The sequence below is a fragment of the Miniopterus schreibersii genome (assembly GCF_964146895.1).
Source record: "Miniopterus schreibersii genome assembly, chromosome: 9".
In the NCBI taxonomy this organism is placed as follows: Eukaryota; Metazoa; Chordata; class Mammalia; order Chiroptera; family Miniopteridae; genus Miniopterus; species Miniopterus schreibersii.
In genome coordinates this window covers 42,670,063-42,814,241 of record NC_138118.1, presented here as the reverse complement: position 1 = coordinate 42,814,241, position 144,179 = coordinate 42,670,063, and the positions used below count along the sequence as shown (strand labels likewise).

The window sequence follows — 144,179 nt, the reverse complement described above, 5'->3', positions numbered from 1 at the left end:
GTAGGTCACATCAGGACTCTTGGCTCAGAGGCAATGAGAGGCATGGGAACATACTGTAACTGAAAGCGATCATGATGATACCTTCAGTAGAGACTTTTAAAAGTAGAAAGACCAACAAGAAGATTATAGTTATAATAATTATTTTTATCTTTAACCCATTCTCCTTTTCCTTTGTTATACAGCCTATACTCTAGTAAAATACACAGATGCAACACCTTTCTATAATCTTGCCATAAAGTATTGTAAGAAATAATTTCTTACACTGTATAGGACATTTTCATTTACAAAATTCTTCCACATATATGAACTTTTTTGATCCTCAAAACAAACTCCATAGAAGTGAGTATTATTGACCCAATTTACATGGCTTCATTTCAAGTTCAGGCCCCATTTCACTCCACCACTAGAGATGAGTAAGCAGTTATTTTATTCACCCTCACAGGCAGGCGCTCCCTTCCTTTCGGAGCAGCCAAGCCTGGTTTCAAATGCTACCATATTTCTTTCTCTAAACCCTACCTCTCCTGTCCACCAACTCTCTCTATACAATTCAATAGACAATTACTGAAGACCAACCATAAGCCAAAAACATCATGCTAGAAACTGAGATGACTAAATTGACACCCTCAAAGAGTGGCTAACCTAACTGTGGAAACAGAGAAGCAAATGATTATAATATGACAACTATTACAATGGCAAGATGCACGTGGTATTATGATCATTTTAAGAAGGGAGTAATTAACTCTGCCTGGTAGGCTTAATTAAGTAATTGTCAGTTAGTCCAAAAGTTAAAAAGATGAGTAAACAGGGTAGAGAGGGCACTCCATATGGAGCAGCCTGTGCAAAGGTAAAGGAATGGAGAACTGCAAGAAGGTCAATTTAATTCACCTCTCAGCCATATCAACATCCAATTTGATTGGAGAAAAACACACAACAGTTTCTTCAGAGCCACTGCCCTTAAGTGAGGTCAAAGTCTACTCACAGGCACAGCTAGATTAGTAATTCACAACTTCTTTCTCTGAAAACTTCCAAATGTTCCCAACCCCTTCTTATCTCTTATCTTACAACTTTGCTTTATTATTACACTGAGCAAATTTAATCAGTGAAAAGAGAACTTGCAAAACCACCTGCCACCATATCTACCATCACACATACATTTATTCCCATGTACTCTACTCTCACCAATGTTAGTGTAGATGATCTGTTCACCCCTTTCTGAGCCAACTCTTCATTGGACACTAGACTTGAGGCACTCTTGCCTTCATAGGGACATTTCTGCAAACAATTATCCCCTGCTCTCCCATAGCATCATTTCTATCTGCAAAATGGAAAATAAAAAAATATTATTTCTCAAATCTTATAAAAGTCCTTTTTGACCCCACTTCCTTTCCTTCCCCACCGCTGCCTCATTTTTTTCCTTAATTTTGTAACAAAACTCCTTGAAAAAATTACCTTACCCACTGTCTACAGTTCTTCTCCTCCAATTCTCTGTTGAACCCACTCCAATTATGCTTTCCACCAATGCTACTGAAACTGCTTTCATCATGTGTCAGTGACCTACACATTTCAAAATCCAATGATCATTTCATTGATCCCAGTCTACTCAACCTGACATCAGCACTTGACCCTTTTGATATCTCCCTTTGAGAAACATGTTTTCCACTAGGCTTTCAGTACTTGATGCCCTCCTAATATCTCTCCTCCTCCTTTAGCAGCCAGTCCCTCCAGTTTTCTTTGCTGCTTCCTCTATATCTGCCAGAGCTTTAAGATCTGGAGTTGCTAGGGCTCAGTCCTTGCACTTCTTCTCCTCCTCAATTATTCTCACTCCCTAGGTAATCTCATCCAATCTTATAGCTTTAAATATCAAGTAAATCACACATGAGTCCCACTGAACCACTCCTTTAACTCCAGATGTCTATATCTATCTGTGTACTCAAAATGCAGCTTAAATGTCTGATAGGCATCTCAAAATCATGGTGTAAAAAAAAGGTGAACTCCTGATATTTCCCCTAAAACCCACTCTTCCCATGATCTCTAACACACAAATTGAAACTGCTTCCATCCTGTGGCTCAGGTAAAAAACCGTGGTGTTATTATTGATTCTTTTTTTTTCCCTCATACACCACATTCAATCTACCAGCAAATCCTATTATCTCTACCTTTAAAATATATACATGATCATAATCCTTACCATCTCCACCACTTCCATCCTGGTCCAACCCACAGTCACTTCTGTATTATTAAAACAACTTCATTATTTGTCTCTTTGCTTATACTCTTTTTTCCTATCCTATTCTTCCCTTCAGACAGTAGCTGGGATAGTCCTTTTAAAATGTAATTTATATCATGCCACTCAACTAACTTTTTACCTCAACAAAATAAAAGCCAAAGTTATGCTACATAATACATGATACACCCCTTCACACCTCTATGACTCAATAAATTAATAAGAAAATGAGGGAATGGATTGAAGGGGAGAGGAAACTGGGATGTATGACACTGAAGAGTTAGGTGATGAACAACCTTTTAAACCGAGCTAAGGAGTCCAGACTTTATTTTAATATGATGGGTAGTCATTAAAGGTTAAGAACTTTAATAAGATAGCCATTTCCAATAACTCCTTTATATTTCTAGGATCCGACCATATGTGATCTTCTATACAAATCCTGACTTGATTTCTCTACCAATTCCCCATCTTCATCCAGAAATCCAGCCACAGCAAACTCCTTGCTATTCCTTTAATATTTCACATTTGTAAATTTCCATGAGTTTGCCCTCTCTGTTCCTTCTGCCTGGAATGCCCATCCCTACTTTGTCTGTCTGAAAGGTGTATACTCATACTTCTTGACTCTCCTCAAGTGCCATCATCTTTGTGAAGCACTCCCTGACTGCCTCAGAAAGTTATGTGTTTTCTTCTTTGGTCTCCCAGAGTAAATTTTACCCACCTCTATTATAGATACTATCACCTCACTGTAGATATTTATTTACATATTGGCAAGTCCTAGGAGGACAGGATCCATAATCAGTTCTTGGTGAGGCTCCTGTACTTTGCACACACAGTGTCTTCAACACAGATACTCAACACATGTTTGTTGACTGAAAAAGAATCAGCAAAATGGAATTAAAATTAATAGAGGAAATGTATAAGAGAAACCAGGCAAGTGAGATGTCATCAAAACCAAAAGAAGAGGAATTTTCAAAGAGTAAAAGTGGTCAGTACTTCAGAGATTCGAATAAGTTGATAGATGTCATTATATTTAATAAGTAGAAGAGATTTGGAGATACAATGGTTAAGTTTTAGTAGCATAAATAGAAATTATCTTATATTTAAGCAGTGATCTAATATGAGAAACTAGTGCTCAAAACATCATTAGAATGTCTGGAGAAATGGGGTCTAGGTTGCACTCTTGGAATCCTAAGAAATTACTGCAGAATTGTCCTGCAGAGTAACCCCAGTCTTTACCACAGTGGGAAAGCTGGAAACAAGAAGGCCACCACTGGAACTGTTGGCTCCACAGCCACTATACCTGCTAGGTTTGCACCAACCAAAACACATTTCTTATACCTTGCCTCTTGATACCAATTACTGGTCCCTAAATCTCTGCTAATGCTGCCACAGGAAAACACATCTCCATGATTATGTGCATGAGTTTTCTTTGCTGGGTAACAAATTACCACAAACTCTTAAAACAATACCCACTTATTATCTCAATTCTGTAGGTCCAAAATCCGGGTTTTATGGGGTTCTCTGCTTAGGGCCTCACCAGGTGGAAGTCAAGATGTCAGCAGGCTGGGTTCTTATCTGGAGGTTAGGGAAGAAATTACTTCCAAGTTTATTTGGGTTTGGCAGAATTCAATTCCTTGCAGTTGTAGGACAGAACACTTTATATGACTATTCACTAGGAGTCACTCTCAATTTTTAGAGGACATTTACAGTTCTTTTCACTGGCCTTCTTAAAAGTCCTCTCACAGAATCATAGCTAGCACAAGACCCCTCATGTGGAACCCTCTTGACACGACTTCCTTTGACCCCCATTACTGCCTCCAGCCAGAGAAAACTCTCTGCTTTTAGATGGGCTTATGTGATTAGATTAGGCCCACCCAGACATCTATTTTAAAATCAACTGAGCAATGTAACATTACATAATCAGGGGAGTGCTACCTCATCATATTCACAGGTTCCTAGGATTAGAATATGGAACCTTGTGGGGCTATTTTTAGAATTCTATCAAATTGTGTTTGCCAGAAAAAGCAGTATAACCAATAGGTACACCTTTTACCTTCTGAATTAGTTAAGATTCTTCAGAGAAACAGGACCAATAAGATGTATATCCATATAGAAAGAGACTTATTATAAGGAACTGGCTCACATGATTGGAGAGGCTGACTGACAAGCTCTAAGATCTGCAGTGTGAGCTGACAAGCTGCAGATCCAGAAGAGCTAATGGTGAAGTTCTAGTCCAAAGGCCTGCAGACTTGAATTCCAGATAGAGCCACTATTTCAATCTGAGTCTGAAGGCAGGAAGAAACCAATGTCCCAGCTTGAAGACAGTCAGGTAGCAAAAATTCTCTCGGGAGAGTCAACCTTATTGGATGAGGTCCACCTACATCAGGGAAAGTAATTTGCTTTACTCAGTCTACTGATTCAAATATTAATATCATCCAAAACACCTTCACAGAACATCCAACATAATATTTAACAAATACCTGGGCACCCTATAGCCCAGTCAAGGTGGCACACGAAATTAACCATCACACATTCTGAATCTCATGCAAGCACATTTGATTGGCTGAACCTAAGTTCTATCTAGAACCCCAGCTACAGAGGAGTCAGGGAGTTCAGGAAGGTGCATTAGAACATGTCTTTTAAACATTTTCACCCCAATATACTACAAGAAACAAATACTACATCACAATCCAGTGTAAGCATACACACATAAATAGAACAAAATTTCATTAAACATCACTTATCCTTACTAAATATAATGTACTCTGATATTTTCTTTATGGTTCTATTTGATTTTAAACCATGCTGATCTTGAACTACTAAATCACCTGCAAAAAAAGCAAGGCATCTTTAGGAAGTTCAACTGATTTTGAGGGTCAATCTATTGTACTCATCACAAGTTATCTTTGGGAAGCAATTTTTCTTCAGTTATATGTCTCACAATGTCTGATATGTAATACCATGTTTGTTAAGTTGAATTGAATACAGACATAGGCTTTCAATTAAATTTGAAGAAAGCCTGAAAAAATCTGAATCCTTTACAGGGTTAGCTCCATAACTATCCAATAAAATCAAACTGGATATTACTGAATGTTCTTTTACTGTCCCCACCCCATTCAGAAAGGCTAAATTTGAAGATCCACTGGAATATATGAGACCCATTTTTCAGGTAAAGAAATTACTACCAAGGGGATATTCATGTAGAAATTGTCAACTTCTGTGCCAGTAAGCTTCTGTGCCATAAGTGTCAACTTCTGTGCCTTAAGCACTTAATGACTCTCTTGGATTATTATGCCAATGTATAAGACACAATTTAGAGAATGTTATTACTCAGACAACCATGCCCTTTCAATAGCTATTCGAGTTTCACATTTTTGTTGCACACACCCCAGATGGTGAACTGTGCCTCTGCACTAGGAAAAGCCTTAAGGAAGAATTCATTTTGAACTGCTCAAACTCTCTTGAAAAACTGTTCTCCAGTGAAATGACTCCCTTGATCTTTGTTACTTGGATAACGAGTAGACATACTTCTGAGTGCAGCATTTCCATTGAACTGTATTCATTTCCCTGGGAGCTTATAAGGATCAGTCCAGAGAGTTCAACTTGAATTGATCCTTTTTCTCTGTTGCCACATTAATGGCAGAGTTTCACACAGTCAGATTTAGTTGTCTGACTGAGAAAAAATTAGGAATTTGGACTCCTTAAACAAGGATCATATTATAGAGTCTTCCTTATTCAGTTGCTCAAGAGTGTTAATGAAAATAAGGGCATTGTATGATCCAGAAGTAGAGCTTTAAGGCCAGCTTGAGATGGTTGAAAAACTCCAAACATTGCTTAAAGACTAAGAAACCTTGGAACCAGTGAAACTGCAATAGTTTTAGGCTTTTACCATCAAGATTGTCAAATATCTGGATATATGTTCTATACAGAAACAATAAAACTCAATTATTCATTTAATAAAGATTTAATGAGCACCTACTATGTGATATTTATAACTCTACTATAAACACAAAAGTGATTAAAACAACTCACTCCCTGCTTATTATATAGTAGGAGGAGGCAGAGGAAAACTAACTGGTAAACAAGTAATGAAAGAATGGGCAAAGAAAATGATATACTGGGACTCAGCATCTGGGATATACCACCAGCTCCAAGTAGCCTAAAGCAAACACACTCTACATTATCCATCCCATCTATGAACCATAGTTCCAAGAGCTGTGACACATCTCTAATTGTTACACATTATAACTACCAGGGTGTTTCCCCTTTTTCCCAATTACATTTATTTTAAAGAAATGGTGTGATTTACTGAATGAGGATTCGAAGAATCAGTAGGTGCTAAAAGACCAAGTTTGAAATAGCAGCCCTGGAGGTTGAGAAGCAGGATATCTAATCGTGTTTTCCTTATAAAGAGTTTTATTGAGGTATAACTGATATACAATAAAATATATATTTATAGTACATAATTTGATAAGTTTTGATGCATGTATATAACCATCACTATATCAACACAAAGAACATACCTATCACCTCTAAAAATTTCTTTTTGTCCATTAGTTATCCCTCCATCCTACACCTCCTCAACTTCTATTGCTAGGCAATCACTGGTCTGTTTTCTGCCACTATAGATAATCTTGCATTTTCTAAAATATTATACAAATTAAATCATACAGCTAATATTCTCTTTTGGTAGGTTGAAGGAGGTCTGGCTTCTTTCACTCAGCAAAATTATTTTGAATTTTATCCATATTGTTGTGTGTATCAGTAGTTCATTACTCTTTTGTTTATCCATTAATATGTCAGTGGATATCTGGGTCGTTCCATTTAACCTATTGTAAACAAAGTTTCTATGAATATTCAAGTAAAATTCTTTCTATGGACTTATACTTTGATCTCTTTGGGGAAAATAACTGAGAGTAGATTAACTGAATCATATGCTTGGTAAATGTTTAACTTTTTAAGACATCATCAAATTTTTTTCCAAAGTGGTTGCACCATTTTTTTCACTTCCACCAGCAATGTGTGAGAGTTCCAGTTGTTTCATATCCTAGCTAACACTTAGTAGGCCAGTCTTTTAATTTCAGACATTTTAGTAGGTGTGTAATGTTTTCTCATTGTTGTTTTTATTTGCATTTCCCCTTATGATGTTGAACAGCTTCTTATATACCTATTTGCCATTCATATATCTTCCTTGGTAACATGTCTTTTCTAATCTTTTGCCTATGTTTTACTGGATTGTTTATATTTATAATACTGAGCCTTGAGAGTTCTTTATATGGTCTAGATACAAGTCCAATGTCACATATATAATTTGCAAATATTTTCTTCCAGTGTCTGTCTTGACATCTTATATTCTTAACAGTTTTAAGCAAAACAGTCATTTTTAAAGCAAAACATTCTTAGTTTGATGAGGTCCAATTTTTTTTTCTTTTAATAAACCATGCTTCTGGTGTTGCAGCTAAGAAATCTTTTCCTAATCCAAGATCATAACAACTTTTTCTTTAGGTACTTTAAAAATCCTGTTCTAGAGATTCCAAGACAGTGGCAGATTAAGTAGAAGCTACATTGACACTCTCCCAGGAACAAACTGGAATTAAAGCTAACAAATAGAAAAACCATCCTGAATAATCAACTAAAGACTAGCTGGAGAGAACCCTTTAATCAAGGACCTAAAGTGGAGACCACATAGAGACTGGTAGAAAGTGTGGAGTCATGAGAGGGCTATCTGGGCTTCCACAGACAGAAGCTGAAGTTCCAGAGGGATATATGAGCTGTGGGGGGACCCACTGAGACCTAAAGGTCAAGCTGGGCTCTCCAGCCCAGAGCACCAGAACTGCAAAAGGTAACCATATAACAACTGGCTATGAAAAGCAGCAGAGTTTCTACCTGCCAGGGAGAAATGGCCTTTTAAAGGGCCAATGAACAAAATTTAATGCGTAGCCACCCACCTTGGGCTCCAGCAGAGGAAGTGGACTAGAACTATGTGAGGAAAACCTAAGGGAGCTGGCTCTGGGGACAGAGCTCGGACAGCAGCCATCTGGATTTCTGTGCTGAGTCATTCCCCCATACTGCAGAAGACATATTTCTCAGGCAGACCTTCACCATCCAGGCAGCTTTGCTTGGGAGGAGGGGGAAGCAATTGCCCTACCCATTGGTAAACCTCTCACCCCACTCTGTGGAGTATACACTTTGCTTGGTCTACAGCAGGAAGCTCATTAAGAGATTCAGAATAACAGTCAGCCTGCAGGCAGAGATGGCCCTCTGGGTGCTTTGAGTCTTTTCCTAATCTGCTTCTTGACCCAGGGCTTGGAAAAGCTGACCTTAGTGCACATCTTGGTCTTTTCCAAATGCACTCAGCCCCAGACAAGGGAGCCAAAAGCTCCCTTGATAGCTCCAAATAGGATACCCAAGGCCAGTCACAAACAACATCTGATATTGACCATCTCAAAATATTGGGAGTCCTAGCAGATCTACCAAATACATAGAAATGAACCCAAACAGGTAACCAAAATGGGGAGACAAAAAAACAATAAAACAAAATAAAACAAAACAAAAAAGTCTCACATGAAAGAACAAGAGAATTCTCCAAAAGAAGATCTAAATAAAATGGGGATAAGCAATCTACCAGATACAGAGTTCAGAATGATTCTAAGGATGCTCAACAGCATGAGAAAAGATATGGAAACTATGAGGGAAATTAAGAATGACATAGTAGAATAAAGAATACATTGGAAAGAATAAACAGCATATTAGTGGAAGCTGAAGATCAGGTCAGCGAATTAGAAGACAGGGTAGAAAAAAATCACTCAGTCAGAGAACCAAAAAGAAAAAACAATTAAAAAACAAGAGGACAGTTTAAGGGAGCTGTGGGACAACATGAAATGTAACAATATTCACATCATAGGAGTGCCAGAAGAGGTTGAAAGTAAGCAAGGGTTAGAGAACCTGTTTGAAGAAATAATGGCAGAAAACATCCCAAACCTAGTGAAGAAAAAATGTCACACAAGTTCAGGAGGCACATAGAGTCCCAAGCAAGAAGAATCAAAAGAGGCCCACACAAAGACATATCATAATTAAAATGCCAAATATTCAAAAGAGAGGATCTTAAGGGCAGCAGAGAAAAGTAATTTGTTACCTACAAAAGAGCTCCCATAAAACTGTCAGCTAATTTCGCATCAGAAACTCTACAGGCCAGAAGGGGATGGCATGAAGTATTCAAGGTAATGAAAAGCAAGGATCTGAAACCAAGACTACTCTATCCAGCAAGGCTATCATTCAAAATAGATGGTGAAATAAAGAGCTTCCCAGACAAAGAAAGGCTAAAGGAGTTTATTACCACCAAACCAGCATTGCAAGAAATGTTAAAGAGACTGCTGTAGAATGCTTGGTAATGCTCCCCTGTGAAACTGTCAGGACCAGGGCTTTTGTTTGCTGGGAGGTTTTTGATTACTGCTTTGATTTCATCAGTTGCTGTTGGCTTATTCAGCTTTTCTGATTCTTTCTGATTCAGTTTTACATGATCTCACTCATTGTGGAATCTAATGAATAAAATAGACTGATGAACAAAATAGACCCAGAGACATAGAAACATGGAACAGACTGATGAATCTCAGAGGGAAGGCAGGCATTGGGGAGTGGGTAGGGATTAATCAAAGAACTTATATGCATATGTGCATAACCCATGGATGCAAACAATAGTGTGGTGAAGGCCTGGGGAAAGTGGATGAGGGATGGAGGCGATCAATGGGAGGAAAAAAGGAGACATCTGTAATACTTTCAACAATAAAGATAATTTAAAAAAAAAAATCCTTTTCTACTTTATTATAGATTAAATTGGTACTGATAATAAATATTTCTTGGTTGTTGTAGTCCTCACCTGAGAATATTTTTTTCATTGATTTTTTTAGAGAATTGAAGGGAGGGGGAGAGACAGAGAGAGAGAAACATCAATGTGAGAGAGACACATCAATTGGTTGCCTCCTACATGCACCTTTACCAGGGTCAGGGATCAAGCCTGCAACTGTGGTACATGCCCTTGACCGGAATCAAATTCAAGACCCTTCAGTCCACAGGCTGATGCTTTAATCACTGAGCCAAACTGGCCAGCACAGTTTTCATTTTTTATCTCTTTCCTCTGGGTCCTCAAGATTTTCTCTTTATCTCTGGATTGAAGCAATTTCATTATGGTGTGTGTTGTGCAGTTTTCCTCATATGTCCTACACTTGGGGTTCAATGAGCTTCTTACATCTATGCATTTGTAGTTTTCATCAACTTTGAAAAAATTTTTGTCCTTTATTTATTTAATTAGTTTTCCTTCCTATCCTTCCCATTAAGAAGCAAATTGCATTAATATTAGGCTATTTGAAGTCTTCTTTCCTCTGTGTTTCCTTTTAGATGGTTCCCATTGCTATGTCTTCAAGTTCACTAATCTTTTCTTTTGCAATGTCTATATGATATTAATCTTACTCAGTAATCATAGGCTATATTTTTCATTTTAGTCATTATAGTTTTAATTTCTAGGTGTTTGATTTGCGTCTTATTTATTACTTGCAAGACTCTATTGAACATAATCTGTCCTCTAATTTTTTGGAGATAATAGTTATAACTTTTTTAATGTCCTTATCTACTAATTATGTCATCTGTATAATTTCCGGGTCAGTTTCAATTGATTGATTTTCCTTCTCATTATGGATTTTATTTTCCTTCTTTTTTGCCTGTCCAGTAATTTTTTTTTTTTTTTTTAAATGTCTTTACTGATTTCAGGGAGAGGAATGGAGAGGGAGACAGAGAGAGAGATAGAAACATCAGTGATGAAAGAGTCATTGATTGGCTGCCTCTTGCATGCCCCATACTGGGAATCTAGCCTGCAAACCGGGCATGTGCCCTGACCTAGAATCAACCTGTGATCTCCTGGGTCATAGGTTGATGCTCAACCACTGAGTTATGCCAGCTGGGCTGCCTGTCCAGTAATTTTTGATTGGATGCCAAACATTGTGAATTTTACCTTGTTGTTGAATATTTTTATATTTCTATAAATATGCTCTGTCTTGATTGTCAAAACAAGTTTCTTGGAAATAGTTTGATCTTTTCAGGTCTGTCTTTAATTTTTTTTTTTTTTTTAGGCAGGACAACAGCAGCACTTATTTGTGAGATAATTTTTCCCCAGTACTGACCCAAGACTCTCTAAGTATTCTTCCAAATGATATGTAAATTATGAGGTCTTCCACACTGGCTATTAGGAACAGGAATTATTCTTGGCTCTGTGTGAACCTGGATATTGTTCCCACTATTCCTTTTGAGTGTTTCTTCCCCTGGCCTCAGATAGTTTCTTTATACACATGAGCTGATCAATACTCAATTGAATACTAAAGGCAGATAATGTTAATCTCTGTAGTTCTCTGTGCAACTTTCTCTTTTCTGAAATTCTGCCCTGTGAAGTCTAGAAACCTCCCTGAATTAGTAACTCCATCTCCACAATTCAGGGGAACTGCTGGGCTCTGCCTGGCTTTCTTCTCTCTATGCCAGAGCCTTGAAACTCTGTCTAATCAGTAAGCTAGAACACTGTAGGGATCACTTCACTTATTTCTCATTCTCAGGTGTCATTGCCCTTCACTGACTGATATCTGATGCTTTGAGAACAGTTGTTTCATATATTTTGTCCATGTTTTTAGTTGTTTCCAGAAGGAGTATAAATTCAATCCCTGTTATTATATTTTGGCTGGAAGTGAAAGTGTTAACTCCAAATTACATTTTAATGTTGAGTTTTACTTCTCAGGTTTTGTTTTCTGATTTTTTCTTCTTATATGGTAGATTTAATGTGACATGTGAGAAATGACAATTGCTAGACATGTGGAGAAATTAGAGGGAATGAGCTGACAGATGGGAAGCATAGTTTAAAAGAAAAAATTAGGAATGGAATGAGAACAAGCAGTCAAATCCTGGAGAGAGAAACTAATGGAGATTATTAAAGCAATTTGAAATCCCAAATCTCACTTTTAACGGACCTACTATGTGGCTGAAGAAGGATTCAGGTATTCTTTTCAACTTGGAAACTTTAATTTGTCAATGATCTTTACTAATTTTTACTGGTTCACATAGCAGACCAACAAAGGCCAAGCTTAGGAATTTGTAATCTCTGTTTCCCAAAGAGGAAAACACCAAAACTATTGAGTAAATGACAAACTCAGAGTCACCCAGAGAATAGTGCTTGGGTGAGATCTAAAAGCCTCAGATATATCTTTGAACTACTTTCTTAAAATGATTATCTAGCATCATCCACTTTCATGAAGAACTAGTTGTGGCCCAGAGGAAAACACACTAGACTTGGAGTAGGAGTCTAAGATTAGAATCCAACACTATCACGAACAACCTGGGTGAACATGAGGAAGACACTTCACTTCTCTAGGCTTCAGTTGTTTCAACTGGAAACTGGAATAAGAACTTCCCTGTGAGGGGTCTTTGTGAGGGTTAAATGAAATGATGCATGTCAAGTTTTACAGTGCCTGACAGTATTACCAGTAGTACATGTAAGATTCTGTATATTATCTCTTTTAGAGGAATCTCCTTTTTTTTTTTTTTTTTTTTTTTACTGAAAGGATATCTTAAATACAAAGAGATAAAACTGCAACTATGAACTATCAAATAGAGCTGGATAGAGGACTGACTTACTAGCCCACTTCTACTCATCAGGCCGTCCTGGCCTTGACTGGGCTTCCTCCAAATCAGAGTCAAAGTGAGAAGACCTGAGATTTACCCACTAGGTATCTGACATCAGAGAGATTATTTAGCCTCTTTTAGCTATTAAATGAACATAATAGCTATCATTTACTGAGCGCTTGTCCTGTGTTGTTAGGTAATTCACACATATTGTCATTTAATTCTCACAACCCTTTGTTATTATCTTCATTTTAGAGATGAGGCAAGTGAGACTCAGAGATGTTAAGTAACTTGTCCAAAATTACACACAACACAAGTGGCGTGGCTGTGATGGGCAACAGCTCTGCTTCTATGCCAACGTCCATGCTCTCTTCCATAGTGTTATACTGCCTTCTCACCTGCATGTGAAGGATTCAGTGAACTAAGAGCTGTAAGTGTTAGTGTGTAACATATTGATGCTCTTGCTAAGTTCTTCTTCCCTTCCCTTACCCAGAAAGTTCTCACATTAACTTAAACCTTATGCCCTATACCACACAGCTTCCCTCAAATTGCTCTCAAAGCAAAGGCTTTCTCACATAACCTACCTATGTTGCATTCCTTAGGTGAGGTGGGCCTTCACATAAGATTCTGCTGTCACATGTAGATGATAGCACTACCACTTTGAATCACTTTGAACAACTCCCCCTATGAGCATCATACATACACCAGCTGACAGTCTTCATGCCTCCTCTGCCCATCCTCATCCTTGTCACCTTCTTCTACTCAAGCCGCTCACCTTTCCTCATTAAAACTTTGGCACCTGACTCCCAGGCATTCTTTATCCAGATTCCTATCTTTGTCTAGATAATTTCAACATTTTCACTGATGCTCCATCTAACACTCAAGCCTCATGGTTCCTAGACTTCCTTTCACTTCAGTCCACTTCAGAAACCTATCTCAGGCTTCTGGTAGGCCAAAATGTAGTAAGTCCACTGCATCTTATTTCTCCCACTGATTACAACCATGCCTGTCAAAATATAAAGAACAACTACTGGAGAAACTGAAAAATTAACAATATCAGGCAAATGGGGGAAGAGAACCAAAACTTGAAGAATAATCATGTGATGGTTATTATGTGTCAAATTGAGTGAGCCATGGGGTGCTCAGATTATACATTGTTTTGAGTGTATCTATGAGAGTATTTCTGGATGAGATTAGCATGCAATTCAGTGGACTCAGTAAAGCAGGCCCTCCCCAACATAGGTGGGCATCATCCAATCCACTGAGGGCTTGAACAGAACAAAAAGCAGAGGAAGAAGGAATTTGGCCCCTTTCTTCTTCCTCCTGCTTGCATTGGAACATGTTTTCTCTGCCTCTTGGATTTACACCATCAGCTCTCCTGGTTCTCAGGCCTTCTAACTCACACTGAACTAGACCACTGGCTTTCCTGGGTACCTAGCTTGCAGACCCTGAGGCTTCTCAGTCTCCGTAATTATGTATATATGTATTGTTTCTCTGTAGAACTCTGACTAATGCAAACCCTTATATGAAAAGCTTGTCTTTTCCCTCTTTTGTCTCCTGTGGTTGACCTAAGGGTGGCACTAGTGTGAAACTCTGAAGTGGGATGGGCTACAAAATGCAGAGCCCTGTCTTCCTGGCCAGAGGACTGGAGAGAGAATGTGGAGGAAATCTCCGGGGGGTTTTTTCCTCTTTTTTTTTTTTCTTCTTCTCCTTTTTCCTTTCTTTGCCCTGCCCCCAAAATAGTCTCAGTTGTAGAGCTGAGTAGAAGGGGCACCTCTAACCCCATGGAAAAACACATCTTTCAAGAGAACTAAGAAAAGCAGTCCTGCAGCTCAGAGTATGAGGGGAATGAATCCCCAATCTTTCTTCACAATTTTCTTGCCACCTTGCCCAAGGGTGGCTGAATCTAGGGAAAAAGTGCAACAACAAGCCAGCTAAAACTCCAAAAGAAATCCTAGCTTTCTAGACAAAAGACTGAGAATAGAGGCCTTTTGAATGTGGAGAGTGTGAGAGAAATGAAGCAAATATCCCAATTCTGCGTATGAAGTAACAAAAATCTGAGTACCTCCCCTGAGTGTGTGCACTGTGTGAACACAGAAAAGGCTTACAGACTGGAAAAAAAAAGTAAAGATATCTCAACTCCCAAATGAAATGATTATCTACAGGAAAAATGAATATACATTAAAAGTTTCTATAACTAATAAATAGTTATAAAGGGCCCCAGAATCCAAGGTCAATATGCAAAAATCAGTTTTATTTTTATATACTAACAGTAAACAATTACAATATAAAATTTTTTTAAAATACCATTTAAAATCACACCAAACAATGAAAAACTTAGATTTAAATATAACAAAATATATACAGGATATGTATGCTGAAATTTACAGGAAACTAATGACAAAAGAAATTATGAAAGACCTAAATAAATGGAGAATATGTCATGTTTATAGATGGAAGCCTCATTAACATATCAATCCTCCTCATATTCATCTGTAGATTCAACATAATCACAATCAGAATTCCAGAATTTTTATAAACATCAACAAGCTTCTTCTAAAGTATGTGTGGGAAGACAAAGGAGATAAAATAACTAAAAACATTTTTTAAAAAGAACAAAGTTGGACAACTCACAACTACCCAAATTTAGGATTTACTATAAAGCTACAGTAATCAAGGCAGTGTGGTACTGAGGAAAAGATAAACACATAGATCAAAAAGACATAATTGAGAGTCCAGAAATTGACCCTCTACACAAGTGTAGCCACTTGACTTTCTACAAAGGTGCAGAGCAAATTTAAGGGAAAAGGATAGTCTCTCAACAAATGTTACTGGAACAACTGAGTAGTTGTAGGCAAAAAAGTAAATGACCTAAATTCACATCTTATACAAGAATTAACTCAAATGGATTATAGATGTAAATGTAAAGTACAGAACTGTAAAGCTTTTTAACATAGGAGGAAATATTCAGAAATTAGACTTAGACAAATAATTTAGACATGCTACAAAAATGCATGGTCCAAAAGTTTTTAGAAATGATCCAAAAATGCATGTTTTTAAAATAATAAATTGGACTTCAACAAAATTAAAAGCTTCTGCAAAAGACACTGCAAACAAAAAGACAAGCCACAAACTGGGAGAAAAAACTGCAAATCACATATCTAACAAAAGTTTTAATCCAGGATATATTAAGAACATTCTAAACTCAACAGTAAAAAAACAAACAATCCAAATAGAAAACGGGCAAGAGTTGTAAGAGATACTTAACTAAAGAAAATATACAGATGGTAAATAAGCACATGAAAAGTTGCTTAACAGCATTTAATCATCAGGGAAATACAAATCAAAACCACAAATTCACACCCACAAGGATAAATGTAATTTTTTTAAGTTATACACACACACACACACACACACACACATATATATATATTTTTTATTGTTCAAAATATTACAGGTGTCCCTTTTTTTCCTCATGTTCCCTTCCACCCCACACCCACTCCCTTCCCCAGGCCTTCACCACACTACTATCTGTGTTCATGTGTTATGCATATAAGTTATTTGGTTAATCTTTCCCCATCCGCCCACCCACACACCCCCACCTTCCTGCTGAGATTCTTCAGTCTGATCCATGCTTCCACATCACTGAATCTATTTTGTTCATCAGTTTATTAAGTTCTTTAGATTCCACATATAAGTAAGATCATGTGATGTTTGTCTTTCTCTGTCTGGCTTATTTTGCTAAGCATAATATTCTCCAGGTCCATCCATACTGTTCCAAAGGGTAAGAGATCCTTCTTTACAGCTGCATAGTATTCCATGGCATAAATGTCCCACAGCTTTTTTATCTACTCATCTACTTATGGACACTTGGGCTGTTTCCAGATCTTAGCTATTGCAAATTGTGCTGCGATGCACCCTTATGTTCATAAATATAATTTTTAAAGACAAATAATAAGTGTTAGCAAAGATGTGCTGAGTTTAGAACCCTCATGCACCACCAGTGGAAATGTAAAATGGTGCAGTCACTTTAAAAAATAGTCTGGAAGTTCCTCAAAATATTAAACATAGACTTACCATATTACCCAGCAATTCCACTCCTAAATATATACCCCAGAGAAATGACAATATATGTGAACACAGAAACATGTACACAGATATTCATAGCAGCATTATTCATAATAGTCAAAATGTAAAAACGATCCAAATATCCATCACTGGTGAATGCATAAACAAAATGTAACATATCATAAAATAAAATATTATTTGACTGCAAAAAGAAATAAAGTACTGATACATGCTATAACAGGGAAGAACTTTGAAATAATTATGCTAAAGTAAGGAAAGTCAAATGGGAATGACTGCTTAATGGGTACAGGATTTCCTTTTAGGTGGTGAAATATCTTGGCACTAGACAGAAGTGATGGTTGCACAACACTGTGAATGTTCTAAATGCCACTGATTCAGATACTTTAAAAAGTTAATGATTAATATTATGTCATATGAATTTTACTTGAATAAATTTTTTAAAGCCTTGAATCCTGGACCAGTCATTTCAACCAGGTTCTCATGAACATCCCATAGTTCACTTACCCTTTTGGTCTTCTGCTCCACTGTTCCTGACAATGCCCAACCACAAATTATCCAGCCACTGGCTAACCCCAGGTAGTACCATGACAGTCAATCTTTGTGAGGCCCTCAACAATTCCTAGTTCCAGAAGTTGTTCCAAACCTTTACTGCTCATCTAAGCTACAACCACATCCCTCTTCCTTTCATGCTTAACAAACGACATTCATTTTATAACACAAAGTAGAAGTTATCAATTATCTGGTACTTAGTGGGAGCTCAATAAATATCTATTGAATAATGAATGAGCACTTTCCACCATCCTGCACATCACTACTACCAGTATCAGTATCTGTATCCCTTGCTCCCTTTCCTCTTTTCCTAATGAAGTGTTGCTCAATCTTCCTCTTTCCCAAACTAGCCTCCCTGTCACCTTCCATGATTTCTTAATGCCCCAGGAAGAGTACAAGCTCCTTATAGGACATTTCCAGCTTGACTTCCCTTCACCTCTGTTACAAGGACTGTTTGCCCTGCAATCTCACCTGTCTCTGCCCTTCCTTTTACCTGAATTTGACACATCAGTGAGCCTTCAATAGCTACCTCAATGCCCATGAAGCTTTCCCCAATTCCTCCAACCAATGAAACTTATCATTGGATTTGTCAATAATTAGGAGATTATTGGTAACATAAACAAAAACCTTCAGGGACCTTTGGGAGGACAGATTCTGTGCACATGACAAATTGAAGCAGAGTGAAGGGTAAATTACTACTAATAATATGTTATTTACTGTTTCACTCGGTCTCTCATGAATGGACAGTAGAGTTTTCCAGAGGCTACATGGAATGCTGTATCTCAGCAAACTGAATACAGAAACAGATATGAAAATCCACCTGTCTTTTATTAAACCAGTCCTTAAAAAGACTGACAAAAATGTTCCCTGGCTGGGTGGCTCAGTTGACTGAAGCATCGTCCCATACACCAAAATGTTGTGGGTTCAATCCCTAGTCAGGGCACAGAAGGGAGGCAACTGATTGATGTTTCTCACATCCATGTTTCTCTCTATCTTTCTCAACTCAATGAAAACACATCCTCAGGTGAGGATTAAAAAAAAATTAGCAAAAATATAAAACAATGTTCCTCTTCTCACTGAATTTTTTAGGGAGGATATTGTATTTATATGTTATTTGTGTTAATGTGTGGTTTTATTAGTGCTATTTTTAAATGATTTAAATATTTTAAATATTTTTTATATGTCCTGGTTTTAATTTCTAAGACAATAAAAACCAAAGTATGATGTACATGAACAAAAGCTCTTTGGGGTCCTCAGTAATTTAGTACAAAGGGGTGCTGGGACCAAAAATATTGAGAACCACTCCATTCCAGTATTGCTAAGCAGAGATGTGGGCCTGCCTGGGGTTGGGTATTACATATTTGCAATGGAGCTGGTTACTAGGTTTTCTTTAACAGTGACTATTGGTCTTGGAGCAAGAGGAGAAACAGAGAAAATGTATTGTTGAGTTGATCCACTACTGGGGTTTGGCAGAATTACTGTAGTGGAATAGGTCAGGCTGTCTGGTTCTTCTAGATAAGGAGAATAAGCCCATCATTTTAGTAAATTCCTCATTATATTTTGCAAGAATTGGGAAGATTAGGAGGTTTCTTAATCCTGAACTTCCTTTACTATCACAAATCTTTGGATCATTTTAATCTGGTAAATTATGTACTTAGAGTAGTTTTTCCAGCTTCTTGTCTAGCTGTTATGTTCAGTGACATAAACAAAGACCATCTATTCAACTTCATTGTTTGATCTTTCTCTGATGATGTACCCACTCCTGAGTCACTTCAGATGATGGAATCTGTTTAAATTATGTATGCAGTCACTCTGACTAGATTATAAATTACCATACAGTTTGAACATTCAATAAGGAATTCCTTATGGAGATGGGCTGTTGATGATAATGATGATGACAGTGAAACTGATTCAATCCAACAAGTATTTTTTGAGCATTTAGAGTGAGTGATAGGCACAGTGCAGACATTGAGGATTCAGCAGTGAACAAAAGAAACAGTGGTGCTTACAGTCCAATGAGGGAGACCAACAGGACAAAGAACTGAAATAAAAACTATGGTAGATAATAAATGCTAGAAGACAAAAGTAAATAAATCATGAGAGATGATAGAAATGGAGTTATACCTGTGAAATGCTAGGTAGGGTGTCCAGAGGAGGTCTCACTGAAAAAGCAATATTTGAGTAAAGATTTCGAGGAAGTAAAGACTTCAAGAGAAACTTGTGGTGACCGAAGAGAAAAGTGATCCAGGCAGAAGAAGCCACAAATTCCTGAAGGCAAGAGACTAACTGGTACATTGATGGATAGCAATGAGGCTAATGTGGGTTGCTAGAGAAAAGGGGAGCAGTGGGAGTGCAGGATTGGGGAGGGGAGAAAGAAGAAGAGGAAGAGGAGGGAGAGAATGGTGCAAACACTGTCAGCAATAGATAAGACATAATAAAATTTGATGGTGTCAGCCCCTCCCCCTCACATTACCTGCTGTAATTCTTTTCCTTTTTTTCAATTGAGATGTAATTGATATACTTTAACCTGTTTTCTCCACCATACAGGTTAATTCCATTTTTAGCATTTAATGGAAGCAAGAAAATGGAAAAATCTAAATGCTCAACAACAGAGTTTAAATAAATTATGGCATGCTATGCAATCTTTAAAATTCAGAGCTCTGCAGAACATTTATGACTTGTGAAAATGCTTGTATCACTAGACAAAAAACATGGGACTCGAAGCTTACATAGCTAGTTTTGTTTAAATGGCTGCATATATATACATCCTTCATCCTTCCTCCTTCCCAGATAATTATACCACAATGTTAAAAGTGCTTACCCCCAGGTAGTTGAATTATGAGTGTTTTTATTTATTATTCTCAAACTTTTATACAATAAAGTTATATTACTGTCATAAATATAAAACATCTACATGCTATTTTATATTTCAGTCCAATATCATTTGAATCAATATAATATTTCAATTCATAAATTTATTAGTCACTCTCAAAATAGTAAGCATGATTTAAAATTGTCTAGTGTTAACACTGATAAGATTTGTAATAGAATGTGAGTCTATTAGATATTACATTTATTTGAAAATCATATAATTGGCTTTATACCATTAGCTATTAACTTTAGAACAGAATTAAATGAACAGATTCATTTGGACCCCTCTTTATCGCGATTAATATATTAACTTCCAAAACATTGTCTTAAGTAGGCCTGTCACAAAGATTATGTTGGATATAAAAGACCAAGACTTAGTAGAAAATCAAGATCCAGAGTGATGTCACTGTAAAATCTCTTTTTTTTTTTTTTTTTTTTTGACCGATACCTTCTTCCAAAGATTATATTGTTTGATATTAGAGGGGAAACTCTTTGATTATTTCAGGGTATAGATTTTAGAACATCCTGAAATGATAAAGCAAAAACATATTTTACGTTGTATAACCATAGGCCTCTAACTTCCTCAAAACTCAAAAAATAGGACATTACCAGCACCATGGATCCTCTCCCTGTAATCACTCCCAATCACTGCCCCAACCTCATACCCAAACTTAACCAATATCCTGATTTCTAATATCATAGATTAGATTTGTTTGAAGTTTATAAAAATAAAATGAAACTATATACATTTTTTTATGTCTGGCTTGTTTCATTCAATATTATGGTGTTTTGTGTAGCTGTAACTCAGTTATTTCTGATGCTGTATTGTAATCTGTTGTATGAGTATTCCACAATTTAGTTATCCATTCAACTTTAAAAAAAAAATTTTTTTTAATTTTTAAATTTTATTTTTGTTTAAAATATTACAGATGTCACTTTTTCTCCCCAATGACCTGTTCCACCCTGTCCCATTCCCCTCCCCTCTCCCCACCATTGTCCATGTCCTTGGGTTGTGCATATATGCATATAAATTCTTTGGTTACTGTCTCCCTCTCCACCCACCCACCCTCCTCTATCCCTCTGACATTCATAAGTCTCATCTATCCTTCCATGTCATTGAATCTATTCTGTTCATCAGTTTATTAAGTTCTTTAGATTCCATGTATAAGTGAGATCATGGGATGTTTGTCTTTCTCTGCCTGGCTTATTTCACTTAGCATAATTTTCTCCAGGTCCATCCATACTGTCCCAAAGGGTATGAGATTCATCTTCTTTATAGCTGCGTAGTATTCCATAGTGTATATGTCCCACAGCTTTTTTATCCACCATCTACTGATGGGCACTTGGGCAGTTTCCAGGTTTTAGCTATTGTAAACTGTGCTGCCATGAACACAGGGGTACATATATTCTTTCTGATTAGTGTTTCAGGATTCTTAGGATATATTCCTAGAAGTAGTATCACTGGGTCAAAAGGCAGCTCCATTTTTAATTTTTGGAGAAAACTCCATACTCTTTTCCATAGTGGTTCCACCAGTCTGCATTCCCACCAGCAGTGTACTAGGGTTCCCCTTTCTCCACATCCTCACCAGCACAAGTTGTTTGTTGATTTGTTGATGGTAGCCATTCTTACAGGTGTGAAGTGATACCTCATTGTGGTTTTAATTTGCATCTCTCTGATGATTAGTGACATTGAGCATTTTCTCATGTGTCTCTTGGCCATCTGTATGTCCTCTTTGGAGAAGTGTCTATTCAAGTCCTTTACCCATTTCTTAATTGGGTTGTTTGTCTTCCTCTTGCAGGGTAGTATGAGTTTTTTGTACACTTTGGAAATTAGCCCCTTATCAGATATATCCTTGGCAAATATGTTTTCCCAGACCTTGGGGTTCCTTTATATTTTGAGGCTGTTTTCTTTTGCTATGCAGAAGCTTTTTAGTTTGATGTAGTCCCATATGTTTATTTTTTCTTTTGTTTCTCTTGCCCTAGGAGATGTATCTGTGAAAATTCCACCACGTGGTATGTCTGTAACTTTACTTCCTATGTTTTCTTCCAGGATTTTTAGTGTTTCGTGACTTACATTTAAGTCTTTTATCCATTTTGAGTTTATTTTTGGGTATGGTGAAAGTTGATGGTCTAGTTTCATTTTTTTGCATGTATCTGTCCAATTTTCCCCACACCACTTATTGAAGACACTGTCTTTACTCCATTGGATATTCTTGCCTCCTTTGTCAAATATTAACCTACCATAATGGCATGGGTCTATTTCTGGGGTCTCTGTTCTGGTCCATTGATCTATATGCTTGTTGTTGTACCAATACCAGGCCATTTTCATTACAGTGGCTTTGTAATACAGTTTGAAATCCAGTAATGTGATCCCTCCCACTCTATTCTTTTTTCTCAAGATGGCTGCAGCTATTTGGGGTGATTTTTGGTTCCATATAAATTTTCAAAATGTTTATTCAAGGTCTGTGAAATATGCTGTTGGTATTTTAATAGGAATTGCATTGAATCTATAAATTGTTTTGGGTAGTATGGATATTTTAATGACATTAATTCTTCCAATTCATGAGCATGGTATATTCTCCCACTTGTATAAATTGTCCTCTATTTCTTTTTTCAGTGTCACCTAGTTTTCCGAGTACAGGTCTTTTACATCCTTGGTTTAGTTAATTCCTAGGTATCTTATTTTTTTAGTTGCAATGGTAAATGGTATTATTTGTTTTTTGTTTGTCTCTCTGAAAGTTCATTATTGGTGTATAAGAATGCCATTGATTTCCGGATGTTGATTTTGTATCCAGCTACCTTGCCAAATTCATTTATCAAATCTAGTAGTACTTTGATGGAGTCTTTAGGGTTTTCTATGTACAATATCATGTCATCGGCAAATAATAACAGTTTTACTTCCTCTTTTACAATTTGGATACCTTTTATGTTTTCTTCCTGTCTGATGGCTGTGGCTAGGACTTCCAGTACTATGTTGAATAAGAGTGGTGAAAGTGGACATCTCTGTCTTGTTCTTGTTTTTAATAGAAATTGTTTTAGTTTTTGCCCATTGAGTATGATGTTGGCTGTAGGTTTGTTGTATATGGCCTTTATTATGTTGAGGTATGATCCTTCTATTCCCACTTTGCTGAAAGTTTTTATCAGAAATGGGTGCTGGATTCTGTCAAATGCTTTTTCTGCATCTATTGATATGATCATATGATTTTTGTTCTTCATTTTGTTTATGTGATGTATCACATTTAATGATTTGCAGATGTTGTACCAGCCTAGCATCCACGGAATAAATCCCACTTGGTCATGATGTATGATCTTTTTAATGTATTGCTGGATCCGATTTGCTAGTATTTTAGTGAGGATTTTAGCATCTATGTTCATCAGGGATATTGGACTTTAATTTTCTTTCTTTGTAGTGTCTTTATCTGGTTTTGGGATTAGGATGATGCTGGCCTCATAAAGAGAGTTTGGGAGTTTTCCTTCTTGAATTTTCTGGAATAGTTTGAGCAGTATAGGTCTTAATTCTTCTTTGAATGTTTGGTAAAACTTGCCTGTAAATCCATCTGTTTCAGAAGCTTTTTGATTACTGCTTCAATTTCATTAGTTATTATTGGCCTCTTCAAGTTTTCTCCCTGTTCTTGATTAAGCTTTGGAAGGTTGTATGCTTCTAGGAATTTGTCCATTTCCTGCGATTGTCCAATTTGTTGGCATATAGTTGCTCATAATATTTTCTTACAATCCTTTTTATTTCTGGTGGATCAGTTGTTACATCGCCTCTTTCATTTCTGATTTTATTTATTTGGGTCCTCTTTCTTTGTTTCTTAGTGAATCTGGCTAAAGGTGCATCAATCTTATTTATCTTCTTAAAGAACCAGTTCTTGGTTTCATTGATTTTTTGTATTGTTTTTTAGTCTCTGTGTCAATTAATTTCTGCTCTAATTTTTATTATTTCCTTCCTTCTACTTCCTCGAGGATTTCCTGCTGTTCTCATTCTAGTTGTTTTAATTGTTGTGTTAGATGGTTCATTAGATCTTTTTCTTGTTTCTTGAGATAGGCCTGTAATGCTATGAATTTTCCTCTCAGGATTGCTTTCACCGTGTCCCATAGGTTTTGAGTTGTTGTCTGTTCATTTTTGTTACTTTCCATGAAGTGTTTGATTTCTTCCTTGATCTCCTTGGTAACCCATTCATTGTTTAATAACATGTAATTTAGCCTCCATGTGTTTGAATATTTTTGAGTTTTTTATAGTGGTTGATTTCTAGTTTCATGGCATTGTGACCCGAGAAGATGCTTGATATGATTTCAATCTTCTTATATTTGTAGAGACTTGCCTTGTGCCCTAACATGTGGTCTATTTTTGAGAATGTTCCATGTGCACTTGAGAAGAATGTGTATTCTGCTGCTTTGGGGTGAAATGTTCTGTAAATTTCAATTAAATCCATTAGGTCTAGTGATTCATTTAAGGTCTGTGTTTCCCTGTTGATTTTTTGCCTTGATTATCTGTCCAATGCTGACAGTGGGGTGTTAAAGTCCTCCACTATGATTGTTTTGCTGTCAATATCCCCCTTAAAGTCCCCCAAGAAATTTTTTATGTATTTAGGTGCTCCTATATTGGGTGCATAAATGTTTATAAGGGTTATTTCCTCCTGTTGGATTGATCCCTTTAGTATTATGTAGTGACCATCGTTGTCTCTTTTTATGGTCTTTATTTTGAGGTGTGTTTTGTCAGAAATAAGAATTGCTACTCCAGCTTTCTTTTCCTTTCCTTTTGCATGGAATATTTTACTCCATCCCTTCACTTTTAGCCTGTGTGAGTCCTTTGCTCTCAGGTGGGCCTCTTGTAGACAGCATATATTTGGGTTCTGTTTTCTTATCCATTCAGCTACCCTATGTCTTTTGATTGGACCACTGATTCCACTTACATTTAAGGTTACTATTGATATATACTTATTTAATGCCACTTTTCCCCTTTATGCTTATGTACCTTTCTCTCACTATTCCTCCTTTTTCTTAAAGCAGTCCTTTTAGCATTTCTTGCAATGCTGGTTTGGTGGTACTGAACTCCTTTAGCCTTTTTTTGTCTGGGAAGCTCTTTATTTCACCCCCAATTTTAAATGATAGCCCTGCTGGATAAAGCAATCTTGGTTGATGTTCTTGCTTTTTCATTTCTTTGAGAACTTCATGCCACTCCCTTCTGGCCTGAAGAGTTTCTGTTGAGAAATCAGCTGTCAGCCTCCTGGGGACTCCCTTGTAGGTCACTGCTTTTCTCTCTCTTGCAGCCCTTTATATTTTCTCTTTGTCGTTGACATTTGCCATATTAATTATGATGTGTCTTGGAGTGGGCCTTTGGGTCCCTCTTGTTTGGAACCCTCTGTGCTTCCTGAACTTGTGTGGCTTTCTCCCTCACCAGCCAGGGAAGTTTTCTATCATTATTTCCTCCACCAACTTCTCTATCCCTTGCTCTCTTTCCTCCCCCTCTGGCACTCCTATAATGTGAATGTTGTTGTGCTTTATGTTGACCCAAAGCTCCCTTAGACTGTCCTCATGCTTTTTAAGTATTTTTTCTTTTTGCTGCTCTGATTGAGTGATTTTTTCTACCTTTTCTTCTAAGTCACTTATTCTATCCTCTGCTTTATTAAGCCTGCTTTTAATTCCTTCCAGTGTATTATTGATATCAGATACAGCATTCTTTACTTCTCTCTGATTTTTGTTTATGTTAGGTATCCATTTTTTCATGTTTTCCCTAAAGTCCTCGATCTGATCCTCTATTGCATTGTTTTTCTCTTTAAGTTCCTTAAACATCTTCATCATCAATACCCTGAACTCAGTTTCTGACAACTTGCTTAACTCCGTCTCATCAAAGACTTCATCTGGCGATGTTTCCTTTTGTTTAATTTGGGGGTTGTTTCTTTGTCTCCCCATTTTGTTAGGTCTTACTGTTTATAGCTATATATTAGAAATATTTGCTGTCTCCCAGTCTTGTGGGATGGGATTTTGTCCTGTGGATCCAATGAAACTCATAGGTGTGTTTTCCTTATACTTCTGAGCTCTTTGCTCTAGGCATTCCCTCTTGTGGGTATCTCTTTTGTGTTTCTTTATATTCTCCTGTTGTGGTTGGGTCTAGATTGTCTTTGACCGGTACTTGGGAGGACTCTTCTCTCAGGTTGGCTAGCTATGTCTCAGCCCCAACCTTGTCATATAAGCTGTTGTACGGGTGCTGGCAAGGCAGGACAACACAAAACTAAACTTCCAGGAAACAAGAGGTATCTTACAAAATATCTTGACAGTCAATGAAAACAACCCACGTGAAAATAGAACTGGGAGAGTGAAGGGAGAACACACACCAAAGAAAAAGTTTAAAAAAGAGAGAGAAAGAAAAGTAACTCTTAGAGAAAGAGATGTATATTGTTGTTAATGGTGAAAATTTAGAAAATAATAATAAACTAAAATGTAAAAAATATAGAAGCTACTGGGAGATAACAAAAGCAGAGAAAAGAATCTGAAAGAAGGGCCAGCAAAAAAATTAAGGGAGCGAATGGGAATAGGATAATAGTTGAAAATGAGAAAATAAAAATACAATAAAGAGAATAAGAGAAACTAGCAATTGAACAAAAAGATAGGAAGACAGAAGGGAGGAAAACAAAAGAATGAAAGAAAAGAAAAAAAAAGAAAAAGTTATGCCAATGGATCAAGAAGAGAGAGAGATATATAGCCCAGGCAGGGAGGGAGACTGATAAGAGATTTGGGGAAACTATAGAGGGAAGCAGTAAACTTGGTTATAATGATAAAGTCCCAGTCATTAAGCAGGAATATCAAGAAAGTCTTGATAGTAGAAGCAAGGATGAAACAAAACAAAGTAAATAACTAAAACAAAACTAAAAAGCTAAGCAAGACAAAATTCTTTTATAAAAAAGAGGAAAAAAATTAGTTAAAAATGTTTTTTAAAAAAATTATTATAAAATTTAAAAAAGAAGAAAAAACAAATAAATTTTCTCCCCTTTCTCTTCTTCCTAAGGAAAGAAGAGAAAAAATAAACAAACAAACAAGCAAACAAAAAACCAAAACCAAACCAAATCAAAACAAAACAAAAAAATAGAAGAAAAAAAGACAATCAGGTGAGCTTCTTTTGACCAGCTTGTGTTGTCTGTGGGTCACTCTTTTGTGTACTGATTTCAGTTCTCCTGGGAAGTACTTGTGTATCACCCAATCTGAGGAGCCATCTAGGTTTAGCTCTGATGTCCTTAAGTAGATGGTTGATCTGAGGCTCTCTGTGGACCACCTCCTCTTTACAGCTATTTTGCAACCTTGTAGTTGTCTGGTCTTACTCCAGAGTCTTCTGTAGAGTCTTTAGGGTGCAGGGTGGCTAGTGTAGCTCAGGGTGTCACCCGCCTTACTTAGAGGTTTTGCTGTCAGGCACTCACTGTGCAGGAGTTAGTCTCTGCTCCACAGCCAGTTCCTCAGTCCCTACCCTGTTCTCTGATTCTATTCCCCATGCACTGGCTTGCTGCAGCTTCAGACTGATTTCAGCCTGTTTCCTTTTCTTATGGGCTGTTTCAGCAGCCTGGGCTCAGTGGGTTCGATTAAAAAAACATTCTGGTGAGCCCTTTGCCTGCTCAGCTTCCAGCAGGGGTTTTCAGCTTTTCCTCCAGTTCCCAAACAACAGTCTCTGAGAGTTTTATTCTTATACAGTTATCCCATGAGCTGCTCTCCCTTCCCCCTCAGGACTGTGCCTAGCGGGTGTGTCTGGGGCCTCAGTGAGATGGACCCGGCCCTTTCCTGTTGGGGGCAGTGCTCCTGGCTGCAGGAGAGGCAGGCGGGCCCTGCCCCTCCCTGCTCAGCTCTGATTAGCTGGTTGCGCCAGGCCCGCCCCTCAGATAGTCTACTGTGCAGACCCCAATCCCAGCCTCCGCTGATCTGTCCTCACAGTGCATGCTGGGAAGGTGGGAGCCAGTTCCCTGATCAGACTCAAAAATGCGCAAAGAAACACACAGGCAGAAAGTCCACTCTGCAAGGTCCCGCCGCCCACTCACCAAAGCACCCAGCGGGAGGGGACCCAAAGTCAGCTCCACGCAACTTCCTGCACTGCTGGTCTCAGCAAAGCTGGGGCAGCTTCATGCACCACCACAACGCCCCTGGTCACAGATCCCAGCCTTTCCATACCAAGAGCTCAGGGCAGGAGGGCTCCTCCCCTCCCCCATGCCATGCAGATTCAGTGCTTTCTGGGGCTCAACACAGTGCCCCACAGGGAAGCAGAGGGTCCCTGTGTGCAGTCTCTCTGCGCAGTCCTCTTGTCCCTTACCACTCAGGTGCCACACACTTTGAGACAGCCCTTCCTATGGTCGGCACCCTGAGCATTAGACACCAGTCGCAGCCGCCACTAGAAGCTTTGTTTCGCTAAGGAAGGTGCCATCCACCATTAGAGGCTTTGTTTCCTAGGAAGGGGCAGACCCCTCCTCGCAGACTCACCGCTCCCCTGGGTCCCTTTACTCTGTGCGCGGGGCGCTTCTTCCCCTCTCATCTGACCCGGCTATGAGATCCCCACTTTTGGAGGCCGGTACACATTCCCGAGGGGAGGGAGCTTTGCAGCCTCCAAGCTGGGAGCAGAGGCATTATGCTGCTTCTCACATTGCCATCATCTTCCCTTCCCCTTTAAAAAAAATTTTATTGATTTTTAGAGAGAAGAAGGGAGAGGGAGATAAAGAAAGAAACATTGACGTGAGAGTAAAACATCCCTGGGCTGTCTCCCATAAGCCCCCCACCAGAGATCGAGCCTGCAACCCAGGCATGTGCCCTGACTAGGAATCGAAGTGGAACCTTTCAGTGCACAGGACAATGCCCAACCAACTGAGCCACATCAGCTAGGGCTCCATTCTACTTTTGATAGACATTTGGGTTGTTTCCAGACTGAAGCTGTTGTAGTGAAGGCTGCTATGAACATTCCAGTTCTGTTGTGTTTAGATAGAAGCATAGCTATTACATTGTGTTAATGTTTAGTTAGTCACCTTGGACTTAAATACTGGTTGTACATTTGAATCACCCCAGTACCTGGGTGCCAGTTCCACAAGTAATTCTAATCTGAGCTGGGGTTAAGAACCACTGAGCTAGATGTTGAAACCCCCAGAGAAAAGGAAGACAGGAATCTACAAGTTCGGAGAATTTTGAATGAATTTTTTCCAGAAAGAGGACAATAAAATGCAATGTAAAAATTAGGCTGTGTCCTTATTGACTTTGACTTTCTTTTTTTTACTTCAAAGTCCTAAACCAAAAGTCTACATATCTAGCTTTATAACACTGTAAGTGGCCTTCATATTATTTTGAAAATTCTCCAAATTCTCAAAGCAAAGTTACATTAGATATGTTTTAAAGATACATGTGTCATCTGGCTGGGTGGCTCAGTTGGTTGGAGCATTGCTCCATACGTCAAACAGGTCACAGTTTTGATACCCAGTCAGGGCACATACCTAGGCTACAGGTTCAATCCCTGGTTGAGATGCATATAGGAGGCAACCAATCAACGTTTCTTCTCACATCAATCTCTCTCTACCTCCCTCTCTCTCTAAAATCAATAAACATATCCTCTGGTGAAGATTTTTAAAAATCTAAGAAAGAAAATATATATATATGTGTGTCATGATTTGGCACACTTTGGGTGGGGGATTGGGCTATCAAAAATTTAGACACTAGCCTGGTGTCCCAGCTCCATAAATATGCAAAAAAGCAAGAGTTAATTTTCAGTGGTCCAGATCACAGCCTGGAATTAAGTGAGATCTGCTTAATAATCATTGTTGCAATTGAAAATTTGGTTGGTGATTTTAATTCCCTGGTTTTTTTAAACTGTTTTTGGACCCATGCCTGGGAGCTGTCTTGATGAATGTATTTCAGAGAATGAAAAAAATAAAATAAACACGTGGCTCTAGAAAACACAGCAACAGATAGCATGAAAAATCACAAGACTCAATCTCTAATATGCTTTGGCAGATGGGAAAGAACAGAGGCCATACATACAATTATTTTTTAATATGCATGGAATGTTAAAACTTAATATTGCTTATGTTTAGTCAGGTAGTTGAATGCCTTCACTTTGTAGTGTGAGTTGTTTCAAGGTCCCACCCCACCCTGAATAACTCCTTCACCAGCCTGACTTTATATGAACTCATCCACTTAACCAAAAATCATTATTTGAATTTGACCATGTGTCAAGGTTCATGAAAGCTTCTGTAGGCATATAAAGACCCCATTCTTGCCTTTAAGAAACTTACATCCTGGGGTGAGGCAATACGCATGAACTGAATCTTAAAGGATGATCAGACTGCTCACTGGGGGGCAGGAAGTAGGAGGCATTTCAGACAAGAGCAAAGTTGCAGGGAAAGAAAGAGGCAGATATTTGGAGAACAGTGAGAACAATCCTGTTGGAGTTTGAGATCTTCTAAAGCAGTGGTTATTAAAAGTTTGTGTTTGTGACTAAGGCAGAGCAGAAGATAATGTACATATATAACCCACCAGTTCCATATTGCTGTGTATCATTTTGCTGAAAGCAAAAAATTGGGAACAATCAACTAGACAATCAAGATGGTAATATGGTAGGCAGTTAGACAGACATGAGCAGAACAAGGACTATGAGCCAGGTATAGATGGTCACCAGGGCAGAAAGCCCTGGGTACCTAGCAATGGGAAAAACTGGGAAAACAAGGACCTCACCCCCAGGGTAACCTTTCCTCCCCTAGCGTATCACCGGTCATGAAGTTTGCCCTCCCCCTCCACCTTTCCTCTCCTGGCATGTTGCTAGCCAAGCAGATTAGACCTCCTTAGAAGGGAAATGAACAAGGGGACCAGAGAATAGCCCTGAAGCATTAAGACCCCAGGACAATGAGGTTCTGACCCACATCAAATACATCTAGGCTTCAGTTTTGTTTCAGCTCCAGGCCTAGGAAATCAGCAAAACCAAACAAATGACACCATGGCAGACATGGATTAATGACCCCCTGCCTGGCAACAACCAATCAGTAGAGACCACAACCCTGAAAGGACACACCTGGAAAACTGATGAATATTCTATTGGGATCCTCCCCTAAGACCTCAATATGCTCAAGACCAAGGACCCAGTGTGGCTCCCTCTATGGAGCACACCTGCTCCTTTCCCCACCCCCTTCCCCCAGGTGCATTTTCCTTGCCTCTCTTTCTCCTAAGCTCCAAGGGCCCTTCTTCTGCTTCTGTGACTTGTTTCCTGATTCCATTTCTTCTATGGCTCACTCCTACCTCTGTGACTTTCTAAATAAACTTTCTCTTGTAGTTTGATTCTTGGCTCTGAATTCTTTCTTAGCCAGAACTCAAGTACCAAGGTTGCTGAACCAAGGTCTCTGGTCTGGCTCCACCTGGTTTAACACTTGGTGCAGTTTTCACCACCAACAGTAACAGCTGAGCAACTTGATAGAAGCAACACAATCCTAAGCAAAATATACAAAATGTATGCTTTAACACAGAAAATAGCAGCAATTGAAATCTATGACCAACTTAAGACCACAATTATGATGCTTTGTTAATATTCTTCCCAGCTGCTCAGGAAGAAAACCTAGATGGAATTCATCTTCCATCCTTCCCTCATCAACATTCCTGTGGCCCATCAAGCATCAGGTGCTCTCAGCTCTGTCTCCACCCTACACCAAGCCAGCTGGTTTCTCACCACCTTCCAACTGATCCCCCTCCTTAACCTCTGTGCCCCCTTCATTCTTCCCACCCTGATCTCAATTCATTCTTTTTTTTTTTTTTTAAATATAGCTTTATTTGATTTCAGAGAGAGGAAAGGAGAGGGAGAGAGAGAGATAGAAACATCAATGATGAGAGTCATTAATCGAGCCCACATCCTGGGCATGTGCCCTGACCGGGAATCGAACCCCGATCGCCTGGATCCTAGGTCGACACTCAACAGCTGAGCCACGCCCAGCCGGGCTCAATTCATTCTTTACACAGCAGCTAGAATGTCATCTAAAAATCTTGAATCTCATCAAGTCATTCCCCTGCTTAAAACACTTCTATGGTCCCCATTGTACCCAGGATCACATGGCCACAAGACCCTGAAGGGTCCCACCCTGTGCCTTCGCCAATGCCATCTTTCCTCATGCTCCCTTTTGTTAGCTGATTGGGACCCATTTTCTTCTCCTGGTTCCTCAAACTAGATCTGCTTTTTCCAGCCTCCACTTAGAATGTACTTTGCATTTCTTCTTTTCCTGACTAACTTCTATCATGGGTCAAAGCTTAAAGGTCATTTCCCCACAGAGGCCTGCTTTGACCAATCCCCCAATCTAAATTGTGTCTCTTGTGTCATTCTCTTTCATAGCCTTTAGTCTTTTATTTCATGGCACTTATTACAATTTTGTAATTATACTATGGTAGGCAAAAGTAGGTTTACATTTGTTAGTATGAGAAACAGTTTATTTTTGTATTATTATTTATTAATTATTGTATTATTTATTATTATTAACCTACAGTTGCCCACCCCATACATGTAAATTTGTATTTGTTTAAAGCTTGAAGCATCATGAAAATATGGACCATATGTGTTTGATTTATCACTGTGTACCTGAGCCTTGCACCCTGACACATAAGGTTTATAATAAATATATCTATAAAGCATAAAATGAAGGGAATTTCAACTACTTCTCTGTGTGCCACACTATAATATTGATTCAAATCCTTGATATTTTCTACCACCACATTTTGTAACTCATTTGGTTGATTACTGTAAGTAGCCCTTATTCATATAGAAACAAGGGAAGAGTTATGTCCCTGAAGCATAGAAGAAAAATTTTGTATTTTAGATACCCTTATATGGATGCCATTTGACCTAAAAAAGCCCCACCCTTGAGATACAATGTATATGGAAGTGGTGAGAAATATGAGGAAATCATAATAACAACACAGTGTTTATTGAGTTTATGTGCCAGGCTTCGTGCCACACCTATTACAGGAATTATCTGTAATCTTACAACTATCCTAAGCATGGGTATTATAGCCCCATTTACAAATGAGAGATGCTGTGCTCACAATCACAGAGCTAGTTGGCAGGAGGCATTGATGGAATAAATTCTTTTAAAATAAATTCTTTTAAAAATCCTGGCCCAGTGGTTCAGTTGGTTGAAGTGTCCTCCTGTACACCAATAGGTTGCGGTTTTGATTCCCAGTCAAGGTGCGTACAGGAGGCAACCTATTGATGTTTCTCTCTCACATTGATGTTTTTCTTTCTCTCTCTCCCTTTCTTTCTCTCTAAAATCAATAAACATATCCTTGGATGAGGATTTTTTTAAAAAATCCACAATTGCACGATGTAATCTTGGTTAATTTAGCAAACAGCTCTGGAATTTTCACCCCTTTTATTATTTCCCATATTGGTTGAAATGATATTTACCAATGCTTATTTTATTTTTCTTAAGAGTCATAAGTCATTAAGAACTTTTTCTTTATTTTTAATAATAATGTCATTCAGAAATAAATGTTTTCTGATCCCAAAGTTTGGTTGAAGAGACCTTTAGAATTAAAAAGAAAACTAAAATCAAATTAAGATGTTTATAAATACTATGTGTCTGAGCCAAATGACAAAAAATAGCCTTTGACCCACATACTTGAGAAATGTATGTGACTCTCTGGTATGTGTCAGGGAGTCTGTAGGCTGGTGAGCAAATATTTTAGCATGCACAAGGGCAACAATGGCTCCTTTGGAAGTCATCAGTGTACTAGCACACACTGAAACGATAACTATTCAAGGAGATGCAACACTGTTAGGGAAAGCAATCCAAGTTTCCTTGGCATGAAGCAGGAGGCTGCTTGAAAGCTTTAAAACGTCTTCAAACTTGGACATTGTAAGAATCCTGGAAGGGAGATGTTGTGAAAAAAGCTAGGAGACCTGCCAGGTAATCCTAACTTGGGGTATACAGTTAAATTCCTTTCTTTATGGACCTTAAAGCAAAGTTTCAAGCAATACAGACTATTTTAGAGAGAAATGCCACATTTCTGTTCAAGGAAAATATCCTCCTGTAAGAATTAAGAAAAACAGAACTATTATATGAAGGGGTTTTATACACAGGGTGGGGCAAAAGTAGGTTTACAGCTGTACATATGGACGATAACACATAATAAATAAATAATACAAGAATGAACTTTGTGTTTCACATACTCACAACTGAGGCCAAGGGACCTTCAATGATATTCAATCGCTATTTTTTTCTTAATCTTAGTCTTTGGCATTGTCTAACACAGAATGGGTACAAGTGATGGGTAAGAGGTACAGAAACTAAGGCAATCATTAGAAAAGTTTCATCTCTGTATTAGCCTCAACTCTCTTATGGTAAGCAGGGCAGGTGTTACTAGGAACAGGCTGGTATCACTCCTCCCTCTCTCTCTTTCTCTCTCTCTCTCATCTTCCACATCTCCGTGTCATCCTTTCAGCAAGGAAACTTTGTTACCTTGCTGGGTATTGTGTCTGGTCTCTGTAGACTTTAGATTATTCTCTCGTGGCCAGGACACCCATACCTCAGTATTTCCCAGGAGTAAGTATTTGATTCTGCTCAGGATGAGCTTGAGCATGGCAATAAATCTCATCTCTGAGTCCTTTTTTGTTAAAAGGTTCCAAATCATCAATCTGGGATGGTGTGTGTGTAAGTAATAATTCTTCTTAGTTATTAAGTGGAAATTGATATTTGCAACCAATGTTATAAGTTTATCAAATTGCAAAGCCTGTAGGGCAAGCAACATGAAAAGAAACCACGCCACTCTAATTAGTTCCAGCCTGCTAGCTGCTGTTTCCTGATGGCTCTGGGCAGAAGGGGCAGTGGCTATAGCTGGACTCAGTGTGAGTAGCCAGGGCTCCTTTCATCACCAAATTCAAGGAAGGAACATGTTGAAAAGAGGCATTCCTTATGCCTGATCTGCCTATACCTTAAGGAATAGAAATAGGAAACATTTTGAAAATGTGTCCAATTTTGGGTGGAGGTAGAGTATGGAATGTCCTGTGGAAAACTGAGAGGACAATTCACCTCAGAAAATGGGAGAATTACTTAAAGTAGAAAATTACAATAAATGTTTTTCAGTGTGTGTGTGTGTATGTGTGACTCTAAAGTAATAAATACTCTTCAGAGCACCAAAAATAATCTTCTTAACCTTGAAAGTAGAAGGGTTTTCTAAGTTTATTCCAAACAGCAAATTATCAGATAACATTTTTTCTAGGTCACTATCTTGGTAGAACAACTGGTGCAGAAATAACATTGGGCCCTGTAGTTGGTTAAATAGACACCTCAAAATGATATATCCAAGCCCTATACCCTATACCTATGAATGTGACCCTCACTGGAAAACGGGTCTTGCAAACATAATTAAGGATCTTGAGATGAGATTACCCTGACACAAGAGGAAGGGCCAGGAAATATCAATTTGACCTAGTGCAATAGCCTTTACAATACTTAAACATGAATAATTTCTACACTAGTCATAAGAATATGTTTAAATTTTAGAACTCTTGCCTAAAATCTCTATGACATTAAAGCAAGAGGGCAGCAGGAAGACCTATGCTCATAACCTTGTTGAATTCAGGATTCCCAAGTAGCTCCATCAGGTTTTATTTGCAGAAAAGCCCCATAAGTCTCATGTAGACAATGACTGGGTTCTGTGGGGCTGGCAGCCATCCTGCATAGCTAAGGCTCCAAGTGGGTAGAAACTGGGGCTGCTTTTCATCTCTAGGACAATATCCAGGCTGGGGAAGGGATTTGCACAAGGGGAGGAGGAGGGAGTGACAGGAAACAGATTTAGCCTGCAAAGCAGGACAGTGTAGAGTTCAGCCCAGTTTTGTATCTTCCACCTTAATCTCTGGCCCTTCCTCTTATGTCAGATAGTTAGAGAGAGGGCAACAATGGACCTATATGCAAGTCAAATATGCAAGAGTAGCAGTGGAAAAGAGGCTGTGAACACAGGCTCTGTTGGGAACTAACTGATGGGTAGTGGGAAGAGGGTGGTTGCCCAGCCCGCTTGATGGCTGTTGGAGCAGAAAAAGAAGCCACCTGCCAATGTGGGGACATCATGAGGGTTGGCAAGAGTGGTCATTTTGGATATTGGCTCAGAAATAGTGTGACATCCATGTCTAGGAGAGATATCACACAATGACCAGGAAACAGCAAGGGCAAGAGCAATAGTATAAGTCAGAAAACCCCGCGGACCCTGAACTATAAAAGATGACTTGAGAGTTGAGGTTGTAGCTGCTTAAATAGCTAATAGAAGCTGGAGCAAAAGGCCATTGCTAAACCACAGTGAGATTCCACGTCACACCCATTAGGATGCCTACTATTAAAAACAAAACAAAATGCAGAATATAAAGTATTGGTGAGGACGTGGAGAAACTGGAACCCCTTGTGCACTGTTGCTGAGATTTAAAATGGTGCAGGCACTGTAAAAAACAGTATGGTAGTTCTTCAAAAATTAAAAGTAGAACTACTATACAATCTAGCAATAGTTCTTTTGGGCGTATATCCAAAATAACTGAAAGCAAGGTGTTAAAGACATATTTGTACACCCATGTTCATGGCAGCATTACTCACAATGGCCAAAAGTTGGAAGCAACCCAAGTGTTCATCAGGGAATAAATGGATAAACAAGATGTAGTATATAGTACAACAGAATATAATCCAGTCATAAAAAGGAAGGAAATTCTGACATATACTATAACATGATGACTGGTGAGAACATCATGCTAAGTGAAATATGAATACTGTATGATTCCACTTATATGAGGTCCCTAGAGCAGTCAGACTTACAGAGGCAGAAAGTAGAATTATGGTGCTTGCCAGGATTTGGGGACAAGGGGAATGAGGAAATTTTATTTAATGAGTACAGAATTTTAGTTTTGCAAGATGAATAGTGTTCTGGAGCTGGATGGTGATGATAGTTGCACAACAATGTAAGTAAAATTAATACCAGTGAATTGTACATTTAAAAATGGTTAAGATGGTAAATTTTATGTTGTATTTTACCATGATTAAAATAAAACAAAGCAAAAGCCATTACTTTGTTCTCATTTTCTACCCTGAATACCTACACACACACTACATACTCCTATCCCCACATCCATACATTTGAGGCTAGTGTAAAACAGTTCACTTTTTGTGTGCGTGTCTGTGTGTGTGTGTGTGTGTGTGTGTGTATTTGTAATCCTCACCCAAGGATATTTTTTTCCACAGATTTTTAGAGAGAGTGGACAGATGAGAGGTGGGGAACAGGAGAGAGAGAGAGAGAGAAAGAAAGAAAGAGAGAGAGAGAGAGAGAGAGACATGTGAGAGAAACACATCGATTGGTTCTCTCCCGCACAAGCCGGGACCGGGGTCAGGGATCGAACTTGCAATCCTTTGGTGCTCAGGCCAATGCTCTAACCACTGGGCAACATTGACCAGGGCCACAGTTCACATTTTCAGGCCAAGCTAAGCCTGAAGATATCTGTTCCCATATGACTGATTCTAGCAAATAAATTGTGCTCCAGTGTTTAGTACCTGATGTGTGTCATACGCCATCTGGCTGGTAAAATAAAAAACCTGGAAGTCAGTTTGACTCCTGGTCTCCTTTCATATCTATGGCCAGGTCTTGTTTATTCTGCTTCCCCGATATAGTTTACATTTTTTCCTGCCTCTCTATTATTAGTTCAAGTCTCCCACTCTGGTTTGGCATCATCCTCCTTCCTCATCTCCCTGTCTCCAGTCTCACTTCTCCTAGACTCATCTTTCCCATGGCTGCCAGAAGGACCCTGAAAAAAAGCAAGTCAGATCATGTCCCAGCTCTGATAACTCTCTGACTGTTGTCCATCCACTCCAGGATGTGCCTTCTGAGACTTGAAAGGTTAAAAGATCCCCATTATTCTTGGGGGCAGCCTGACTCTCTAGCCTCACCTCCTACTTTCTGCCAATTCCCAACTCCTCCTATATCTCCCAAATGTTACCCGCCAGCAATATTCATGATCATCTTCTGAGCATGCTGTCTCATGTCTGTAATTTTTCACATGTTTTTCCTGGATCTAGAAATGCCCTCTCTGAGTGCCAACCCGACAAACTCTAGTTAGCTTTCCCTATTCAGTTAAGACCAGAGCCTTCTTTTATCTCTACATCATGCCCCGCCCCACCCTAAATAACTCTAACCTCTCTTCCCTTTCTACTACCTCTTTAATTTAAACATAATTCTATACTGGTACATGTCACACGGAATGAGAATTCTTATTTTTTGTATATGTGTCACTTCCCCCCTGAACTGGAGTTTCTTAAGAGTAAGGCTGCATGCTTAACATGTGACAAACGTTTGCTAAATACAATCTGTTAAAGAATTCAGTCCACTAAAGTGGTCACAATTATAAGTTTTCAACCATAATTATAAAATTAGATCATATTTTTATTAAAATTAAAGTGATCATAAATATAATCAGTTTATTACATGATTATATGTAAATATAATCATAATTATAAAATTTTTGTCAATCAAAGAATTTTTACATTTCCAAGGAACTGCATTTTTCAGCCAACTATATCAGTATATCAGTATTTTTTAAAGCTCTCTAATTGGATGAAAGGACTTCAAAACCAATGTCAGCCAAGTTTATAAAGCTCTGATCTCATTTATTCATCTACGAGTAGTAAACAATTTCCTATATTTATCCCAGGAAGGTATACATCTTATTATTTTTTAAATTTATTATTATTATTTTTAGAATCTCTGGGGACACAATTCTAGAGTGTCTCTTGTCTTATAGTGTTCCTCTTTAAAATAAATAAATAAAATCAAGTGTTAAAAGAAACCTGTATCTACCATAATTTGTTTTTTAAGTAAAATACTGTTTTTATGATATTTAAACTATCTTGAAGTCCTTTTCTGGGTATTTGGTCTTTTATTGTCTGTTTGGCATGATGTTCTCTTAATTTACTATGTCTTTGAAAATTAATTCCAGCATTACTATTTCCCAAGAAGTCTGGGGTCATGACAGAATGAGCTGGCTAGCAGAGAATTTATTTCTAGCTAAGAGATTCTAATCCAAGCTCCATAGCCAGTGGTTAACACCCAGCTTCTTTATCCTGCTCTTACACTCTTCTATGCTTGTGGGCAAATCGTCCTTTTCAGGGAACATCCCAGATATGAAATGTGCATTTGGCTACAAATATTTCTTAGCTTCTCAAGCCAAAGTGAAGCCTTTAACACCCCTAGATACAAAATTTGAGAGGTTCTGTCAACACTTGTGTGTTTTGTAAAGTGAACCAGGGCACCTGCGGAGGCTATCTGGAAGAAACAATGATTATGAAGATAATTTGAGAGTGTTTTGAATCCCAAAATCTGCATGTGCATCCTATGTTTTGTCATTAATTAAAAAACAACCACCACCATCTCTTTTCTACAAAGTTAAATCATTTTTATTTAAAATTTCAGGCCAAAACCAGAATAGAGCACATGCCTACAACAGAGCAGAAGCACAACAGTACCTCTGATTTCTCATTTGCCCCAGATGCACACACAGCCATGCCTGCATGATCTTTCTTGCACCAACCCTTTTCTCCATTTCTCCCATTTCTCCATTTCCCTCAAATGTTACCCTCCATTCCGCTACTATTTCCTTCATATACAGTCAGAACTCACTCTGTCTAGCTACAGCAACCAACTTAACTAAATTTCTTCCCTTTTTTGGCTACTGTAACAAATTACCACAAATTTAGTGGCTTAAAAACAATACAAATTTACTCTCTTACATTTTTGGGGTTCAGAAGTCTGAAATAATTCCTTTGAGGCTAAAATCCAAGTGTCAGTAGGACAGTTTCCTTCTGGAAACCCTGGAGGAATCTATTTCCTTTTTTCTTCCAGATTTTGGAGGCTGTTGGCATTCCTTGGCTTATTGCCCATTCTCCCATCTTCAAAGCCCATCACTCCAACTGCTGTTTCTATAATTCCATTGCCTTCTTTTGCCTTTGACTCTCCTGCCTCCCTCTTATAAGGACCCTTGTGATTACATTGAACACATCTAGATAATCCAGGATAATCTTCCCATCTCAAAATCCCTGGTTTAATTATATCAACAAAGTTCTTTTTAGACATATAAAGCAAAATATTCATTTATTTCAGGGATTAGGAAGTGAATGCTTTGAGGTAGGGGCATTTGTCTACTTCATGTCCTACAGCTTTCTAGCCAGCAACCATTTTGATCACTTTCTCCTTTCATTGCTAAAACATACTGAGCTGAATTGTGCCCCTACTCCTGCCAAATTCATGTCTACCTAGAACCTCAGAATGTGGCCTTTTTTGGAAATCGGGTCTTTTACAGATGAAATTAATTTAATGCAGATGAGGCCATACTGGATTAGAGTGGGCCCTAATCCAATATGACTGGTATCCTTGTAAGAAGGGAAGAGTTGAACACAGAGACACACAGGAAAGGCGGCCATCCATGATGGAGGTAGAAATTGGAGTGATGAAGCCACAAGCAAAGGAATGCTGAGAATTTCCGGCAACCACCAGAAGTTAGAAAGAGGCAAACAAAATAGGATTCTTTTCTAGAGGCTTCAGAAGGCCTGCCAACACTTTGATTTCAGACTTCTGGCCTCCAGAACTGTGGGAGAATAAATTTCTGTTGTTTTAACCTCCCTAGTTTATGATACCTCGTGGCAGCCCTAAAAAACTTAATACAGATGTAATGGAAAAGAGGCACCTTATTTTGTTCCTGTGCCAGGTGTTGCTAAGAGACAGTTTGACTGGCAGGTCAGCTGACCAAACCCTAAAAGCTTTCTTTGTTCCATTTGTAATACACAACGATCTCTGTAGATTGTTGGCTGTGTGCCTGGGACTTCCCCATTTAAGGACCTCAAACTGTCTTTTGGCACACAGGAAGACAAGAGCAGTCTAGGGCAGGGGTTTTATATAGGCACTTGTATAATGAGAAAGAAAACAAATTTCCACACATTTTTTACTGATAAAATTCAAAGTATAATAATAATTTAGTATCATTTTTTATAATATAGGTCTTTAATAAAATAAAATACTTTTGGGTGTGATAACATTTTACTTAATTGGGGTTCAAATGTAATCCACCTATCATCCACACTAATTGCTTATGCTCATCTGTAAATGCTGATCTGTAATGAGATTTTACCTCATTGAGTATTTCAATTCAAAGATGAATATTGCATCTTTGAAAAAGTACTGACAAACACTGATACCAATTCATGAGCAGATGATTTTAATTGAGCATATTGATTGCTTGCAAGGCATTTATAGTTCTATTAATTTTTTCTATTGATATTTGTCTTTTAGCATATCATTACATTGCAAATTAATCACTTTCCATTGAAGGCTAAGTGGAAACTCTTCAATTGCTCAATTAAAAGAATTTGAAATATGGAAATTTTCTTTGCGTTTGCTTTGGAGTCAAAAAACTGCTGCTGGAACTGAAGTTTGAATTCAGAAAATATATCCACTGCAAATCTGCAGGGAAATGGAGATCTTACTTCTTGTTTTATCTTTTAATACCACTGGAAGTGTATAAGGCAGCTTGATATTTAAATGATGTTAGCTGTCAAATGACTTTACAGCAGTGTAAGATTCTCATATGAGCACTATTTGGCCTTTAATTTTATTTAATTTTATTCTTTTATTTCTCTTTATTGTCAAAAGCATTATAAATGTCCTCCTTTTCCCCCTTTGATCCCTTCCACCCTGCACCCCTGCCTCCAGGCCTTCACCACACTGTTGTCTGTGTCCATAAACCTATGGACGGTTATGCATATGTGCATATAAATTCTTAGGTTAATCTCTCCCCACCCACCCATCTTTGCCTTCCCTCTGAGATTTGTCAGTCTGTTCCATGCTTCTATGTCCCTAGATCTATTTTGTTCATTGGTTTATTTTGTTCATTAGGTTCCACATATGAGTAAGATCATGTGACACTTGTCTTTCTCTGACTGATTTCACTTAGCATAATACACATAACATGTGGTCTATCTTTGAAAATGTCCCATGTGCACTTGACAGGAATGTATATTCTGCGGCTTTGGGGCGAAATGTCCTGTAAATATCAATTAGGTCCATCTGATCGAGTGTGTCATTTAGAGTCACTGTTTCCTTGTTGATTTTTTGTCTCAAAGATCTATCCAATGAAGTAAGTAGAGTGTTAAAGTCCCCTATGACTATTGCTGTGAATCTCTCCCTTAAAGTCCTCCAGAAGGTGGTTTTTTTTTCAGCCTGTGTGAGCCTTTTGTTCTGAGGTGGGTCTGTTGTAGACAGCATATATTTGGGTCTTGTTTTCTTATCCATTCGGCTACCTTATGTCCTTTGATTGGAGCATTTAATCCATTTATATTTTAGGTTATTATTGATAGGTACTTATCTATTGCCATTTTATTTCTTTATGCCTATGTTTCTCTTTCTCTCTGTTTCAACTTCTTATTACAGCAGTCCCTTTAACTTTTCCTGCAGTGCTGGTTTGGTGGTGATAAATTCCTTTAGCCTTTTTTTTATCTGGAAAGCTCTTTATTTCACCATCTATTTTGAATGATAGCCTTGCTAGATAGAGTATTCTGGGTTTCAGATTCTTGTTTTGCATTACCTTGAATACTTCATGCCATCCCCTTCTGGCCTATAGAGTTTCTGATGATAAATCAACTGACAGCTTTACGGGGGCTCCTTTGTGGGTAACAGCTTGCTTTTCTCTTGCTGTTTTTCTCTGTTTGTCTTAAATTTTTGGCATTTTAATTATAATGCATCTGGGCATGGGACTCTTTGGATTCTTCTTGTTTGGGACTCTCTGTGCCTCCTAAACTTGTGTGACTTTTTCCTTGACCAGGTTAGGGAAGTTTTCTGTCATTATTTCTTCAAACAGGTTCTCTAACCCTTGCTTACTTTCAACCTCTTCTAGCACTCCTATGATGTGAATATTGTTACATGTTGTCCCACAGCTCCTGTTAACTGTCCTCCTGTTTTTTTATTGTTTTTTCTTTTTGTTTCTCTAATTGAGTGATATTTTTCTACCCTGTCTTCAGCTTCCCCTGATCTGCTGTTTATTCCTTCCAGTGTTTTTTATTTTATTTCTACTATGTCATTCTTACTTTCCTTCATAGTTTTCATTTTTTTTCTCAACAGCATCAGAGATCAGTATTCTGTAGAGATCAAAGTAGGGATCAGAGATCAGTATTCTATAGAGATCAGTAGAGATCAGTAATCTGAACTTCATATCTGATAGATTGCTTATCTCCATTTCATTTATTTCTTCTTCTGGAGAATTCTTTTGCTCTTTCATTTGGAGCTGTTTTTTTGTCTCCTCATTTGGCTGCCTGTTTGGATTTGTTTCTATGTATTAGGTATTCTGCTAGGACACCCAGTCTTTTGTATGGTCTCTGGTGCAGGCCAATGTCAGACACTATTTGTGACTAGCCTTCTATGTCCTGTTTGAAGCTTTTCACACTCCACAGACTGTGGTTTCCTCTGCTGTGGTTGGATGTGTTTGGACACGACCAAGATGTGCACCAAGGTCTACTTTTTCAAGCCTTCTTTAATTTTAAGTTGAATTCACTAAGAAACATCAACAAAAACTTATTTCCAAAGCCATTCTGTGTTCAATTCTTCCATTACATTTTGAAAGCACGTAGTATGTAAACAAATGAGTATGTCTGGGTTCCAATAAAACAGTATTATAGATAGTGAAATTTGAATTTCATATAACTTCCATGTGTCATGAACTCTTTTTTTCAATTATTTATAAACATAAAAGTAATTCTCAACCTGTAGGCCATAGAAAAACTAGCAGTATGCCAGATTTGGCTGGTGAGTTGTAGCCTGTTGACTCCTCTTTAGTTGATTAGTCCTCTCCAAAGTTCATCCAGCTCAATATCGTAAGATACCCTTTAGGTACTGAGTAGTCATCTTAGTTACTTCCTTTGCACAGAGCACTTGTATACTACTGTCCACTTTATTTCAAAGAAAGGGCTGTGAAATTTGTTTCAAAACAGCTTGTTAAAACCATTTTGTCTATTTTTTAACTTTTGCTGAATGTATTCTTACTTTATTTTATTTCTGTTTGCTAACTGTTTACTTTTTTTTAAGTGACAGAAAACACAGAATTGGGAGTCATAGTGCATTATATCACCTGGGTTCCACACAAACAAGGTTTCTTTTTAGACCTATTAATGGCCAAAAATGTACATCCCATGACAGTCTCAGAGGGTTCTCAATCTCAGAAGACTTAAAAACAAAATTATAAAACAGATCAGCAGCTGTCAGGGTTTGGGAGTGGGAGAGAGGCTGATCACACGGGATAGCATAAGGGAACCTTATTGGTAAGGGACTGTTCTCTATCTTGATTTTAGTGATAGATAAATCTTTGAACTTAGCTAAGTACATGAATCTTTGTACTTGTGAAAACACAGAGCTTTGTACCAAAAGAGTTAATTATACTGCATATAAATTTTAAAAGTGGGTCATAAAACACAATGAAAACTTTTGGTTTCAGCTCCAACATGCAAAGAACTTGGAAGTCATCACTCCAATTCATACAAGATAAAACTGAACAAACTGACAAGTAATGACTTTTCTTAGATCCATCAGAAAATTGAGGTCACATGGCAAACTGCCACCCCAAAATTCATGGAGATTGGAAAACACACAGGATCAAGGTTGAGATTAGCATAGTGGGGGCAGAACCCACTGGAGCCAGTCGGTAACTGATAGGAATAATTAAATCATAACTGATGAATTCCTGGAGGCTGAATGTGGGCTAACTTGAAAGTTAAAACCCCTGGAGGCCTAGTCTTAGGGAAGCCACCAACCACACTTTCATTGGTTTACCTCCAGAAGCAGGTTCTCAAAGTGAAGATTAGAGAACAAAGTCCCCTTATGGTTCTGGCAGAGAAATGGAGAAAGTAATCAGTTTGAACTACACTCAGACTTTTCCATACAAAGGCCTGGAGACTACTTTATCAGAGACTTAACCAAGCTAGTGGGAGGACAATTAGACAACTTCAGCCCTCTCTAACCTTCCTGTCTCAGATAAGGGAGTAAAAGCATGCTAAGAAATGCTTCTGAAGATCATAGCTCAGAGACTCAAACCACTTAAAAAACTGAGATTTAATTATAAGATTATGAAGTACTTTCCTTCTCCAATACCTTACCACCATTACAAGGCTCCAGTATAATAAGAGTAGTTTTCAATTGAGAGACACAGACTATATCTAAGAAGAAATTCTTATTGAAACCCAAAGGGAAGGGAGAAAAAAACTGAAGTTCCCAGAACTTAGAGCTAGAGCAAACATTAAAGATAGACTATCTCCTAGACAGATTAATGTTTGGCTTTCAACAAAAAATTACAAAACACCCTAAAAAAAAAAAAACAACAGGGGAAAAAAAAAAACAGTTTGAAAATACAAAGTAAGTATGAGAGACAGATTTAAAGATGACTGAATTTAAAGATAGGGTGTTTAACTATGATTAATACATTAAGGGCCCTAATAGAAAGAAAATAGACAAAATTCAAGAATAGATATGTGATGTAAACAGAGAGATAAAAATTCTAAGAAGAAAATACCTTACCTATAGAGAAAAAAAGATAAGAATTACATAGGACATATCTTCTGTAACCATACAAGCAAGAAGAGAGTGGTGTAAAATATTTAAAGTGTTGAAAGGATAAAAACCACCAATCTGTAATTCTGTCCAGCAAAATCATCTTTCAAAAATGAAGGAAAGCCCGGCCAAGAGTGGCTCAGTGGTTGAGCATCGACCTAGGATCCAGGCAATCGGGGTTCCATTCCTGGTCAGGGCATATGCCCAGGTTGCAGGTTCCATCCCCAGTTGGGGGCATGCAGGAGGCAGCTGATCAATGACTCTCTCACCATTGATGCTTCTATCTCTCTCTCCCTCTCCTTTCCTCTCTCTGAAATCAATAAAGATATATTTTTTTAAAAAAAAGAAGAAAAAATAAAGACTTTCACAGACAAGCAAAAAGGGGAATTTATCACTAGTAGACCTGCCTTCCAAGAAATACTCAAAGTTCTTTAGAGAGAAGAAAAATTAATATATCAAAAATTCAAATCTACATAAAGAAAGCAAGAGCATTTAGAGAAGGAATAAATGATGATAAAACAAAGTCTTTTATTTTTCTTCTTATTATTTGATCTAATAGATAACCATTTGTTCAAAATAATAACAGCAGCAACACATTGGGTGATGATAGTATTGGATAAGTGAAATAGATGATAGCAATGTTATAAGGGATGGGAGAAGGAACTGAGAATACTGTTATAAAGTGCCTGCACTACCCATGAAATGGTATAGTGTTATTTGAAAGTGGAATTAGATTAGTTGTAAATGTATATTGCAAACACTTGCAGATTATGTATTATAGAACTAGAAACTTATATAATTTTATTAACCATTGTTACCACAATAAATTTAATTTGAATAAATAAATAAATGGCACCAAAAATCTAAAGAAGTATAACTGATATACTAAGAGAGGAAAGCAGAGATTAAAGATAGCTGCAGACTGAGTGGAAGTTACACTGACACTCTCCCAGGACCAAACCAGAATTACAACTAAAATATAGAAAACCATCCTGAATAATCAACTGCAACTGAAGAGCACCCTAATAACCAAGGAGGAAAAGTGGAGACAGCATAGAGACTGGTAGGAAGTGTGGAGGCACGAGAGGGCTGGCTGGGCTCCTACAGGCAGCAGCTGAAGGTCCAGAGGGTTCCCACTGAAGACTCTGGGGCCTCAACCCCAGGCTGGGCTTCCCAGCCAAGAGCACCAGAACCGAGAAAGGTGCCCACATAACATCTAGCTATGAAAAGCAGCAGGGTATCTGTCTGCCAGGGAGAGATGGCTGGAAATGCAGGCACCCTCTTAAAGGGAAAACACACCAATCTCTTGTGCAGTCACTCACCTTGGGCTCCAGCAGAGGGAGGGCAGAGTGGACTGTAGCTGTGTGAAGAGAATCTAGGATTGTGGGCTTTGGAGATAGAGCTTAGAGGGCACCCCTCTGGATTCCTGCGCTAAGTCATCCCCCCATACTGCAGAGGACATCTTTCTCAGACAGACACTTACCTTCCAAGCAGCTTTTGCCTGAGGGGGAAGCAATTGCCCACCCTGCTGGAAAACCTCACCTTACCCCTTGGAGTTTCTAAAGCCTGAGGCTCCTTAAGGAACTAGTAACAACCAGCTGTCCTATCCTGTGGAGTTTCTACATCCTGAAGCTCATTAAGAGAATCAGATTATTCAGCCTGCAGGCAGAGGCAGACCTCAGAGAGCTTTGAGTCTTTGCCTGAATGGATTCTGGACCCTGGCCTTGGAAAAGCAGACTTTGATTTGCATCTTGGTCCTTTCCCAATGCACCCAGGCCCAACAGAGGGGACCTCAAGCCATGGGTTGTTGAGTACTCCATACAGGGTACTCAGGGCCAGTCACAAACAGCATCTGACATTGGCCTGCACCAGCAACCTTCAAAAAGAATGAGAGTCCTAGCAGGCCTACCTAATATGTAGAAACAAACTCAATAGGCAGCCAAAATGGGGAGACAAAAAAACAAGTCCCAAATGAAAGAACAAGAGAAGTCTCCAGAAAAAGAGCTAAATGAAATAGAGATAAGTACTCTAACAGATATAGAGTTCAGAATACTGATTATAAGGATGCTCAACAGCATAAAAAATATATGGAAATTTAAAAAATGACCAGTCAGAAATGAAGAATGACATAGCAACAATAAAGAATACATTGGAAGGAATAAGCAGCAGATTAGAGGGAGCTGAGAACTGGATCAGCAAATTAGAAGACAGGTAGAAAAAAATCACTCAATCAGAGATCCAAAAAGAAAAAACAATTTAAAAGCAGGAGAACAGTCTAAGGGAGCTGTGAGACAACATGGAATGTAACAATATTAGCATCATACGAATGCCAGAGGATCTAGAAAGTAAGCAAGGGTTAGAGAACATGTTTGAAGAAATAATGGCAGAAAACTTCCCTAATCTGATCAAGGAAAAAGTGACACAAGTTCAGGAGGCACAGAGAGTCTCAAGCAAGAAGAATCCATAGAAGCCCATGCCCAGACACATCATAATTAAAATGCCAAGAATTCAAGACAAAGACAGACTCTTAAAGGCAGCAAGAGAAAAGCAATCTGTGACCTACAAAGAAGCTCCCATGAGGCTGTCAGCTGACCTTTCATCAGAAACTTTACAGGCCAGAAGGGGATGGCATGAAGTGTTCAAGGTAATGCGAAACAAGAATCTGAAACCAAGACTACTCTATCCAGCAAAGCTATCATTCAAAATAGATGGTGAAATAAAGAGCTTCCCAGACAAAAAAAAAGCTAAAGGAGTTTATCACCACCGAACCAGCATTGCAGGAAAAGTTAAAGGGTGTGCTGTAATAAAAAGAAATAGAGAGAGAGACGTAGGTATAAAGAATTTAATGACAATAAATAAGGAACTATCAATAATAACCTTAAGGACTTTAAAGGAGAGACAACAGCAATACAGTTATAGTCGTGGACTTTAACACTTCACTCGATAGATCTTCCAGACAAAAAGTCAACATAGAAACAGTGACTCCAAGTGGCACACTAGATCAGATGGATTTAATTGATATTTACAGAATACTTCACCTCAAAGTTGCAGAATATACATTTCTTTCAAGTGCACATTGGTCATGCTCAAAGATAGACCACATGTTAGGACACAAAACCGGTCTCTACAAGTTCAAGAAGATTGAAATCATATCAAGCATCTCAGATCACAGTGGCATGAAATTAGAAATCAATTACAGTAAAAACATTCAAAAATATTCAAACACATGGAGGCTAAATAGCATGTTATTAAACAATGAATGAGTTACCCATAAGATCAAGAAAGAAATAAAAAAATTCCTGGAAACAAAAGGAAATGAACACACAACAATCCAAAATCCATGGGACACAGTGAAAGTAGTCCTAAGAAGGAAGTTCATAGCACTATAAGCCTACCTCAAATAGCAAGAAAAATTTTTAGTAAACTATCTAACCCTAAACTTAAGGAATTCGAATGCTCCCTTGTGAGGCTGTCCAGACCTGGGCTTTTGTTTGCTGGTAGTTTTTTTCATTACTGCTTCTATTTCATCAGTTGTTATTAGCCTATTCAGGTTTTCTGATTCTTCCTGATTCAGTTTTACATAATCTCACTCATATGTGGAATGTAATAAACAAAATAGATTGAGGAACAAAATAGTTCCAGAGACAGAGAAGCAGAAGACTGATGAATCTCAGTGGGAAGGTGGGGGTGGGGTAGTGGGTGGGGAGAGATTAATCAAACAACTTATATGCATATATGCATAACCCACGGACACAGACAATAGTGTGGGGAGGAGCAGGTGCAGGGTGAAGGGGATCAATGGGAAATAAAAGAGGGATATCTGTAATACTTTCAACAATAAAGATACATTTTTAAAATAAATAAATAAAAGTTTTATGTAAAAATGAGAAAACATGAGGAAAGAAATGAATAATATTGACTGCTCAATTAAAATCAGAGAAGGCAGAAGAGAGGGGAAGATTCAAAACTAAAGTACAAGTACAATGAATAAAAAACAGTTACAAATATGGTTGATATTAATCCAACTATATCAATGATCACATCAAATGTGAATGGTGTAAATATACTAATTAAACGTCAGAGACTGTCAGATTGGATTTAAAACGAAACAAAATCCAACTATATGTTGTTTACAAGAAACTAATTATAAATACAAAGACATAGATGGATTAAAACTAAAGGGATGGAGAAAGATATACCATGCTAACACTAACTAAAAGAAAGCTAGAGTAGTATTAATTTCAAACAAAGCAGACTTCAGAATAAGGAAAATTCTGAGGGATAAAGAGGGTCATTATATAATAATAGAGTGGTCAACTTTCTAAAAAGACACCAGAGCATCAAACAACAGAGCAACAAAATATTTTAGGAAAAAACATATGGAACTACAAGAAGGAAGAAAAAAAAATTCACTGTTATAATTGGAGACTTTAGCACCTGTCTGTCAGTAATGGACAAATCCAGAAGGTGGAAAAACTAGTGAAGACATACAGTTGATCCTTGAACACTAGTTTGAACTGCACAGGTCCACTTACACATGGATTTTTTTTCAATTAGTACTGTAAATGTATTTTTTATTATTTATGATTTTCTTAACATTTTTTCCTTTATTGTAAAAATACAATATATAATACATATAGCAGGCAAAATATATGGTAATCAACTGTTTATGTTATCAGTAAGGCTTCTAGTAAAGAGGTAGGCTATTAGTGTTAAGTTTGGAGGGAGTCAAAAATTATACACAAATTTTCAACTGCACAGGAGGTGAATGACCCTAACCCCCATGTTGTGCAAGGGTCAACTGTAGTTGGAACAGCAGGATCAATCAACTGGATCTAATTAATATTTATAGAATATTTCCTCCAACAATAGTCGAATAAACATATTTCTCAAGTTCATTCAAAGAACATTCACCAAGACAAACCACATTCTGGGCTATAAAACACATCTTAAGAAATTTAAAAGAATAGAAATCATGCAAAGTATGCTCTCAACCCACATTAGAATTAAACTAGAAATGAATAACAGAAAGATAGCTGGGGTAAATACCAAAATATTTGGAGATTAAACAGCATACTTATAAGTAACACATGGGTCAATGAAGAAGTCTCAAAAGAAATTTAAAAGTATTTTGAATGGTTACAACTTATCAAAATGCATGGGGTACAATGAAAGCATTGCTTAGAATGAAATTTATAGCACTGAATGCACAGAAGAAAGACCTGAAATTAGTAAACTTCTACTTCAGGAAACTAGAGGAAGAAGTACAAATGAAAACTAAAGCAAGCAGAAGAAAGAAAATAAAAATAGAAAATCAATAGATAAAATCAATAGAGATACCATAAGTTGGTTCTTTAAAAGAGCAATAAAATTGATAAACCTCTAGCTAGGCTATCCAAGAAAAAAAAAAAAAAAAGAAGACATAAATTATTAATATCAGGAATAAAAAAGAGGTAACCACTATTGATTCCATGAACATCTAAAGGACAATAAAAGGCATGAACAACTCTATGCCCCCAAATTTGATAACTTAGATAAAATAAACTAATTCTTCAAAAGACACAAACTACTAACATTCATACAAGGAAAAATGGATTTTCTGGATAAGTCTATATTTATTATATAAACGTAATCAAGAATTAATAACCCCCCAAAAGAAACCATCAGGCCCAAATAATTCCACTGGTGAATTCTACTAAACATTTAAAGGGAAAATTATGCTAATTCTCTATACTCTTTCCCTGAAAATTAAAGCAGAGGGAACACTTCCTAACTCATCCTATGATATCAGAATTGACAAAAACAGCTAATACAAAATGAAATAAATACATTTTAAGAAAGGGAAACTACAGACTAGTATCTTTTATTTACATAATTGCAAAAGTCCTCAATAAAATGTTAGCAAATCAAATCCAACAATGTAAAAAAGAATTATACACCATGGCCAAGTGGTATTTATTGCAGGTATGCAAGACTGTTTCAACATTTAAAAATAAATTAATGTAATCCATCACATCAATAGGTTAAAGGAAAAAATCATAAGATCTTAACAACAGATGCAAAAAAAATTTGGCAAAATCCAACCTCCATTCATTAAAAAAATTATAAAAACCTCTCAGCAAACTAGGAATAGAGGGAGACTCAACTTGATAAAGAGTATCTATAAAATAAAACAACCAACAGCTAGTGTCATATTTAATTGTGAAAAACTGGGTAGGTGAAGGACATCTGGGGAAGATCATCTTCCCTGTAATACCTTTATAAGGTTACTTACAAAACAAAATAGCACCTGTTTGTTCTACCCCTTTGTTGTCATCACTTTTTAAAAACTTTTTATTGATTGATTTTAGAGAGAGAGAGAGGAAACTTTGTTCCACCTACTTATGCATTCATTGATTGCTTCTTGTATGTGCCCCGACCAGGGTTCAAATCTCCAACTTTGGAGTATCAGGATAATGCTCTAAACAACTGAGCAACCCAGCCAGGATCTGTTGTCATCACTTCTTAGAGTGGAATCAATAGCCCTTCAAATAAATCATTCCCTTCCCTCATCCCTCAAACCATTTATTTGAACCCTCCAAGCAGTGATCCCTTCTTAAAGGATATTAGTTCCTGTGCTATTATACACTCACTCCTCCCAAATCTTCAGCCTTCAAAGTCTGCAACTCCCAAAATGCCCTCCTTAACAATTTCCCCACCTTAAGTTATAGTCATTCCCAAGGTAAAATCAGATTCCTTGCCTTCCCTACATAAAAACTAATCAGCCTTTTTTTTTTTTTTAAATATATCTTTATTGACTTCAGAGAGAGGAAAGGAGAGAGAGACAGACAGAAACATCAATGATGAGAGAGTCATTGATCAAGCCCACAACTCAGACATGTGCCCTGACCGGGAATCGAACCCCGATCGCCTGGATCCTAGGTTGACGCTCAACCGCTGAGCCACGCCCAGCCGGGCGAGCCTTTTTTAAAAATAAAAACAACTCATAAATAGGACACTTGTTCTTCTTTCCCTATCTCTGTCTCACAGAGTCCCTTTCGAGAGCCCATGTTAATTGATAAAGACAATGACATAGCAGCACACCAAGAACAATTCTGTTCTCTTGAAGCTTTTCTGGTTCTGCTCTGACACTAACTGTTAACCTACTAACAGCTTGTGATCTCATCTTTAACAGGGAGCAAGAAAGTAGAACATTCAAGTATAGAGAATATAAAAATCTCAAACACTGAATGGTTTCATATTGTCAGAGGAAAGTTTACTTGGAGCTACTAAGAGCTAATAATGTATTACTAGTAGCCAAAATATTACCTGCAGATGGCATTTCTATCTTTATATTCTGTTGCTTACCCCCACTGATTTTTATATTCCATTGCTTTTTTATGCATATCCAGAGTTTCATAATACAGGATGCTAAAAATCTTAAGTTTTTCGTTATTTGTTTAGATGCGAGTTTCAAAACCATGACTGTCTAGACAGCTAAAACTGGCTGAGTTTCCAATTCCCATAAATGCGAATTGATGGAAAGAATAAAGCATGATGTTGCTAGAATCCGAAGAATAGGCACTCAGCTAGCTGAAGAGTCAGTGGGAGCAAGTTAGCTTTAGATGGTTCATATACACAAGCTTCTAAAATAGCTTTAATGCAGACTTCACATGGTAAGAAATAAATGGCAGGGGAAATAAAACAGAACCACAACAATGATGGCAATCTGTGCAGTAAAAAAGATAACATAGAGATGAGATAATGTATAGTTGACCAGCTGTACACTTTATAGCTCTTGGGGTTGCCATTCACATTGTAGTCCATATCATCATGATACCTAGAGCTGTGCAGTGCACAAACACAACCATAAACAACAAATCTCAAAACATTCTGATGTTAGCATATAGTAGCAAATGCATGACAACAAAGAGCACAAATTTTACCTCTGAAGTTATAAGCTCTATAAATTAATTTATTTAAAAGAAAAAATCAATAAATTGGACTTTATCAAAATTAATACTTTTGTTGTGTCAAAGACATTGTTAGGAGAATATAAGGGCAAGCTACAGACTAGAAGAAAATATTTGCAAATCATATATCCAGCAAAGGCCTCGTATCCAGAACATAATATATTTAAATATAGGAAAAGATGCTCAATAACAATAGGCTTTAAAGAAATGCAAATTAAAACCACAATGAGATACTGTTACACATCTATTAAAATGATTTTTTTTTTTAAAGATAATACCAAATACTTCCAAGGATGCAGAGCAACTGCAACTCTCAAACATTGCTGATGGGAATGCAAAATGGCATCTCCACCTTGGAAAATAGTTTGGCAGTTTCTCATAAAGTTAAACATTCACTTATCATATGACCCATTAATCCCACTCTTGGGTATTTAGAGAAGTGAAAACTTATGTTCATACAATACCTGTATACAAACACTTACAGCAGTTCTATTCGTAATTGACAAAACTGAGAATAACACAAATATCCTTCAGAAGATGAATAGAATGATACTCAGAAAAAAATGAATATTGATATTTGACTAACATGGGTGTTTCTCAAAGGCTTTATGGGTGGTTGTCAGGGATTGTGGCTGGGGAAGGGTTGACTACAAGGTGAGAAATTCTCGGGAGGTGGACTCGTTCTATGTTATGATGGGGGGGCGTTTTCATGACTCTATACATATGTTAAAATTCAGCATATACACCAAAAAAAATTATTTTTACAGTATATTAATTAAAAACAAAAAGCATTTTTTAAAATCCCAAGTCTGTCCTCATCTCTCCTTTTGCTATCCCTCCCTGCACTTTCACTTCTGCTGGACTACTGCAATGACTCCTGACTGGATTTCCTCCCAATTACAATCCTTAAATCTGTTTGTTATGAATTAATTATGAAATATTTCTACTGTACAAAGTGTTGTAAAGAAAACAATTAGATCTAAAGAGCTCTACACCATTAGACTGAGCACATACATCACTCTCAACAGTATCCCCAACACTGAGACTCAATGTGAATTTTTTTCTCTTATGTTTTCTTTTTTTATTGAATTTTTTGAGGTGACGCTGATTAATAAAATTATGCAGGTTTCAAGTATACGATTCTACAATACATTATCTGTATATCGTACTGTGTATGTATCACCCCAAGTCAAACCTCCTTCCATCATGATTTATTCCCCCTTTACCTTCTTCTACCTTCCCAACCCTCCTTTCCTCTGGCAATCACCATACTAGGGGCTGGGTGAGAAGAGCCAAGGGATTAAGCAAAGAAAAAATAAAGAGAAAGACCAATGTGAAAATTAAATATTTAAAAGAATACGTGTTTGTATTATTTTACACACTTACATCATAGTTTAACAAAAATAAAGCTTGATTACAGTGCTAGAAACACTTTTTTCTTATACCCAGCCCATTCTGCTCATTTGTTGTTTATTTCCATATCTCCTGCCCTAACCACCATGTCCACTGGCTCTAGCAGGTACTAACCTGATCCAAGTTGAGTTGAATTTCTAGCTATTTCAATTCAGTAGCTTCTTTGGTCTGTTGCCTTTATCTTGTGAACCTAAAAGTAAGTGGAAGAATTAACATACTAGGACCAGCATGATAATACTAATGCCTGGCAAAGAGCAACACCCTCCCAGAAAGTAATTAAACAAGTAATTGGCTATTTAGGAAACATGAGCCAGAAAATAGAAGAAAGAGAACTTCCCAATGGGATGCTTAAAAAAAGAAAAAAAAAATTTGCACTAGAATAAAAAAATTGGAAAAAAAAAAACAAGAAAGAATTTTATCCCAATGTTATTGCAGGTGTTTCTGGGTTGATGAGATGAACCTGAGGTGAGTGATTCCAAAACAAAGGGGGAAAAAGTGCAAAATATGCACTGGTATAATTTAGCAGGTAATCAGAGCTACAGAAAACTACATTTATGCAGAAATAATTAGTATTCCATCGCTGCTCAGAGGAGCCAGATTTATTGCTAATAACTGATGCTCAGGTGGTGCTGATCATTTTATCACCCCAAACTAATTAAGAGTCTTAAAAATAAGGATGAAACCCACATAGGGAGACAGAGACAGCTGAACAGATGGGGTGGCTCAAGGGCTCAGTGAAATCGGAGGCCTTCATCTCAAAATGAACAATTAGCCTGAAAATTCAGACATGCACACAAGGCCTCCAGGCCCCCTGGCATGAGTGCTGGTGAGTATTAGGGAGCAGTGTGAAGAGCTGACAGTTATTGAGCACTTCCTCTATGCCAGTCACATTACTCAATATAAACCTCCCAATCACCCCTGTTTGCAGAAGGAATTGAGACTTTGCAACCTGGTCAAGGTCATGCAGCTAAGAAAGTCATGGAAATGGCCTGTAACCCCAGCCCATGACCTTAACCATGACATACTATGTCTCAAGTATGCAAAACTGAGCTTTGTGACACTTTAGCCATCTTTGATACCAATGTCATCAGTACAAGTCTTGGACTATGCTCAGAAATTTTCTACTTGTAACATTTGCTCTCCACCTCAAATCAGAATTTACTTGATTTCAGAACTCTGGTCTCTAAGCTGGAATAAAATTAAAACTAAATTTAAAAATAAATAAATGGTTAATATATTAATATATTATCCCTTGATCTTAAATATATCTACAGCTATCAGAAATATAATATTATAATAAAATATGTAGCTCTAATTTCACACATGAAGGACAAACTCTGGAGAAGTATTGGGGCCAGCATATGTTTTTCTTCAATCATTCATCCCCACCCCATAAAGAGGTTCCTGCTTTGTCCATATGTAGTTTTTGCTAGTAACTTTCCTTTAGGTTGCAAGAAACAGCCACTCAACTTATCTTAAATAACTGGGGGTTATTGTAAAGGTTGATGTAGAAGTAAAAAATAAAGGATTCTTAACTACTTAAAATATATCTCTTTCTTCTATATTCTATATTAGAAAAGACCACATAGAAAGAGAGAAACTACAACAGAACCAGGCCTCCCAGGCTCTACAATGTAGTTCAGAAATTGACAAATGGGTAAATGAGGTATACATCACCCTCTCAGAAATATAATCTGCTGATCCCTCCTTCAGAGACCAGCTTCTCTCAGTCTTCACTTCTACTGCACTTCTTTTCACTATCACTCTTCATATTGTGTCTGCTCACTCTGTACTTTTGCTTACTTGTTCTAACTGTAGAGATATAGAAACTACAGAAGGTTAAAAAAAAAAAAAAAAAAGCACCTGCCATTTAAGCATATTCTTAAGTATATATGTGTGTGTGTAATAATTACATATATTTAAATTAAAAGATCTATTCAGCAAATAGTGCTGGAACAACTGAATGCCCATAAAGGAAAAAAACCTTCACATTACCTCAGATCATACACAAAAATTAACTAAAAATGTATCATAGACCTAAATAAAGCTAAAAATATAAAATTTATAAAAAGAAAAGAGAAAATCATTGTTACTTTGGGGCAGGCAAAGATTTCTTAGGGTACAAAGAACATACACTATGTTCATTAGTTGTGACAAATGAACCATACTAACATTCATAAGAAAAAAAGCCGAGTGTGGGGGTATGGGAATTCTCTGTGCTATTTTTGCAATATTTTTATAAATCTGAAACTATTCTAAACTAAAAACTTTATTATGAAAAAAGAATGAATAATAAAATTAAACATGGCTAAGTTGACAAAATTAAAACTTTTGTTCTTTAAAAGACACTATTATGAAAATAAAAAGACAAGGCATAAACTGGGAAAGATATTTGCAAATCATATATCTGACAAAGGAATTATATACAATATATATAGATCATTCTCAAAACAGTCACAAGAAAACAAACAACTCCAGTTTATAAAGATGTAGACATTTTACTAAAGAAGATATCTGGATGGCTTATAAGCACATGAAAACATGCTTGACAGTTGTCACTAAGAAAATGAGATATAACTACACCCCTATTAGAATGGCTAATATTTAAAAATAGACTATACCATGAATTTAGAGGATGGAAAGTAATTGGAACTTTCCTTGTTGGTAGGGATGCAAAATGGCACAGATGCTTCAAAAAAGAGTTTGGCGATTTCTTACACATACATTTACCATATGGCCCAGTAATCCTTCTCCTAAGGTGTTTACCAAGAGAACTAAAAACATTATGTCCTATACACAAATTGTTCATGATCAGCAGAAACTGGAAACAATAGAAATGTATATGGCCTGGTGAATGAACAAAGTATGATATGTTCATACAGTGTAATGTTGCTTGGCAATAAAAGGAATGAAGGGCCGGTACACACAACATAAATGAATCTCAGAAGTGAAAGAAGCCAGATGCAAAAGGCAAAATACTGTATGATTTCATTTATCTAACATTCTGGAATATGCAAAACTATAGTTTGCCTGGGAATAAAGTGAGAATATTGACTATGAAGGGGCAAAAGGAAACATTTTGGGGTGATAAAATCTAATATCTTGATTGTAGTGGTGATCATATGATGGTACACATTTTTCAAAACTAATTGAAGTATATACCTTAAAAGGGAAAATCTTACTGTATGTAAATTATACTTAAAATATTTTGAGGTATTTAATTGAAAAAAATTAATTGGGAATATATCTACTATATTCTTTATATACTGCTTCTCTTTTAATATCTCTTCAGAGCACCAAATGTACTATGAAAACATGACTTTAAAAACTACATAAAATTTCATTGTGTGAGTATATTGTCACATAATTACTGTTCCTTACTGGACATTGTTTATTTACAATTTTTTACATGTATTCTTACACAAATATCTCTGTACACCAACTTAGTTTTTCATCCTCAATTATCACCTTAGAACAAAATTCTAGATGTGAAATTACAAAGCCAAAGGGTATGAACAATAGTTCAAGGTTCTGGATATTTACTGCCAATCAGCTCTCCAGAAAAGGTGGAAACAGCTTACATACCTATCATTATAAGGGTAGGTCTGTAATGGAAATCTTAAATATATTTTTCTTTTTAACATGAAATAATCACAAAAGAAAAGACTTACTCAACGTATCTGAGGGAGGCAGCACTCAAACTCTCAGACCTAGAACACCAAACTAAACATCAGAAAAAAGGTCTATGAAATGGTGAGAAAATGAAAAGGACAGAGGAAATGAACAAGAAATTTACAGGAAAGAGGATTTTCTGTGACATTAATAATCAGTTTTCTTGAATAATATCTTCCTCAATAGGAGAGATTAGTTTTTCAATTCATAATACATTATTTTGAATAATGAAGAAAAATTGGGAAAATAATCCATCAGAATCCTATTCACACTTCTATTTTCAAGAGCAATCACTTCAACTAAGATATCTCTCTCCTTTTAATAATTGATTGATTGATTGATTGATTGATTGATTTTAGAGAGAGAGAGGAAATGAGAGAGAAACATTGATTTATTGTTCCACTTATTTATGCACTCATTGGTTGATTCTTTTTTTAATTGAATTTATTAGGGTGACATTGGGTAATAAAATTATATAGGTTTCAGGTATACAATTCTATAATACATCATCTGTATATTGTATTGTGTGTTCACCACCCCAGGTGGAGTCTCCTTCCATTACCTTGATTGATTTTTGTCTGTGCCTTAACCAGCATAGAACTCACAACCTTGCAGTATCAGATGACACTAACCAGCTGAGCTATACAGCCAGGGCTGATATCCCTCTCTTTTTAAACATCAGTACCAATGAGTAAGCCTGTTGGAAATTTCATAATAGTCTTTCAACATAACAAATCCTGTAATATTTTTTCATGTGTTGGTCACTATATTCAAGACATACTTTATGCTAACTGTTGACTCTCCTTTACAATAGAAACAGAAACTCCTTATTCATTCATTTTCTAATGATGTCCATATTCAGACATTAGAGCTGTTAAAACTAAGATAAACACATTGCTGCTCTAACATTTTAACTAAAAAGTGACCATAATAGAAAAACAAAACCTGGATAATGTTAAATTCAATTTTAAAATGTCTTCATTGGTGATTGAATACAATTTCTGAACCTCAGCCATACAACCCCGTAGTTCTGATCATCATTTTCCATCACTAACTTGAAAGATGAACAACTGTCAGAATAGCTCCATCTAAAGCCCTCTTTTCTGAACTATTAATGCAGGCATTAATTTTGGTTGTACAGAATTCATGTAGAACTTTAACCTGTATGTCATGAAACTTTGGAATAGAAAGAACCCTGATTTGCCCAAATCCTCACAGCAGGTTGGTAGTTGTGCTGACTATGAGCTCAGCTTCCAAACTGTGCTCTCGGTACTCATCCCATGTCACCTCACCCTCTACTCCACACTGGCTGGGATAAGTAATGTCTTTGTACATTTTAGGTTGCTCCTGACAGAACACTCAAACTGTGATGTGAATTAAAAATCACACTAATGAAGGTTCTATTCCAAACCAACTTTAATATTCCATTATATCTTTCAGGATTCAGAAGAAACCAAAGCCAACTTCTAAAATCAAAAAATCATTCAGAAAAAAATGTTTTTAACAATGCACATCAATTTCTAGATCTAAGTTTATTTGTTATTATTGGTATATTTTTTTAGAACTTGCTTTTTTAAGGAAAATACCCCATGATATGAATCATTTGCAAAGAATGTGAATAAGCAATAAAAATAAATACCACATCCCTCCATTGTCTCCTCCTCTCTCCCTTTCTCCTTCTCTCCCTCTCTCTCTCTCTCAAACACACACACACATACACACCTATCCATATACCTATTTCCCACAGACTGCCCGTAACCTACCTCATGTGCCCTCTACCCCAGGCCACTGCCAATGCATGAAACTCCCCCAGTACTCAGAACTACATTGCTCAGACATCCTTACTAAGGCCAGAGCTGATCAAAATGGAAGGAGGCAAAGTGTCCCTCAGGCCCCCCCTCCTGGCATTTAAGTGTCTTGTTTCCTTTCAGATCTTCCTGCCTCTCACCCACCCTGCTGTCACAGCCCATTTCCCCATCTCAACTACCTGAGAAACCTCCATTTTGTTTGATTCTTACAGTAAAATACAATGAAAGTTCAAGAAGAGCTAAGCCATACTGGGTAAATGGATGGGCAAAACATTGAATAGAGAATTGGATGATAAGGATTCTCATCCCAGCTGTATCACTCACTAGCTGACAACTCCAGGCAGGGCCCTATGGCTCTCTGGGCTAAAAGAGTAAATTGAGGGGCCTGGGCTGGGTTGTTTCCAGAAGTGGCTCTAAGCCTAACTTTCAAGGTCCAGGATGGTTGCATTTTAATCAGAATAAAGAGCCCTCAGCATAAAAGAGTCCATGAGTGATGGAGTCACTTCAGCAGCAGGTACACCCTGGTGGCACCTTCTCCTGTTGCTCCTGAGGCCTGGCCTGATGACACGCAGTAGGGCTCTTGCCGGAGCCCACCGGCAGAGTCGAACGGTCCTGAGAGTAGGGCTGAGGATGGAGAAAAGACAGGCACAAAAAAGATGGGATCAGGAGGACTGCAGCCCCAAGTTTATTTTCCAAGCTCAATTTATACCAGCGCTGTTGTTTTTGCTGAATAGCACCCTGCCCTGCATTCCTTCCCCTTGCCCGATACAAAGTAGTTCTCTCCGGGCTGCACAAACACACTTTCAGCGTAAACATCCTGCCTCCTGCAGGAGCTCAGACCTTGGTAACTATCTTTGTCTTGGCTTCTAATGGGAACTTGTTGGGAAGGATTGAGTCCTTGGCTTGGTATGTGGCTTGACTGTCCCTTAACTCTTCAGGCCAGGGCCAACTTCCTAATAAGCCTTTCTAGAATTTAAGGCCGCAAACTAAATTAGTATCGCCTTGGTGCCTCAAGGTCTGGGTCAGGGAGCAGGAGAGCACATCTGCAGCTCACCCAGGCAGCTCCTCTGTGCCTGGGGCCACAGCAGCTCACCCACATCTCCCAGGGAGCAGGGGAGCACATCTGCAGCTCACCCAGGCAGCTCCTCCGTGCTTGGGGCCACAACGGCTCCCCATAGGCTCTCAAGGGTCAAGCTCCAAATTCAGCCACCCTACAGCCCAATCTGCATTTGCCCCAGGTATGGGGACTTACCCAACAACTTTGTCCCTTGATCAAATGCTTCTGCAAAAAGCCATTGAATGTTTGTCACACCCTTAGGACATACAATTTTGATGAGCCCCTTCTGCTTTGTTTTGCTGTGTTTAAACTATATAGCTCAAGAATAAACTAGTCTTTGAAAAAGATATGTAGGATTCACCAAGGTAATAGACGCATTCAGGAGTTTTTCACTGAAATCATCCATTATTCCCAAAGCGTTGAATTCTACCCTGTGCACTAGAGAAAAGAAGCAGGCAACCACCAGCCAGATGGCAATGAAAAAGCAACAGAAGGTTATGAAGTGGCAGCCTGGCATTGTAACTGCAAGCATAGAATGTAAGACTCACCCACCGGCCTGTAAGCGTCAATAGGCCAGAGGTTTACATCTATGCCCAGCTGGGGGTGGTTCAGCGGTTGAGCGTCGACCTAGAATCCAGGCGATCGGGGTTCGATTCCCGGTCAGGGCACATGCCTGGGTTGCGGGCTCGATCAATGACTCTCTCATCATTGATGTTTCTATCTCTCTCTCTCTGTCTCTTTTCCTCTCTCTGAAATCAATAAAGATATATTTAAAAAAAAAAAAAAATAGGCCAGAGGTTTACATCTAGAACAGATCCTGGCACACAGAGGCCCTCACTAAACTTTTGTTAAATGGTTGAATAATGCCATGGGAAGATAAGTAAGCTGAGAAGAAGAAAGGAAGCAAGTGTGGCAGAGGTAAATCTAGCTGTTCCACTGTGTTATGAGGAAAATATATGGCGGGATAATCAGTTTGGGCAAGAAAGTGAGCGAGTTCTATAGGTGGTGTTTTCTCCCCTGGTGCAAGGACAACTGATCCACCCCACAGCTGTGAGGTATAGAGCAAGTGGATACCGTGAGCTGAGGGCAGCAGTTCTGCCTCAAAGAAAGGCAAGGGCCAACTCTCCACCTTTGCTAGAATGTGAACTTCTATTTAAAGACTCTCCAGGTGCCTCCTCTGCCTTTCTAACCTCCCCATTTATTCCCACATGGCCTCTACTTATGTCAGTATATATCTGATGCTGGGTCCCTTATTCCATTTTGTTTTGTCACTCTGTAATAAAAGCTAGAAATTAAAACTTTACGAAGGTGTTTAGGAGGTAAAAGGGAATTAGAATATACTCAGAACTTCATCCATGTTCTCACCTTGTAGCAGTCTACAGAGCTGCAGGGCTGGGGGAGAGGAGGAAGGGTTTAAAACTACACATGACTCCCCATGGTGAGATTTGTGAAACCTGCATTTTTATTGGCTTACAAGTAATTTGAGACAAGTGTTATATGAAATAACCTTCTTTTTCACCTGCTTGTGGCATTTAGAAGAGGAGACATATACAATGGCTTTAGATGGCTTTAGGGGTAAGCCAGATTGCCCTGAGGTCCTCAGCCAAACTAAAGAATCCAATCATAGGAGCAAAGGAATTCATGCATTTGTTTATTTATTTACAAACTTACTCATTTCAGAAACATTAAACACAGATGCTGCACAGCAGGAGAAGCATACAAGTGAACAAAACAGGGTTCTCAAAACAGGTTTACTTTTCCACTTCGAGATTTTACAGTCATATAGTAAGTTCCTGCAGGGCTGAGGAATTTATTTCACTTCTTACAAAAATGTTTATAAAGATTAGTGGAGGGAGGGGGATACGACAGATGTGGGTTCAAATCCTAGTTCTACTGCATAGATTTGTGGTATTTGGCAAATTTCTTAAACTCTCTAAGTTTTAGTTTATTCAGCTATTAAGTGGGAATGATAATGCCCATGTCATAGAATTGTTAGTTTTGCTTGAAGGAAAAACAAGCATTAAGTGCATAGAATAGTACCTGATATATGGTAAGAATTAAATCAAAGTTAGTTTTGCCACAACACTGATGGACTTAGAGGGTATTATGCTAAGTGAAATAAGTAAGACAGAAAAAGACAAATACTATATGGTCACTTATATGAGGAATCTAGAAAACAGAAACAGACTCATAGATACAGAGAACAAACTGAGGGTTATCAGGTGGGGGGGGAAGGAGTTGGGGACTGGGTGAAAAGGTGAAGGGATTAAGAAGTACAAATTGGTAGTTACGAAATAATCATGGGGATGTAAAGTATAGCACAGGAAATGTAGTCAATAATATAATAACTATGTATGGTATCAGGGAGTACTATACGTATCAGGGAGGGATCACTTGGTAAGTTATATAAATGGTTAACCACTGTGCTGTACACCTGGCCTAATATAATATTGAATGGCAACTGTAACTGGAAAAAAAAAATTTTAAACAAAAACAAGAAATAATAAATAAATCAAAGTTAGTTTGTTTGCTCTATTATCCAATGTATTTCTGACCATTTTGCTATAGGTTTGTACTTAGAGTAAGTCTTGTGCATCTCTGAACTCCTCCCAATACCTGAGCACCCTTTTGCACACACCTCTGGTAGTGAATTTAACCTCATTCTCCCAGATAAGTTGTACTCTAATATGACAGTTTGTCTACTGCAGCTGTTCTTTGTTTCCAACACATGCCAACATGAAAATTTTAAGTAAGTGCCCGGCCGGGCGTGGCTCAGCGGTTGAGCATCGACCTAGGATCCAGGCAATCGGGGTTCGATTCCCAGTCAGGGCACATGCCCGGGTTGTGGGCTCGATCAATGACTCTCTCATCATTGATGTTTCTATCTCTCTCTCTCCTTCTCCTTTCCTCTCTTTGAAATCAATAAAGATATATTTAAAAAAAAAAAAAAAGAAAATTTTAAGTAAGCAAACTGAGACTTTATAAAGTTTTTTACATTACTACTAATAAAAGCTAACATTTATTGAATTGAAGTTAATCAAGTTGTGGGCACTATTCTAAGTGTTTTACCTCACTTAATTTTTATAAGAGCTCTATGAGGTAGGTGCTATATTGCACCTGTTTTTACAGCTGAGGAAACTGAGGAACAGAGAGATTAAATCGCTTGCCCAAAGGTCTGCTACAAGTAAGAGAGGAAGGCAGCCTGGCTCCAGGGGCCACCGTCTTTACTACCTCATTACGCTGCCTCTTGCTAAGGCTCCCTAAGGTAGCAATCCTTAGATTGGATTGGGTTGCAAGTAAGATCATAAGAGATATCAGAGTTTTCAGCCAGTTCATTTGATTCCAGTGCTAGAAATTCATCAAAAGTTTATTACGTAGGTTTCTGTAATATATATTTCCTCCATTACAGATTGCTTCTATTACACATAAAACTGAAATGACAGAGCTAGTTATTTTGTAAAATTTGTGAACCTGTGTAATGGATTTGTCTGAACTCCATAAACACAATGCATTCATTCAATATCTACTGAGCACTTCACACATGGCCAGCGTTGTTTTGATGACACACAGATGAGTCCTGCCAATGAGGAATTCATGGTCTAGGAGGAGAGAGAGCTGCACAAGGAGTTAATGACAACATAATTGGTGTGAATAAGTGTTGTGGACATGGAAGGGTGAAGTAAATACCCCCACACACTTAATTTAATTAAAAAAACAGACAAGCCCCTTTTCAAGTTCTAGATGCATCTTTCAAGTAATCTTCCATGAGTATACTTCTCACTAATTCCATAACAATTGAGAGCTGAGCCCTGCTGAGCCAAGCCCTTCCAAAGTTCCTCTGCTCGCCTAGTTTCAAAGTAAACCTGGATATTCTACACTTCTGTATACTCTCCCTCTCCCACTATCCTACTCCAACCCTCTCAATGCCTAGGTCAAATAAGACAGTGCCTTCCAGAGGGAGGGTCTCCACTATGTTACTGATTATTTCAATAAAATCCTGCCAAGAGCTAAAGAACTCCAAGAGATGAACTAAACGTCTCCTCAAATGCTTTTATGACAGTTTAAGTTCACTGGGCTTGGGTTAACAATAGTCAACATTATTTCCAATCTCAGAGCCAGTTTTGTACAAAGGATAGAGAGAAAAAGAATTAATACACAAAAGAGTTTTTTTAAAAGCTCAGCTTTAAAATGGTAAGAAGAAAATGTCGAGAAAAAGTGTCTTTTTACTTCATATTAAAAGCAGAAGGAAAGGAACTTCTTCAGCTCTGAAGAACAAAGAAATAATAGCATTACGCAAAGCAAACTTTTAAAGTTAAATGCGCGATAACATAATGCAAAGAAAGTAAAGAAAGCTCTAGAGAAAACAGCATTGAAAGTTAATGAAAAACTGGAGACTAGGATCCAGACCTTAAGAAAGTTGTAAATTTATACTGACAAAGACCTTACAGAGATTTGCTCCCAGGTTAAAAACAATGCTTTGAAAATACAAAGGGCAGTAAGTTTCTAAGGAAGAGTTTCTCAAAGTATGACCTGAACCTCCCTCACCCCACCCCATGTCAGAACCAGATCCCAAGGGCTTACCTCTATATTTTTAAGAAATTCACAATTTATTGATAAAATACACAAAACTAGAACCAAGGTTCAAATCTGCAAAGGACACACAAACCACACATTCTTCATGATAAAGTTTAGGTTCATTTGGTAAATAGATGAAGATGACAAAAACACATCAGCCTGCAGGGAACAGTGAAGCCTCAAAGTTCTTAAAATGTATCCCACCCCTTTCTGAGGAGCAACACAGTCACTGCACTGTGGTCCCCCACACCGGGTGCTTCTGTCAGAAGTAAGCCTGCTACCCTGGCACAGCTAACCACAAAGTTATCCAGTAGGATGGTCTACTATCTACTAGAGACTCACTAACTAATCAGACTCTCACTGCTTATGGAGCTGGGAGGTAAGATATATGGAGAAAAACAGACAAACCCAAATGGTCAAGAACTGGATGGATTCCACTCTAGCTCCCATCACTGCCACATCTGAAGTTTCTAGGGCTGATACTGCACCTGGGGACACCATTGTTGTGATGATATTAAAGTAGTTATATGATGACAATAATTAAATAAAATGAAACTTATTAACTTAGCATATGTTAGAAAATGTCAACAAAAAGACAAAGTAAAATTCTTTGTTTTCACTTTAATTGATAATTATAATGAATATAAAAGCTGCATGCCTTCTGAGAGACAAGGTTCTTGTTAACAGAAGCACAAAGCCAATACACCCACAGGAGCACCTTCTGAGCTTTCATCCTGAAAGAATATTAAACATCATGGATCTTTAAAGTGATTTGAATAGGTTAGACTGGTTTCTGCATAACACAAAAGCATTAGAGTCTATAATTCTTATGATTGCTTGATGCATTGATTAGCAAAAGAAACCTTGGAGGGATTTTGGTGAAGTCATGTGCCCTAGAAATATTATAGCTAGTTTGTGACTTGGAGAAGAAGAAAAGGAATGACTTTCAAAAGACATTACCATTCCACCTCACAGGTTTGTTGTGAGCCTGAAACACTGATACTATACATGTACTTAACTTTTGAAGAGGGCAAGTGGTAAGTAATGAGTGAATATTGGTATTATTAGTATTAATTATTGCTAACATTTCTTCCAATATTTTGAAGTAGGTGCTTCAGGTGACTCTACTGCCTTAAGGTAGTGCAGCCTGCACTTGTTTTGTGAGTAAATCTCTTTGTTGAAGCTGCCGGTGGCAGGTTTTCTGTTACCTGCAGCTGAATGCATTTCTAACTGATACTACTTGCATTTAGTCATACCATTGGAGTATAATTTCACGTTTTATTGACACAAATAACATTAATGATGCAGCCCTTATCAAAGGTAAAATTATTAACTTAAAGCTTAACAGATGGCATTTGAGAAATGATACTAGAAGAGTTTTCTAATGAAGTAGAATCTTGGAGAAGCCCAGTAGTCTCTGCTGTAAACATACCTTCAGAAAGCAAAGTAAACTATAGGACCTACAGTTCTCTTTTTTACTACATAACTGGAAGTTTAAGAATGTTGTTCCTCATTAGTCTCAGCAGAAGCCCAAAGTAGAAAAAGGTTTACTTAAAAGAAGGGAGGCAGGCCTGGCCAGTGTTTCTCAGTGGTTGAACATCAACCCATGAACCTGGAGGTCACCATTGGATTCCTGGTCAGGACACGTGCCCAGGTTGCAGGTTCGATCCCCAGTAGGGGACATGTAGGAGGAGCCAATCAATGATTCTGTCTCATCATTGATGTTTCTCTCTCCCTCTGTATTCCTCTCTTGGAAATCAATAAAAACATATTTAAAAAACAAATCAAGAGACAGTAGAGTGAAAGACTGCTTTGGACCCACAAATTTCTGGAATCACTAAAACAAATATGCAGCTGCAAAGACAGGCTACCTTTTAGGAAAAAGGAGGAATGACTTTTAGAATTACTATGGATCACTGACTTTTGTGAACCTCACTTTTTCCCTCTTTTTGAACAGCAGTGTCTATTCTGGTTAGACTATGCCTGTCCCACCATGGACTGTTAGGTATATCTTTAATTCACAGGTATTCAGATTGAGAAAAAGTGTACTTAAGGACCTGTGTTTAAGAAACTGCACCTGAGGAGCCCCATCCAAGCCTGGACCTAATTTAGATGACAAGGATATTTTGCATGTGAGATGAATATAAATAATTAAGCCTAGAGGGCAGAGTGTGGTGTTTTAAAATATGCTCATAAATTCTGTTTTAGGCCCTTCAAAAGGTAGAGCCTCATTCCCCTTGTCTTGACTATGGGTTGAACTTTGTGAATCATTTCAAAAGAATAGAATAGGATAAAAATGACAGTATAAGTCAGAAACACTATAAAAGGTAGAAATGATAATTCCAACAGTGTTATAGTCGGGGTCCACTTAGGGAAGGGGCAATGAGTCATCACAACCTAGAATTCCAAACTTATTAAAACTGTCAATTAAATGTAAGAACAGAATAAAAAAAGCTTCAGAACATTTGGCTCTGTTCACTCTTTACTAGCAAGTTATCTGAGAATGTACTCCAGCAAAATAAGAAGAGTAAAAATAAAGAACTCTTGGTACTTTCTGGTTAGTTTTTCTGTAAACCTAAAAGTTTTAAAAAATAAACTTCAGCCCGGCTGGGTGTGGCTCAGCGGTTGAGCGTCGACGTAGGATCCAGGCAATCGGGGTTCAATTCCCGGTCAGGGCACATGCCCGGGTTGCGGGATCGATCCCCATTCGGGGGTATGCAGGAGGCAGCCAATCAATGACTCTCATCATTGATATTTCTAGCTCTCTCTCACCCTCTCCTTTCCTCTCTCTGAAATCAATAAAGATATATTAAAAAATAAAATAAAAATAAATAAAAATAAACTTCATTAACAAGAGAAGGAAATGAAGGTAGACGGAGGGAGGAAACTTAAATACACATTGTTAAGTGTAAGAAGCCAACCTGAAAAAGCTATATACTTTTATAATTCCAACTATATGACATTCTGAAGAAAGCAAAACTAACGAAACAATAAAAGGACCACTGGTTGCCAGGAGTACAGGGGAAGAGAGGAAGTGATGAATAGGTGGCTCACAGGGCATTGTTAGGGTAGTGAAACTATTCTCTGTGATACTGTAATGGTGTATACATGACATAATTCATTTTGTCAAAACTTATGATACTGGCCAGTGTGGCCCAGTGGTTAGACTGTTGCCTGCGCTCCAAAGGGTCATGGGTTTGAAATCCCATCAAGGGCACATACCTGGGTTGCAGGTTTGATCTCCAGCCCTGTCAGGGTATGTGCAAGAGGCAGCCAATCGATGTGTCTCTCTCACATCAATGTCTCTCCCCACCACACACACTTCTACTCCCTCCTTCCTTTCCACTTTCTCTAAAAACCAATGGGAAAAAACATCCTTGGGTGCGCATTAACAACAACAGCAAAAACTTAGGAAACTGTACAACACAATGAATAACCCTAATTTTAGTTAATAATGTGTCAATAATGTCTCACCCATCAGTTATAATAAATGTACCCACATTAATGCAAGATATTAATAACTGTAGACTAGGGCTGAAGGGGGACTCTACTTTCTGTGCTATGTTTCTCTAAACCTAAAACTGCCCTGAAAAAGCCTATTTCTAAAAAACAACCTCACTTAAAAAAAAGTGTTGCCTCTAGGAAAGGATGTTTGTTGGTGAGGTAGAGATATTATCATTATTATTATTATTGTTATTATTACTGTAAGCTCTTATGTGCTATTTAAGGTGGGGCTTTTTAAAACCATGTATATACATTACTTGGTTTTAAATGTTTTTAATCATAATTGCCCTAAACTGGAATCTATCTAAATGCGCATTAAGAGTTGCAGAAACACTGTAGAATATTTATACAATGGAATCATATACACCAATGAGAATAAACAATTTACATCTACATGCAATTGTATGAATGAATCTCACAAACATAATTTTGAGTGAAATAAATTAGGCATATGATACATAATTCCATGTAAATGAAGTCCAAAAACAGGCAAAAGTTACCTATGCTGTAAGTCAGGATCATTGTTATCTTGGAGAGGAGATAGACAGTGACTTGAAAAGGTCTAAGGGGTCCTCTAGGGTACTGGTAATGTTCTGTTGTTTTTTAACTTGAGTGTTGATTCCATGAGAATATTGAACTTATGAAATTTTATGAAGCTGTGCTTATAATACTTTTAATGTTTTTAATATGATCCAATAATTTTTTAATCTAGACTTTAGAACCCTAAGTCATACCCCTTTTTCTATGCTCTACTAAACATTTAAAGAACATGTATTTGAAAAAATCCTAGAATTATATATATATATATATATATATACACACATACACTTTACACAGTTAATTTCAGTATTTAGAAGAATCTCAATTTAACATTTCTATGAATACTTTCAGAAGCAAAATGAGCCCAATTTTGAGTTCAGTAGAATATTTATTCAAACTTGCTGGGCTAGCTATAGTGTTTGAAGTTGTGATCATTATCTTCCAGTTGGGCTTTGGATATGTTTATAGTGTTATAGATTATGGTTTGGGGTGACATCTACCAAAACAACTGAGTGCTGACAGTGAGAAGTCATTGTTCTTGTGATATCTGAAATCAGGCAGTTTTTAACTTCCATCTAAGAAAATTATTTTGTGTCAGCTTCAGAGACTACAACTTTGGCTTGCTCATCAAGGTAGAATATGTTCTGTTTTGTGCTAAGAGGAATTGGAGGTAAATTAAAGGCTTTAGACCCGAAATCTAAAAATGAGTGTCAATGCTTCAAATATCTTTTTTACTTGTAGTAATACTTTTTGCTGTTTCAAACATAACTGTTGTACTCATTTGTTTCCTTTAACACAGGAAATACAAACCTCACACAAATTAATTCCAATTTGGTTCTGTACATGTAGATTAACATGGTTCTTAAGTTCTTACTGAAGTTACTCCAAGTGAAAACTTTGTGTGGAAATTTGGCAAGTTCTTGGGTCAGTAACTTTATAAATTCTCTGGTAGTTTAAAACGCATGGCAGCACATTTTAAATATCTTTTGAAGATATCAGGATGATAAAAGCAGACCCAAAATTTTTAAGAATGCCTAAAAAACCTCCAACAGTAAAAATTGTCTAATAAGTAAACTCAACCCAATCTCCTGCTGTATAGTTTGTCAGCAAGCTCCAAATATATGTAATGTCTTTAATTCACCCACAGTTTATCTTCTCTTGTCCTTTAGCTATCCCAGACCACACCTTGTTCTTGTGCTAAAATCCCAAAGGACCACTCTCAGCATATATACTTATTTCAGCACACATACTTCCAACTAATATCATTTATTAAGTATTTCCTACATGTCCACCGTTAAGATGCATTTTAATCCTTTCAATAATTCAACAATTTCTTTTACTAATCACATTTGATACTTGAGGAAGCTAAGGCACAGAGAATGTTTGTAACTTACCTAGAGTTCTAATGGAAATGGTAAAGCCTTTATTCTATCCCAGGCACTGTGATTCACAGCTGTTACACTATGCTGACTCTGTTTTTTATAGGAACTCAGGTACAAAGACAAATTCAGGCCACATACAGCTGTGAATCCTGCCCTTGCTGATATTCCACTTCTACCTTCTAGACTGTAATGAAAATTCTACCTCTACTCTTACTCTGTGAAACAGCCCTTATTTATGCTCCTCATATGGAACATTCTTACTTTCTTTCAGGATATTAAAGAATGTGAGCTCTAGACTTTCTATCACGACCACAGGGGGACTTGGGGTTAGGACTCAAAACTAAGTTTTGATGCATTATTAAAGTCTTTATTGCTGACAAACTGGGTAATGGCTTGGGCTTGGGCATGAAGCAGTGTCCTGGGGACTCACTAAATCATTCAAAGGTTGCTGTAACATAGACTCCCAAAATAGCACAAACACATCTCAAAACTTCCAGGAGTGTGAGGTTCACAAAAAAGTCAAAATTTATCACATAGTAAATTAAAATGCTTTCCAATTCACATGTAAACATAAAATCCCATTTCAAAAACTTTCAATATCATTAGAAAAACCAGACGCTGTGTATTTTCCAAAATTTATTTACAGTTAATAAATTAAAAAGCAAAGTACAACCAGATTGTAAATCTTAACCATATGCACATCAAACTGCCCAAAAAAATTCAGTTCCATTACAAATAATTGCCTTCTAATGCACTTAGACATAACAGTCCATCAAGAAATATTTTACAAACACTGATAAAATATTACGAATATATGTCCATTAAAAAACACCATTTTAAAGGGTGCTGTGGCAACCCTTAAAACAACAAAAAACTTTTGAGTTCAAAATTGCTGTTTTTTGTATTCAATTATTTTTAATGTTTTTTTATTGAAGAGTTTTCAGACTTGCACATAGCAAATCAATAGGTGTCAGCCACCAACTTAAGTTACACTTGCCCAATAAGGTACTCAAACTTGGACAAAATACACACCCCAACAATGACACTTTGCACTATCAACAATGAAGCTTGCCCTCAACAATCATGACATTACTGGTTTCAGTAAGGAAAAATAACTTGCTGGTTGACAGGAAGAATAAAAAATGACATCAGGAATGTCAAAATGTTATTTGAGGTGCCAGTCACCACATTTAGGCACTCAAGAGTTAAAAATTAAATAAAAGCATAGCAACGTGATACTTCCTCCTAGCTTCCCCCCTCTATTTGTGCCATACGAAATATAAGAGAAGGTAAAAGAATTAATAAAGATCATACAATTTCTTACAAAAACTATATACAAGCTAAGCTACAGACTCACTTTAGAGGACAGTAAATGGATGCCTCACAGCAAAGGCCACCATACCAAATTCCTTTTCACTTTTTGCCCAAAAGCACCCATAAAATACTTTCACTTTCCTATTAATATGCTAATCAACTATATTAGTTGTTTCTTCACATTTTAGAAGTTGTAACATAGGTTTTGCTTAAGAAAACTTGGCAAAAAAAAAAATTTTTTTACATCTTTTGTACAAACTAAACATGGCATGAATTTTTAATAAACCAGATAAATAACATTTGAATTCAGGATTGGCAATTGGATCCAAACTGAAATCAGAAACAGCCCAGGTAATCCAAAGAAGCATTTATATGAGTTCAAGTGTACTAAAGTAACAAGGCATAAGGGGAAAAAAGTTAAGAATCTCAGTTACAATAAATGCATGGTGTCAGTGAATATGTTTCAGTTTTGTGTTGAGCAAAGTTATGTTCCCTAGCTAAGTCTAATTTCAAAATCCTCTGGGAAACTATCTAGATAAACTATGATGTTGAAATTACATTTTAATATTGCCATTGGATTTTCTAATTATTATAAAATTATATACAAAGTGAAGTGGTATAAATACAAATTTTTTTCCTCAGGTTCTAGTTAGCCTAAAAAGTTAATAATGCGGGGCAGGAGAAAGAGGTGAGGAGGAAACCCTATATAACTGAAATATAATTGGCAGTGGAAGCTAATAACCAAAAGAATATAGATTAGCTTCCTATCGCACAAATATAACACTCTCCACCTCCCAGTTATTCACTTTTATTTATTCGTGTGGCAGTGTTTGTAACAATGTATTATTGTTGAGTAGTGAATAAAAGAATATGGTGCTTTACTGGGAAACTGGTATAAAGTCATATATAAAATAATTTTTTAACAAAACAAAAACACTGAAATTAAAGTCACAAAGCTCCTACAATGGACTATTAACCTTGGAAAAAAATCATTTCAGAAAACTATGCCATTTAAATTCTAAGAACATAAGTCAAAATTGCAGCTCTCATTACTCTCCTAAGAAGCTATCAAGCAGAAATAAACCTTAATATTGAGTACTATATATGTCAAGTTCCAGCCCAGTACAGGTCGCTCCATGGCAGAATACCTAAATTTGAAATAATAGTGGTAAAAAAAAACAAAACACTACTTGACCCTTTAGATATTGTAGTAAAATCTGGCTGTGGCACCGCTGGCTAAAAACCATTAAGTCTTGCTGCCGTCAATGACCAAAGGCACTTGAATAATCAAGAATAACACACTGGGCCATATGGTATAAACACTATTATAAAAGTGTAAAAGGGTCAGAACTCTGTGTGGCTTGCCTGTTTGATTCCGGGGTCTTCAGTTATCAAAGACCCATAACTGCAAACATAAATTTAAATGGAAATAAGATAAAAAAGGAAACTGGTGGAGCAAAAAAGTCATCTAACACACTTATAAAAGTGGTGATATTAGTCTGGACATTTCTTGTTATCCAACGACCAAAAATAAAAAGGAAGAAAGAAGATACCTGTTTTGCCCAAAGTAACTTCAACTACTTATACCAAGAAATGCCCCCACCCCTCTAGACCATTTATGGTTCTGAGGATTCTGAGTATTCTGTTTATAATTTTAATCACAAAATTTACACACATTCACTTCGCCTATTGGACTCCCATTTTAAAGTAAATTATCCTTGAAATATTCCCGGATTTGTATGTTAAACCAGTACAAGGAGGCCAAATCATTTCAAACCGGATCCCATCCATCTCTTTAACCAACACCAGTTTTTTTATAATGCATTCATGTTTTTTAAATCACAAGTCATGTGGTTTCAATGCACTTTAATTTTTATTCAATTTTTAAAAGTTTAACAAGTCAACTTTTCCTAAACAAAACTTTGAGTTTCTACCATTTTCTTTAAAAGCTCAGTAAATATAAACTTTAAATTTCAATAGAAAATCTTTAGAAACACCTTAAAATAATTAAAAGTTGTATTTTGCATCTCTTTTGTTTGTAATCACTGAGCCCATGAAGTTCAAAGCCACACAAATCCTTGCACTATTAAAAGTCATAATAAGCTTGTGTCACTTAGAAAAATCCTTGGTCAAAGCATTGGAATCCAGTTCACATCAGGAAACGAGTGGGATTCAGAATACCCTGAGCACAAATTGGTGCAACACCACAAAACATATTCGCTCTATCGTCCAGAAAGAGTGGTGGCAGTCAAAAAGGAAAAAAAAATAAAAAGGTAGTGGGGGTGGGGGTATAAAAAGCAAGTGGATTCTGGCTTATTACACAAGCACGAAACCAAATTCCTTTGGAAAAATGACTTCTTCGGAGGGCTTCCAGACCAGTGAGGTAGAGTCCAAAAGGGAGAAAACGGATCTGCTCCTACAGTCCTGGAGACGTCTCAATCTGGGGTTAGGAAAGGACCTCTCCTGCGGGTCTAGCGGTCTCCTCCCTCTGCAGACCCGGTTCCGAGAGGCAGCAGAGGGCACACCTGCCCCGGGGTCCCAAGACCGCGGTGCCGCATCCAGGGGCGCAGGGCCGGGAACACTATCCGGTGACTTCTTCGCCCGTAAAGTGCACTAGGGGACGGAGTCCTGGCCGGATCTGTAAACACTTGACTGACACTAGTTCATCATTCCAGGCGGAAGCTCCGTCCGAGGGTCCGGGGCTGCGCCTCACGCCCGAGGCACCGGGAAGCGGCGGAGCCTCACCACGGGTTCCAGGTTCACTCGCAGGACTTGGCGCGCCCGGCGCCGCACCGCCGCCAGGCTGCGCTCGCCCCACACGTCGCCGCCGACGCGGATGGTGGGAAAGGTGGTTAGCGTCGGGGTGGCAGCCCTCCAGATCTCCTCTAGGGTGCGGCCCCCGAAGCAGGGGCCGAGGGCCACGGGCGCCGCTGCGCAGCTCTCCCCGGGGGCCGGCGGCGGGGGCGGCGGGGGCGGCGGCGGCGGCTGCTTCCTGCGGGCGGCAGCCGCCCGGGCTCCGCGGCGCCTCCTCCTGGCCGCTGAGCGCCGGGCCGGCCTGCGCGTCTGGCTGCGGGCGGCGGGGGGCCCCGGGGGGTCGGGGACCAGGGCCCGGCAAGAGGAGTAGCCGTAGACGTCCTTGCTGCGCAGAATGTGCGGGGAGAACTGGTGCTTGAGGCTGCAGAGGAAGCTCCAGAGCTCCGCGTCCGAGCTCATGAACTCCGTGCTGCGCGGCATGAACAGCTTGAAGGCTTCGCCCAGCGCCTTGGTGGTGTCGGCCAGCGACAGCTGCGACCGCGAGTACACCACCTTCTCCTCCTGCGCCTCCAGCCCGGCCCCATCTTCTGCCCTAAAGCCGCCGCCCCGGAAGGCCGAGGCCGGGGCCGCCGGGGGCCGCCGCCTCTTCACGTTGCGCCGCATCTGAGGCCGCTCGGGGCTGCCCGCGCTCGCCGGGTCCCGCCGCCGCCGCCGCCGCTTCCTCCCGCGTCCGGCTCCGCGGCGGCGGCCGCTGAAGGCGCCTACCGCCCGGCGCGTCTGTCGCTACTTTTCTCGCCTCCACCGCCGCCGCCCCTCCCCCTCTGAGGGCGGAGGACGCGGGTGAAGATCCTGCCGCCCGGTACAAGATGGCGGCCGGCGCCTACCCCTGGGCTTTGTCATTGGACGGCGCCTCGCCTCCTGGTTTCTCTTTCTTCTCCTCTCCCGCTTCCTTTCACCCTCTGCCTTTCTTTAAATGTGCCCGCCTCAGGCCCCTCCCATCGCAGCCTCGACTCCACCCATTGGGTGCTCTCAGAAGAGGGGCGGGGACTGATGGGGTAGAGGCCAGTTCCTGGAAAATGGTGCTGGGGTGGGTGATGGTAGTGGCCCTTGAGCCGGAGTCAACTGTTGGGTGGGTATCGGGCAGGGTGCCACGTCTAGAGGACGGGGTGGACATCAGCTCCACCTCGGCGGAGTCTCGGAATGAGTGGGTATCCATCTGTAGGTTGAGCCGGGAGATCTACCAGTCTGCTCTTGCTTGTATCACAACAAGAAAATTTAGGTTTGAATCAAGAGGGAGTAGGCCTTTCACAATTCCCCTCCAAATCCTCAAAGGCCTCTTTTGGCAACTTCATTCAGCTCTCCCCTCCTTGGCCCCAGTCCGTTTCAAGCACCCACTGGTAATCCAGTCACGCAGGTAATAGGGGTGGCATCAGTGCGATTGTCTTCTGGACAGTGGAACCATCTTCATACTTAAGATATTCCTATAAAACTATTTGCTCAAGTTGATCAAAGATCAGCAAAGCCACTCTGCTTAAAGAAAATACCTTTTTTAAAAAAATACATAGTTCTTTCTGAGTGCACTTCATTTTTCACTTAGTTTTAATATGTCCCTTTGCATCATCATGTCTATCATTTAGAAAGGATGCAGCATCACAGACAATCAAAGAAGTTCCTTTGAAAATAACACATTACCTATTGTATTTGAAAGGAAGGAATTAAGAATGCTTAGAGTAGCGGACATTCTTTAGTCGTCTTTTTTCATCCTCAGTACTTAGCTCAGTGCCTGTCAGATAGTGGGCACTCTATGTTTGTTGAGTGAATGGATGAAATATTATTTGAAGTGAGAAAGATATATTGAAATTGCTTAGAACAGGACAATTTTATAATTTACATTTATATTGTAATTTTCTCTTTAACTCTGAAATTTTTAAGCTTAAAAAAATCTAATAGAATTTTGAGGTAGGCATGCAAATTTCACCCTTCAGTGAGCATCTCATTTTGCAGTAAAGAGCTGATAAAGCACAGAAGTTTTATGATTTGCATATGGTTGCTAATGGTTCCTTCAAATATTTTAGCTAAAAGATGCCTACTTCAATCTCTTTATTTCACAGATGAGGAAATTTGGACCCAGGGAGGTTCAGTAACACACCTTGCTGATAGCAGGATTGGGACTGTAGTTTAGGTTTTTGGATTCATAATCTGATGACCTATTTATATTTCACTGAGGATTTTTCCAGCTGTGCTGTCAGGACTCTAAAAGGTTCAACAGATTAGGACCCAGAGAAGAGTCCCAGCATCGCTCTCAACCTAACCCTCATAAAAATATAAATAATAAATATAAATAAATAAATAAATAAATAAATAAATAAAAAATATAAATGGTTCAACAGAAAATAAAAACATTCAACAGAAAATTATGCATATATGGAGTAACCAAGGGTCAGAGCTGTACCTGTATTTCTGCTTCCACGTGACCCAGAATTATTCTTATGTGTTTTATATTGGATTTACAGATAACATTTTATTTGAACCAGATTATATTTTGTTGGTTTAGTTTCAATAACAAAAGCAAAAATTTCTACAAGGAAATCAGTTCTCTACCTACCAAAATCGTAGGTAGAGAAAATCAATTTCCTAGAAAAGCACACCCTGATCTCAGAACAAGGTTAGGGAGCAATTACCAGCTTCCTAAATTCTTACATAAAAATGAGATCATAGCAATTCTTTACATCACAATTAGTTCTTGGTGATTCTGGGAACACACAGTAATATAAAATTTGAATAATTTTCATTGGAACCCCCCTGCAGGTTGACATAGAAAGTCTCACATATTAAGCCAGTGAATCATTAGGGGGACTTCATAATGGAAGAAAGGGGTAAAAATAAGGATCTGTGTACTCCTGGTTTCTCATACTGTTATCCTCTCCCTTCCATGTTAATTGTATTATAAGTACTTAAGGGTCTTTTGCCACATAAACATATACCAGGAATCTACACAAACCTACAGAATTGATTTCAATTAAGAAGATAAATCTTTTTCAACACAATTTTCAAAAAACGTAAGATCTCAACAAATGGCTGAGTATTTAATAGTTCATTTTTATAATACATACTCATTTAATTTACTTGAAACCAAAAAATATTTTTATGAAATATTTTTAGGAATTAATATCATGTAAAGTGCTTAAATTATTATATACTTTTAAATTTGCTATTGTTTGATCTATTTCTCTGTTCTTTATATTTCTTATCTTTACATTTTTTCTTAACCTCTACCTTTGCTTGCCTCACATAGTCTTAAAAATGGCTATTTATATATTCTCCAAAGTAAAATTTACACAGAAAGATGATATATTTCTTCTCATTTTGGGGACTTTCCTGAGACACTATAAAGTTTATGGAAGTTGACAAATTAATTTTTTCTTCTTGAGGAATAATAGTTTAAATCCTCAATTTATTCCTTTACTTCTCAAGGGAAATGATGCTTTCTATATCTGATAAGTGATGAATAATAAGAATAAATGGAAAAAATCTAGCTCTTTATATTTCTGAATTTATGTAAAAATGAATCCAAACAGAATAAAGTGGTTGGAGAAAGTAAAAATAAAATATATCTCTTAGCTACCCAGAACCTTGAAGATCCCACTTCTATAAAATAATTTGATTCTTGGAAAGTGGCCAAAAATAAAAAGTATATGTGAGTGATTATGAGCATCAGCTCTGGAATTAAATAGTCTTGGAATTAAATAGATCTTTACAACAAATATCCTTGAGCATGTTTTTTTACCTCTGCCTCAGTTTTCTTATCTGTGGAATGGGCATAACTTCTGCAAAAGATTGTTTTAAGGATTGTATGAGGGAGCATAGGTAAAACATTTATCACAGTAAGCATCCAATAAAAAATAATTATTCTTATTTGTCTTATCTAATTATGAGGATTTTACTTTAGCCAACATATTTCAAACCCTGTAGTACAGTGTGAGATTTTAAAAAGTGATTGATTGATGAGGAGAAAATAAAAATGTTTAACACACCAGAAGACAGGAAAAAAATAAAGAAAAACATAGAACAGACAGAAACAGAATAAATCTACCAACATAACATTGTATACTAATGCTTACTGATGAATGATTGATCAGATCAGAAATTTCCCAAATGGACCTGGTCGGGCGTGGCTCAGTGGTTGAGCATCGGCCTAAGATCCAGGAGATCGAGGTTTGATTCCCAGTCAGGGCACATGCCCAGGTTGCAGGCTCAATCCCCAGTTGGGGACATGCAGGAGGCAGCCAATCAATGACTATCTCATCACTAATGTTTCTACCTCTCTCTCTCCCTCTTTCTTCCTCTCTCTGAAATTGATAAAGATATATTAAAAAAAAAAAAAAAAAAATTCCCAAATGGGAAATGGTACAAGTAATTGACCAGACTTGAAATTAGCCAGGCCTGAATTAACCAGAATTTTTGTTCCTCAGGTTTATTTAAGAGATTTTCCTTAAGTTTAATCAAAATCTATTTCCATTTTATATTTTACCCATTGTCTGTCTTCTAGAACTTTATAAAATCCGTCTTAAAAACCAAGTTTTAGATTGTCAAATCTTCAAAGTAAGCAACTTCATACTGTTGACTCAAATTTAAAGCCAAATAAAAACCATAAATTTTTTCCCATATGAAGTTCTCCAAAATTATATATGCCTTGCACTATACTATACTTGGAAGACTTTACATTTATCCTTATTAAATTTCATTTTTTTAGTTTCAGTCCAACATCCTTACCTATAGTGATACTTTTAAATCTGGATTCTGTCATGTCTGATTTTTATTAATCCTTTCAGTAAATTAAGCAAGCATCCTTCTGCCTTAAACCGTCATCAATGGCACAACCAATTAGCACAGACTCAATGACAAAGACCTATGTCACTCTACTGGAAATTTGTACATGCTGATGCACATGCACTTTTTGGATATGGTTGGTCCATTAGCCTCAAGCCTATCTTATATTTTTATATTATTATCATCCAGCTCACACTTTCTTATCCAGGGAGATATTATTAAAACCTTTGTCACATTTTTGTTGAAATCAAAATATACTGTTGACCTGACTGGGCGACTCAGTTGGTTGGAGTGTTGTCCCATACACCAAAATTCTGCTGGTTCAATTCCTTATGAGGGCACATATCTAGGTTGCAGGTTTGATCCCCAGTTGGGGCAAGTATGGGATGTAACTGATCAATGTTTCTCTCTCTCTCCCCCCCTCTCTCTCTCACTCTCTCCCCCCCTCTCCTCTCTCCTCTCTCTTTCTCTCTCTCTCCCCCTTCCTCCCCTCCTTCTCTCTAGACATACCCTTCAGTGAGGATTAAAAATATATACTGTCTACTGAATCTGGTTTCCTTATCAAAAATGAAATGAAGCCATCACATAATTTAATTTTTTATAAGTTTACACTGTTTGATCTCAATTGTAGGCCCCACTTGTCCTATCCTTCTCCTTAATAATTTTGGAGCTCAGCTGCAATTACATGTAAAAGTAATTAACCAGTTTGAGACTATCAGTATCAGATTAGAAGAATATTAATATATATGCCTAGTCTGAAACAAAATTTTCTGCCAAACTTCACCACAATATATTCCTAGAATGTCCATTCAATCATTTAAGTAATTTATTAACAGAGTACTATATACCAAGCTGAGTGAGGGAAATAAGCAGTGAGCAGAACTATATCAGGAACCTGCCACATGACACTTATAGACTTATATTATTAGTGTTTGATTTCTGCTGTAACAAATTACCACAGACTTGGTGGCTTAAAGCAACACAAATGTAGTTTTATAATTCTAGAGGTCTGTAGCTTGACATTGGACTTACGAGGCTAAAATCAAGTTGTTAGCAGGGCTATGTTCTTTTCTGAAGGTTCTGGGGGTGAATCTATTTCCTTGCCTTTTACAGCTTCTAGAAGCCACTGACTTTCCTTATCTTATGAAGTCATCATCTTCAAAGGCTGAATGTTAGATTCCTCTGACCATTTTTCAATAGTCACATATTCTTCTGACCCTTCTACTTCTTTCTTGAATCTTAAAGGACCCTTGTGATTATATTTGGCCCACCAGGATAATCTCCATATTATTTTTAATTGAATATATTGGAACGCCATTGGTTAATAAAATTCTATAGGCTTCAGGTACAAAATTCTACAGTACATCATCTGTATTTTGTTTTGTGTGTTTACCATCCTAACTCAAGTCTCCTTCCATCACCATCTATGCCCCTCTTTACCCTCTTTTAAAGTCAACTGATTGGCAACCTTAAGTCCATCTGCAAACTTAATTTCTCTTTTCCCTGTTACCTAACATTCTTGCATGTTCCAGAGATTGGAACATGAACATCTTTGTAGGATCATTATTCTGCCTACAGAATTATAGGTTTAACCAGTAATAACGCAGATTTAACATATACTGAACATTCACATTCTGTGGCAGGCCCCATGCTAACCAATTCACATGGATCACTTCATCTAATCTTCACAACAGTCCCATGAGGCAAATACTATTCTATATGCCCCATTCTACAGATTTGTAACGAGACTAACTGGAAATGTTTTCCCCAAATTGTGGCCAGAAAAACATTTCCACTATCTCAACCCTTTCCCACTTTTTGTATAGTAACTAGACTGTAGCTCAATGACTCCTCCTTTCTGTACAGAAAAAGATCAGGGATCCCGTCTCCCAAGCCATTTTCCAGCTTTTATTGCATTGCCCCCACCAATGATTCTTCTAACAAATCAGACAGTAAGATGTATCTTATATGGTAGTAAATTTTTATATAAAATGCATTTATTGTGAAAACAATATTACAGTAACATTGATTTAAAATTTTTAAATAAAATATTCACTTTGTAATATCAATATTCAAATATCTATTTTCATGTTTCCTTAGTTTTGTTCAATTTTGTATTGTCATGCAGGTTTTTTTCACTTAATATATAAACGTTTTTCCATATTTTTACACAATCTTAATACATAATACTTCCAGTTCTTCATCATAATATAGTATTTCTTTCATTGAGATATTCAAATATAGTATTTGTGGAATAATTAGGAGATAAGGGCATTGTTTTCAGTTTTTCAGGATTATAGAAAATATTTTAGACTTCTTAAGATATATATTGCCATATTGATTTTGAAAAAGATCATACTAAGTTACAATACTTCCAGCAATATATGGATATGTGCTTCACCCCAAACTTTCTAGCATTAGGTGTTTTATATATTTTGAGCATTTTACCTGCATTTAATTATTATTATTTTAATTTTTCTTCTATTCCCAGGGAGAATGAACATTTTATTTTATATTTCTTAACTTATATTGTTAATTGTCCCTTCATGATCTCTCACAATGAATTGTTTATTGTGGTCTCTTGGTAATAAACATTTAAAAGAAAATATTGGTTTAGTATATAATTGAAATATTAACTTTTTATTACATATCATTGTATATATATTATAAAAGTTAATAAAATTTCCACTGAAATTCAGAATTTCAATCTATAGAGGTGTTATTTTCTTTAAGGTTTCTTATTATTGCACTTATATAGGCATATACCTTGCTTTAAATGATAGGTTTTTGTGTAGGTTGTGAACAACTAATTTCCTATGCTGTGGCTTTTACCATTTTCAGCATTTTGATCTGTGATTTAGATAAGGTAACCATTGTTGGGCTTATCAAACTTATGAATCCTATGGACTATAAGAGATAACTAACACCACCTTTTGAACTACCTAAAACAATGAACCAATTCTAAAAAATGTAATTCCATAGAAATAAGTATAAAGTCTAAACCTGGGGTCCAACAACTGAACTGTAGAATTATTAAAGAACTATATCTTTTTATATGTAAAAAGATATTGAAATTTACTCAAAATAAAATAAATGCAAATTAAAACTATACAGAGATATCATTTCTCACCTATCAGATTGACAATAATTCAAAGCCTTGGTTGCACACTCTGTTGCAAGATTCTGAGGAAACAAGCATGATCATACAATGCCCATGGGAATGCAAAATGATACAGCCCCTGGTGAAGGAAACTAGGCAATATATAACAATAATAATTATGTATTTACCCAGGAAAACCACTTCTAGGAAATTACCTTGAAAGTAAACTGCCACAAATATAAAAGAATTCATGTACAATGCTCTTCATTACAATATTTTAAATATGTTTTTATTGATTTTAGAGAGAGAGGAAAGGAGAGGGGGGAAAGAAACATTGATGTGAGAAACATCGATGGGCAGCCTCCTGCATGCCCCCTACTGGGGATCAAGCCCACAACCCAGGCATGTGCTCCAACCTGGAATCAAACCAGTGACTCTTTTGTGCACTGGACGATGCTCAATCAATTGAGCCATACCAGCCAAGGCTTCATTATAATATTATTTGTAATAGTAACATAATGGAACAATCCAAATAGCCACCAATAAATCAAATTGTAGTACAGCTACATGATGGAGTACCATGAAGTACAGTAAAAAAAAAATATGAAAAATTTTATAAACTGACATGGAGTGACTTCCAGGATATATTATGAAGTAAAAAAATAATGTGCTTATGGTACATTACCATATAAAAAATAATGGAACTTAAGAATATGTATATATGTTTGCTTATTTTTTAAAAAGAAAAAGAAGACAGGAAAAATAAAACAGACACTAATGAAAACACCAGCTTATGGAGATGGTGGGAACAGAGTGGAAAAAAGGAATGAGAGGGGCACGTCCTTGAATATACCTCTTTATATTGTTCTGACTTTTGAACCAAGTAAAAATAATTCATTTAAAAATGTAATAAAAAGACTTTTAAAGGCAGTCCCTTAAACTGAATGTAAAAAGAAGCAAATGAATCTCTGTATCAAATTATTATCAAAATCTCTTTGCAGTTCCTTTTGACCTTAGAATATGTCTCACTAAGAACTGTGTTCAGATGAATCTCAGTGGGAAAGTGGAGGTGGGGGAGTGAGTGGGGAGAAATTAATCAAAGAACTTACATGCATATATGCATAACCCATGGACACAGATAATAGTGTGGTGAAGGCCTGGGAGGGGGCAGATTCGGGAGATAGGGGATCAGTGGGGGGGGGAAAGAGGGATATCTGTAATACTTTCAACAATAAAGATAAATTAAAACATTAAAAATAAAAATACATTTTAAAAAGAATTATGTTCTAAGTTACTTGAATTACTCTGTTCTGTACTAAACAGAGTACCCAGATTGCTCATCCTTGGTCTCCTTATATTCCAAAGAAAAAGAGGATTGCAAAAAATCTAAACTCTAGTTCATAAATTTATGATAATAATATTAGAATTATAATTCTAAAGTTCTTTTTCATACTTTGTAGAGTAAAGCAAAAAAGTAAATATGCTAATGCTATTAGGAAGCAAGATTTTCAGTGTGGTCATGTAGAATGTTCTTGTTCTTGGTCCTAGAAAATGCCTATTGAAAGTTTTCCAATGAAATTTCATGATGTATGCAACCTTCTTTTAAATGATTCAGGAGAAAAAAAGCATGTGAAAAACATAAAGCAAAGGGAGCAAAATATGAACAATTGATGAATCTAGCTGAACGATGAACAGCGATCATTATTATATTCTGATTTTTTTTCAATTATTCTAAGTTCAAAATTTTTCAAGATAAAAATTTTACAATAGTAATATATCTTATTTGGCATTTTAGAAAACATAATTTTTGCTATTTAACTCTAATCAGAATACATTATTTGTATCAGTAAAAATAAGCTGGATTTTGCTTCAGTAAGAAGCAGCATCAAAATATCAAGGGCTTAGGAAATCAAAGGTTTATTTCTTGCTCAAGCTATCTACCCATCACAGTCAACACAGAGAGTCCGTGCAAGAAGAGAAAGAGAGCTATGGAGAATTTCTCACAAATAATGAGATGCTTACCTGGAAATGACACATGCAACTCATTAATCATATGATCTAACTGACCCCTAAAGAGAGTCAGAGATCGGGAAATATTTGATAAGCAGTATTAACAATTATCACTTGTTCATATGTTTTATGCCATGGTAAAATTGACAGATGTGTGAAGTTAACATAGTGTAGTGGTTAAGAGCACAGATTCTGCAGTCAGATTACCAGTTACAGATCAATTACTTACCAACTAATCTTGGGCAAGTTTCTTAATTTCTCTGTGCCTCAGTTTCATCTGGGGTAAAAATTCAATCTAATAATAGTAACTGAGGAAATATTTGGTGATTTAATATAGTTAAAGCATATAAAACAATGGCCGGTATGTTACTATCAACAGCCTTATTTTCTAGTATGAAACTCAATATAATGCATTAAAGAAATTTCTCAGTGCCCCTCCCCAAATCAAATGGTACAAAGATATACAGTGAAAAGTAAGTTTGTCTCTCACATCTGAGCCTCATCAACCAGTTTTTTACCCCAGACACAATTGTTAACAGCTGTGGCATTTATGAATTTATTGCCTTTTCAGCCCCAAATCCCCGCTTCATTTCTCTGCTTGTGATAATGAAACAAATTTCCTTTGTCAACTGACATGATGTTAAACCTTGCCAGTAGAGTATGCTGGAGGGACTCTGGAGAAAAAATGGGCTTCTCTTCCTGGTTCTGGTTGGCTTTCTGTTCTTGCTCCTGCGGTGCTGGTTGGGTGCGTGGGAGAGCCAATGATGGAGCTCACTCCAGCAAGTTCCATGGATGCCCCAGATGGCTTTCCCAGGGCCAGCTCAGCAACACTCCTGTAAGCAGCTTCCTGGCAGCTTTCCAATGACTCCAATCTGCGGACCAGCCAGCTTCCCATTAAGTTCAACAGCACTCTCCATGAGCAGTTTCCCAGTGAATGTCATTAGCACCCCCAGCAAGTGATTTTTTTCCACTAGCCACAGACTCCCAGTTCCCTGTGGAGAAATTTCCAGCTTGTCAGCTCTTATCTGTGATTTCCAACCTGTTAGTTGTGGACCAGTTGAAGTAACCCAGCAAAATATTACATCATTCAGGGGAGTGCCCCCTCACCAAGGAGGTGTGGGTCCAGCCTCCAGGAGCTCTGTCTTCTGAGTTCATGCCTTCCTTGGGTACTCTTTCTTACCCTTAGGGTAATCCCACTTAGTAATTATTCTTTAGATTAAAACTTCACTATGCATATTATTCTGTAATTTCTGTCTCCTAAATGGACCCTGACAGATAAAAACAGCTACTTGTCATAATCTTCTGGAAACAGTTTATACTTCTATGGCATGTGTGTATATAACTAGTTACACAACTAGTAATATTCTGTACAGTGTTTTTTTTAACTCAGAAATAAATGCATATTACACACATAGATTTATTTCATTGTAAACAGTTGCATAGTATTCCATATTATATAGACATACCATACTTTATTTAACCAGTTTCCTATTAATGGGGAATTAAATTATTTCCAGCCTTATCTCTCTACAAACACTATAACAGTATTCTTCTTTTTTGTTTTAGCATTTTTTAATTGGGGTGACACTTACTAACAAAATTATATAGGTCTCAGGTGCACAATTCCACAACACATCATCTGTACACTGTATGGTGTGTTCACCTCCCCAAGTCAAGTCCTTCCATCATCATTTATCCCCTCTATACCTCCTCCACCTCCCCCCACCCTCTTTTCCCCCTGCAATTACCACACTGTTGTCCATATCCATACGTTTTTCTCTTCTTTTTTGCTCAATCCCCACATCCCCCTCAACCCCTCCAAAAAAACTATATCTTTTTGTACTTGACTGATTGATTGATTGATTGATTGATTGATTGATTTTAGAGAGAGCAGAGAGAGAGAGAGAATGAGAGAGAGAGGGGAGAGAGAGAGAGAGAGAGAGAGAGAGAGAGAAAGAAATATCAATTTGTCATTCCACTTATTTATACATTCACTGGTTGATTCTTGTATGTGCCCTGACCAGGGATCTAACCCACAACCTTGGCATATCAGAATGATGCTCTAACCAACTCAGTTATCCACCAGGGCAAAAACTATATTTTAATAGCAGCCCAAATTTAAAGGACCAAGGGAGTTTAGTTGGCAGCAAACTTAGTATCAGTTCATGGTAGGCATCTACTGACCAAGAACTTATGTGACCCTATAACTGTATTAGTAACCACTCTGTTCTGCATTCCTTAGACCATTCCTGGAATATTGTGCATAGTTCTGGGAATACTGAACTATGGTTGAACCATGGTATTAGTACACTGAAGCCTATTGCCCAGGGGAATGATCAGGAAGATGAAATGACTCAATACTAACTCATAGAAACAATGAATAGTTAGATGGCTTGGAATATTTTGCCTGGAGAATAGAAATCTCATGAAAGATGCTATTAATGACTTGCAAACATTTTAATATTTGCATGTTCTCTGAAGTTGTAAACAAAGAAGCAACTAGCCATGGAGCCATTTTATACTTAGAAAAATAAAACACGCCCCCACTGGACAGATAAGTTAAATGCCCTTCTTCTCTGGGCAAACTTAAGATAGCCACACTCCTCCGTGTTGTCTGTGTCTGCTTTTCCACTGCAGTGGTAGAACTGAGTAGAGGAAACAAGGATGTGTGGCCTTCATTGCCTAACATATTTACTGGCTGGCTCTTTACAGTAAAAGTTTATCAGGTCCTGCTCTATAATGCTTTTTAATATTCTTCTGTTCACAAATACCAGAATTTGGTGTGGCAATTAAGGATTTAAAGGGTGAGTGCTCATTTTTAAGAAACAGATTTTAGAAAAAATAAACTTTTTAAAACTTCCATTATTATACTGTTTTGTTGCCCTTCAACCATACATCACTGTTAGAGTATGTATGTGTTAGAACACTTCCATTTGTGAATGACCAAAGCTTATTTGGTTTAGATTAAGCAGGAAGAGGATACTGGAAGAGTGACTCTGTATCCTGAGACTACAGTGGAGGAGTTGCTGCTGAGCCTCAGGAAAAAAGCAGAAGCAGGGCTGAGCCTTGTAAAGAACCCAAAAGTCCTTGATCTCCATTTCCCATCTTTGCTCTCTCTGTTCACTCAGTTTCTTTTATTTCACTTTTAATGAATACTTAATCAAAAGGTAAATATATTTAGATTTAAAACTCATTGTTATAAATGAAACAAAAAAATAGCAGTCCCTGCCCTACCGTTCTTCACTCCTCAATTTTCATGTCCCAGAAGCAACCAACTCTTCTGGCATTTCTTCTGTCCGTGTTTTTAAATAACACACTCATACTGTTATTTCTTGATTCTTCAGTTTTAAATATTACTTATGTATTTCTTACTATGGAAGATGAAGATTCTCCTTTGCTCTACCTCCTAATATATTTATATAACATATTTTTGCTAAATCTGTTTTTGCCAATTACATTGCTAAAGCCATGTAAATAAAGCAAACTTTCTAACAGTTAAAGACTTCCAAAAATATCTTGTAAGGTTAGCGAATGCTTAGAAACTTCAAATATCTGAAAGGCATATGTTTTTTACCTTTATATCTCCAGTACTTTCTACAATGCTAGTATATGTCAGGTAATTTTTAAATGGGAATGTATATTGTGAAAGAATCTGGAATTTATTATTTCCCAAGAAAGCATCAAAGTAGTGATCACAGAGGAAAAAATCCAAATTTTGTTAGATTTCCTGACTTATTTAGTAATTTAATATTGTTGCTATTTTAGATTACAGAAAGTAGCAGATGGGAGGAAGAGCACCACAATTTTTCCAGGGCTTCAGGCTTCCCAAATGCATCCTGAGCTCCTGAAAATGTGGATTTAGCACATTCGTTTCACAAGGATTGTGATGAAAACTAATTTAGATTCAAGGTATTTTTACTTCTATCTATTGAGATGTCATAGATATCTATACAAATGCACAAATTTTTTGTTTTAACAGAGGCTGCTAATGTTCAGACAAAACTTGGAGCAGAACAAGAAGTGGGATTCTTTGTAGAACCAGATAAAATTTTATGTAAATAGCAGGCATTCCAGAGTCAAGCCAGAGCCTTTATTTAACTTTCAAGGATATTACCTTCACCTCCAAAATTACCACCTTTATGATAATTATTACTGGGATTTTATGTTATAATTTATTTCACTTTGTAGTGATGACTTTCATTCTCCTGAAACTATATTTATTTTAATCTGTTCATTTCTTTCAGTATAAAACAGGGAAGGAGGAGAGGGTGCTATCTTTTATTCAGCACAGTGCCAGCCTCTGAGTAGGATACTTTACCACATTAAAGTAATATACCATGAAAACCAAAAATAAAAATCAGGAAACTCTCTTAACTTTGAGTTATCAGATTGGTCTTCAACGAAAGGGCATAGGATCTCCAGATAAGATTTTTTACAAGACCAATTCCTACTTTGAAAAAGGACTATAGCCCTGGTCAAGGGTTGCAAATCCATGGAAATGCTTCATTTGAACTTACACTGAATTTTAATAACCATAAAATTTTTAAAGAATTACAGACCTCTGGGTGTTCTGAAAAACTGTTACTTCTGTCATCACTGAGTCCTCATACAACATGGCCACAGGGCTGAAGCTGAGCAGGTTTTATAATTTGTGTGTGCTCAGTAACACATTTGAATTTGAAACCTCAAGGTTATCAAATCAAAGATAGTGGCTTTAATACTGGTGGTGTTATCTGGCCCAAATTACTGTTTATCAAGTTTTGAGTAGCTGCAGGGAATTTAAGTTACATTTTGGTGCTCTGAGGAACAAGATATATAGTCAAAGACACTAATAGAGAATACTTTTACATTCTGCACTGGATACAGCTGTCGTGATACTGTCTAGCAATTCACTTTTTTTCATTCTATTTTGTTGAAACTAGTCTTCTGTTTTTATTTAGTTCACAAAATTTTTGGACTATATTTATAAGGCAAAAGTTCCTATGGGCTATCAATTCCATTAAAAAGATAAGACAGACTGAATGAAGAAAATATTGTTTTGATAGGCTATCAATGAAGGATATATTAAGTAAATGATTAATGTTTTAAAAACTATTACCATATTACAGGATTAAAACCACAAGGCACCATTTTTCTAAATTCCTAAGGATCTTTCTAAATCCCTCAAGATACCCAGGCCTCTTCTAGTCAAGATGGTGGAATAGGTAAATACGATACTTGCCTCCTCCCATGACCATTTCAAACAAACAACTAAACTACAGAACAACCATCATGGAGAACCACCTGAGATCTAGCTGAACAGAAGTCCTATAACTAAGGATTTACAGAAGAAGCCACCTCTATACTGGTAGGAGGGGTGGAGACTGGTACAGGACAGTCCCATACTCACATGTGGAAATTGCAAATTGGGAAGGATAGCCCTAGCTGGTGTAGCTCAGTTGGCTGAGCATTTTCCCATGCACCAAAAGGTCCCAGTTCGATTCGGAGTCAGGGCATATGCCCAGATTATGGGTTTGGTCCCTGGTCGGGGTGCATGCAGGAGGCAGCTAATCAAAGTTTCTCTCTCACATTGATGTTTTTCTCTTTCGCCCTCCCTCTCCCTTCCTCTTTCTCTCTCTAAAATCAATAAAAGCACATTTTTTAAAAAAATTGGAAGGATCCCAGCCAGACATTGCTCAGCAGTTGAGCAACGAGGATCCAGGAGATTGTGGTTCGAGTTCCAATCAGGGCACATACCCGTGTTGCAGGCTCAATCTCCAGTTGGGGGTGTGCAAGAGACAGCCAATCAATGATGACTCTCTCATCATTGATGTTTCTATCTCCCTCTCTCCCTTCCTCTCTCTGAAATCAATAAAGATATATATATATTTTAAATTGGGAAGGCTGCAGAGGTCTCCCCTGAAGAAGGAGGGGTCCCAGACCTACACTAGTCCCCCCAGTCAAGGGTTCCAGTGCTAGAAAGAGAAGTCCTCATAACTTCTGGCTGTGAAACAAGTACAAGTTGTGGCAGAGTGAGACAGAGAGCTGCTGGACTTCCAGACTTCTCTTCAAAAGGTCTGCACATGGATTCACTCCCTCTGAGCTCCAAGGCTGGGGCAGCAGCTTGAATGAAATCAGAGACATATAAAGGAGGAACATAATTGTCTGGATTTAAGGTGAAGCCTGGAGGAGCAACTTTCTCCCAGACAAAAGTGGTAGCAGAGGCCATTGTTCCTTTGCCCAGCCTCCCATTGTAGGGCATCATATCTGAGTCTTCATCAAATGGGCTAACACTGTTCACTCTGCCCTAGTGATTCCTTGAGGCTCTGCTCTACCCAACTGCAGGCCTACCCAAGCCACTTTCAGTGGTGTTTCCATACAAATGGCCAGTCTCAATTCAAGCTGAAGACCTCCCTAAAATTTCACAGAGGTTCACAAGCCCGTACAAGAAGCATCTGGCCTTGGCATGCCCTGTACCTATTCCTAATCAGCCCCATCTCCAGCACTAGTGGCAGCTGGCCTCAGTTCACAGCTTAGCCTCTCCCAGACACCTCCAAGCCCAGGATAAGTGGCAACCGTGTCCAGATAGATCACTTTGTAGCTCATAACAGATTGCCATAGGCAAGTCACTGGCAGCAGCTGACTTTGACCTGCACCTCCCAAGAGGCCCCAGAACCAACATACCTGGTTGTCAGCTTCAGATAACACCAGAGTAACACCCAACCACCTTGACAAATTACATACCCAAAGGACAGATTCAATAGGCACCAGAGCCCTGCTGAAGCAAATCCTGTTACATAAGATCAACCCTCACAAAACAGCTCCTCCACTGTAGTCATGTTCAGTCTTTACAACCAATCAGCCTGAGGGTCAATCCCTCCAAACAGCAATCAAGGCTCAACAACAGGAGGGCACACACAACCCACATAAGGGACACACCTGGAGCACCCAGCTCAGAAACCAAGGAGACTGCGCCACAGAGCCCTACAGAATACCTACCACATAAGGCTACCAAGACCAGGAGATATAACAGCTCTACCTAATACATAGAAACAAACACAGGGAAGCAGATAAAATGGGGAGACAAAGAAATATGTCCCAAGTAAAAGAACATAAGAAATCTCCAGAAAAAGAACTAAATGAAACAAAGGCAAACAATTTACCTGATACAGAGTTCAAAACAATAGTTATAAGCATGCTCAAGAAATATAGTGAGAACTTCAACAGTATAAAAAAGGATATAGAAACCATAAAAAAGCAGTCAGAAATTAAAACTACAATAACTGAAATGAAGATTTCAATAGAGGGAGTCAACAGTAGATGAGGTAAAGCAGAGGGCTGAATCTATAATTTGGAAGATAGGGTCAGAACAGCAAAAAGAAAAAAAATTCAAAACATTGAGGACAGTTTAAGGGGCCTCTGGGACAGCATCAGTCTTACCAACATTCACATCATAGGTGTAATGGAATGAGAAGAGAGAGAGCAAGGTTTAAAAATCTGTTTGAAAAAATAATGACTGAAAACTTCCCTAACCTGGTGAAGGAAATAGACATACAAGCCCAGAGAGCAGAGGGAGTTCCAAATAAGATAAATCCAAAGAGGCCTGCTCCAAAATACCTCATAATTAAAATGCCAAAATTTAAAGACAGAGAGAATAGGAAAAGCAGCAAGAGAAAAGCAATTACTTACAAGGGAGCTCTCATAAGACTGTCAGCTAATTTCTCAACAGAAACTTTGCAAGCCAGAAGGGATTGACGATACAAAATATTCAAGGTGATGAAAAACAAGGACCTACAACCAAGATTAATCTACCAAGCAAAGGTATCATTTTGAATAAAAGGAGAGATACAGAGCTTCCCAGACAAGGAAAAGCTAAAGGAGTTCATCGCCACCAAACCAAAATTATAAGAAATATTAAAGGTACTTCTTGAAGAGGAAGAAGAAGGAAGAGGAGGAGGAGGAAGAGCAGAAGGAGAAGAGTTCAAGAATATGAATAATAAAATGACAATAACTACATATCTATCAACAATTACTTTGAATGCAAATTAATTAAATGCTCCAATAAAAAAACATATGGTGGCTGAACAAATAATAAAGCAAGGCCTTATATGTGCTGCATACAAGAGACCCACTTCAGATAGAAAGACACACATGGACTGAAAGTAAAGAGATGGAAAAAAGACTTTTTATGAAAATGGAAACAAACAAAAAAATAGCTGGGGTAGCAATATTTACATCAGACAAAATAGACTTTAAAACAAAAGCTATAACGAAAGACAAAGAAGGACCCAGCAACCCCACTTCTGCATATTTATCCAAAGAAACCAAAACATTAATTCAAAAAGACATATGCATCCAAATGTTCATTGCAGCATTATTTACAATAGCCAAGATATGGAAGCAACCTGTCAATAGATGATTGGGTAAAGAAGTGGAGCATATATACAATGAAATACGACTCAGCCATAAAAACGAATGAAATCTTGCCAACTGCTACAACATGGATGGAACTGAGGGGTATTGTGCTGAGTGAAATAAGTCAGAGAAAAACAAATGTGATGTGATTTTATTTAAATGTGGACTCTAAAGAAAAACAAAACAAACAAACAAACAGAAACAAACTCGTAGATACAGAGAACATTTTGACAATTGCCAGATGGGAGGGGTGTTGGGAATGCATGAAAAAGGTGAAGGAATTAAGAAGCACAAATTGTAGTTACAAAATAGTCAGAAGCATGGAAAGTACAGCATAGGGAATATAGTCAATAAAATTGTAATAACTATGGATAGTGTAAGATGGGTACTAGATTTATCAGGATGATCACTTAGTAAGTATACTGTACTGTTAAGTATGTTGTAAAAAAATTCCATACTATATGTTTTCATTTTTATAAAACTGTAGACAAAGCAAATTGACCTCTAGTGACAGGAAGCAAATGGGTATGTTTGGGGATGGCGGGTGGGGTGGGAGGGAGGAAGAAGTGGGAATGATTACAAAGGAACACTAGGAATCTTTTGAAGGTGATGGATACATTCATTATCTTAACTGTGGTAATGGTTGCATATATGTATACATATATCAAAATTTATCAAATTGTATACTTTAAATGTGTGCAATTTATTGTATGTCAATTATACCTCAGTAAAGATATTTAAAATAAAATTAAAAATTTTTAAAGACACCCAGGCCTGATTTTGAAAACCAGAAACTCTATATAGTGTGCAGATGCTTTCAGTCCCAGCCTGAGGCCTGGATGTCTATGGTGAACAGTCTGAACACTAATGAGTAGAGGTTGTTCTTTAATATATTTTAAATGATAAAGAGAAAATTAAGGATTAGTACCTACTCGAAATAGGTAGAATTATAGTAAAAGAAAAACTTTCTTATCTTGTTTTATGTATTTTTTTTATTAAACTTATTGGGTGACATTGGTTAATAAGATTATATAGGTTTCAAGTGCACATTTCTATGATACATCATCTGTACATTGCATTGTGTGACCACCATCCAAAGTCAAATCATCTTTCATCTATATATTTGGCCCCCTTTCCCCTTTACTACTTCCCATGACCCCCTTTCCCATTAGTAACCATCATATAGTTGTCTGTGCTTATGAGTTTTTGTTTGTTTTTCTTGTTTGTTCATTTGTCACTTTCAGTTTTATATCCTACATATAAGTGCAATCATATGGTTCTTAACTTTTTCTATCTGACTTATTTTGCTTAGCATGATTTTCTCAAGATCCATCCATATTGTCCCAAAAGACAGACAGTATTTCATCTTTTCGTATGGCTGAGTAGTATTTCATTGTATATATGTACCACACCTTCTTTATCCAATCACCTACAAATAGACACTTTAATTGTTTCCATGTCTTGGCCACCATGAATAATGCTGCAATGAACATAGGGGTCCATATATAAATATTTTCAAATATTTTAGATAGAAACCCAGAAGAGGGGTTGCTGGGTCATATGGTAACTCTATTTTTTTAAATGTATTTATTTATTTTAATTTAAAACATTTAATGTTGACAATGTTGACATTATTGCAGGTGTCTCCCTTTTTCCCCCCTTTGCCTACCTCCACCCACCCCCACCTTCCCTCCCTTAGCCTTCACCACACTATTGCCTATGTCCACGAGATAGGCATGTATGTTCTTTAGCTAATCAGTTCATTTTCTCAAGCCAGTCAGCCCCACCCTTTAACTCTATCCTTAATTTTTTTTTTGATATGCTTTTACTGATTTTATGTTTATTTTTAATTTAATTTAATTTAATTTTTATTTTTTGTTAATCCTCACTCAAGGATATTTTATCAATTGATTTTTAGAGAAAGTGGAAGACAGGGAGGGGAAAAGAGAGAGAAAAAGAGAGGAGAGAGAGAAACATCAATCAGTTGCCTCTTGTACATGCCCCAATCGGGAATCGAGCCTGCAACCTAGGTATGTGCCCTGACCAGGAATCAAACCAGTAACCTTTTGGTGTATGGGACAAAGCTCCAACAAACTGAGCCACCCAGGCAGGGTTATTCTTAATTTTTTGAGGAGCCTTCATACTGTTTTCCATAGTAGCTCTACCAGTTTACATTCCCACCAGCAGTGAATGCGGTTTCCTTTTTCTCCACAACCTCTCCAACGCTTGTTATTACTTTGTTGATAATAGGCATTCTAACATGTGTGAGATGGTATCTCATTGTACTTTTGATTTGCATTTTCATAATAGCTAGTAAAGTTGAAAATCTTTTCATGTAACTATTGGCCATTTGTATGTCTCCTTGGGAGAAGTGTCTGTTCAGGTTCTCTGCCCATTTTTTAACTGGATTGTTTATTTGGTGTTGAGTTGTTTTTAAAAAAAATATATTTTGGATATTAACCCCTTGCCTGAGATGTTGTTTGCAAATATCTTCTCCCATTGTTTGGTTTCCTTTTTGTTTTGTTGGCAGTTTCTTTTGCTGTGCAGAAACTTTTTAGTTTGATATGGTCACATGCATTTGTTTTTGCCTTTACTTCCTCTGCTTTTGGAGTCAAATTTATAAAACCTTCTCTAACACCAAAGTTCATAAATTTAGTTCCTATGTTTTCTTTTATGAAATCTATTGTTTCAGATTTTTAAAAAAATATGTCCTTATTGATTTCAGAGAGAGGGAGGGAGAGAGAGAGAGACTGAAACCAATGATGAGGGAGTCATTGATCGGCTGCCTCCTGCATGGCCCCCACTGGAGATTGAGCCTGCAACCCAAGCATGTGCCCTGACCAGGAATCGAATCATGATCTCCAAGCTCATAGGCCAATGCTCAACCGTTGAGCCACACTGACCAGGCTCTTCTTTTTTTTTCAACCCTCACCCCAGGGCATGCTTAGAGAGAGGAAGAGGGAGAGCGAGAGAAGAAAGGGGAGAGAGAAACATCGATGTGAGAGAGAAAATTGATGTGAGAGTGAAATATCAATTAATTGCCTTAAGTTCATGCTCCGACCAAGGTTGGAACTCTCAACCCTGACCAGGAATTGAATCAGCAACCTTTTGATGTACAAAATGACACTGAAGCAACTGAGCTAGGCTGTTTCAGGTCTTATACTTAGGTCTTTGATCCATTTTGAGTTAGTTTTTATATATGGGAACAAACAGTAATCCAGTTTCATTCCTTTGCATATGGCTTTCCAATTTTCCCAGCACCATTTGTTGAAGAGGCTTTCTTTTCTCCATTGCTTTTTTTTTTTTTTGACTCCTTGTCTAAAATTATTTGGCCATATACATGTGGCTTTATTTCTGGGCCTCAATTCTGTCCCATTAGTCTGTGTCTGTTTTTCTGCCAATACCATGCTATTTTGATGATTGTTCCTTTGTAGTATAATTTGAAGTCAGGGAGTGTGATACCTCCTGCTTCGTTCTTTTTTCACAGGATTGCTTTTGCTATTTGGTGTCTTTTGTGGTTCCATACAAATCTGATGATTTTTCTGTTCTATTTCTTTTTAAAATGTCATTGAAGTTTTGATGGGAAAGGCATTAAGTCTATATTTTGCTTTGGGTAATATGGGCATTTTAACTATGTTGATTCTTGCAATCCATGAACATGAACATTTTTCCATTCCTTTGTGTCTTTTAAAGTTTCTTTTAATAACGCTTTCTAGTTTTCAGTATATATATAGGTCCTTCACATCCTTTTTAATGTTTATATCTAAGTATTTTATTCTTTTTGTTGTAATTGCAAAAGGAATTTTGTTTTCTTTTTTTTTTTTAATTTCACTAATAGTATATAGGAATTCAATGGAATTTTGTACATTGATTTTGCATCCTGCAACTTTACTGTCTATTGTTTCTAATAGTTTTCCAGGGGAATCTTTAGGGTTTTTTATATAAAGAGTCATGTCATCTGCAAAAGTTGACAATTTTACTTCTTCATTCCCAATTTGGATGCCTTTTATTTCTTTCTCTTATCTAACTGCTCTGGCTAGGACTTCCAGAACTATGTTGAATAAGAATGGTGAGAGTGGACGTCCTTGTCTTGTTCCTGATCTTAGAGAAAAAGCTTTCAGTTTTTCACCACTGAGTATATTAACTGAGAGTTTATCATATATGGCCTTTATTATGTTGAGATACTTTTGTTTAATGCCCATTTGATTGAGTGTTTTAATCATAAATGGATGTATTTTATCAAATGTTTTTTCTACATCTATTGATAAGATCATATTATTTTTATCCTTTCTTTTGTTAATGTGCTTTATTACATTGATTGACTTACTGATGTTGATTCATCCTTGTGCCCCTGGAATAAACCCCACCTGATTGTGATGTATTATTTTTTTGACGTATGTATTTGACTTTGCTAGTATTTTGTTTAGGATTTTTGCATCTGTATTCATCAAAGATATTGGTCTTTAGTTTTCTTTTTTGTGTTATCCTTGCCAGGTTTTGGTATCAGGGCTATGTTGGCCTCATTAAAATGTGTTAGGAAGTATTGCCCCTTCTTCAGTTTTTTGGAAGAGTTTGATAAGGTTAGGTATCAAATCTTTGAATGTTTGGTAGAATTCACTAGTGAAGCCATCTGGTCCTGGACTTTTACTTTTTGGGAGGCTTTTGCTGATTGTTTCAATTTCCCCACTATTGATCAATCTATTTAAATTTTCCAGTTCTTTGTGATTCAATCTAGGATGGTCATATATTTCTAGGAATTTACCCATTTCTTGTACGTTATTAAATTTGGTGGCATAAAGTTTTTCATAGTATTCTTGTATGATCCTTTTTATTTCTGTGATAGCTGTGGTAACTTCTCTTTCATTTCTGATTTTGTTTATTTGAGTCTTTTCTCTTTTATCCTTAGTGAATCTTGCCAGGGTTTTTCCAGCTTTATCAACCTTTTCAAAGAACCAGGTCTTTGCGGCATTAATTTTTTGTAAAGTCTTTTGTATAGTGTTTTTTCCTCTATTTCATTCAGCTCTGCTCTAATTTTTATTATTTCCTTTCTTCTCCTGACTTTGGGTTGCTTTTGTCCTTGTTTTTCTAGTTCTTTAAAATGTAATGTGAGGTTGTTTACTTGGGATTTTTCTTGTTTCTTGAGATAGGCCTGTAATGACATAAACTTCCCTCTTATTGCTACTTTTGCTGCATCCCAGAAGTTTTGATATGTTGTATTGTCATTCTGATTTGTCTCTATATATCTTTTGATTTCACCTTTTATACTTCCTTGACCCAGTTGTTTCTGTAATAGCATGTTTTTTAATCTTCCCCAAGGGTTTTTTTTACTTCCTTTTTGCAGTTGATTTCTAATTTCAAAGCATTGTGGTCAGATAATATATTGGTATGATTTCAATCTTCTTGAATTTGTTGATGCTAGTTCTGTGACCCAACATATGTTCTATCCTTGAGAATGTTCCAAGTGCACTGGAGAAAAATGTATAATCTGGCGTTTTGGGATGAAAGGCTCTATAAATGTCAATTATGTCCATTTGGTCTAATGTGTCAGTTAAGGCTGATATTTCTTTATTGATTTTCTGTTTTGATGATCTATCGATAGCTGTCAATGGGGTATTTAGTCCCCTGCTATGACTGTGTTTTTGTCAGCTTCTCCCTTTAGTAGTAGTTGCTTTATATATTTTGATGCTCCTTGATTGGGTACAAATACATTAAGAAATGTATGTCTTACCTTGTTTTAAAACTACTCCTTATGCAACTTTTATTCATGTCTGCGTTTTAGCACTTATCACATTATTGTGTAGTTGTTTATATGTTTCTCTTTCCTAAAAGTTTTGACGACACAAATCAAGTCTAATTTCCTTTGACTGTCAGCTCTTAACAGAGAACTTGTTAGTTAGGTGTTCAGTAAATATTTGTTGAATTAATACATATGTCAATTCATTAATTATACAAGAGGCAACTTTTCAGATAATTACTATTGCTACTAAAATGTTCAAATTTTTGAAATATTTATCTTAAAACAATCTAAATAGTTGGTCTCTTCCTTAATTCTGTATGTGTGTGTGTGTGTGTGTGTGTGCTTATTTTTCCTACCATCTTCCTTTTACTTGGCATTCTCTAAAAAATGTTTATGCAGTTGTGTCTTGGGCTTGACAAAATGCCTACCCTGGCCCATGAAGCTTCCAGAAGTTACAGTTCACTGCAATATGTATGAAAGGTATATTCTTAGCCAAGAACACCAGGATTTCTTGAGTCTTACAGTGGGAGACTTCAGTTGATAGCTATAAAAATCTATTTGTTCCAGGTAAAGTCCTACCAGGTGCCAGAAACACTCAGTGGAACCTAATCAAGAGTCTTATACCCTCCAACAATGTCACTCTGAAATTTCAGCACAATTACATTTAAATGGCTTGCAGAAATAAAAAGCTGCTTTTCAGAAGCCAGGTGACCTGGATCTATTTAGGTGCCTGACACTATTTCTTGCTGTGCCACCAGCATTTTCCTGCTACATTGTCCACCTACTATACAAGTGATCAGGCATGAAATATGCTGGCTACATTTATAACAATGACCAATCTGTGGACATGCTCCCATTATAGAGTAGTGGTTCTTTTTTTTAATGTTTATCAGAATCACCCTAGAAATTTGTTGAATATACATTCATAGACCCTACTCCCAGATATTATAATTCAGCAAGTCCAGGATGGAGCCAGTTAACCTTCAATTTTAACAAGCACTTTAAGTGATTCTAATGAGAATAGTCCACAGATAACACTTTGAGAAACATTTCATTAGAGACTACATTATGCTTTACTGTGCACCTTTTCTATGGCAGTAATCCACTGGTGATCTTTTCCTTGAACTTTTCAGATCTCCATATGTTTTTTAAGAATCTTTACTTGGTTGTAACTCAGTTTCTATACAATATAGGCACAGATAGGTAGCTATAACCCTTTTGGTTTTAAGTAAGTCTCCTATATGCTTTCCTTTAAACCAGCAGCTTTTGTTATATGTTCTAAGAAAATTCATGATTGTATGAAGTTTTTAAAAGGGATTTTAAATTGTTTATAAGAAAAAAAAGTTTTATTTTGTCGTATGCTTTATTTGGAGACATACAAAATATGTTCAATTTCCACAACCTTAAAAAGAACAGGAAAAACAGAAAACCACTAGAATGCTTGACAACTTTATAATATATGTTTATGAATGAATGCTTAGTTTTTAAAAATACTTAAAAACTTGTGATCAGTGTTTTTTTCTGCATAACCTTCAAGAATATTTGCAGGTGACAAAAGAGTAAGTCAGGCAAGATTATATCTTAGGTTCAATGCACAACAGACAGGCTCCTCTTAAATCTTCAAATGCTTTGCAGCTACACTCACTTTCCAATCAGAGACAGGGTCTAATCTTTGTAGCATTAGGAATTCAGTCCTCATTTGTAATATATGAAGTGTGAAAATTAAAAGCAGAGTAGAATTTTCAGGAGCCAATATTTTCATTCAACCAAATTCTTCCAGGCTTCTGTGTTTCCTGTTTTCAAATGTGTTTCATTCTTTTATGAGGATCTGATCCATTAAGATGTCTGAAATGTGCATCCTTTGGGTATGCTTAACAAAATATCCTGTATGGCTGGTCTGCCAGAATCTATCTTTTGTGAATGAAGCTGAATGCACTGAAATGAGCATTGATATATGAATGCCCTTAAAGAGAACAGCACTAGGGATGGAGCTTCAGCACTATTCTAAACACTGAACCCTTCCAGATGCAATGGAGCAATCTCTGCCAACTCAAATGGGAACAAAATGTAAAACATCCAGCTCTATTTAAACAGCCAAAGAAGAAAGAAGAATAAATGGATGCTCGTGATGAGGTTTTAAAGGGTCTTTAAGAACAAGTCAAGCTAAATTAGCAAATATTTAATAAGCACCTTCTATGTGCAAGAGTATTGTTGAAAATGTTTATATTGCTGTAGAACCCAGAAAGCTATTTCATTCACTGAGACAACCGAACCTCCAGGCTTGGCCCTAGAGGACTTGAAGAAGATTGGTCCAATGTGAGATGGTCATATTGGACTCAGCACAACACTAAACCACTTCAAGAGTCCAGTTGGATCAGTTTGCCAAAGGATCAGTGCTGAGTGGAAATCAGGAAGTTTTCTGTAAAAGGTGGGGTCCAAAACATCAAATGGTTGGACTACATTAGTGTTTTTCAAGTTGTAAGTTAAAAAATATCAATTATTGGGTCACAACCCAAAACATTTTTATAAAATATAGAATAGGCCTGGCCAGTGTGGCTCAGTGGTTGAGCATCAACACATGGACCAAGAGGTCACAGGTTCAATGCCTGGTAAGGGCACATGCCTGGATTGTGGGGTTGATCTCCAGTAGGGGGCATGCAGGAGGCAGCCAATCAATGTTTCTCATCAATGTTTCTCTCATCGATGTTTCTATCTCTCTATCCCTCTCCCTTCCTCTCTCTCTAAAATCAATAAAAACATTAAATATGTATAATAGAATTGAGGAGAGATTGGAAAAGTATCAGCACATTACCAATAGTAAACCTAAGCATTGTTTCATGAAATCTATATTAGTTGTGTGGCAGGAAAGAGGGAATGAGTGTGTGTGTGTGTGTGTGTGTGTGTGTGTGTGTGCTTGTGTGAGTTCTAGGTTGTTATGTGAAATATATTCTAATGGTGAGAAGTAGCACAAAAAGTTTGAAAGCCACTGAGCAAATGACCTACTAACATCTTTTCTAACACTGAGATTCTACAGTACTCAAACTTTCTAGTTTCTGCATGATTGATTTTTAAATTACTTTGTACAGTATATTTGTATATAGTTTTAAAATTCAAATAATTCTACAAATGTTTACAAAACAATTGAAATTCCAAATGTCACCTCTTCCCTTCTCTATTTCCATTCCCTAAGGAAAGTAGAGAATAACTGCTTACATTAATTTGAGGTGAGAGATCACTTTTTCATTTATAGTTGTTATTCTAGTAATTGGCTCCATATTTCTAAATAGTATGCTTATACAGTTTCTGATTTTTTTCTTATTAAATGTAACGTATTAATTTTTTTTAATGAAAGATGAGTATTTAGTTCTCTTACACCACACACACACACACACACTTTCTACTCCAGTATCCAGTCCCATTAGTATCATAATTATGTTTAAGTCAATTGTCACTATTTACATTATATGTCTATATGACTATTATTTCCAGCTGAAATGTAGGGTAATATGATTATATGTCATTGGTTGCTGATTTTTTTGTTGTCCCTGGACTTATTAATAGCTTATTTTTCAGTTTTTTAGTTTCTGTGTACACCTATTTTTTATTCATATACAGACATTCAACATATCTATAAATGCTATTTCAAAACTGTTAAACAAATTTGGCAAAATATCAGTTTCACTATTTCAAGACTTCCCATTTGGCTTCTTCAACCCTCTTATGCAGGACTAAATTAGTATTTCTCTTGACCTGCTTCTCTGATGTCATCCTGGTTTCTCTACCATAGCCTGGGAATCCCCTTCATCTCTTTCTTGCATTGGTTCTCTTTGGATATCTGGATCCTATGTCATTATTTTTCTTGGTTTGCCCCTTTAGTTAGTGGAAGGCCTCGTTCAGTAGTTTCTTGAAAAAAAGGTACACCTGAGTTACATATTTTTGAGAGCTTTGCACCTAAATTTCACAGTTGAGTGAAAGTTTGACTGGGAATAGAATTCTGAATTAGTTATCACTTTCCCTCAGCATTTTAAGGAGATTGTTCCATTTTCTCCTAGTTTTCAATTTTACTGTTGAGAAACCTAATGGATTCTGATCCCTGAATCTTTGCATGTGAACTTTTTCTGCTGGAAGCATCAGCATCTTTACTTTGTTCTCAGAGGTCTGAAAAGTAATAATTATTGTTTTGCTTATTGGTGTTTTTTGGTTTTTGTCTGTTTGTTTGTTGAGTTGGTTGAGTTTTTTTAATGCATTGCCCTGGATACTTAGTATGGTAATTCAAATTCCCAGAATGGGAATTGTTTCTAAGTTAATTTTATCCCTTCTATTCTTCTATCTCTTTATTTCTGGAACTCTTTTCCTTTGGTTAATTGTCTTATTTCTTTTCTCTTTTCTCTTTTCTATCTTATTTTTCTGTGTACTGAAAGATTTCCTCATCTTTATCTTCTAACTCTTCTATTTCATTTTCACTTCTGTTCTCATATACTTAATTTCTAAGAATTTTGTTGTTATTGTTCTCTGGATATTTCCTTTCATGTATACATTATCTTCTCCTGCTTCTCAAGTGTTAGTGATAATTTTCTAGTGTTTTCTGCTTCCTGCCTTGTTCTTGTATTCTCCAAGTTCCTTTTTAAATTTGTTTCTTCAGTTCTGTACACTCTATTCCATGTTAAAGGGTTTCCTCAATTGTCTGGTGACTCTTAGATTTTTGGTCATATTTAAATATGAAGCACTGAATAGGGCTTTTACACTTCACTGATTGACACAGCCATTTATCAGGAATCCCACACCATCAGTATTTGTTAGTTTTTCTGGTGGGTTGATCAGTCCCATAAAGAGGAATCCTTTAAATTCCTCTCTTGGGTGTGTAAGTCTCTCTGTCACCACTTTCTTGGAGCTGTGTAGGGGAACATAGATACAGGGAGAAAGGAGTCTGTACATTTAATCATAGAATTATCCTGTTTTCAGAGCAGTGCTCTGCCCACAGCTGCACATGCTTTAAGGAATCACCTTCCGTCTTCTGTCAGGTTGGGAGAGGAGTAGTTGCCTGGGGCATAACTAATTCTCATTTGGTGTTTCAATCTGATTCACTTTCATATCCAATTTCTGGATTTTTCTGAGGTTCTTCAGCAAAATTTTACCTGCCTCTGGTCATTCTTCACTGTTAAATTAGTATTTAACTTTCTCTAGTCTCATCATATGTTTTTGTGCTCCCAAGGTTTACTTATCTTCCATTCTCCTTGTCTTTTTAGGTTTATATCTTTAAAAATTCCCTTCTCTTGGTATTTTGGTAGTTAGTAGTGGTTAATAGATGTCATGTTTTCTTGGCTTTTTAGATTAAATGTAATGCTATATTTTATATATGATTTTCACAAATAAATTCTCAAACATAAATTCTAATGCTATACAATACATTTAAGGTGGGTAGGAGCTTAAGTTGGCATGATGTTTTATATAGATGCTATTTTTTTGTTTTGGGGCTTATTAAAGAATATTATAAAGGGTGCAGATGAACAGCCAGATGAAGAGATGCATAGGGCAAAATCTATGAGTGTCCTGAATGCAGAAGCTTCTGTCCCCATGGAGTTGGAGTGTGTCACCTTTCTGGTACTTGGATGTGTTTACCAATATGGAAACTCCCTGATCCTCATACTATTGGGATTTTATGAAGGCTTCCTCATATAGGCATGGTCAATTTGTCTTTTTTTATATGTATTTTTTTTAATTAAATATATTGGGGTGACAGTGGTTAATAAGATTATATAAGTTTCAAGTGTATGGTTCTATGATACATCATTTGTATATTGCATTGTGCGCCCACCACCCAAAGCCAAATTTTTAAATTCATTTTGGTATTAAATTATCATATAGTGCCTCCATCTAATTTGTTAAATAATTAGTTTAATTCATTTAAACTGGATATTCTATTTGATTCTCAATAGTAGGAAAGCAGGATTATGTAGAAAGATATATTTCCCTCCTCTCCACTCCATCTCCATGGTATTGAGTCACAAATATATTACATAGATATGTTGTTGTCCAAACATAACTTGGAATTCAGAACCTGAAGGAGAATGCAGATGACAGCAAAGTAGAAAACAAGTTGTCTAATGCATTTACCTCGCAGTGCCTGTCTTGCAGTCAATCTGTATGTACTTCTTGTATCAGGAGAGAACTTGTGGTTGCTTTACTGGCTTCCTTTCTTCACTGTACTTATATTTAAGGGGCAACAAAAAACCCTCTAGCTGCTGGGTGCAGGGTGCTATGCAAGAAGATTGAGGAAGCAGGTGGTAAAAGGCCATGAAAAAAAGAAAAACAGTAGTCATAGATAAATTGTAAAAAAGGAAGAGAGAAGAGGCTAGGGAGTAACTGAAGCACCAGAAGAAAAACCAACAGAGAAGTGAATGGGAGGGAGAGGTTGTAAACTACATCAGTTGCTTTTTAAATTTCATGAAACATAAGAGCAGAAAGTAATCTGCTATATTTGTCAACTAGAACATCAGTAATGGCTTTTTTTGAGAGTGGTTCAACTGAGTATTGGAGGCTGAAGCAAGAGTGCAAGGAACTGAAATCTGAACAGAATATAGGGAACTGAAAGTAGAAAGTTTAAAGTTACATTTTCAAGGCATTTGAAGTGTAATTGAAAAAAAAAATAGGTGTGTTCACTAAACCTGTCTATTATTCCTGCTAAGCCTATGGTCTCCATGAATGGTCAATATACCAGTGACCTTGCTTTTGTTATTAGACTGGAGTGAGCATTAGTCAAGGGAAGTGAATTTTATGGGCACAGATATCAATCAAGGTGAAGCACTTAAAGTAAAACAAATTGGCTTTCTCTTCATGAAACCTCTTTCTGGGAGAAATTAAAAGTCTAATCATGGTACAATGACAGATGCACAGTGACACTATTGGAAGAAATTCTTGTTTTGGGAATGAGGAAACATTATTTTTTTCTTGAAGATTAATTGATCTCCATGGTAATTAGCTGTCAAAATAATGTTTACAGACATAGTATCTGTTAGATTGTCTTTCAGAGATCACATCTGTTCTTTTTCATATTTCCCATTATTATTGAGCCATAAATAGGAAAGCAAAGGGTCATTAAGAAACCTATAGCCCAAACAGTTTCTGTTTACACCATCATGATCTCAGAATAAGTAATCGGTCAATACAAAAAAAAAAAAAAGCCAAATGAGTTGATAATCATTGCTGAAGTCTGACTTGTTTTTGTACCAATTACTAGTTCTGTAAGCATGAGTACTTACAATTATGTCCTTAAAGCTAACCAGGATTTTCAAAAGTCAAGTATAGCCATGAGCTGTGGCTTTTATTAGTCACAGCTGTTGATTCAGCTGAGCAAGAAGCAATAGGAATATTCACTCTGACTTAGTTAGTAGTCGTGTGTGTGGGGGGTAGGGCGGGGAGGATGTGGGACTGGAGAGAAAATAAAAAGAGATAAGCAAATGTTTTTAAATATTACACTTAAAAAAACATACCTTTTACTTTGATTAAGAAAGTAGCATTTATTTTTCTTATGCTGTAATGTGTTCAGCTTCATAATGGGTTATGAAGTTTGCTCCATTCTTTTAATGTTATCTGAGCAGTGCAAGAGCAAGGAGGAAATTACCAGGCATGACTGTAAGAGATTTATGATAAATACGTTTACATCATTTAAAAATATGTTACACCTTCTGCCTTTGTTGTGCAAACATATACTAGCATTTTATTATAATTTTTTAAATGCTACAGCTCAAGTAGTCAAGCTGTCATGTCTAAGCTGCTGGAAATAAAGAAAACAAAACCATCATTATTGAAAAATCTCAAACAATGTAATGTTCACAAATATGGAAATATCCTGTCTTCCTGAATACTGGAGAACAGTTTTTGAAATTTTTACCACATACAAAAAAGGCCAAAGCAAACGAGATAAAAATTTAAGTTTCAAGACTCCTTTGGGTACGGATAGACATAATCATTCTGAGAGAAAATATCTTTTTGGCCTACTTTTTAAATCCCACATTCACCCCATCTCACCCACTCCACAACATAATTCAAGACCTGATATAAATTTATTGGAGAAATATTTATTGATAATGCTCTCAACAATAAAGAAAAGAAATATTTATTGAGCACCTTTTGTGTGTCAGGCATTTGCTAAGGGGTGGAGACATAAGAATAAGTGAGAAGAGTATCTATTTTCTTTCTTTTTTTAATTTTTTTATTAAATTTATTGGGGTTACATTGGTTAATATGATCATATAGGTCTCAGGTATGGGTTTCCATGTTACAAGATCTGTATATTGCACTGTGTGCCCACCACCCAAAGTCAAATCTTCTCCAGTCACCATATCTGAGGACCTCCTTAATCCCCCACCCCCTTTCCTCTGGAAATCCCCACACTGCTGTTTTAGTTTTATATTCCACATATAAGTAAAATCATGTGGTTCTTAGGTTTTTCTCACTGACTTATTTTACTTAGCATAATATTCTCAAGGTCCATCCATGTTGTTATGAATGGCAGAATTTCATCCTTTCTTATGGCTAAGTAGTATTCCATTGTGTATATATGTCACATCCTCTTTATCCAATCTTCTATCCCAGGACATTTTGGTTGTTTCCATGTCTTGGCCACCATGAATAATGCTGCAATAAACATAAGGGTGCATATATCTTTGCAAATACATGTTTTCAAGTTTTTCAGGTATATACCCAGGAGAGGGATTGCTGGATCGTATGGTAGGTCTATTCTTAATTTTTTGAGAAATCTCCAGACTGCTTTCCACAGTGTTTGTACTAGTCTGCATTCCCACCAGCAGTAAATGAGGGTTCCCTTTTCTCCACAACCTCTCCAACACTTGTTATTGCTTGTGTTGTTGATAATAGCCACTCTAACAGGTGCAAGGTGGTATTTCATTGTAGTTTTGATTTGCATTTTCCTAATTGCTAGTGAGGATGAACATCTTTTCATATACCTATTGGCTGTTTATATGTCTTCTTGCGAGAGGTGTCTGTTCAGGTCCTCTGCTCACTAATTTGATTGGGTTGTTTGTTTGGTGTTGAGTTTTATGAGTTCTTTATATATTTTGGAAATTAAACCTTTGTTAGAGTTACTGTTTGCAAATATCATCTTCCATCTGGTTGGCCGCCTCTTTATTTTGTTGTTTCTTTTGCTGTGCAGAAGCTTTTTAGCTTGATATAGTCCCATTCATTTATTTTTGTCTTTACTTCCCTTGCCTTTGGGGTCAAGATCATAAATGTTCTCTATGGCCAAGGTCCATAAGTTGGATACCTGTTTCCTTCTATGTAACTTATTGTTTTGAGTCTTATATTTACATCTTTGATCCATTTTGAATTAATTTTTGTACATGGGTACAAACTGTAATCTAGTTTCATTCTTTTGCATGTGGCTTTCCAGTTTTCTCAGCAGAATTTATTGAAGAGACTTTACTCCATTGTGTGTTTCTGGCTCCTTTGTCAAAAATTATCTGCCCATATACATTAGGTTTTATATCTGGGCTCTCTATTCTATTCCACTGATCTGTGTGTCTGTTTCTCTGACAATACCATGCTGTTTTGATTACTGTAGCTCTGAAGTATATTTTAAGTCAGGTAGTGTGATACCTCCTGCTTTGTTCTTTTTTCTCAGGGTTGCTTTGGCTATTTGGGGTCTTTTGTGGTTCCATACAAATCTGGAGATTTCTCGTTCTATTTCTTTAAAAAAAGTCATTGAAGTTTTGATGGGGATTGTATTGAAACTGTATATTGCTTTGTGTAATATGACCATTTTAACTATGTTGATTCTTCCAATCCATGAACATGGCCACCTACTTTCTTTTAGAGGAATATAAATACTAATACAAAAAATGCTAACAGTTTAATGATGTAGTCTATGCACTAACACTTAGGTATTATAGGTGTTGCATCAAAAATTGGTAAATCTCTGGGAAATTCTAAGATGACAGTGGATTGAGTGGAAGCTACAATGACACTCTCCTAGGACTAAACTGGAATTACAACTAAATTATAGAAAAACCATCCTGAATAATCAACAGCAACAGAAGACTAGCTGGAGAGCACCCTAATAACCAAGGACATAAAGTGGAGACCTCATAGAGGCTGGTAGGAAGTGCAAAAGTGTGAGAGGGCTGGCTGGGATATAAGCAGCAGCTGAAATTTTGGAGGGATATCTCAGCTGTGGGGAGCTCCCACTTATAACTTTAGGGCCAAAACCCGAAGCTGAGTTTCCCAGGCCAGAGCACCAGAACTGAGAAAGGTGCCCACATAACATCTGGCTATGAAAAGCATTGGGTTTTCTGTCAGCCAGGGAAAGATGGCTAGAAATGCAGGTGCCTTCTTAAAGGGCTAACGCACAAATTTTTCATGCGCAACCACTCACCACGGGCTCCAAGAGCAGAGAGAGAGCAGAGGAACTAGACCTGTGTGAGGAGAATCAAGGAGTTCTGGCTCTGGGGATAGAGCTCACAGGGCAGCCATCCAGAGTCCTGTGCTGAGTAATTCCCCCATATGGCAGAGGACATATTTCTCAGGCAGACATTTACCATCTAAGCAGCTTTTGCCTTGGAGATGGAGAAAAATTGTCCCATGCTGTTGGAAAACCTCTTGCCTCACCCTGTGGAATTTCTACAACCTGAGGCTCATTAAGAGACTGAATGACAATCAGCCTATGGGTACTTTGAGTCTTTGCCTAATTTTCTCTTGGACAGAGGGCTTGGGAAAGCAGACCTTGATGCACATCTTGGTCCTTTCTAAACACACCCAGCCCAGAAGAGGGAGCTGCTGTGGAATGTGGAAAGCTTCAAACAGGGTACTCAAGACTAGTCACAAACAGCGTCTGACATTGGCCTGCACCAGAGATCATCCAAAAGACTGGGAGTCCTAGCAGATTTACCTAATACAAAATGGGGAGACAAAAAACCAAGCCCCAAATGGAAGAAAAAAGGAATTCTCCAGAAGGAGAGATAAATGAAATGGAGAGAAGTAATATATCTATCAGATATAGAGTTCAGAATACTGATCATAAGGATGCTCAACAGCATGAGAAAAGAAATGGAAACTATGAAAGAAATTAAGAATTACATAGTAAAAATAAAGAAAAATACATTGGAAGAAATAAACAGCAGATTAGGGGAAGCTGAGGGTCAGATCAGCAAATTTGAAGACAGGGTAGAAAAAAATCACTCAATCAGAGAACCAAAAAGAATAAAAAACAATAAAAAACAGGAGTACAGTTTAAGAGCTGTGGGACAACATGAAACATAACAAAAATTGAATCATAGGAGTGCCAGAAGCTCTAGAAAGTAAGCAAGGGTTAGACAACCTGTTTGAAGAAATAATGACAGAAAATTTCCCTAACCTGGTCAGGGAAAAAGTCACACAAGTTCAGGAGGAACAGAGAGTCCCAAGTAAGAAGAACCCAAAGAGGCCCACACCCAGGCACATCATAATTAAAATGCCAAAAATTCAAGACAAACAGAGACTTTTAAGGGCAGCAAAAGAAAAGCAATCTGTTACTTACAAAGGAGCTCCCATAAGGCTCTCAGCTAATTTCTCATCAGAAACTCTACAGGCCAAAAGGGAATGGCATGAACTGTTTAAGGTAATGAAAGCAAGGTTCTGAAACCAAGACTACTCTATTCAGCAAGGCCTTCATTCAAAATAGATGATGAAATTGAGAGCTTCTCACACCAAAAAAAAAAAGACTAAAGGAGTTTATCACCATTAAACCAGCATTGAAAGAAATATTAAAGGGACTACTGAAATAAGAAGTTGGAACAGAGAGAATGAGAAACATAGGCATAAAAAAATAAAATGGCAATAGATAAGTACCTATCAATAATAACCTAAAATATAAATGGATTAAATGCTCTAATCAAAAGACATTAGGTAGCTGAATAGATAAGAAAACAAGACCCAAATATATGCTCTCTACAACAGATCCACCTCAGAACAAAAAACACACGCTGAAAAAAAAAACAAAAAAAACACGCATACAACTTCTGCAGGACTTTAAGGGAGAGAACAAAAGCAACACAGAAATAGTAAGGGCCTTTAACACCCCACTGACTTTACTGGATAGATTTTTAAGACAAAAAATGAACAAGGAGCCCAGCCGGGCGTGGCTCAGAGGTTGAGCGTCGACCTAGGATCCAGGTGATCAGGGTTCGATTTCAGGTTAGGGCATGTGCCCGGGTTGCGGGCTGCAGCTGATCAATGACTCTCTCATCACTTGTGTTTCTATCTCTCCCTCTCCCTCTCCTTTCCTCTCTCTGAAATCAATAAAGATATATATATTTTAAAAATCAACAAGGAAACAACAACTCTAAATGACACAGTCAATCAGATGGATCTAATTGACATTTACAGAATATTCTACCCTAACGCTGCAGAATATACATTCTCCTCAAGTGCACATGGGGCATTCTCAAAGATAGATCACATGTTAGGACACAAAACAAGTCTCTACAAGTTCAAGAAGATTAAAATCATATCAAGCATCTTCTCAGACATTTACACTTTTGAGTACTATGCAGCTGTAAAATGGAAGGATCCCTTACACTTTAAGACAGCATGGAGGGACCAGGAAAGTATTGTGCTAAGTGAAATAAGCCAGTCAGAAAAGATAAGTATCACATGATCTTACTCATGTGTGGAATCTAATGAACAAAATAAACTAATGAACAAAATAGGTCCAGAGACCTAGAAGCAGGGAACAGACTGATGAACCTCAGAGGGAAGACAGGGGTGGGTGAGAAGAGATTAACCTAAGAACTTATATGCATACATGCATAACCCATGGACTCAGACAATAGTGTGGTAAAGGCCTGGAGGGGTGGGTGCACGGTGGAGGGGATCAATGTGGCAAAAAGGGACATCTGTAATACTTTCAACAATAGAGATAAATTAAAACATAGGGGAAAAAATGGTAAAGGCCTGGCCAGGTTGCTTAATTGGTTGGAGTGTCTTCCTGTACACCAAAAAATTTGTGGTGCAATCCAAGGTCAGGACATATACAGGAGGCAACCAATAGATGTTGTGCTCTCTCTTCTTTTCCATCTCCCTCTCTCTCTCCTCTTTCCCCTCTCTCAGAAAAATCAATAAAAACATATCCTTGTATGAGAATAAAAAATAAAAATAAATTGATAAAGGGTATACAAAGTACCACCTGTGCAGAAACCTTATAAGGGAGATGTCATAAGCTGAATTTGGTTGAAAGATTTATCTCTGGAGAATGTGATCAGACCAAGACAAGAGACACCTAGACAGTGAGATAGTTGGGAGTCCCACAGTGATACTGTCCAGGTCCTGCATAATGACCATATAACAAAGCTCTCCTTTTAAAAGCTCAGCCCCCACACACAGAACCTCAAATCAGCTTTTAGTACCTGCTCATAACTATAGGCAGACAATCAAAGATCACCAAATATTTGAGGACGGCCTCCAGTGTGAAAGACAGAATCCAAAACAAAACAAAACACACACACACACACAAAACAAAATCAACTACCCAAAAACAAATTGGGAAGAAACACAATTTAAGGAGAAATTATTAATATCATAACTGATCTTTAATAAAAATTAGGAAAAATGATGCATTCACAAACAGGAATAGAAGGTTGTAAAGAGGGGCTTTCAGAGAAAAAAAGAAAGTTTAAAATCATATTAGGAATATAAAACTCGAGAAGACTTCAATGACAAAACTGAGTAAATATCCTAGAAAGCAAAACCAAAAGAGGATGATTCTAGATGATCCAACATTTAAATCACCAGATTTCCAGAAAAAGATAACAAAGGAAGGAAACTATGAATGAAATAATTCCCAGGGGCTAAATAAAAGCTTCAAGATTATGAGAGTCCAGTGAGGGCCTAGCACAACATCACAAAACTTCAAAATTCAGCAACAAAGAGAAGCCCTAAAGCTCCTGGGATAGGCATGGAGGGCTGGTTACATTCAAGTGATCTAGATTCCAGATGGCATCAGGCTTCTATTGTAAAATTGGTAGCAAAAAAACAATGGGTGGACAATGCTTACAAATTTGGAGGTAAATTTACTTCAACTCAGAATTCTATACTCAGACAAAATATTAAGGAGTGGAGGAGACTAGAGACATTTTATATAAGGTCTCAAAACATTTACTTCTCCAGCATCCTTTCTGCGATTGCTACTGTAACTTGTGCTCCACCAAAACAAAAGAGTAAGCCAAGAAAAGGAAAGGCATGTGACACAGGAATCGTAAGATCAAACAGGAGAGATGAAAGGGAAATCACAGGATGATAGCAAATGAAAATCTCAGGATAGAAGTTGACACAGGCCCAGAGAGCACCCAGCCTAGATGAGAAGATGGGAAGAAAACAAATCATACTCAAAGAAGCATTCCACTCAAAATAAAATTAATATAATATCTGAGCATCTGGATATATTGAGAAAAGATACAGATTTTCCAGATAGTTTAAAAATAAAATAGTGAGAGAAACAGAAAACTAAACCATAAGGTGAGGGAGATCACTAATTACAGGGAAAACAAAATATTGTACAAGAAAGGAAATTAATTAAAAGTATACTACATGGCTCAGGTGGGAACACTGGTAACACAGTCGTCACATTGTAAATGGTGAATACTGATCTAACTAAAAATTATAATGTAAACTTTGGGAGGAGAAAGAAAGTGAGGAGGATGTATATAATGTCTTGAGGGGTGAGAAGTGGTAAGAGAGCATGAAATAATTATTTTCTATAATGAGAATTCGATAGATCTATCTGGAAAAAATCTGAAGGAAGTAGCACAAAGATTCTGGTTAGAGAAAAAGAAGTAAACACCACAAGAAACATTTAAAAGATTTGAAAGTAGTTGCCTCCAAGAAGCAAAAATGAGGGTGCGTGCTTAGAAGAAACCTGATTTTTATTTAAAAACAACAAAAAACTCAGAGAATTATCATACTTCCCTGAATCTTAACGTACTAAGGCACACTATTTTTTTCTGTACCACTAAGAAAAAGCTGAAAATTAAGACAAAATGTTCTCCTAAAGCTAAGAATTTTTATACGGATTGAAAGAGCTATTGGGGACTTATGTAGATATTTTGATCATGCCTCATTCTTGTACACACATTAAAAATGTAAATGAAATAAATTAGCCATAGTATTTCTAAAACTTCCTCACAGTCTAATTCTTCTGAGTTGTCTTGGACTCAAAGAAGCTGATCTTCATATTTTCCCAGACAGTATGAATCTCTGTGCCATCTAGAGTATTAGCAATATATAGCAACTATTAAAAGAGTGCTTACTTAGCCTTCTTAATTAAGCCACTTAACATCTTAATATTGTCTGGTGGTTTTCTTCCAAGCTGCTGACACCCGTTCTGCAACTTTTGATACTATTATTACTTAATTTTACCAGAAGACATCAATAAAAGTTTATTATATAACAATAAGGACTCATATTCCTTCCTTCCTCAAATGGTTCTTCAATAATTATTGAATAAAACATCAGGGAGTTGCAGTTTTTCAGTCATATCACTCTAAATAATAAAATTTGTGCAAGCAGATAATGATCACTATGTTAGAACCACTTCCTGGATGACAGCAAGTGGGAGACACCATCAATTATAAGATGCATCCCAACTTCAGACATGTTAAAACATTTATACCAAAAAACCCCCAAAACCCCACAATTATCTGCAATACAGATTTTAAAACCTACATGAAAAGGAGAAAGATGAAAAAGAGAAGTGACAGACTATTCTAATAATCCAAACAAAAACTGAGGCACAAGCAGTGGGGTGGAGAGAAGAAGATGGATACAAGGCATATTTAGAAACTAGAATCAACAGAGCTTGGTACTGATGGAAAGCTGAGGATGAAGGGAACAAAGGAGTAGAGGATGACTCTTGGGTTTCTAGGTGCTATATCTGGATAGGGAGCAGAGAAAGCATTAGGAGAAAAATTAGTTAAACTTTGGATACACTGAATCTGAGGTTTCATTTGATATCTACATAGAGATGTCCAGTAAGCAGGTGAATATGCAAATCTGGAACTTAATATAGAGTTGCCTAGTCTGCAGATATAAAGTTAGCAGAAATAAGTCAATGATACTGGATAATATACTGCCCATAGACAGTCTATTGAATTTAAAACCAAAAAAATAAAAAACCCATTAGAGTACTGGTCAGTATTTACAAGGTATATACAAAGAAGAGAATCCACTGGTTCTAGTTTAAGAAAAAAAGGGATTTATGACAGAATATTAAGTGGCTTCCTTAGGAATACTAATGAAAAAAAAATCTATCCTAAGCTACTACAGACAATCCCCAAAGCCACACTGCAGAACTGGGCAGATGAAGAAGCTGCTGCCTTTAAAATGGCCAGAGATCTGTAAAATCAGGAAATTGTTGGCCACATCAAAAACTACTATTATAACTACTTGCTCCAAAACCACATCATACTCATTAAACTTTATACCAGTCCCCATCTCCAAAATATCCCCATGCCTTTACACTCTACTCTCAAATTAGCTCCAAATCTAAATCTCACACAAATGTATGTATCTGTTTGGCAGAACTTAAATTACATCCAGAACTCTAAGGAATCTGAAAAATGTTTTGCTCTGTTTTGTTTTGATTGTTGCAGTGGAGGTGAGGTGAGAGGGTTAGGGGGTAAGGCGGACTTGTTTAGCTTTCTGGCTTCCACATGTTAGAAGGAAACTGGGCTGAAATGCATGATGAGTGAAGCACATTACCTACTATGAAGACCAAAAAGAGGATATTGGGGAAAATGAAAATTAAAAATGTGATAAATCGGTAAGGAGACAAAGAAGGCATAGTCAGAATGGTGAGCACACTGCAATAAAAGCCAGTAAAAAAGGGAATTTTTAGAAGAAATGAGTAGTAAACAGCATCAGAAGCTGCTAAGAAATAAAAAGTTTAAACAGATAAAATCTAAAGAATATCTGGTAGAGTTCCCAAAAACAATATCCTTTGGTGACCTTAGCAGGAGCAATTAAAGTGAAGTGTTTAAGGAAAATGTTTGAAATGGGTTGAAAAGTGAATGGGAAGTATAGGCTGTGACTTCAAGGAGTTTAGCCTCAACTTAAATGTGAAGTAATCTCTAAGAGCCTGAGTTTCCTCATCTGATTAAATGGATTTATACACACCTTGCAGGTTTCTTATAAGTGTAACTTAATGTGGCCAGGCCCTTACCACTGCAACACAGAGCAAAAAAATTAACCTCACTTTTGCAAAAAAGGTCTCTCTAATTACCTCCTGGCTGTTGGCATTTGGAGGAGCTCAGTCATTTACCCTGTTTTCACTTCCAACCTATTCCAAATTGAGAACAGACTCATTTCACAAAAATCCATCGCATTCCCTAGGAGGCTGTGCTACTCCTAGTCCCATCCTATGTTTGCTATCAGATGCAAAGCCTCAGACTTCAGCCAAATGATATCAAGGCTCTCCTCTGACAGTCACCGTTGGCCTCTGAAGAAACTGAAAGGGCTTGTCAAGCTGTGTACAAAAGTGGACATTACTGCTTTAAACTCAGTTCAGGGTTTATTCATTGGTTTTATCCATTGCCTAAATGTCGCCTGATCTCATACTAAGAAAACAACCCTTTTTCTGTTATGGCATTGCTCTTGTCCCTTCTGGAACAACAGACTATATTTCCCGTCTGGTTTGAATCAAAATATACCACAAAAGAAACTGTGTCAGTTCTCAATGATTTCTCTTTTTGGCATTCAGATGGAATGGAATCAGGCCTATGCACCTTCCAATTAAACTCTATTTGAGCGAAAGTGGAGGGGGCTGGGAAAGCTTCCTGTCATTCTCTAATCAGAGTTAATGTAAACAAAAGACATAGCACAGCAGCACTATTCATAATAACCAAAAAGTAAATACAACCAATGGACACTGAGTGATGAATAGCTTAAACAGGAATATTCATATGTTAGATTATTCAATCATAAAAAACATGAAGTATTGATAGATCTTAAAATGTGGATGAACCTTGAAAATATTATGCTAAGTGAAAGAAGCCAGTCACAAAGGATCACAGATTACAAGATCCAATTTATATGAATTGCCCAGAAGAGGCAAATCTATAGAGAAAGAAAGTAGATTAGTGATTTCCTAGGGAGGGACAATGGGGAAGCTGAGGGGTGGGCAGTGATTGCTAAGAAGTTTCTTTTTGTGGTGATAAAAATGTTTAAAAATTGATTGTGCTGAGGGTTGCACAACTCTATGGATATACTAAAATCTAATAAATTGTACACTTTAAATGGGCAAATCATATGGTATGTGAATTATATCTCAATAAAGATTTTTTAAATGGCCAGCTTCTTCTCAAACTAAGAGAAATGATTGAGGTTTTGAGTACAACTAAGTTCATTAGTTGGGGTCAAAAATTGAAAAAATTCCAAACTGAAAACCTAAGCTTTGAAATAGAAGGCAAAGCCATCTGTTAAAATGTTTATAGGCAGACAATAATATGTCCAATGTAAAGACTGTGGAGGTGATGCAGTTCCTTGAAATCAAGTTTCAGGGTGTGCCGTGAGAGTGGGTGGCTGAGATAAAGTGGAAAGAGACGTGGCACAGGTTTAGGAAGTCCTGAGGCCTACTATAGTTCAAAAGAATTTGCTGAGCCTTGGCCAGGTGGCTAAGTCAGTTGGAGCATTGTTCCTTACACCAAAAGGTTGGTGGCTCAATTCCAGGTCAGTGCACATACCTAGGTTGTGGGTTCCATCCCTGGGGGGCATATGGGAGGCAACCTATTCATGTCTCTCTCTCTCCCTCCAAAATTGATAAGCATATGCTTGGGTTAGAATTTTTTTTAAAGTATTTGTTGAATGGAATTAAGAATTACTCCCCCTGCTAGCACTGTATAAGACAGCATTAAGGCTTTAAAATCAATATAATCTTTAAAATCTTAGAAATTGTCATTACATTTACCCTAGGCAAATCTCATTTTTATTCTACTAAATTCAGGGATGGTTGTATGAGTTTGAATGGAGACCATATTCAAATTACCTCTCATCTATGGAGGAGAAAAAAAGAAAAAGAAAGAGAAGTTCTTTGAGTGCACAATGATTACACTAAGAATATGAAAACTACTTAGGAGAATGAGTTTCCAGAAACTTAGAAGCAAAATAATAAATATACAGGACAATAAATAAAATGCTAAACACCTATATCTACTGATTGAAGAAACTCACCTAAGACCCTCTTCCTTTGTAGCCCTAAGATAAGTAGAGTCAGAAGAGAGATGTCTGGGAACCCCAAAGGCTCTTCTCCCTTGCCTGACCCCTTATCCAGGGCACCTTTTCAGGTCCCAGCTGATCTTCAGATCCCTGGAACCAGCCTGTTTTCTTTCCATGAGGGCACCACTCTCTAGAAGTGCGTCGCTATACTCACCCCTCTCAAAATAAGGTTTGGAGTTGACATGATATCCACACTTCCCTTGCCCCTAAACTAGTCTCCCTCTACTAACACAAACAAACAATAAAAATAAAAAGTCCAAATCAAAAAATAGAACCAGCCCAGCTGGCGTGAGCATCAACCTATGATCCAGGAGATCAAGGTTCAATTTCTAGTCAGGGCAAATGCCCTAGTTTCAGTATTGATCCCCAGTAGGGGGACAGCTGGAGGCAGCCAATCAGTGACTCTCTCATCATTGATGTTTCTGTCTCTCTCTCCTTCTCCCTTCCTCTCTCTGAAACTAATAAAAGATATATTTTTATATAAAAAAATTTTTTTAAGAAATAGAATCAGTCAAGTTATATTAAGCACAATGGAATTTAATAAAGGGAATTGAGTGTTTTAAAGCTAACTGGAATGGCTGGAGGAGCAGGTTCTAGACTGGGCTTCCAGAAATAACTTCCAGAATAATGCAGAACTGACTATGCAGGCAAGCTATTATAACAAATTGGTGTGTAGTTTTTTCTTTATGCTGTTTCTTTCAAATTTTGGGTTCATTTTTATAGTAATTTTGTAAAATGCAATGTGTGGACCTTGTTTGGATACAGACATTAATAAAACAATTGTTCAAAGAGTTTGAGATCATTGGGGAAAGTTGAACACAGACCATTAGATGATATCAAGACATTGTTCATTTGTTCAGTAAAATAATATTACTGTTAAGTTATACATTTTCAAAGTCCTAATTTGTTAGTGATATATACTGAAAATTTTATGAAAAAAACACTATATTGTATGCATTTCCCTAAAATACTTCAAAGGAAAAAGAAGTTAGGAGTAGAGAGAAAAAGAGAGACAAAGAGAGGAATAAATAACAAGAATGTCAAAAAGTTGGTAATTTTTGAAGCTGATTTATGCATGGGGAATAGAAGGGTCATTCTACTGTTTAAAATATTTGAAGTTGAGGAGTTGCCTCAGCAGAGTTTTCTGACCCTTTTGATTCTTAGTCATCTCATAGGTCCTCTGTCTCCAAGGCTGATTTGCTGTGGGGTTTTATTTGTTCTCTAGCTTTCACTTTTCTCCTAGCAGAACCACAGAAATATATTTCCCCTTCTATAATAGCACACTTTCATTTTACAAAAATGTACAGTTCTGGGGCTAATGGAGTGCTCACTGTGGGGAAGGGGGGTAATTGTAGTCAGAACTGTTATGGAAGATAAAAACCTAAGCAAAGGTCTGCAGGATACAGTGATTTTACTAAAAAGGATAGCCCATTCTCAAATTGTTCCCCTCATAGGCAAAATCTGTTGTAGATAACCTGCTTCATCCTAGGCTAGGGTTCTAAATTTCATTTGTGCTGTATTATTTTGTTCTTGTTTTTATCTTTACTTTGTAGCTATTCTTGGTTTAATAAATTGTGGTTTTTCAGCTCAAAAAATAAAATAAAATATTTGAAATGTCTAAAAGATTTTCCTCTGTATTTATGGGTTATCCCTTTTATTATTCTGCATGTTATTTATGTTTTCTTCATTTTTTCTAGAGTAATCTTCCAAAGATATGTTTTTTTTGTTATGATTTTAGAGAACAAATTTTTAAATTTGTTTACTAATTATTCTACTTTAAAAAAAGTAACTTTAGATTTTATCTAAAAAGAATTCATTCTATATTTTTCAAGTTAATTTTATTGTTCTTTGTACAGCTTCTTGAATTGAATGGTTAGTTTATTTATTTTCTTTTCCTGGTTACAAATTAAAGCATTTAAGCTATGAATTTTTCTTTCAGTACAGTTTTGGTGTATCCCATAAGCATTGATAGGGACTATTATTTTTGTGTGAAAGGATATTGTGCATATGGTGGAATCATGTTCAATGTTTATTTTACTGTGCTTCTGATGTGCCTTCTTAAACTGCAGAATCTGAAAGGCTAAACACTACATTTCCCAGATTCCCTAACAGATAGAGGATTGAAGGTGGTTTAGATTTGGTCAATCAGATGTATCTGTACAAGTTTTGGAAAGCAGAAGAAGGGCAGAAGCAAACTCATACTACTTCTGAAGGCAGGTACAGTTCTAAGTAATTAATTTATCTGCAGCTGAATAAGCAGAGGTCCCAGTGTCAGTCATTAGTTTTATGGATGTCATAAGGCAGGCACAGGACATCATTTTCCTGGTGCAGATTAGAGCAGAGGCTCTGTGGTTCTGGAGCCTGCAGCAGTAATGACAGTTTCCTGTTTATGGTAGCGTCCTTATCAGGACAGCAGTTTTCTGTAGCAGTGGCTTTCTGATGTGGAAGACACAGCAGCTGCTTTGGTAACACCATTGGAAGTGTGGTTTTCAGAGTCATTTCTGAAAGCTCAAACTAGCATCTGGTCTTCAGCATATTCTCAACATTTGTACAAGGCATTTAATTTCCTATCATAATCTTCCTAAACTGGCCATAGTGAATTCTGTTCTTTGTAAGTAAACCTTGAGTAATATAATGAAATTAGCAGTGTGGTTCTATACTATTCACAATAAAGTGTTGGTTACATTTGACAGACCCAAAATAGCAGTGGCTTTAAAAAGTTAGAACTATTTTTCTCTATAATATAAATGTCTGGGCCATTATGGGATTCCACTCTGGAAAGCTAGGCCCTTTCTATCTTTTTGCTCTGATATCTCTAGGCTTTTACAAGTGTCCACATGGTCTAAAATAGCTCACCACTGTGTCTGTATTCCATCCAGAGGGCAGAGAAAGAAGGACATTCACTTGGCATAGTTGGCAGGATTCCAAGGAAGTCCAAGCAGGACCACCCTGCAAAGCTAGGTATGAGCAAGGACCCATTGCATCCCATCAGCTCCCCACCTTGCTTTTAGTGAATTTGGGTGAGTTTTCTGTCAGCATCCCCGATCTCCCTGCTTTAGGTAGCAAATCCTGACTTCATCTGAGCTGTTCTTAGAAAATTCTTGAAGTGGATAAACTTTGAGATAACCCAGGGAAAGGAGAAAAATGGATGGCTGCTTTTATAATTTTTTTAATTGATTTTAGAGAGAGAAACAAGGATTTGTTGCATGCACTCATTGGTTGATTCTTGTATGTGCCCTGAACAGGGAAAAACCCACAAGCTTGGCAACCTTGGCAACCTTGGTGTATCAGGATGATGCTCTAGCCAACTGAGCTATTTGACCAGGGCCTGGGAGGCTATTTTTAATTTTGGCTCTTTATTGGATTGCTTGCTGAGAGTCTGAGCAAAATCTTTGCTGGTTAAATGAGAGACTGAACTCTTCTTAGCTCCAAAAGAGAAAGGACACTTGCTTCCTATGGATAAAAAAGGGACTCTGTAACAAATCTAATCAAAAGTAACTCATAAGGTGATCTGATCATAAATTCTTAACTGGGAAGTCATGGTGGGTAGTCATATCTCAGGCATATAATGACTTTAGTAAAAGGTTTGCCTTTGCCTTAAACAAGCCCTGCCCATTGTTTCTGTGCATCTAGGTTAACATATTTTTGAAATTCCTCTTTTTCAGTCCCTATGAAGCTTAATTACCCTCATAAGAGCACAAAATGTTGTAAACTATCCTATAATCCAATCCTCATTTTGCTTTCTCTCATCTTAATGTAATCTTTCTTGCTTTCCTTTCTTAGTTCCAAATGTATAAAAGAAACTGTAAAACTGTAATTCTCTGGAACACTTAGAATCTTGCTTCCTGGCATATGTTGTCAATTTCACTTGAATAAACTCTCTACAGATTTAGATAATTCTTACATCAACATCCCACATTCTGAATAGCCAATTGGACAATGATAATTCTTGCAAATCTCTGAATCCAGAGATGAGCACCACAAGGTATCCAGTGTAGTAATGCAACCAATCCCAGAGAAGCCAGTGGAAGCCCCAGGGAGAGTTCTTTGTGAAGGGCAGGGTGCCCTGGAATAGGTTCACCCTGAGAGAGGGACCTGTGCCTTGGAAAGTGTTGCAGTTCCAGTGGCATCCAGAAGGCTCTTGCTGGCCCTTGTTCAGGTATTCTTAGGTTACTAAGATTCTTTGTTGGGAGTGGCTTAAATATATTTTTATTGATTTCAGAGAGAAGAAGGGAGAGGGAGAGAGAGAGAGAAATATCAATGATGAGAGAGTCATTGATTGGTTGCCTCCTGCACACCTCGGTACTTGGGATTGAACCCACAACCTGGGCATGTGACCTGACTGAGAATCGAACCGCAATCTCCTGGATCATAGGTTGATGCTCAATCACTAAGCCACGCTGTCCAGGCTCTTTGTGGGGTTGCCCGAGAAAAAATTTTCTCTGGGGCATGAAGTGGTCCTACAGGGATATTCACTACATTTATATTCACTGCTCCTCTGAAGACTTGCATGTAAAAGCTGGTTTTCCATAGAAGTTTGTTCTGACTCTATAGATATAAAAAAAATAAAGCTAAAATTAAAGTGGGAAATTTTGCTTCCAGGGCTGACAAACCCATGACAGTCAGCCTCCCATGATTCAGGAAGATGGCTGAAATAATGATGTTTTTGATACTTCTAAATTAGTATTTTGTTGGTACAATTAGAAAAAGACCACTATAAAATTAGGCAGAATTAATAAAAAACATTTTAATTGGTCTTTCCAGGCTTCAACAAGAGAATTTAGATAAATGGATCAACCTATGATTTCATTTAGGTGTCAACCAATTCTTTGAGGTATTAAAAATGGCTGTCCTTATTCAAAAGGTGCATTTTGAACTTGACTTGTCAAAGACATATAAATTGTAAATGCCATCAAAACAAAATTTGGATCCAACTGTTCTTTTATACACTAGTGAGTTTTCCTCATGGCTAAAAGGTCTCTGGGCACCTCTCCCTCCAGGAAACATAACCACATCTTTCTTCCCTCTCAAGCATGCATCTCCTAAACACTAAGGGCCCCCACAAGACTTAAAACCAGGGGAACAAAAGGCAGTGGCAGCTCATTCTGGGCTAACCCCCTTGAACCTGTCTCCAAGGCCCCTTTTCTCTGACTTTTCAGTGAGCCAAAGCAGCCCTGCCTAGTCTCTCTCCTGTTGCTTCTTCTATTCCAAGCCCTTCCTTGTTTCACTGTTCCCAGCTTTAATAAAATAAAATAAAAATTGAATATAAAAAATAAAAATTAAAAATAAAAGTTCTCTGTGTTTATGTATGTCTAAATATGGGGGTAGACAAAAGTAAGTTTACAGTTGTAATAGAAAAATTAATAAATAATAATACAAGAATAAGCTGTGTTTTGTATACTCACAACTGTAAACTTACTTTTGTACACCCTTGTATGTTGTAATTGTAATTTTCTACTTCTTAATGGTATTGTTAAAATAATTTAAAGGTAGGTGGTTATAAGGATTGAATATCCTAAAATTCTCAGAAATATAGAAACTAACCCAAATGTTTTTCAAGTTCACATAATCTAAAATTAATTTTTAGTAAATAAAAGTTAAAGTGTGTTTTTTTCAGTAGAACAGGCATGTCATTTGAGTTATTGATATTAAAATGATATTATATTTTACCCAGATTTTACAAAAATAAATCCATGTTAATAATTGACTTTGATGTTTATGAAACATGCTTCTCAAGGTTATAAACTGTCTTCATAATGAGTCTGACAAGCTAGAGAATGCTAATTGCTTACTTCTTCATTTTCACTACAAATTGAGGTTTTTAAGGAATAACTTTGCAGTGTCCCAGAAGGGCTCTGGAACACCTCAAAAGATTTTTTTTTATGTTAAATTGAATGGAAAGCATTGTAAAATAAGTGATGAAAAAAACTTTGAGGGTATATTGTATGGGTAAGCAATGGTTGTAAATTAAACAAATAGGATTATGGGAAACCCAAGACATCCACTTGGTTCACCCAGGCTCCCTGGCAAACCCATTTTTTTGGTTTTTGAATTCGTTTTTGCATCACAGTGCATTTAAACTGAACTTAAATAAGATGAAAGAATTTATGACATTATTGAAAGGAGACATCTTACAATATTGCCAAGATTTGATAAAGACACTTCAAGAAAATGCCAAATCCATAATGGCTTCCTTTCACAGCAATCTCCCAGGAGACAAAGACTTTAGAGATCAGAGATTGTTACTGAAGATTCTGTTTATTGGAAAGGACATCAAATAAAAAACACTTTCCATTCTTGTTTGAAGGGACCTTATTAGGCACCTAACCACAATGAACATTTACCACTGTCTCTGACACTTGCCTCTGCCTACTAAGGGTATCACAGTCTCCTTGAGGACAAAAAGGACATCAACAAGGCCTGAATACCTATGGATTGATGTTGAACTCAGAAACTATTTTGTTTGATTATCTTTACTTGTCTGCTAATGATATTAGTCATAACAAAGTTATGCTTGTTCTTTGGGTTTTTCTGTATAGTCCACTTTTAATGATTACTGAAGATGTTAATACTCTTTTTATGGCTTATGTAAATGTTATACTAAATGCAAAATACAGAAAAATGGGGCAGAAGGCAAAACTCAGATAATTATAGTTTATAAAATAGAAATGATGCAGAGTGTTTTCCAAAATGAAGACCATACTACTTGACTGCCTTTCATTTACCAGCCCTTACACTTTGGAAAAATTTGGCTTCAGTTCACATCCCATGGTTACAGTATTGCACCATCCCCTGTGTTCCACCATTTCAACAAGACGACATTGATTCTGAGACATTCTAAGAATAAGCCTTCCCAGCACTGTGAGACTACACTATCCACCCAAAAAGGTTGGATAGGCAACAAAGTGAAAATAGATAAATTGTACTACATCAAAAGTTAAAACTTCTGTATACCAAAGGACACAAGGCAATCTTCAGAATAAGGCAAAATATCTACAAAACATATATCTGATAAAGGGTTAATATCTAGAGTATATAAAGAACTCATAAAACTCAAAACAAAGGAAAAAATCCCAAATAACCCAATTAAAAAATTGAAAAGGACTTGCCAGGCCAGTGTGGCTCAAGTTGGTTGAGCATCAGAAGGTTCCCAGATTCAATTACAGTTCAGGGTACATGCCCAGGTTACAGACTCCATCCCCAGTAGAGGGTGTGCAGGAGGCAGCCAATTGATGTTTTTCTCATCAATGTTTTTATCTCTGTCCCCTTCTCACTTCCTCTCTCTGAAATCAAAAAGAACATATTTTTTAAAAATTTATCTTTATTGTTGAAAGTATTACAAGCATCTGCTTTTCCCCCAATTGATCCCCTCCACCATGCACCCCTCCCCCCAGGCCTTCACCACACTATTGTCTGCATTCATGGGTTATGCCTATATGCACACAAGTTCTTAGGTTAATCTCTCCCCAGCCACCCATCTACCTCTGCCTTCCCTTTGAGATTCCTCAGTCTGTTCCATGAGCTATGTCTCTGGATCTATTTTGTTCATTGGTTTATTTTGTTCATTAGATTCCACATATGAGTAAGATCATGTGATACTTGTCTTCTCTGACTGGCTTATTTCGATAAGCATAATGCTCTCCAGATCCTACCATGCTGTCTCATAGGGTAAGGGAACCTTCTTTTTTACAGCAGCATTGTATTCTATGGTATAAATGTCCAAGGAGATACTTGATATGATTTCAATCTTCTGGAACTTACAGACTTTTTTTGTGCCCTAACAAGTTTGGAGACATTCATATTCTGCAGCGTGGGAGTGAAATGTTTTGTAAATGTCAATAAAATCCATCTGACCTAGTGTGTCATTTAGAATCACTGTTTCCTTGTTGATGTTTTTTGTCTGGAAGATCTACACACTAAAGTCAGTGGAGTATTAAATTCTCCTACTATGACTGTATTGCTGTCGATCACTCCTTTAAAGGCCTCCAGAAATTTTGTTGTTTTTATTTTCAGCCTCTCTGAGTCTTTTGTTCCGAGGTGGGTCTGTTGTAGACAGCATATATTTGGGTCTTTTTTCTTACCCATTCAGCTACTTTATGTCTTTTGATTGGAACATTTAATCAATTTATATTTAAGGTTATTATTGACAGGTACTTATCTATTGCATTTTATTATTTCTTTTTTTAATTTATCTTTATTGTTGAAAGTATTACAGATATCCCCACATTTTTTCCCCATTTATCCTCTCCACCCCATATCTGCCTGCCCTCCCAGCCCCAGGCCTAAACCACACTATTGTCTGCATCCATAGGTTATGCATATATGTATAAAAGTTTTTTGATTAATCTCTCCCCACACCCCACACCCCTGCCTTCCCACTGAGATTCATCAGTCTGTTCCATGCTTCTATGTCTCTGGATCTATTTTGTTCTTCAGTCTATTTTGTTTATTACATTCCACATATGAGTAAGAACATGTAAAACTGAATCACCAAGAATCAGAAAATGTGAATAGGCTAATAACAACTGATGAAATCGAACCAGCAATAAAAAAACTACCAGCAAGCAAAAGTCCTGGTACAGCTGGTCTCACAGGGGAGCTTTCTAATTCTTTAAGTTGTAGAGTTAGATAGTTTACTAAAAATGTTTCTTGCATTTGTAAGTACACCTGTAATGCTATGACATTCCCTCTAAGTACTGTTTTTCCTGTGTCCCATAGATTTTGAGTCGTGTGTTCATTATCATTTGTTTCCAGGAAGTTTTTCATTTCTTTCTTGATCTTATTGGTAACCCATTCATTGTTTAATAACATGCTATTTAGCCTCCATATGTGTGAATGTTTTTGAGTGTTTTTACTGTAGTTGATTTCTAATTTCATGCCATTGTGTTCTGAGATGCTTGATATGATTTCAATCTTCTTGAATGTGTAGAGACTTGTTTTGTGTCCTAACATGCAGTCTATCTTTGAGCATGACCCATGTGCACTTGAGAAAAATGTACATTCTGCAGCTTTGGAGTAAAATGTCCTGTAAATATCAATTAAATCCACCTGATCTAGTGTGCCATTTAGAATCACTGTTTCTGTGTTGATCTTTTGTCTGGAAGATCTATCCAGTAAGTCAGTGGGGTGTTAAAGTCCATGACTATGACTGTATTGCTATTGATCTCTCCCTTAAAGTCCTTAAGGTTATTACTGATAGCTCCTTATTTATTGTCATTTAAATTCTTTATGCCTATGTTTCTCCCTCTATTTCTTCATATTATTACAGGAGTCCCATTAACGTTTCTTGCAATGCTTCTATTTCTACTTCTAGTTACAGCAGGCCTTTAACATTTCCCACAATGCTGACTCAGTGGTGATAAATTTCTTTAGCCTTATTTTTGTCTGGGAAGCTCTTTATTGTACCATCTATTTTAGATGATAGCCTTGCTGAATAGAGTAGTCTTGGTTTCAGATCCTTGTTTTGCATTACCTTGAATACTTCATATTATTCTCTTCTGGCCTGTAGAATTTCTGATAAGTGAGCTGACAACCTTATGGGAGCTCCTTTGTAGGTAACAGATTGCTTTTCTCTTGTTGCCTTTAGGAGTCTCTGTTTGACTTGAATTTTTGGCATTTTAATTAAAATGTACCTGGGCACGGGCCTCTTTGGATTCTTCTTGCTTGGGACTCTCTGTGCCTCCTGAATTTGTGTGACTTTTTCTTTCACCAAGTTAGGAAATTTTTCAGCCATTATTTCCTCCAACAGGTTCTCTAACCCTTGCTTACTTTCTAGCTCTTCTGGCACTCCTGTATGTGAATATTGTTACATTTTATGTTCCCACAGCTCTTAAACTGTCCTCCTTCTTTTTAATTGTTTATTCTTTTTGATTCTCTAATTTAGTGATTTTTTTCCTACTCTGTCTTCTAATTTCCTGATCTGATCCTCAGCTTCCACTAATCTGTTTATTCCTTCCAATGTATTTTTTCATTTCTACTATGTAATTCTTAATTTCTTTCATAGTTTCCATTTCCTTTCTCATGCTCTTGAGCATCCTTATGATCAGTATTCTGAACTCTATATTTGATAGATTACTTATCTCCATTTCATTTTGCTCTTCTTCTGGAAAATTCTTTTGTTCTTTCACTTGGGGCTTGTTTTTTGGCCTCCCCATTTTGACTGCCTGTTTGGATTTGTTCCTATGTAGATCTGCTAGGACTCTCAGTCTTTTGGATGGTCTCTGGTGGAGGCCAATGTCACACTGTTTGTGACTGGCCTTGAGTATACCCTATTTGTTGTTTTCCATACTCCACAACTTGTCTTCTCTCTGCTGGGGTTGGGTGTGTTTGGACAGAACCAAGGTGAGCACCAAGTTCTGCTTTTCCAAGCCCTGTGTCCAGAAGCCAATCAGGCAAAGACTTAAAGCAACCACAGGCTGATTGTTATTCAGTCTCTTAATGAGCCTCAGGCTGTAGAAACTCCCCAGGTTAGGGTGAGAGGTTTTCCAACAGGGTGGGGCAAAAGCTGCTTGGATAGTAAATGTCTGCCTGAGAATGATGTCCTCTGCCATACTGGGGAATGACTCAGCACAGGAATTCAGGTGGCTGCCATCTGAGCTCTACCCCATCACCAGGCTCGCTAGATTCTCCTTACCCAGATCTAGTCCACTCTGCCGTCCCTCTGCTGCTGGAGCCCAGGGTGAGTGGATGCACATGAAACTTTGTGCATTGGCCCTTTAAGAGGATTCCTGCATTTCCAGCCATCTCTCCCTGGAAAACAGAAACCCTGCTACTGTTCACAGCCATATGTTATATGGGCACCTTTCTCAGTTCTGGTGCTCTGGGCTGGGAAGTCCAGCTTGGGGTTTTGGCCCCAAAGTTATCAGTGGGAGCCCTCCACAGCTGAGATATACCTCAGGAACTTCAGCTGCTGCCTGTGGGAGCCCAGCCAGCCCTCTCGTGCCTCCACACATTCTACCACTCTCAATGCAGTCACCACTTTTAGTCCTGATTATGAGGGTGCTCTCCAGCTAGTATTCAGCTGCAGTTGATAGAAGTTGGTTCTTCTATATTTTAGCTGTAATTCCAGTTTGATTCTGGGAGAGTGTCAGTGTAGCTTCCATTCAATCGGCTGCCATCTTGGACTCTTCAAGAACATTTTTTTTTTAATTGGCAAAAGACAAATATGTGAAAATACCTGAAAATAATATATCTGATAAAGGGTTAATATCTAGATCATATAAAGAACTCCTACAACTCAAAACAAACCAAAAAAAATCCCAAATAACTCAATTAAAAAGGGGGCAAAGGAACCTGCCAACAAGCAACATGGCTTCTCCTTCTCAGCTCAAGGATAAGGGTTTCCCCTCAACCTCACCCAACTCGGAGCAAGGTGGGCACCTACCATATAGCTTACTTTGCCTTTTAGTAAGCATGGAAAACTTAGACTGCATAAATGGTATGTCTCATTGTCAGACAAAGAAGAAATAGATCACAAGAGAATTTTTTAAAATCATTTTAGCCTGGAAACCTAAAATGTGTAGTTTTCTCAAGTGGTGAGATCTGAAGATTGTTTATAAAATATATACTAATCTGGCCCAGCTGGGCGTGGCTCAGCAGTTGAGCATCGACCTAGGATCCAGGTGATCAGGGTTTGATTCCCGGTCAGGGCACATGCCCAGGTTGTGAGCTCGATCAATGACTCTCTCATCATTGATGTTTCTCTCTCTCTCTCTCTCTCTCTCTCTCTCTCTCTCTCTCTCCTTTCTTGTCTCTGAAATCAATAAAGATATATATATATACTAATCTGTATTTTTGCTGGGCTATTGAGGATCAGGACAATGAGCTAATTATGCTGGAAATAATTCATCATTACATGGAACTACTTGCCAAGTATTATGGCAGTGTGTGTGAACTTGATATCATCTTTAATTTTGAGAAAGCTTATTTTATTTTGGATGAATTTCTTTTGGGAGGGGAAGTTCAGGAAACATCCAAGAAAAATGTTCTTAAAGCAACTGAACAGGCCAATCTGCTGCAGGAGAAAACAAAATGAATGTTTATTACAGGGAGGTTTCATGGGCTTTTCAGGAGTTTCTTGGAGTCCCTAGAAATCCATCTCCAGACACTCTACGCCATGTCATGAATACTTGAATACCCCAGTGTACTAAATGACTACTCAACATGTATGCCGATTCTCACGGAAAAAATAGAGAGCTGATATACTTATGAAAGAAGATATTCTCAGCTTGGTAATCATCTTATAATAATAGAATGTTTCAGATTCAACACATTTACAATTGTAATTTTGTTCCTGTTCTACTTCCTCTTTTCTAATTTATTTTCATTTTATATGTGATTTTGATATAGTTTATTCCTGCTTGGAGCTTGTTTAATTTCTTCTTGAAAAAATATGACCTATGAATGTTTTAGTAATATTTCATCTTAAACACATCCATGTCATTTGTGAACCATTTGTAATTAATTTTGTAAGAGGAAACCCTAGCAATCATTACAATGTTTACCAAAGGAAATACAGCTGAAATGCTAGGTCTAAATAAGAAGTTCCATAATATATAATGTGGTTTGATCTTCAAATGTTGAAAGAAACCCACTATGTTTAGTATGACTATATTACAGTCTATATGAGCTAATGTGTTTTAATGTAACACATAAAAGTGTATTCAGAAATACAAGAAAGTAAAATCTGTATTATTACATCGTTTAAGATAAAACATTCACAGTTCTTAAGAAATTAGTAAAGCCACATTTATTAAATCACATTTATGCTATATAATAATATCAAACATCCCCCTTAAGAATTACCTGAAGACTATGTTAGAAAACCTCATCTGTAATATTTATTTAATAGTAACTCTTTCAAAGTATTAATACTGAATTTATATAGTCAAATTCAAATATTCGGTTTATATACTTATATTTTACTAGTGATGGCTTTATCATATAGCCTTCATTTAAAATAATTAACAATTTGTTTTACCAAGAGCTGGTTCTGTGAAAAGATAAACAAGATTGATAAAACCTTTAGCCAGATTCATCAAGAAACAAAGAGAGAAGACCCAAATAAATAAAATCTGAAATGAAAGAGGCAAAGTAGCAACTGACACCACAGAAATACAAAAGAATTGTAAAAAATACTATGAGCATTTATATGCCAACAAACTGGACAACCTGGCCAAAATGGCCAAATTCCTAGAAACATACAATCTTCCAAAACTCAATCAGGAGTAAGGAACCAGAAAACCTGAATGAATCAATGACAACTAAAGAAATTGAAGAAGAAATAAAAAATCCCAACTAACGAAAGTCCTGGACCAGATGGATTTACAGTTAAGTTTTACCAAACATTTAAAGAAAAACTAACACCTATCCTTCTCAAGCTGTTCTAAAAAATTCAAGAGGAGGCAAAACTTCCAAGTTCTTTTTATAAGGCCAGCATTATCCTGATTCCAAAACCAGATAAAGACACTACAAAAAAAGAAAATTACAGGCCAGTATCCCTGATGAGCATAGATGCTAAAATCCTCAACAAAATAGTAGCAAATTGGATCCAGCAATATATTAAAAAGATCACACACCATGACCAAGTGGGATTTATTCCAAAGATGCAAGGCTGGTACAATATTCACAAATCAATAAGTGTGATACATCACATAAACAAAGTGAAAGAAGAAAAATCACATGATCATATCAATAGATGCAGAAAAAGTATTCAACAAAATCCAGCACACATTTTTGATAAAAACTCTCAGCAAAGTGAAAATAGAGGGATCATATCTCAACATAATAAAGGCCATATATGACAAACTTACAGTCAACATCATACGCAATGGGAAAAAACTAAAACCATTTCCCCTAAGAACAGGAACAAGACAGGAGTGTCTGCTTTCCCCACTCTTATTCAACATAATACTGGAAGTCCTTGTCACAGTGATAGACAAGAAGAAACAATAAAGGGAATTCACACTGGAAAAGAGGAAGTAAAACTGTCATTACTTGCAAATGACATGATATTGTAAACTGAAAAGCCTAAGGACTCACAAAAAAAATACTAGATTTAATAAATGAATTCAGCAATGTGGCAGGATACAAAATTAACACCAAGAAATCCCTGGTATTTTTGTACACCAATAGTGAGCTAACAGAAAGAAAAACTAAAAAAGCAATCCCATTTACCATGGCAACAAAAAAATTAAGATACTTAGGAATAAACCTAACCAAGGAGGTAAAAGACCTGTACGCGGAAAACTACAGAATGTTGAAAAAAGAGATAGAAGAAGATATAAACAACTGGAATAATATACCGTGTTCATGGACTGGTAGAATTAACATCATAAAAATGTCCATACTGCCCAGAGCAATCTATAGATTCAATGCAATCTTTATTAAAATACCAATGGCGTATTTCATAGATCTAGAACAAACACTCCAAAAACTTATATGGAACCAAAAAAGAGCCTGAATAGCCACGGCAATCTTGAAAAAGAAGAACAAAGTTGGAGGGATTACAATGCCAGATATCAAGTTATATTACAAAGCCACTGTAATCAAAACAGCCTGGTACTGGCCCAAGAACAGACATATAGATCAGTGGAATAGAACAGAGACCCCAGAATTTGAACCAAAATTTATGCTGAATTAACATTTGACAAAGAAGTCAAGAGCATACAATAGAGTAAAGACAGTCTCTTCAACAAATGGTGCTGGGAAAATTGGACAGGTACATGTAAAAATAAAATGAAGTCATACCACAAACTCACACCATACACAAGAATAAACTCAGAATGGATAAAAGACTTAAATGTAAGTCATGAAACCATAAAAATCCTAAAAGAAACCATAGGCAGCAATATCTCAGACATCTCTTGTGGCAGTATGTTTGCTGATACATCTCCTAGGGCAAGAGAAACAAAGGAGAAAATAAACAAGTGGGACTACATCAAAATTAAAAGCTTCTGCACAGCTAAAGAAACCATCAACAGAACAAAAAGGGAGCCCACTTTTTTGGGAGAACATATTTACCAATGATACATCTGATAAAGGGTTAATTTCTAAAATATATAAGGAACTCATAAAACTTAACAAAAAGAAGACAAACAACCCAATTAAAAAATGGGCAAAAGACCTGAATAGACACTTCTCCAAAGAGGACATACAGATGGCCGAGAGACATATGAAAAATAAAGCTTAATGTCACTAATCACCAGAGAGATGCAAATTAGAATTATAATGAGGTATCACCTCACACCTGCCAGAATGGCTACCATCAATAAGTCAGAAACTAACAACTGTTGGCGAGGATCTGAAGAAAAGAAAACCCTAGTATATTGCTGGTGAGAATGCAGACTGATGCATCCACTATGGAAAACAAGATGTTTCCTCAAAAATTTGAAAATGGAACTGCCATTTGACCTAGTTATCCTATATACTTCTAGGAATATATCCTAAGAATCCCAAAACACCAATCAGAAAGAATACATACACCCCTAAATTCACAGCAGTGTCTTTTACAATAGCTAAGATCTAGAAACAGCCCAAGTGCCCATCAGTAGATGAGTGGATAAAAATGCAATGGTACATTTACACCCTGGAATACTATGTGGCTGTTAAAAATAAGTATCTCTTACCCTTACCCTTTAGGACAGCATGGATGGACCTGGAGAATATTATCCTAAGTGAAATAAGCCAGTCAGAGAAAGGCAAGTACCACATGATCTCATTCATGACACTGGGTCACGGCCTCAGGCCCATGTGGGTAGTACTGAGTCTTCATCTACGGAGTTGAGCACCCATCAGTGGCTTCACAGCGCTGGGTCAGGGTGCCCCCTGCAGCATCCTCCTGAGGAGGACCCTGAGGGTTCTCCAAAATGGCATGCTCTGCACCCTCAATTACAGAAGCACCCAGCTGTGCAGCACTGCAGCCATTGCAGCTCCTCTGCCAAGAGCTCCAGAACCCCCAGTCTCCTGACTGACAGACTCCTGTCTCTCTCTGTTGGACAAAAACTTGACTGCTTTTCACCACAAGATGTTATATGGGCATCTCTTCCTGGCTCTGGTGCTCTAGGCTAGGGTGCTTAGCTTGGGGTTGAGACCACATGCCTTGCAGCTGAGATATCCTTCCAGGAACCTCAGTCAGCACCTGTGGGAGCTGGGCCAGCCTTTTTCACATTTCTGCCCTTCCTACCAGTCTCCATGTGGCATCATCTATAAATACTTTGTTATAAGACTTCTCTTCAGCTAGTCTTCAGTTGGTAATTCTGGATGCTTGTTCTATAATTTAGTTATAATTCCAGTTTGGCCCTGGGAGGAGGTGAGTGCAGCTTCAACCTAATCCACTGCCATCTTGGATCTCCATGTTTGCTTTGTTTTGAATACTAGCCCTCCCCCACAAGCTCCACAGCCCTTTGCCAAAAGGTTTTTTTTAAAAAAAAAATCACGGTATAATACTTTAAATCAGAGTAATGTCTGTCTGATAAATTACATGAAAAATAAACCAGAAGAGAATTTGAAGAAGGCTATGTTAAAATCCACTGGAGGACAGAAGGAAAAGAAACTAACCCAGTACAGGAGTTAAGAGGAAATCAAATCTCAGAAAAAAAACAAATAGGACAGAAACTACTTAAAACCAGACACATGAGTGGCTGCAAGGATTCCATGGAAGGGAAATCTTATCATTCTCAGAAGATGTCATAGAAATAGGTCAGGAAGAAATCTAGAACTCAAATGTGTATATGTATATGGCAATGCACACATTTATATGTACATTTAAGATTTTTAGGTAAGGATAATAAATACTGTGCCAGAAGCATCAAGTCTTATTGATGAGATGCACACAATAAGAGTGTGCTTTGTTCAAAGACAAAATGTTTCATTGAAAGTATAGGATAGGAAAACTGTGTGTTGAGAATGTAGACATAGATACATATATATATACACATCAGAATACATTCTCTTTTATTGTTGTATTCCAGGTATGCATCTCATGGGGAAAAAAGAATGTATACATTCCTATGGAAATTCAAAATCTGGGTATAAAAGCATTTAAGAGAGGATAAACCAAAAAATGAAATAGAGTTGACCTTTGAACAGCATGGGTCTACCAACTGCGCAAGTCCATTCATACGCAATTTTTAAAAATAAATAACTGTACTGTTTTTAATCCACTGTTTGGAGTCTGTAGACATAGAGAGTCAAAGGTTTGCATTGATCTATGTCAGTTTATATAGGGAACTTGAGCACCAGTGGATTTGTTGTTCATGGTGGGTCCTGGAATAAATCCCCCAGGGATACAAGGGATAGCTGAAGTTTTGGTGGAGTCAAAAGCTATACATGGGTTTTTAACTGTGCAAAGGTTGGTGCTTTTAACCTCTATATTTTTCAAAGGTCAACTTTACTATCTTAAGGGAATACAACATAGATACCCCTCCATATAAAGTAAATTAGGTTAGGCTTGAAAGTGCTGAATAGAATTTATTGGGGTTTTATAATTTAAAACTTCCTTGCCACATTTTGTTTTGCTTCTTACACTCTCACAATAACCCTATCAGATAAATAATATGTTATCATCATTTTATGGAAGTTATGTATGATTGATTGACATGTCCAAATCACTCAGCTCATAAGCAGTAAGTCCAAGGCTTCAGCATGGGCTTTCTAATTCTATGTTCTTACCACCTCACCATGCTGTCTTTTAATATGTTTAGCAAAACTTCTACAGAATTGGACTTCTGGAATTTATTGGTGATCTTATGCTATTAACAGCATTCATTAGTCTCCTAAGACTGTCATTATGCATTACCACAAACTGGGTGGCTTAAAACAACAGAAATTTATTGTCTCACAGTTTGACAGCTAGAAGTCTGAAACCAAGGTGTCAGTAGGGCCATTCTCCCTTTGAAAGCTCTAGGGAAGAATCCTTCCTTCCCTTCCTAGCTTCTCCTGGTTGCTTACAATCCTTGGCATTCTATGGCTTGTACACACATCACTCCAATTTCTGCCTCCACCTTCATATGGTGTTCTTCTTGTGTGTGTCCCCTATGTCCAAATTCCCTCTTCATATTGGGACACCAATCATACTGAATTTATCCCCCATCCCATCCAGTGTGACCTCATTTTAACATGATTATATCAGCAAAGACCCCTATCTCCAAATAAGGTCACATTTACAGGTTCTAGGTAGGCATAAATTTGAGGGGACATATTCAACCCAATACACAGCAGAACAAGTGACTTATTCTTGGCTGTGTTGCTGATAGTTTTCCCTCAGAAGGTGAAGAAAGAATTTTAGAAAACTTCTGTCCTGGGTCCCAGTTTGACCAACAATAAATAATAAGGCACCAAATGTAAAAATAAGAAAATCTCAGGAAAAAGTGGCTTTGACGTTTTACAATAGTGAAAAAGGTAACAGTGAGGCCTTCAGTATAGGGACATCAAAATGGTAAAGGAAATAATAATGCCCAAATAATTTACAAGAGGATGTGAACTCTAAAAGTGGTATTCCTTCAGCATTATAAAAAACATATTTTTTGAAGAAGAAAAATGGGTTTCCTGGAAAGAAAAAATAATAGAGATAAATAGTCTCTAATAATTGGCCATAAGTGAGGTCCTGAGCTTAAACCAAAAGAAATAAAGAATATAAGTAGAGAGGTAGCTTATGAGCAGACAGCTCTCAGAGAGGAATTGTAAGGAACACTGAATCTGCAATCAGAAGACTTCAAGTTCTTATGGCTCAAAAGGTTCTCTATGAGTTCAAATAAATGGATGAGGGTAGACAGAGTCATGGATATAATCAAAAAAAGGGAAATAAAAACTTTAGAGTAATATGAGAAAGTAAAGCTTCAATATAAATTGAGGGCTGAGATAAATACTAAAAACAATAAGAAAGCTGTTTTTCTTTGTAGTCAGAAGATCAGAAGATGCACAGTTGTGCTAGATCTCAGATAATATAACCTTAACAAATGATAGCATAATTAAAGAACCATTCAATTTTCTGCTTCAATTCCATAATTACTCTCATGGAGAATGAATAACACTATTAAGAGAAAATTAAAACTTACATTAGGAAAAGAGAAAGGAAGAGAGTCCTCATCCATTCAAAACTTCAGTTAATACATATTCTATCCCAAAATATAGAAAGAATTTGTAGATAAGATCAGACAACTGCAGCTGAGAATGAAAGAGAACAAAAGAGGTGTCTGACCCCAGTTGGGCGGCTCAATTGATTGGAGTATTGCCCCATGTACCAAAAAGGTTGCAAGTTCGATTTCTGGTCAGGCCACATACATAGGTTGTGGCTTCTATCCCAGTTGGGCGTGTATAGGAGGCAACTTATCAGTTTCTCTCTATACTTCTCTCTTTCCCTTTCTCTCCCTTCCTCTCTCTCTAAAACCAATAAACATATCCTTCAGTGAAGTTTTTTTTAAAAAAAGGCTCCTGGTGATTGGAAAATGTTTCTATTCCTAAAAAAGGTGAGATTTATATATAACTTTGTAAGCCACATGCAAATTGCAAGCAAAATTCTAGAATGGATGATTTGTAAGCAGTAAGGAAATACTGACCACTGGCAATGACTATGAACTTACTAAAAGCAAGTCATGCCAACTTAATCTCATTTCTTTTCTAAGATTTGGTTACCAGCTTGTCAGAGGAAGGCATGAGCACAGCATGTCTTGGTTTTACACCGTATTTATCAGATCTCAGGGTGTGCTTCCTTTTTTGTTAAGGTGAAGAAATGTAGGTCGGGAGATAGGAAGATGTCCGGGTGGCTTGCTTCATTGTTAGGCAACCAATGTTACCCAAAGAGTGTTAGTCGAAGGCTTAGCCTAAACCTTAAAAGACAACTCCAGGAATTTATGATTTGCCCATTCCTGTTCAACATATTTGTCAAAAATATAGAAACCACAGAATTTGTGTTTATAAATACTTGGATGACAAAAATTTGGTAGAGAGAGCTAATACACCAGGAGACAATTGAAAAATATTTCTTCATTTAGAAACCAAGATCACCACAATATGTTTTTTGGTATAAATGTGAGGCCCTATTCTTAGGCCATCCCACAAAAAAGAGAATAATAACACTAATAGCTAACATTTATTCAACATCACTATGTGTTATATCTTCACATGCATTATATTTATTTAACTTCACAACAACCATATTATAACTAGAATAGTTGTAACTATTATAATTCACAGAAGCCAAGGCTCACAGGTATCAAATGGTGGAGAAAGAACTCAAATCTAGGTCTAACTCCAGAGTTTGTGGTTTTAACCACTTTGCTATTTTCTTCAATGCATAAATGTAGGAAATGTGTCATAGACTCATTTTGAGTTTTAAGTGAAAATACCTGGAAAAAAGCATCTAATATTGCAATGGTCACTCAATAATGTTTTCTTTTTTGCATAATATTGAAAATTTAGGAGATATGTGATAGTCGATTTAAAATATTTTTAAGAATTGATGAAATCTATGTAGTTCAAAATGAAAAACTAGGACTGTAGATAAAAATTACACTGAGACACCCCTGGCCAGTTTAGCTCAGTGGTTAGAGTGTTGGCCCATGGACTGAAGGGTCCCAGGTTCAATTCTGGCCAAGGGCATATGCCTCTGCTGCAGGCTCAATTCCAGGCCCTGGTTGCAGGGGGAAACCAATTGATGTGTCTCTCTCACATCGATGTTTCTCCTTCTCTGTTTCTCCCCCCCCCTTTCTCTCTCTCTCTTTCTCTCCCTTCCACTCTCTCTGAAAAGCAATGGAAAAAATATCTTTGGGTGAGGATTAAAAGCAAATTTACACTGAGACAGACTTTTGTTCAATAAGATTAATATTTTTCTACGTTGGCTCTGCTTGGCCATGGAACAAACCACCTGGCTGAGCAGTCCCAGCATAAAAAAATACCCCTTATCAGCGTTTCTCAGGACTATCTGAGAAGGGGATGCTTGAACTTGGAGGAGAAATCACTAAGTGACTTCTCAGAATCTTCTGAATCTAAGATTCAACAAAGAAAATGGTTTAATGATTAAACGGTGTGAAGAGGAATTCTTGAGGATCAGATTCAAAGCTACAATAAAACTTGAAACCATCAGCACTCTAAGTTAAAGAAGTTGTAGTCCAAAGCCAAATTCTCTTACTCTAATTCTATTAGGAAGGTAAGAAATACATGGAGCACTTTACTTATTTTGTTCCACTTATTTTTAGCATGTTTCTTAGAGGTAAAACAACCATTAATATCCCTGTTCTGTTGACCTGAAAATGGAAGCGATTCCACAGCTAATGCATGGCCAGGTAGGATGGAAAGTCAGTTCCTGCAGGCATCTGGTAATCTTTCTAGGACATTACTGTTTTCCCAGTGCCAATTATCTTAACAGATTTGCCAAGATTTTTAAAAAATCAAATAAAACACAAATTAATTTTCTCTTTAAAATATATAGTGTATGTATATAATATTTATAAGAAACACATTCAAGAAAAACTGACAGGGAGTTACAACTCCAAAAAGCCTGTACATCAATATTTATTTAAGGTTTTCAGTCATATTAACATCACTTTGTCCAATACGTGATCATGTGATTTGGTTCTCCATCCACATGATCCTGTAGAAATTCATTAATAGCTAATAAATAAGAGCCATGTTTAAATGTAATTTTGCAAAGGCAGTCCTAGAATTTGGTGCTGGCATGGCATGGTATAACAAAGAAGCTCTGTGTTGGAAATCCAGGGTCATATTTCAAGTTTAGGTGGATTAGGAAAGACTTACATGGGGAACCTGGAAGGACAGACTAGTACAGTAAATCCATCCATGTGTTCCAAGTAGGTAAGGTAATTGGCTAATAGGTGTAAATGTAAAATGTTAAAATCAAGTCTCTGCGAAGCAGTCAATTCTGTAAAATAAAATTACCTTCTTCTCAACAATTTGTTCATTCCTTATTTGTCCTGTCAGTCTTTCCATTGTTTATGATTACATCTTTCCATTGTTGTCTCCCTGAGCTTTGGACAAACCTTATCACTTACCACATCCAATAAATTGGAGTAGTTCAAATGCTCATTTTCGTATTTGCTGAGGATAAGCAAGATAAAGAAGAATTGACTAACACTAGGAAACCAACCTTAAAGAGTACACTACTCATTAGAAAGAAAACCAAAGCAACCTTCCAGAAGTTAGATTCAGCAATTAGAAAGTCAGACTCTGTGAATCAACTGCCCAGTGTAAGGGCCTTGTTCCTCTTTATTGCTAATGTATATGTCCATGTTTTAGAAATTAGTTGATACCAGTGTGGACTTTCTTTTTCTTTCTTTTTTTTTTTGTTAATCCTCACCCAAGGATATTTTTTCCATTGATTTTAGAGAGAGTAAGAAGGAGGCAGGGAGGGAGGGAGAGAAAGAGAGAGGATAGAGAAATATTGATGTGAGACAGACACATCAATTGGTTGCCTCTTGCACACTCCCTGACTGGGGCCGGGGATTAAACCTGCAACACAGGTACATACCTGTGATTAGGAATCAAATTTGCAACCCTTTGGTGAGCAGGCCAATGTTTCAACCACTAAGCCACACCAGCCAGGGCCTAGTGTGGACTTTTATAAAACTTTAATATGCATATATGTAAATCATGATTTATAAATATAAAATTCAGCAACACTTTTTTTTTAACAGCTCATACTTCTCAAGAAGTGTTTCTATAACAAGTAAATGAAATAAGCAGGTTTTACTCCTCTCTCACCCTAAATTGTGGCTAATTATTCTGTAGGAGAGTGTTCAATTAACAAGCCAGTTGGGACACTAGAATATCATAGGTAAACCTGTCACCACAGTAACTTCAGCTTACAGCAGCACATTGTTTCCATCAAGGGACAAGGCCACATATGTTTTAAAAGGCATTTTTTAAAAGCACATTTCAACACAGATAAACCCAGATCACACACTGACTCATAGGGGGAAATAATCATATCTGCCTGCCTGCAGCCTCCTCACTTTAATGTTCCCCAGTTCCTCTCTGTAACAGGGTTTCATGGGGGAGGAGGTAGCTTCTATCATTCAGTACTTTATAAAAGCAACAAAGGATTATTCACTCAATTATGTTTAGGAATAAATCATGCTTAGTTCAATTAACAATTAAATTATACATCAACCTTTATACCACAAGTTTTCTTTTTATATATATATATCTTTATTGTTTTCAGAGAGAGGAAAAGAGAGGGAGAGAGAGAGATAGAAACATCAATGATGAGAGAGTCATTGATTGGCTGCAGCCCACAACCTGGGCATGTGCCCTGACTGGGAATCAAACCCTGATCTCCTGGATCCTAGGTCAATGCTCAACCACTGAGCCACACCCGGCTGGGCTATACCACAAGTTTTCAAATGAAATTTCAGATTGATTCTAAGGTTAATTAGCTATCTTTCTTCACAACACCCCTAACCAAGAGTGTCTTCCTTCTTTTGCAAATCCATTTTTTCTTGTTGCCTAGCTCTTGGTAACCCTCCATTTGTTCATTCACCAAGTATTCATTGAGGTGTCAACACTGTTCTAGATGTCAACATTGTTCTAGGATTAGGGAAGAAAAGGAGCTCAAATAAAAGTCATGGAACTGGCATTCTAGTGAGGTGAGACACAGAATAACCAATAAACATAATAAATAATAGAGTGAGGGAATCTGGGATGCTAAGCAGGGTCTGGAACTTTAAACAGAGTGCTCAAGGAGGCTTCATTGAAAAGCTGAAATTGAACAAAGATTTGAAGGCAATATGGAAAGAAGACATAAGGTTACTTAAGGAAAGAGGAATGAAGGCAGAGGGAGGACCCAAGACTGGGGCTATAAGGCAAGATGTATTCTTGATGTGCTCAAGGAAGAGGAGGGAGACCAGCCTGGGAAGACAGGAAATAAGAGGGACCACCAGGAAAGTCAAGGTTCTCAGATCCAGTAGGGATTTTTGACTTTCACTCCAAATGAAAGGCCTGGAAGGCCTTTGACTTTTACTCCAAATGAAACAGAGGGACCTAATCTGACTGAAGTGTCACATAGATCACTGGCTGCTGCCTCAGACTACAGGGATGGGAAACTAGTCAGAGACTTGGCCATCATCAGGTGATGGTGGTGTGGACCAGATGGACACAGTGGGAGTGGTAAGAAGGGATCAAACTCCAGATACACTCTGAAGAGAGATTCAACACAAGTCCCTATGGACTGTGAGAGAAAGAAGCTAACTCCAGGGTATTGGCTGGAGCAAGTGGAAGGACAGAGGAACGGGTGTAGGGATAAGATAAAGAGCTCTGGTTTGGATATATTGAGTTGAGACATATTAGACATCCAAGTAGAGGAAATGAGGAAGCAAGTGGATATCAGCCTATAGACTGGAGTGATAAACTTGAGGTTTGGATCCTACTTTAATTTATGAGACTGGTTGAAATCACCTGGGAAGTGAGTATAGATGGAGAAGACGAGAGATCTAAAGTAGAGTCATTGCAGATGTAATTAGTTGTGTTAAGACAAGGTCATATTGGAGTATGGAGGGCCCCTAAATCCAATATGACTGATGTCATTATAGAAATGGAAAAGTTGGACATAGACACACACACATACAAAGATAATGCCACCTGAATATGAAGGCAGAGATTTGTGTAACGTGTCTACAAACCAATGAAAACCAGTAGATTGCCAGAAAAGCACCCAAAGCCAGAGGAGAGGCATGAAACATATTCTCCCTGAAAACCCTCAGAAGGAACAAACCTCTGACACCTTGATCTTGGACTTCCAGCCTCTAGAACTGTGTGAGAATAAATGCCTGTTGTTTAAGCCACCCAATCTGTGGTACTTTATTATGCATTCCCTAGCAAACAGGGAGCTAGAAAGAGTGAGTGTGCCAGAGAAGAGAGTGCACACATTGTGATCATGGAG

General features: G+C 37.3%; 1 protein-coding gene and 1 pseudogene across 2 annotated transcripts; one reads left to right on the top strand and one right to left on the bottom strand.

Moving 5' to 3' along the window:
• Positions 1–72,514: 72,514 nt before the first annotated feature.
• On the bottom strand, positions 72,515–76,915 carry CCDC71L (coiled-coil domain containing 71 like). Its single transcript, XM_081147362.1, has one exon. The coding sequence runs from the start codon at positions 76,620–76,622 to the stop codon at positions 75,915–75,917; it is 708 nt and encodes a 235-aa protein (XP_081003488.1). The 5' UTR covers positions 76,623–76,915; the 3' UTR covers positions 72,515–75,914.
• LOC308561598 lies at positions 76,826–131,419 on the top strand (annotated as a pseudogene). The gene is made up of 3 exons: positions 76,826–77,238; positions 130,695–130,837; positions 131,055–131,419. The product of its transcript is annotated as an uncharacterized misc_RNA (transcript).
• The last annotated feature ends 12,760 nt before the right edge of the window (positions 131,420–144,179 follow it).

What these genes read in the sequence shown, in the direction of transcription:
- CCDC71L (XM_081147362.1), bottom strand. Translation starts at nt 76,622, where the DNA reads ATGCGGCGCAACGTGAAGAGGCGGCGGCCCCCGGCGGCCCCGGCCTCG.